Source organism: Acartia tonsa, chromosome 4, assembly GCF_053477335.1.
Source record: "Acartia tonsa isolate MP-2025a chromosome 4, ASM5347733v1, whole genome shotgun sequence".
Classification (NCBI taxonomy): domain Eukaryota; kingdom Metazoa; phylum Arthropoda; class Copepoda; order Calanoida; family Acartiidae; genus Acartia; species Acartia tonsa.
In genome coordinates, this window is record NC_137263.1 from 4,535,997 (window position 1) to 4,646,937 (window position 110,941).

General features: G+C 34.7%; 8 protein-coding genes and 2 long non-coding RNA genes across 17 annotated transcripts; 3 read left to right on the top strand and 7 right to left on the bottom strand.

Moving 5' to 3' along the window:
- Window positions 1-4,513: 4,513 nt before the first annotated feature.
- LOC145315733 (oxysterol-binding protein-related protein 3-like) lies at window positions 4,514-31,016 on the bottom strand. The gene is made up of 15 exons (XM_080155769.1): window positions 30,862-31,016; window positions 30,326-30,456; window positions 29,649-29,755; window positions 28,690-28,761; window positions 14,779-14,887; window positions 14,227-14,312; window positions 11,748-11,969; window positions 11,221-11,371; window positions 10,688-10,770; window positions 10,218-10,295; window positions 9,590-9,725; window positions 7,899-8,797; window positions 7,419-7,606; window positions 6,960-7,101; window positions 4,514-6,467 (listed from the first exon to the last, which is right to left on the bottom strand). The coding sequence occupies exons 1-15, from the start codon at window positions 31,014-31,016 to the stop codon at window positions 6,264-6,266; spliced, it is 2,763 nt and encodes a 920-aa protein (XP_080011895.1). The 3' UTR covers window positions 4,514-6,263.
- Window positions 17,856-18,892, top strand: LOC145315737 (uncharacterized). Of its 2 annotated transcripts, XR_013878125.1 has the most exons (6): window positions 17,856-17,974; window positions 18,057-18,113; window positions 18,208-18,272; window positions 18,358-18,422; window positions 18,499-18,567; window positions 18,697-18,892. It is a non-coding gene; the product is annotated as an uncharacterized LOC145315737 (long non-coding RNA). The 2 variants fall into 2 exon arrangements; XR_013878124.1 differs by having other exon boundaries at window positions 18,499-18,892.
- Window positions 27,519-28,532, top strand: LOC145315739 (uncharacterized). Of its 2 annotated transcripts, XR_013878127.1 has the most exons (6): window positions 27,519-27,637; window positions 27,720-27,776; window positions 27,871-27,935; window positions 28,021-28,085; window positions 28,162-28,230; window positions 28,360-28,532. It is a non-coding gene; the product is annotated as an uncharacterized LOC145315739 (long non-coding RNA). The 2 variants fall into 2 exon arrangements; XR_013878126.1 differs by having other exon boundaries at window positions 28,162-28,532.
- Window positions 31,017-31,029: 13 nt separating the features above from the next.
- Tango10 (transport and golgi organization 10) lies at window positions 31,030-39,534 on the bottom strand. The gene is made up of 5 exons (XM_080155770.1): window positions 39,366-39,534; window positions 38,826-38,943; window positions 36,895-38,249; window positions 34,393-34,665; window positions 31,030-33,875 (listed from the first exon to the last, which is right to left on the bottom strand). Exons 4-5 carry the CDS (start codon window positions 34,660-34,662, stop codon window positions 32,625-32,627), a joined length of 1,521 nt encoding a protein of 506 aa, XP_080011896.1. The 5' UTR covers window positions 34,663-34,665; window positions 36,895-38,249; window positions 38,826-38,943; window positions 39,366-39,534; the 3' UTR covers window positions 31,030-32,624.
- Window positions 39,535-39,779: 245 nt separating this feature from the next.
- Window positions 39,780-44,718, bottom strand: LOC145315736 (histone-lysine N-methyltransferase SMYD3-like). 3 transcript variants are annotated; one of them, XM_080155772.1, is made up of 6 exons: window positions 44,624-44,718; window positions 43,468-43,551; window positions 41,874-41,983; window positions 40,846-40,926; window positions 40,263-40,395; window positions 39,780-39,911 (listed from the first exon to the last, which is right to left on the bottom strand). In XM_080155772.1, exons 1-6 carry the CDS (start codon window positions 44,693-44,695, stop codon window positions 39,795-39,797), a joined length of 597 nt encoding a protein of 198 aa, XP_080011898.1. In that variant the 5' UTR covers window positions 44,696-44,718; the 3' UTR covers window positions 39,780-39,794. The 3 variants fall into 3 exon arrangements, with proteins under 3 accessions (XP_080011898.1, XP_080011899.1, XP_080011900.1); XM_080155773.1 differs by lacking the exon at window positions 43,468-43,551 and having other exon boundaries at window positions 44,624-44,712; XM_080155774.1 differs by lacking the exon at window positions 40,263-40,395 and having other exon boundaries at window positions 39,810-39,911.
- On the bottom strand, window positions 44,712-47,611 carry LOC145315735 (CDP-diacylglycerol--inositol 3-phosphatidyltransferase-like). Its single transcript, XM_080155771.1, has 2 exons — window positions 46,084-47,611; window positions 44,712-45,942 (listed from the first exon to the last, which is right to left on the bottom strand). The coding sequence occupies exons 1-2, from the start codon at window positions 46,559-46,561 to the stop codon at window positions 45,746-45,748; spliced, it is 675 nt and encodes a 224-aa protein (XP_080011897.1). The 5' UTR covers window positions 46,562-47,611; the 3' UTR covers window positions 44,712-45,745.
- Window positions 47,612-48,132: 521 nt separating this feature from the next.
- On the bottom strand, window positions 48,133-67,675 carry betaCOP (coatomer subunit beta). The gene is made up of 17 exons (XM_080155768.1): window positions 67,257-67,675; window positions 66,457-66,539; window positions 65,847-65,943; window positions 65,448-65,524; window positions 64,814-65,003; window positions 64,437-64,526; window positions 63,891-64,027; window positions 58,382-58,704; window positions 57,822-58,005; window positions 57,002-57,116; window positions 56,098-56,568; window positions 55,483-55,764; window positions 54,847-55,020; window positions 54,226-54,462; window positions 53,558-53,695; window positions 52,543-52,628; window positions 48,133-48,991 (listed from the first exon to the last, which is right to left on the bottom strand). The coding sequence occupies exons 1-17, from the start codon at window positions 67,362-67,364 to the stop codon at window positions 48,892-48,894; spliced, it is 2,892 nt and encodes a 963-aa protein (XP_080011894.1). The 5' UTR covers window positions 67,365-67,675; the 3' UTR covers window positions 48,133-48,891.
- Window positions 67,676-69,750: 2,075 nt separating this feature from the next.
- Window positions 69,751-72,675, bottom strand: LOC145315740 (uncharacterized). The gene is made up of 5 exons (XM_080155775.1): window positions 72,489-72,675; window positions 71,762-72,046; window positions 71,429-71,508; window positions 70,905-71,124; window positions 69,751-70,480 (listed from the first exon to the last, which is right to left on the bottom strand). The coding sequence occupies exons 1-5, from the start codon at window positions 72,643-72,645 to the stop codon at window positions 69,822-69,824; spliced, it is 1,401 nt and encodes a 466-aa protein (XP_080011901.1). The 5' UTR covers window positions 72,646-72,675; the 3' UTR covers window positions 69,751-69,821.
- Window positions 72,676-74,699: 2,024 nt separating this feature from the next.
- Window positions 74,700-78,342, top strand: LOC145315742 (uncharacterized). Its single transcript, XM_080155783.1, has 7 exons — window positions 74,700-74,974; window positions 75,297-75,355; window positions 75,685-75,774; window positions 76,103-76,228; window positions 77,004-77,103; window positions 77,608-77,767; window positions 78,150-78,342. Exons 1-7 carry the CDS (start codon window positions 74,792-74,794, stop codon window positions 78,332-78,334), a joined length of 903 nt encoding a protein of 300 aa, XP_080011909.1. The 5' UTR covers window positions 74,700-74,791; the 3' UTR covers window positions 78,335-78,342.
- A 1,855-nt stretch (window positions 78,343-80,197) lies between these two features.
- Window positions 80,198-106,195, bottom strand: LOC145315741 (nicotinate phosphoribosyltransferase-like). 4 transcript variants are annotated; one of them, XM_080155780.1, is made up of 17 exons: window positions 102,231-102,436; window positions 101,163-101,299; window positions 98,813-98,868; window positions 96,681-96,861; window positions 95,701-95,827; window positions 95,329-95,432; window positions 91,697-91,792; window positions 90,674-90,987; window positions 90,131-90,291; window positions 89,620-89,724; window positions 87,826-87,946; window positions 87,239-87,361; window positions 86,588-86,788; window positions 85,919-86,044; window positions 85,067-85,170; window positions 84,367-84,382; window positions 81,380-81,521 (listed from the first exon to the last, which is right to left on the bottom strand). In XM_080155780.1, the coding sequence occupies exons 1-15, from the start codon at window positions 102,419-102,421 to the stop codon at window positions 85,093-85,095; spliced, it is 2,121 nt and encodes a 706-aa protein (XP_080011906.1). In that variant the 5' UTR covers window positions 102,422-102,436; the 3' UTR covers window positions 81,380-81,521; window positions 84,367-84,382; window positions 85,067-85,092. The 4 variants fall into 4 exon arrangements, with proteins under 4 accessions (XP_080011907.1, XP_080011902.1, XP_080011908.1 ...); XM_080155781.1 differs by lacking the exons at window positions 84,367-84,382; window positions 102,231-102,436 and adding an exon at window positions 106,111-106,195 and having other exon boundaries at window positions 80,198-81,521; XM_080155776.1 differs by lacking the exon at window positions 84,367-84,382 and having other exon boundaries at window positions 80,198-81,521.
- Window positions 106,196-110,941: the final 4,746 nt, after the last annotated feature.

Genomic DNA, 110,941 nt, shown 5'->3' on the forward strand with positions numbered 1-110,941 from the left:
ATTTAAAAATAGACCCATCGCAGTGAGATTTTATTTGAAAGTTTTAGCAACGGGCGTCATTCATTTTATGTTGTTTTTGTGTTATTAATTTTACTGCAACTTTACAATAAACAACAAGTAAGATTTATATAACAAGTAGCGCAGGCTTACAGAAATCAGTGAATTGTTTCAGAGAGATGGAGGACAATAATGGGCTATTTATTACACTAGTACCCAAAGTCTTACAATAACGTTTTCTCGTTCGTATGCTTAACAACTTTGGGGACTTTTTGGAATTTAGATTAGTTGGTTCATTAAGTTTAGTGTTCTAACATTTCAACCACTAATTGTAATCTACAGAAGAGTAATTTTGTGTATCATCATGTGGGAAATATATCGGTATTATCCTCTTAGAAAATTTGAAACTAACTATGAACTCTGGCCGCAGCGCTCGGCTCCCTAGCCTGACTAGCCGCAGCGCTCGGCCCCCTTGCCTGCCTAGCCGCAGCGCTCGGCTCCCTAGCCTAAAACCTAACCTAAAATAGTTGTTCGTCGGTAGTCAGGGGGGGGAGGGGGAATGGTAAAAAATTGAAGAAAAAAATTTCTAAGAGGATAACGCCAATATATCAATTTATCGGCCATTGTTTTGTTCCTTTAGATCCCTAAAATTGTCTAGTTAAGAGAAAATCTCACCAGCTAAACGCAATATTTGTGTATCAAAATGTGTTGTTTGCTTTAAGTCATTAACATTCAGCCGCTTCGAAGCCTTAAAGTTCATATTTTTTGAGATAATCGTTACCAGGAACATTTACCTTGAACTGCACTAGATCCATTGTTTTTAATGAACAGCATCCCAATACTTTAACGCAAAGATTCTTTTGTATATTGACGAAGCCGCTAGTTTAAGTAGAAAGTAACCATTAACATCTGTGGATTGGGACGGACGTACGGACCCAGTTATATAGATGTTATGATAGTAATAATACAGATTTCAATCTATTAGCCCTTTAGGGCGCTTCGAGTATTCTTTTCCACGCCACCGTAAAACATACTCTGCGTTTGAATTAAAGTGTTACGCGCTTAGTTACCCATTAGATAACCAACTCTTTGATTGCATGACCTTTGTGTAGAAGTCCTAACTGTGCATGGTAACGAGTTTTGCCTTTTTTGAGCCAAGATATTCACCCTACTATAACTTTTATGTCACGCACCTGACATAGCAGCAGTAGGAACTATGTCTTTAGTTATGGCGCGGTGCTGGGCCGAAATTCGAATATGTCACATTCCCGACAACGAGCGGGGTGATTCAATCTATTTAGAACTCAACAAAAAAATACATTTTAATACTTTAAATAAATAATTTATGTCAATTTAAGTTAGCATAATTATTATCGCTATTCTCATATAATGTAAAAGCCAATACATAAGATAAGTTTAAATGGTGAAATCGCGTATTTTTCAAGTTAACCACCCTTATTATGATGGACAGTCATAAAATGCCGTTTCTCGAAGACGTACACGGCCATTCGCAATGTTCGAAGAATGACGCAAATTTCAGATCTGTTTTTCGCGATTTGAGAAAAATTCATTTTAATTATCTTGCAAACATCGCTTTCATCTTTTTATCAAATTGCGAAAACTGAGATCTGAAATTTGCGACAGCCTTATAACATTGCGTATGACCGCGTATGACTTCCTAAAAATGGCATTTTATTACTGTCCATCCTAAATATTTTTGTAAACTTCTCGGGGGGTTCACTGACAAAATAAGGGGATTTCACCATTTAGATATAGAATAGGGGAGAGAAAGAGATAAGATGAAATATTTGAATGGTCTCTGGTAATCATTAATATTATTATTACAGTGGATTCAAGCTATCACATTAAAGTTGAATTATACACAAAGCTACATGTCTTTTAGTATCTTTAATAAACCTGTTCTTCATTTTTATTTTTTGTTTATTTGTTGTAATAAGCAATAACAATAATAAAGTGCTATAGAAATATTATTATATATGTAGAAAATTTGAGATCTGAGCTGGATCTTTAAATCATTTTAGTGATGAGCCAGATCGGGGTGAGCCAACTTACTTTCCACCAATGAGAGCACAGCATTTTATGAAATGCCGCGCTGTGATTGGCTGAAATTGGGCGCACCCCGATCTGGCTCACCACTAAAATGATTTAAAGATCCAGCTCTGTATATTAACTGAGTCTTAAAGGCGCCTTCCATGGATCGAAAGGAATAAGACAAAGGCCAATAAATTGATGCACATTCTCAATCATGATACACAATTAGTGGTTGAAACGTTTCGACACTCAACTTAATGAACCAAGCAATGAACTAGCTTCAGGGTCTAATTTAAATCAACTTGCTAATTTTGTAAATGATGAATTGCAAAAAATCTCTACATGGTTTCGATCCAATCAGCTCTCTCTACATCCTGATAAAACTAAATTTACAGTGTTCCATTCTAACTTAGGATCAATACAATGGGATGATATTCATTTATATATCAATGAGAATAACTCTAGTGCAAGTAATCCTAATCCTGACCTTATTAAACCTATTGAATATGTCAACAATGCATCTGAAATTCCAGCCATAAAATTTCTAGGTGTTTACTTTGACCCTAACCTTAATTTTAAGTATCATATACAGAAATTAAATGAAAAGCTCTCAAGAGCTCTCTTTATATTGAGACAATGTAAAAAAATTCTAACTAGGAGCGCACTTAAAACCTTATACTATTCTATATTTCATTGTCATTTAATCTATGGAATTTTGATTTATTCAAGCTCATATGAATGTAACTTAAAATCTATTGAAATCAAGCAAAAAATGGCAATCAGAGCAATTACAGACTCTCATTATATAGCCCATACTGGTCCTCTATTTAAAACAATGAAAATTCTACCATTTGAATTGTTAGTGCAATACTTTAGAGTTAAATTCATGTATGAATTTAAACTTAACATAGCCCCTCGCTCATTTTTTAACATGTGGAAAACACGAGGACATATGTCCCAGGGTAATATTAGGCTTAGAAACCAAGAAGATTATAGCATCCCATTTGCCAGATTAAACTTGGTTAACAATCTTCCACTTTGTACTCTTCCAGCCACCTGGAATGCGTTTTTCATTAACAATAGCTTTATAGTGGAACAGACAACTTCTAGATTTAAATTTTATAAAAAATTGAAAAGAAAGCTTTTAGACAGTATTGTAGTTGCCTGTGAAAGGCTATTGTGTCCCTCCTGTGACCTTAACATTAATCTATGATTGTTCAAGTCAACCTGTAGCTTACCCTTTGATTGCTTAAAATATATACATTTTTTATAATCGCACAGAGACCCCATTCTTTCTCCACTTTCCAATCCCCCCCTCCCCCCCCCCTACTTTTCCTAAACATCCTTCCTTGCATATTGCTGTATATAGCGTACATATATTACTTATATAAAAGACCGCTTAAAAAAACATTTAAATCGAAGTCTAAAATTAAAAGGCTGTCAACACCGCCCTCAGGCGTTTTTCAGTCCTTGGATACTTGTATTATATTGTGTTAATCCTATAGTATTCATTGTTTATATAAAAAATAGTTTATTAATAAATGCTTAATGCAATGTAATTACCATTTATGAATGTTGAATATTAAATGTATATGTTGTTTTGTCCCAATAAATATTTGAAAATTTAAGAAATTAAAGAAAAGTTCCCAAAGTTGTCAAGCAAACGTTATTAAAACTTTGGGGACTAGTGTAATAAACAGCCCAATGTCCCCTAAAATTCTACGCCTTGAGTTAAGATAGAGAAAAATATACACTTTTTGAAAATAATTCTGATTCCCTAACTACCTAAATGTTTTTCTTATTACAACAAAATACATAAAATATCAAAATAAAAAACAGGCATACATTATGATTACTTATTACATACAGGGGTGCAGAGATAGGAAAATGACAATGGAAAATTAAATATCATTAACCCATCCCTGTTTAAATGGTTGTTTAATGGCAGGTAAAAAAAGAAAATGTTTAAGAATTTTATAACAATCAGAAGGTAAAAGATATAAACTAACTTAATAAGAATTATAAATGAATAAAAGATAACGAGTTAATACAAAGAAATTAAATACTTATAGAAAATACATATCAAATTCATGACTGATTAAATACATTTTAAATATTAAAACATGCTTAATTAAATACATTAAAAATTAAAGTAATCTATTTTCCAGTATGGCTTCGAAACCGATTAATATCCACTGGATTAGAACCGGTTCTCAGACATATTGAAAAGTCATGTTTATCATATGCATCGTATTACAGACAATTTTCCATGAATATTAAAATAAGAATAGTTGAATTAATGCCAGTTTTGTTAGCATGGTTTTAATCTCATAACTATTCATTTTAATGTCCACAGAAAGCTGCGATGCGATAAAAAGCTATTATATTTTTACCAATTAATAGGTCTTACAAAAAAAAATATTTTGAACTTTTATTAAGATTGGCATAACATTATTTGGCTTCATAATATTTAGATTTATGAAAAATAAAGACACATATAATAGAAATATAATGAAAATAATAGAAATATATATATATAAAAATGCCATCAAATTACTTTAAAATCTACAATATTAATTGTAATCACATAATGCCTTGGCGCATATTGTACGCAGAAAATATAAAAATCACGTCGTATAAAAGATCTTAATATTTTGGCATCATTGTTTGAAAAAGAGAATAATTTGAGCATAAAGATATGAATATGGTATCAAGTCGGGTATAAAAAGAAAGGTATTTTTTTCAGGGTTCTAAAGGGATAAGACAATGGCCGATCAATTAAAGCACATCCCCATTAAAGATACACAAAATTACCCAGCCTTTATTTGAAATTTGTGGTTGAAACGTTTGGACACTCATCTTAATCAACCAACCAATCAAAATTCAATAAGTGCCAATAAAAAAAACGTTATTATAAAACTTTGTGCAATAGTATAACAAACAGCCCAATGTCCCCTCCCTCCCTGATTTGTAGGCCTCGATTAGACGATTCTCATAGTGTGCACTTGCATTTAATAAATAAAACAACAGCCGTTTGGTCACGCCTTTTAATTTGAAAAAGAAAGAACTTTCTTCGTGTAGCCAACTTGATCCGAAATTTTTTGTTAACCAGATCTGAATTTTTTTTATAGAGGTGAGAATTTGGACTTTTAAACATTGTAGTGCTGGATTATTTTTAGGAACACAGCTACTCTAAAAATAGGGTTTGTTTGTATGTTATTACATTGGAGCAAGTTAATAAAATCTTTTTTGTTTCTTAACAAAATTAAAAGCAAAAACTGCTTATAACATACATAAAAAAACAGAATTTACCTACAAAACCTGCCAAAGAAGATTTTTCTAGTGCTTACAAGACATGACATCATACTGGCCTACCATTTGTCAAATGAAATGTATACTAGCCTACCATTGGTAATTTAGTCTGTGTATTGGCCTGTCATTGGTCATTTGTATTGTATTTTTTTATAGGCACTATAAACAGCTTCCTATAAAAAAAATAACACATTTCAATTATTGCTATAGTTAGTCGCGCTACAAATGGATAAAATTATCTTAATTTTAATTTTAGATCTTAAGTTAAGTTGTTAACAATTAAAGCGATATCAAGTTTCTTATAATCATCAATCTATACACATATAGTTATACATTATTAGAATAAGAAAGAATTATCGATTGTGCTTCCTATATTACAACCTTTGATATAAAAATGTGAATTTGTCGTAGTCTAAACACATAAACTAACTATACATACATATAGTAAAACATTATCTTTAAAAATCTCTTTGAATCACGCCATGATAAGCGCTATGTTTAGAAATGCTTAGATCAATTTCTCAAATAAACCAAGGTTTTTATAGTGCCTATAAAAATGAAGTCATACTGACCTAACATTTGTCTATTAAATGTATTTTGTCCAGCCATTTGGTAATTTAGTCTGTGTATTGGCTTATCATTGGTCATTTGTATTGTATGACGTCATTTTTATAGTCACTATAAAGAGCTTCAATACCTTAATTGGCATATTTGTCATAAAAAGAAAATTCTTATGATAAAAATGCAAGTTAATAAGTAAAATTTTTTACTGGTTTCTGATAACTTAAATATGTTCAAAATAGAATGGTTTTTTTTGTAATTTCAGTAATTTTCATAAGTGATGGACAAAAATTTCAAAATTAACATTTGAGCTATGTCAACTGGCAAGAGATAATAATAAATCACCAAAGGGCTTCGAACTCGATGCCTTGAAAGCCTTGTGTTTTCATTGACCAATATTTATGATTGAATGTCCATCGTTCAGGTTTAGTTTCTTCCTCCGAGGAGTCCTCCTCCGTAGCGGAGGCTATTTCCTGGAACCACAGAGGTCTGAAGGGGATGGTCAGCTGGCCGGTCTCCCGCTGCCGCCGGCGGTCCCGCTGTGCCTAGACAATATTTATGGGTCAAGAAAAGTTCGTTGTAAAATATTGCTGGTATCGAATGCTTCCTGGTTTCTTGGATTATTACCAAGGTTCCTTGATTGATTGATTGATTGATTGATCTAGCATTACAAGTGAAATAATGAGCCTAAACAATTTTCATTTACATGTCATTCTTGGAATTTATCTAGTTTCTTAAGATTTTTCATGTTGAACTAATTTAATTAAGATTTTTCATGTTGAACTAATCTAGTTTTTTCATAAGTGAATATTTTCTAGTCGGATTTCTTTTCCCACACCCATCTATACTTCTTTCCTTTATTAATTTAGTAAAAATGCGTAATATTTCCTTCTTCGAATTTCTCTCCCCCACCCCCCCCCTTTTGAAAATATACACCCCATCGATTATTTAAGAGGGTGAGATAAGGGCGAAGAACTTTTTTTAACCAACATTGGAAAACTTCAAAAACTTAAGAGGTATAAAGTATTAGTTCCTACCTGTTCAATGCCAAGCTTAATGCTTTCAGCCTCCGCAATCTTTCCATCCTCCAGAGCTCTCTGGTCTGGCCTCCAACGGACATCTGTTGGAGGCAAACTTGGAGCCTCGGAAGGCATCAGTTCATTCAACTCAATAGCAAACCTACAGATTGAAAATAAATATCAAGTTCAATATAAAATAAAGGCTTTTATACTTGTCCTTTATATTTGTAGTAATACGGGTTCGAGACTGGAGCACATCCCGTCATTCTAGAGATGTTAAAAATAGTACCTACTGCTGCCATGTTAGGCGCGTGATATTAATAGTTAGAGAAGAGTGAATGCCTTGGCTAATAAACAGGCGCAACTCATTACCGTGTACAGTCAGGACTTCCTGACAAAAGTTGTGCACTCAAAGGGTCGGTTGTCTATCAAAATAAAAATGTCTAAATGTTGTTAGCATCTAACTTTAGGCCTTACCTTGAGAATCCATAGTAGAGATGTGAATCTTCAGGCAAGGCTCCCGGCCTCCAGATACACTTGGCGCTAGGAGCTTTACCAACATACAGCGCCTCGCTCCATTTCCCAAATAAATTCTGTAGCACAGAACCTTCAGCATCTGTTATAGTTCCGAATAGTTCATATCGCTTAGTTGACCAATAACTGGCCTAAAATTTAAAATATTCTATTAAAACTTACAATTTAATTAAAGTACATAACCCTAGGTACTTTAAAGAATTATTAATTTTCCAAAAATGATCACATATGATCTTCAATGACGATAAAAAAAATTATATGTAAACCCCACAATTTTTTTTAAAATTTCTGTATAGTAGAGGCTGTTTTGTTATTTTTTACTAGAGGATATTTTGTTAAGAGGCTATTTTGTACATAAGGAAATTTTGATAGAGGCTATTTTGTATAAGATTCCAAATTTCGATAGTTTCAAAGCAATCCTACCTTTACAAATTGAATTCTGGCGGCCAGACCTGACTCGGAACATTCAACCACGGATTCACCATAAAGATCCACCCATCTCTCTGCTCCCAACAGATTATGAATACAGCTTGTAACCTTATTCCAGGTATACGTCTCTTTTCTACCATCTCCAAGATCGAGGGTCAGGCAAACCTTACCCTCCGGCTGAAACTCCATTGATTTGCCCCAGAATTTTGAGCGCATGCGCAGGCATTGGAACCACTCCCAGCCGGCGCCGGTGGCATGCGCCGCCGATATTGGCGGATGGTGGGACACCTGCTCCGATACAAACTTAAATCCTTTGTCCTCCCTCACACACTCAAAGGTTTCCCCGAGCAGGGGATTAAATGGCTTGTGACTGGCCCTGGCGTTGTACGACCCGTAACAGCTGACACTGAATGCCACCACCCACTGAATACGCTCCAACTGTGTGTCACTCTTGACAGCTTTTTCAAGCAGCTCAACATATTCCAACTCCTCGCATATCCGTTGCAGCGTAGACAGGGGCTCATTCAGTGTCACTGGCATCGATATTTTAGACAAATCTTTACCAATATTCTTTCTTAACAAGTTAAATAGATTAACCCCTTCTGTTTCTGTTTTAGGAACAGGTAAAACACGTCTACGGCCAGTTGTTAATGCCTCAAGCTCCATAGTCTTCTCTGATGACGTAGTTTCAGTGACAGGCGAGGTTGAGTCCGCCTCCAGGTAGATATTCTCCTCCTCCTCCGTGCCTGACTCTGCAGTGTCACTGATGTCGTAATCAGAGATGTCATCATCCGTATCTTCTCCCGACTCTGCGTACTCTCTGGCATCAAAGAACTCGGACATACACGAGGAGGAATAGGAGAGAGATCCATTGATGCCACGGGTAAGAGTTGATTCCTGATTAATGCATTTCATATTTATTTCACCTTATACAAATATGAAAATTATCATTTTATGTCTGGGCATAATCAATTAAACACGAGTTTGAAGGTTTTTTCTAAATGATATCTTAAATTTAAAAAATCTAATTGCCAAGGGAATCGCTAAAACTTCCTAGTGTGTATAAAAATGTTAATGTTTCTACAACCGCCAAGGCAACTCATGTGGTTGCGATTTATTTACCACCAGGTTTAACATTATCAATGTTTTTTGATAGTAGTGGAAACATTACCTCAATTCAGGAATAAGGTATAACCAACAAGCGAAGTAAAGGGGTAGTTTAACGAAATACATTTAAACTTAATTTAGTGAACCGCATATTTTTTGCTAGTTAATGGGTTAAACTATATTCATATGGCATATATTTGAAAGAATTTCAGTTTTCTACCACGTAGATTGAAAATATCAAAACTTGAAAATCATCTTTCTGTGATATATGCAATTTAAAAAGACAATTTTCAAGTCTTGATATTTTAAAAACTACGTGGTAGAAAATTGAAATTCGTCCAAATATATGCCATATAAATGTAGTTTAACCAATTAACCAGGAAAAAATATGCAGTTCACTAAATTAAGTTCAAATGCATTTCGTGAAACTACCCCTTTAAAATAATATTTGGGGGCAGATAAAGGTTGTCAAATTTTACTTTGTGTTGACCCCCAACGACATCGGAAAATCACGCATAGGCTTTGTGATTTTTTGGAATTAATCTCAATTATTTTAAATGTATAATAGATATGAAATTATTCCTGTGGCGCGGCCAGAACCGGAATTTCTGCTACGTCCGATTCTGCGTGTATCCTGGCCAGCTTGCTACGCAGCGTGTTGTTCTGCTGCAGGGCCATATTCAGCGACTGCCGCAGCGAGGAGATCAAGGCAAACTAAAAAGAACAATAAATTTTCACGTAAAGATCTAGAAAAGCATAAAAGACCTTTCTAGCAATAGGCTAAGTATTACTTGGATCTTACACCAGATTATCATACAATTTAATAAAGTGAAAATTGTACCCAGCTAAAATAACGATTTCCCCCTTCCCTCCTACTGATCAAGTGGATGATGCTCTGGGTTTTCTAGATGATACCGTGAAATCGAGGAGAACCCCGTCCTAACTGAAAAATTATAATCGTTGTTACCCAGGGAGTGAGGGGACATTGGGCTGTTTATTACACTTGTCGCCAAAGTTTTATAATAACGTTTTCTTATTCTTTAGCTTAACAACTTTAGAGATTTTTATCGAATTTTAGTTGGTTGGTTCATCAAGTTAAGTGTTTATTATTTCAACCAATAATTGTAATCTACGTAAAGGTAATTTTGTGTATTATCATTGGGGATGTATATCAATTTATCGGCCATTGTCCTATCCCTTTGTTACCTGTGGTTGAAGGCTGTTGGATTTTGATTCATTCTCTAAAAGCTGTCGAATATGATCTCTTTGCTTTTTGTATCTATCCTAAAAAAAAACATTTAAAATGACTAATTTTATTTCCTGTTTGATTTTTTTGTAATATTATTCTTAACTTCCACTCCAAGTTTACAAAGAGGGAGAGGACAATGGGCTGTTTATTACACTAGTCCACCTAGATTTATAATATCGTTTTCTTATCGTTGGCTTAAAAACTTTTGGAACTTTTATTGAATTTTCATTGGTTGGTTGATTAGCTTAAGTGTCCAATTGTTTCAACCACTAATTGTAATCTACAGAAAGTGTACTTTTGTGTATCATTATTAGGGATGTGTATCAATTTACCGGTTCTTGTCTTATCCCTTTAGATCCATGGGATTATCTGATGCAAAAATATTGAGGATGGCATTAATGATAATCTCGAACCAATTTTCTCTTACCTTCATAATTCCCAGATCTGACTGTGTATCATTGGCCAGCTGGACTATGTCTTCCTTAGAACATCCCTCCAGTGATGCTTTTACTGAACATATCAAAATTAAGTTAAAATTTGTTTCAGTTTAAGTCAACTTAATCAATATCTTGACTCTTACAATAAAGTAAAAGGATCTTTGTCTTTCTGTCTGCACCGAGGGATTTCACTAACCGCTTAACTGATATGGTTCTCCTTTACAGTGTAGCTTCTCATATCCTGGAAAGGTTTATAGCTATTTGGGAAGAGGGTGCCACCAACCTCCCAAGAGTAATCGCCAAAATCAAAAAAAAAATATAAAGCACCGCCTAGTGGATATTTTTGATAAACAGCTGATCTTTAAATAGATTTAAAAGAAAACTTTTTACGTGCCCCTAGAAGTAAAAAAATATGCTTCTTTGAAGAAAAAAAAAGATAAAAACGTCAGATTATTACGTTCATTAAACCGTAACCTTGAATAATATCAAATCAAATCTTTAAACTTTATGATTTATTGTTTACCTTGGGCTCTGGCAAGAGAGGTATCAGCAGAAAAGCTGACAGGTCTGGCAGCCATTCCATAATGTCCTGACAGTGTATTCAGGCTGGGATTAGAACCACTTAGAGATGAACTTACTAGAGAAGCAGACAGGCAACTGTCAATGTCCATGTCCTGAATTAACCATTCAAAGTCTTAAAGATTTTATAAAGGGGGGGGGGGGGGGGGGGTAATGCAACCATCTCGTAATCAATGCGCAAATGGCACTTAGAATCCGAATTTCAGGATGAAATTTGGTATTAGTAATCCTTGGTAGGTCTATTTTCCATAAATCGAGTAAAAAGTTGGAAAAGTAACGACTGGCTGCCCTTGCAAGAGAAATAAAAAATTTGAAAATATAGCGTCGCCCCGCGGATAATGATATTTTTGGTAAAATAAGTAAAATGCAAATATGTAAAATAAATTTCTTTCGATAAAATATCCTTCAATGATTTAATTTATCAATAAAGAAAATCTACAAGTAAAATGATGATATCTTACTATACAATACCTGTGAACTTATAGTGGAGGGTACTGGACTACCCCTATCAGACTTTGTAGCGGATGGCACCGGAACCTGACCACCCCCTCCAGATGATCTGACACCAGAACCTGCGCTGGTGGTTAGTGTGTTGCTGGCACTGTGCGAATTGTGATTCCCGGATTTTTTCTTGCGCAGGTGGAAGAGCCGTTTTTTGCCCTGCAGATTTCCGGCTTCAGCTTCCTCTAATCTCTAAAACAATATTTGGATCAATTTAAAAACGCTAAATTAAAAAAAAACCTGTTTTTTTCTGGATAATGAAAAAAAAACAGTTTCTACTCTCAATAAATAACGTTCATGTCAAAGACTTGTTTTTTTCTCTTCATTTAATTTTATTATATGAGCACTTTGAAGGAAACCGCCAATTTTCCATACACTAATATCCATACAACTGTACCTGTAGCATTTCTATATGTGATGTAAGTTGGCTGTTCATATGTTCCATGTGCGCACTAATATCCATACAACTGTACCTGTAGCATTTCTATAAGTGATGTAAGTTGGCTGTTCATATGTTCTATGTGAGCACTAATATCCATACAACTGTACCTGTAGCATTTCTATAAGTGATGTAAGTTGGCTGTTCATATATTCTATGTGAGCACTAATATCCATACAACTGTACCTGTAGCATTTCTTTAAGTGATGTAAGTTGACTGTTCATATGTTCCATGTGAGCACTAATATCCATACAACTGTACCTGTAGCATTTCTATAAGTGATGTAAGTTGACTGTTCATATGTTCCATGTGAGCACTAATATCCATACAACTGTACCTGTAGCATTTCTATAAGGGATGTAAGTTGGCTGTTCATATGTTCTATGTGAGCACTAATATCCATACAACTGTACCTGTAGCATTTCTATAAGTGATGTAAGTTGGCTGTTCATATGTTACATGTGAGCACTAATATCCATACAACTGTACCTGTAGCATTTCTATAAGTGATGTAAGTTGACTGTTCATATGTTCCATGTGCGCACTAATATCCATACAACTGTACCTGTAGCATTTCTATAAGGGATGTAAGTTGGCTGTTCATATGTTCTATGTGAGCACTAATATCCATACAACTGTACCTGTAGCATTTCTATAAGTGATGTAAGTTGGCTGTTCATATGTTCCATGTGCGCACTAATATCCATACAACTGTACCTGTAGCATTTCTATAAGTGATGTAAGTTGGCTGTTCATATGTTCCATGTGCGCACTAATATTCATACAACCGTACCTGTAGCATTTCTATAAGTGATGTAAATTGGCTGTTTATATGTTCCATGTGCGTACTAATATCCATACAACTGTACCTGTAGCATTTCTATAAGTGATGTAAGTTGGCTGTTCATATGTTCTATGTGAGCACTAATATCCATACAACTGTACCTGTAGCATTTCTATAAGTGATGTAAGTTGGCTGTTCATATATTCTATGTGAGCACTAATATCCATACAACTGTACCTGTAGCATTTCTTTAAGTGATGTAAGTTGACTGTTCATATGTTCCATGTGAGCACTAATATCCATACAACTGTACCTGTAGCATTTCTATAAGTGATGTAAGTTGACTGTTCATATGTTCCATGTGAGCACTAATATCCATACAACTGTACCTGTAGCATTTCTATAAGGGATGTAAGTTGGCTGTTCATATGTTCTATGTGAGCACTAATATCCATACAACTGTACCTGTAGCATTTCTATAAGTGATGTAAGTTGGCTGTTCATATGTTACATGTGAGCACTAATATCCATACAACTGTACCTGTAGCATTTCTATAAGTGATGTAAGTTGACTGTTCATATGTTCCATGTGCGCACTAATATCCATACAACTGTACCTGTAGCATTTCTATAAGGGATGTAAGTTGGCTGTTCATATGTTCTATGTGAGCACTAATATCCATACAACTGTACCTGTAGCATTTCTATAAGTGATGTAAGTTGGCTGTTCATATATTCTATGTGAGCACTAATATCCATACAACTGTACCTGTAGCATTTCTATAAGGGATGTAAGTTGGCTGTTCATATGTTCTATGTGAGCACTAATATCCATACAACTGTACCTGTAGCATTTCTATAAGTGATGTAAGTTGGCTGTTCATATGTTACATGTGAGCACTAATATCCATACAACTGTACCTGTAGCATTTCTATAAGTGATGTAAGTTGACTGTTCATATGTTCCATGTGCGCACTAATATCCATACAACTGTACCTGTAGCATTTCTATAAGGGATGTAAGTTGGCTGTTCATATGTTCTATGTGAGCACTAATATCCATACAACTGTACCTGTAGCATTTCTATAAGTGATGTAAGTTGGCTGTTCATATATTCTATGTGAGCACTAATATCCATACAACTGTACCTGTAGCATTTCTATAAGGGATGTAAGTTGGCTGTTCATATGTTCTATGTGAGCACTAATATCCATACAACTGTACCTGTAGCATTTCTATAAGTGATGTAAGTTGACTGTTCATATGTTCCATGTGCGCGCTAATGCTATCATCAAGCTGAGAGAACTCACCTACAAGGTTAGAATAGTTATTTATCGTATAAACAGCTTTCCGCGGATATTAAAATAAAAAAAAAACAAGATTGAAACCAGTTTCATGATTATTTGAATAACGCAGAAAACTGTCTATAATACGGCGCGATAAATAAAATTGTCTGTCATAAGATGCTATACATGATTTTTCAGTATGGCTGAGAACCGGTTCCTATACAGCGGATATTAATCATTAATATTATCAATTAAAACATTGGTTCATTAAGTTAAGCGTTCAAACGTTTCAACCACCAATTTAATTTTATTCTACAGAAGAGATAATTTTGTTTATCATCATTTGGGATTTACATCAATTTATTTTCCATTGTCTTATCCCTTTAGATCCGTGGTAATCATAGTTTTATGCGATGGAGTACATATCTTCTTTATATAAAGAACAGCTTCGCTACTCCCAGTTTTTATTCTCAACAAGAAGAAAACTTACTGATAAGAGTAGAACGAGTAGAGCGTCCCCCGGGGGTGAGAGTTGCTCCGCGGGTCAATGTTCCTGTAGTTCCTAGGCCAGGGGAGGTTGCTACGCCCTCATCAATTGTCTAAAATAAAGTATTAATACAATGTGTACATGCATATGAAATTTTCTAATACAGGATTAAAGTAAAACAATCCTAGAGGAGGAAGGGGTTGAATAACTGTATGTTCCCACCCCGAGGACCCTGTGCCGACTTTCAATTGGGTCTTCAAAAAACAATCAATTGCGTAGGGAATATTAACACAGCCTTTAATACAAGCATAAAAACATCGAAGATCAATTGGTACTTTTAGGATATACTTTTTTTAGGATATACTTTTTGAATCAGATGAAATAAATATTATTCTCAAAAGAAATAATACTTAGGTAATTTTTGGTACCTAGCTATTCAGTTTCTTTTTCAATACCATGAAATTTATTAAAGGGGGGGGGGGGGGGGAAATGTGGTGACTCGTGCCACGACATACCAGCAATTTTATTTTGGGTGCTACTCCCTTAGTTTTAGAGATAATTGGATGAAATCTTTTGGGCTGGGTCAGTAATTACCCTAACTACTGGTATCTTTAAAAAAAAACGGCGGCGGGACCGCCGCTCCCGCCGCCCGCCGCCGTTTTCCGCCGCCACCAAAATTTTTTTTTTCGCATTTCTCGCCGAATTAGGCAATTTGGAATCATTTGAGACCATGTTATTTTTTTCAAAAAAATTTCCCCTTACAAGCAGCCCTGCGGGGGGACTTAGTCATTATTTTCAAATTTTCGTATATCAAGGTATATCTTAAATACAGTACTTCTCTTGTGATTTTGAAGATATTAAAACAAAATCTTTTTAGGTTGGTAAGTAAAAAATATTTGAATTAAGAAAACGGCGGCGGGACCGCCGCTCCCGTCGTCCGCCGCCTTTTTTCGCCGCCAACAAAAATTTGTTTTTTTTGCATTTCTCGCCGAATTAAGCAATTTGGAATCATTTGAGACCATGTTATTTTTTTCAAAAATTTTTCCCCTTACAAGCAACCCTGCGGGGGGACTTTTCATTATTTTCAAATTCTCGTATATCAAGGTATATCTTAAATACAGTACTTCTCTTGTGATTTTAAAGATATTGAAACAAAATCTTTTTAGGTTGGTAAGTAAAAAATATTTGAATAGAAAACGGCGGCGGGACCGCCACTCCCGCCGTCCGCCGCCAACAAAAATTTTTTTTTTTGCATTTCTCGCCGAATTAGGCAATTTGGATTCATTTGAGACCATGTTATTTTTTTCAAAAATTTTTCCCCTTACAAGCAGCCCTGCGGGGTGACTTTTTTTGTACATTAAGGTATATCTTAAATTCAGTGGTAGGTACTCCTGTGATTTAAAAGATATTGAAACAAAATATTTTTAGGTAGGTCAGTAACTAATGGCAGAGGTACGGCTGCGGAAAACAGCGGCGGGACCGCCGCTCCCGCCGTCCTATGCCGTTTTCCGCCACTCAAAAAAAATTTTTATTTTATTTCTCGCCGAATTAGGCGATTTAGAATCATTTGAGACCATGTTTTTTTTCTTCAAATTTTTCCCCTTATAACTAACCCTGCGGGGGGACATTTTTTTCAAATTCTCGTTTATCATAGTATATCTTAAATTCATGGCTTCTCCTTTGCTTTTTGAGATATTATAACAAATCTTTTTATGGTTCAGTAAAAAATATTAAAACAAAGAATATTAAACCGCCGCTCCCGCCGTTTTCCGCCGCCGCAAAAATGGTCTCAAATGATTCCAAATTGCCTAAGTCCCCCCGCAGGGCTGCTTGTAAGGGGAAAATTTTTTGAAAAAAATAACGGTCTCAAATTGTTCCAAATTGCCTAATTCGGCGAGAAATGCAAAAAAAAATTTTTTTTTGTGGCGGCGGAAAACGGCGGCGGGCGGCGGGAGCGGCGGTCCCGCCGCCGTTTTTTTTGAAAGATACCAGTAGTTGGGGTAATTACTGACCCAGCCCAAAAGATTTGAACCCCCGCAGGGCTGCTTGTAAGGGGAAAAAATTTTTGAAAAAAATAACATGGTCTCAAATGACTCCAAATTGCCTAATTCGGCGAGAAATGCAAAAAAAAATTTTTTGTTGGCGGCGAAAAAAGGCGGCGGACGGCGGGAGCGGCGGTCCCGCCGGTCCAGCCGCCGTTTTCTTAATTCAAATATTTTTTACTTACCAACCTAAAAAGATTTTGTTTTAATATCTTCAAAATCACAGGAGAAGTACTGTATTTAAGATATACCTTGATATACGAGAATTTGAAAAAAATGACCAAGTCCCCCCGCAGGGCTGCTTGTAAGGGGAAAAATTTTTGAAAAAAATAACATGGTCTCAAATGATTCCAAATTTTTTTTTGCTGATCTACCTCAAAAGATTTTGTTTCAATATCTTGAAAAGCACAGGAGAAGCACTGAATTTAAGATATACCTTAATAAACGAGAATTTGAAAAAAATGACTTAAGTCCCCCCGCAGGGCTGCTTGTAAGGGGAAAAATTTTTGAAAAAAATAACATGGTCTCAAATGATTCCAAATTTCCTAATTCGGCGAGAAATGCAAAAAAAAAAAAAATTTTGTTGGCGGCGAAAAAAGGCGGCGGACGGCGGGAGCGGCGGTCCCGCCGGTCCCGCCGCCGTTTTCTTAATTCAAATATTTTTTACTTACCAACCTAAAAAGATTTTGTTTTAATATCTTCAAAATCACAAGAGAAGTACTGTATTTAAGATATACCTTGATATACGAGTCACCACATTTCCCCCCCCCCCCCCCTTTATTGTAAACATATTTCCATTTTAATGGTTTACAGAATGTTTTATTTGGTTGTTTTTTTTGATATTTTTGTCAATTATCATGTTATGAATTACTAGTTGCTTTGCCCCTTGTGCTGGCTTCGCCACAAGCATTCATGTTCCCTATTTTAGAATTCAACAAGAAAGAAAACGTTCATTCCCCCTGGTTAAATGTTCTGTAATATCAAGAAGCCAACCATCACTCATGTAAAATTATTTTAATTTTGAAAAGATTTTTTTAAATTTTTATAAAAAAAGATTAAATCCATTTCAGAAAGATTTAACAAAACATCAAGACTTTTTAAGCTCCGAGCCACCTCGTTTCTAAACAGCTGGCTAAACAAGGAGAATTCAAAGCAAAGTAAGATTTTGTTACAAAAATCCATTTAAAACTTAATTTTTAATTCAATCCTTCACATGTAAAAAATATTTATTTTTTTTAGAATGATTGTATAAACTGTTAAGCTGCTCAAAGTGATCAAAGCCCTAATAATTAATAGGTATACTTTTGTAAAGCAGACATTTATTAAAAAAGAAATTGTTAAAAAATAGTGAAGAAAAAATAAGCCCTCAGCAATAAAGTATTATATTTAGAAAATTGTACCTACTGTTGCTGTGATAGATTGTTGGAACACTAAGAACTTTGTGTTGTTAACAAGGTAAAAAGAAACCAAAATTCTATATGTTTTTGAAATATTATATTAATAAGCTTTATAACAAAGTAAAAAATTATTTAAATTTTAGATTGTGCTGTTATTCTGATTTTATCCTGAATATTGTTGGCCTAGCAGCCTTTAATACCTTTTCTGGTAATTATTTTTTTTAAAAGAAAAAGAAATTTTATTTTTCCAAAAAAATCAAAATGCAAAAGTGATTTCATTTTAGTCATAAATCGAGCGCAGTGAGAGTTTGAGTTCAAATTACCACCCCAGGCTCTATAATATACCCCCAGAGGTAAATCATGTTTATTGTAATAATGTTATTTATAAGCTCCGAGAAATTTATGTAATGAATCCAGTCATGCTTGTTTTATACATTTTTAATTTATCTTTCTAAACCTAAAATATTCCCCTTTTATTTTAGTTTTGTGAAAGTTCACGAAGAACATTTTTATTTCAAAGTTGAAAATGTCAAGCTGTCCACTAAATATGGGGAAATCTGCCTGGTGACGTCCTACACCTGGAGCTGCTTGCTGACCACCAACCGGCAGTAAGGCTGATACAACCCTCCAGAAATCACAGGTTGTACATTCACAAAACTGAGAACGTCCCAAGACAACTACTGGACGTCAAGCAGCAGGACAACAAGCTGCTTAAAAGGGTTTGGTAAGCCCTAGCTGGTGGAGCATCCGCGAGGAACTCTGCCGCAGAGGGGATTCAGCTTCGCGGCTGGCCCCGACTCAAACTCATTAATTCATTGTAATTATCACTGCTTATAATTGTATTTAATACATGCTCGTTTTTATTGACAGATAAGGATAGACGCAGCCTTGGCGGGAGGCTAGACAGACAGGGCCGTAAAAGCGCCACCCCGTATGCGTCACCACCACCCAAAAGAGGTGCTGGCTGTGTTTTTTGGCAGTGCTAACGTCATGCCACTTAATTAAAACAGGCTGTCGTAAGACCAACACATTTTTCCCGCTACTGGTGCTTCGAAATAAATTGCCTACAGCCCAGTTGAGTAAGCGTTTGAAAAACAGCCAATGAAAATTACTACAAAGGAGCTGCAAGATCTTGGTCCTGTTGAAGACTTGCCGCCCCGCCGCCGTCCTAATCTTCCGTACACGATTCCAAGACGTTTTCCGGCGGCCAATATCGACGACCCCCCACCGACTCAAAATTTTCCAGGGGGGAGCCGTATACCTAGAACCCCTCCCCTCTCTAGAACAAGGGGATATTCCACTGAAGCCCAGCCGCCATCTGGGCCGCGATCTGCGCCTGCATTACACTTGCAGCCCGACCCGTCCGACACTGAATCTACACCGACCCGTAGAGTAAGCTTTGCAAACTTAAACGAAGCATCACCGTCGCAGGCTAACATAGAGTCTGTCCCCAAGGACAGGCAGCCGTCAACCAGCAGTGAAGCCGGGCCGCAGACACCAAAGTCGCCATCAATACGGCGATTAGACATTTCAACAACGCCATTTACAAGAACTTGTGAAGAGATTCATGAAGAGTTAGCACACTTCTACCAACCTAACTCAACCACAGCACAGACACACACAGTTTCAGTACTTGGCCACAACAACAACACAGACAACATGGCACAGGACATACAAGATGCCAAAAAGAACACCATTGAGGTGAGGTACATGATTGAGGACTTTGAACAGGCAGTTAGTGCAGCTGGTGCAAGCTCTGTTGATCGTCTAGAGGTAATATTGAAGCAGCTCGATGCCGCCGCCGCCACACTCCGAACCGCAAGATCTGTTTTTGATGTATATGAAGGGAATGATCCATCCATCAACGTCAAGAAAGAGGAGGCAAGGGAAGCCCATCAGACTGTCCGCACAATGATAACAGGTTTAAGTGCACATGTTGCTACCCGCAGAAATGAACAGTTACCTGGAATCCGCGCATTACAGCCAGCCGCAGCTGGTGGAAATGTTAATGTGCCTAGGCTGAATAATGCACAAATCAATGCTAAAACAAGATGTGTAGACAATGCCATTGCAACACTTATTCCCAGGGCAGTTGAGCTTGAGTCAGAGCTGTTTAGGATTACAGACACAGAGCTCAGGTCAGATTCACAGCTGGCTGACTTTATGAACCAACTGAAGGAGTCCACAACCCGCGCCAGTGAACTACTAAAGAAGCTGGACAATGCTATCAAGGATGCTACAGACCTTGATAAAGATGATGAGGCCACAAGACTGCACGAAGCCCAGACTAACCTGGAGAAAGAGCTTGAGGCTGCCAAGAACCAGGTAGAATTGCAACAGCTGCGCTACGGATTCAAGGCTATGTGTAGTACAAGCGAGCATAGAGCCAAGAGTGTTTCAAAGCCAGTGTTTGATGGTGTGAATGGCCTGGACATGTTCACATTCAAACGTGAATTTATGGCTTATGTGGGCAGCATACCTGGGCTAACTGATACTGAACGGCTGAACATATTGCTGAAACAATGTCTCAGTGGCACCCCACAAACAATATGCTGTCAAGAAGCATCTGTTGACAGCTGCTGGAAAAAACTCTTGACCCGTTATGGTAGTGTTCCAGATATTTACAACAAGTTTCTGAAGGAGCTGAATGAAATTGGGAGACAACCCTGGTTAACAGCAGCACCTTCTCTCCATCTTGATTGGCTGTACAAGATACAGGCTGTACTGCTTAAAATGCAAAAGTTTGCCCTGGAAATGGACCCAGACTGGGGAGCAGAGAGTGAACTTTACAGATTGAATATACATAGGACTGTCAAGAGCCTATGTTTGAAGTCCAAGGCTGATGAATTGTTGAAAAGATATATCATCAATGCTAATTCTGTAGGAATCCAAGATGGTAAAAAATGTTTTGGCCTCCTACTTGATTTCTTGGAGGAAGAAATCAGCCTCAAGGCATTTGAAGTTAGTGAATATAATGCATCTAACAACGACAACCGTGACAAACCCAGCGGAGCTGCGAAGCCGGACCGCCAACAACGACGTGGAGGAAAGGTCCAAGACAAGGATAAGAGTAAGGAGAAGGAGGTTGTGTTAGCTGCTGACAGAGGTGGAAATCGAGACAAGACTTCAGCCAAACGCAATGACACAAGACCGGTCACCAAGCCACTGGAACAGACTGGCTCAGGTACAACACCTGCAACACGTGACTGTGTACTTTGTTCTGGCAGACACACCCATCTTTACATGTGTCCAAAGTTTATTAAATCCACTGTCAAGGAACGGATGAAAGCTGCGACTGTAACAAAGGGCTGTATGAGGTGCCTAAGACTGGATGCAGACTTTGACAGCTCTGATATGGACGCTTGGTGGACACGTCACTCCAACAACTGCAGGACAGAGCACTTCTGTAATGTTGAAAAGTGCACTAGGGGGCGCCACAGGTCCCAAAGACACATCCTGTGCTGTCCTCTACACATTGATGACAATAAGAAGCGTTTGGACAGCTTCAGAAAGGCTGTGGGAGAGATGCTGCCTGCTGGGAACCTGCTCTACAACATGGCACATGCTACCATAGACTCAACACTGGTAGGTGATGCTGCAGATATCCCAGCTGATGTACACCCTGATGTTAACCCACCTGCCATATTTATGATGCAAGAGTTTGAAGCACCAAAGGGTGGAGAGCCACTACTGCTATTTTATGATTCAGGATGTTCTAGTGCTTGTATCAGCACCAGAGCTGCGCTGGAGCTGGATGGGACAGAAGTCCGTGCCGGCCCAACTTACCTGAATGTTGCCGGCGGCCAGACTGTTAAGCTTGATCATGGAGATGTTATGGTGTACCTGAAACTTGCTGAGCAACACAGTAAGCAGTACAACAGAGCTGCTGTAACAGGTATGATGATGTCCCAGGTCACAACAGAGTTTCCTACCTGGGATCTAGAGGAACCATACATGGATGTTGCCAACAGTTACACTGGACGAGAAAAGCTGCCAACTGTACCTAAACGTATTGGTGGTAAAACAGTGGACATCCTGTTAGGCTCTAAGTATTCCTGGCTGTACCCAAAGCTGATTGCAACCCTGCCCAGTGGCTTGAGCCTGTACAAAAGTATGTTTGCTGGTGTTGGCGGCCACAGGGGTGTGTTAGGCGGCCCCCATGAAGCTTGGCAACATGCAAATACTGCCATTCAGCAGCTGGGAGCCTTTGCCTATTTATGTGCTGAGGCTAAGGTGTATCAGGCCTTCACTGATATTAGGAGGTTTGAGGGTTGGACAGTTGATAGAGGTCTCCTGGAGGATGACAGAATAGACACCTGCCCATTCCAAGGAGACAAACACACTGCCTTGCAAGCCAAAGCTGATGAAAGGAGATACTTTGAACTTGAAAATATTGGCTCAGAGGCTCCATATAGATGTATAAACTGCCGTGGGTGTCCTACCTGTAAAAAAGGAGCCATCCTGGAGCACCAGAGCTTGAAGGAGGAACGGGAGGATCAGGTTATACAGCAATCTGTCCGTTTCTTACCTGACCAACAACGAGTAGAGGCTGATCTACCCTTTGTCATTGACCCTGAAGAATCACTGGGCCAGAACCGACACATAGCTATGGCAATCCTGCACAGTCAGATGAGGAAGCTCCAGCAACAACCTGACCAGCTAGCTGAAGTCCTGAAGAGTCACAACAAGCTAGCAGACAATGGTTACAGCTGCAGACTTACTGACCTGCCCCTGGATATCAGAATGGAGATAGAATCCAGCCAGACCTATTACTATCTGCCATGGAGGACTGTTACTAAAGAAGGTTCTCTGAGCACGCCCACTAGGTGTGTCTTTGATGCCAGCAGCGGCACCAGGACGGGTAAGTCTCTCAATGACACATTGGCCAAGGGCAGCAACAGGCTTGAGAAATTGCTCCACCTACTGATTAACTTTAGAGCAGGACCTCATGCTTTTGCCACTGACATTAAAATGGCATACAACAATGTGTCACTAACACCACAGAACTACAAATGGCATCGTTACCTGTGGTACCCAAACTGTGATCCAAACCTGGAAGTGGAGGAGAGGATTATGTTGACCTTGATATATGGTGTAATAAGCAGCGGAAACCAGACTACTGAAGCTATCCAACAAGTTGCTGAACACTGTATAGAAAAGTATCCAGAACACAAGGATGGAGCTGATGTCCTGCGGACTCATACCTATGTCGACGACACAAGTGAATCATCAGACTCTACAGAAGAGAGGACCACTCAGATCAGTGGCCTTAACTTTGCCTTAGGCCTTGCAAAAATGGAGGTCAAGGCATTTGTTCTATCTGGTAAAAAGCCTGATGAAGCAGTATCTGCGGACGGTCAGTCTGTTGGGCTGCTTGGATACAGATGGCTGCCAGAAGAGGACAAGTTGACCCTGGAGCCAAAACCACTGTACTTTGGCAAGACCCGCCGAGGTAAGCGACCTGAACCTGTGACAGGTGACATCAAGGAGGCTCTGTCTATAAACTTCACCAAACGAACCCTCTTGAGCAAAGTCGCCAGCAACTGGGACCCACTGGGGCTAGCTACGCCCATCACGGCCCAGTTTAAGCAGGATTACGGCACAGTTGTATCGCTAGGAACCGATTGGGATGATGGTCTGCCCGCGACACACCTGGACACCTGGGTAAGTCACCTGGAAATTATGCAAGAGCTGCCAAATGTCAAGTTCCAGCGTGCGGCTGCTGGTGCAGGCAAAGTTGACCTACTTGTCTGTACAGATGCCAGCAAAGACCTTGCCATAGCATGCGTACACACACGTTACACTGCGCCTGATGGATCAACCCAGGTAAGGTTGGTGGCAGCCAAATCCAAGATTGTGACCGGACTAACAATCCCCCGAGCTGAGCTCCGTGCAGCTGTTCTTGGAGTAACACTTAGCAGAGCAGTTCTCAACAACTTCAAGGACAAGGTGGAAAATGTTTATTTTTTCTCAGATTCAACTATTGTTCTGTTCTGGTTGAACACAGATACACGGCCAATGAGCATAGGTGTCAGAAACAATGTAATTGAAATTCTGAGATTTTCTGAGAAACACTAATGGAGACATGTTGAGTCAGCAAATAACCTTGCGGATATTGGGACAAGACCTGGCACAACTCTACAGGACATAGATGGCCAGTCAAGCTGGCAAACAGGTATGAAATGGATGTACCTCCCTAAATCTGAATGGCCTGCCAAAAGTATTGCTGAAGTAAAACTTTCTGGTGATGAGAAAGCTGTAGCCAAGGCTGAGATAAAAGCTGTTGCAACGGTGTTGGCCCTTGAAGACAGCTTGGCAGCCAGGTACAGTCTGTCAAAGTATGTACTTGATCCAGCTAAATACGGCTGGCGCAAATCTGTTAGGATTTTGGCTAATTTATACAGGTTTGGAGTATGGTTAGCCTCGAAAAAATCCGGCAAACCTGTGTCACATTACCTGCCTGTTATTGATTCAATCAAGGACCACCTGACCAGAGATGAAATAGCTGCTGCTGAAAACTACTACTTTAGGCTAGGCACAGCTGAAGTACAGCAGTTTGCTAAAGCCAAGGATTATGAAGGTGCGCAAGAAGTTAATGGGATCCTCCACTATGTTGGCAGGCTAATAGACAGTGAAGATATTCATGATCCTGGAAATGTGTTTGCGGATTTAAGCCCTGTGTCATTCTGTAAACCTATCTTGGACAGGTATTCACCTGTTTCCTACGCCATCATGACACATGTTCACCAACGGGAAGTACACCACCGGAATGTGAACCAGACACTGCTGCACAGCAGGACTGTAGCGTACATCCTAAAGGGGCGCGACTTGTCCAAGGAGATACGAGAAAAGTGTATGACTTGCCGGCGTAAAGCAGCTAAAAAAGTTCAGGTAGAGTTGGGACGGATTCATGAGAACCGTGTCACAGTTGCCCCTGCTTTTTACAATGTCCAAGTTGACATTTGTGGGCCTTTCAATGCCCAATGTGAGCACAACCACCGGGCAACAGTAAAAGTCTGGTGTCTTGTGTTTAAAGATCCTGCCACTTCAGCCATAACCGCCCATGTGATGACAAAATATGACACTGATGCGTTTATCACAGCCTTCATGAGATTCTGTTACCTGCACTGTGTTCCTGACAAAGTTTTTATTGATGCAGGTAGCCAACTGAAAAAGGGCTGCAAAGAGATGGAGTTAAGTATAGCAGACATAACCAAGACCCTTAATGGCAAATATCAAATTGGCATTAAGCATGAAATAGCACCTGTTGGCGCCCATCATTACCAGGGATGTGTGGAGCGAAGCATAGGTGAAATTAAACGGCTGTTCCATCATGCATTTGATGGCTTGAAGCTTGACATACTCAACTATGAAACCGCCTTTTCATATGTGTGCAGTGAGCTGAACAATATGCCGCTGTCACTAGCTGGAAGGGCAGAATCTTTGGACGGCGTGGACCTGATAACGCCGGCCCGATTGATGCATGGTAGAGCCAGTAACAGAACACTTTTGATGCCTTGTACTATTGCCAAGCCAACTCGCGTTCTGCAACAGCTTGAAGCAGTGTACAACGGCTGGTGGAAAATCTGGTACAGCCAACGGCTTGCAGACTATGTGCCCAGAGGCCGAAACCACGGAAAAACGGTAAGACAACCAGTAAAAGGTGACGTCATCATTTTCACCAAGACTGAAGGTGAAAAGTTTGCCAACAACCGTACTTTCAAGCTGGGTATCATATCTGAGGTGTTTCCGTCTAAGGACGGACATGTAAGAGCTGTAGAGGTCACCTACAGAAATTCTACAGAGGAAGTAACCAGGACAACCAGGAGAGCCTCCAAACACATAGCAGTAATATATCCGGAGGATGAATTGATGTTGACAGAGATAATGGAGGCAGCAGCTGCCAAGGCTGATGCCATGTTCATATACAAGTCCAACAGAGCACAGCCCAGCAAGCTAGTTTCAGACCTACAGTATCAAGAAGTGGTGGACACATGCGGAAACCAGTGAAACAAAAAATCTGCATGGCCAGGACACTAAAAATCCAAGGTTTGTCAGTAACATAGTATTTGTTTGTTAATAAATAAACTTTAATCTGTTATGTTAAGCGTTCAAAAGGGAAATAAAAATCCCTGAGAATCTGTGACAAAAATTAAAAAATTGTCCAAAAATCATCTATCTGCCCCTCTTATCTTACCTGGGTGAGTATATTTGTCTAAGAAAACTTAAAAAATTCTACAAAATAAACACTTATGGGTTAATGATTTGAATAATTAAAACATTCAGTGACAAGTTAAATACTGTCTTTAATCAAAAATCCGCCCCCTGTAGGTTAACCTGGGAATGCTTAAAGTTTTCCGCCATTGAAAATTAAAAATTCCGTGCAGAAACAAGCAGCAGATATGATTTTTAAGATATTCTCAAAAAAGTGACAAACCTGTAAAGGATTCCTAAACACTTTAACCTATAAAGGGTTCCTAAACACTTTAAATCTGTCGTCTCTCAAATTTCCCTGTATTACAACTAGAAATTGCGAAACGAACCTTATAAAAACAATAAATAAATCAAAAATAAAGTGAAAATAACAAAAATAATACTTTTCAAAGTTAAATGGAAAGTATCCCAAAAAAAAAAAAAAAATGAAAAAGTTAAAATAACTAAAATATTTTCGTCCATACAAAAATAAGTGATATTTCGTCTATGGCATAAATAAATCTACGTAATTTTTCTATAAGGAAAGATAAAAATATGTGATAATTCGTCTATGGAAAATAGTCAAAAATCTATGTGATAATTCGTCTACGGTTCGCGCGAGAATGCCGCGCCGACAACAAAAACAAAGATCTTCTTTCTGTCTGCTATTGTCAACAGTGAAGGAAAGAGCTCTATATTTAACTAGTGATACAACAATTATTTGCGGTTTTTAATACGTAATACATCGTATTTTATTCGCCACGCTAGTAGATTAAATAAAACAATGATCTTAAACAACTTTTTTGTGTGATAATTTTATCCAATGCTTTTTAAAACTATTTAATTTAATGTTTTAAAAATTTTATTTATAAATAAAGATTTTATATTTATATATGTAGTAGTATATTCTTGGAGCTATCGATGGGGAAATGATCCGTTTTCTATTTTTCGCCCGGGCAGTGTGCTGGCTTCGCCACAAGCATTCATGTTCCCTATTTTAGAATTCAACAAGAAAGAAAACGTTCATTCCCCCTGGTTAAATGTTCTGTAATATCAAGAAGCCAACCATCACTCATGTAAAATTATTTTAATTTTGAAAAGATTTTTTTAAATTTTTATAAAAAAAGATTAAATCCATTTCAGAAAGATTTAACAAAACATCAAGACTTTTTAAGCTCCGAGCCACCTCGTTTCTAAACAGCTGGCTAAACAAGGAGAATTCAAAGCAAAGTAAGATTTTGTTACAAAAATCCATTTAAAACTTAATTTTTAATTCAATCCTTCACATGTAAAAAATATTTATTTTTTTTAGAATGATTGTATAAACTGTTAAGCTGCTCAAAGTGATCAAAGCCCTAATAATTAATAGGTATACTTTTGTAAAGCAGACATTTATTAAAAAAGAAATTGTTAAAAAATAGTGAAGAAAAAATAAGCCCTCAGCAATAAAGTATTATATTTAGAAAATTGTACCTACTGTTGCTGTGATAGATTGTTGGAACACTAAGAACTTTGTGTTGTTAACAAGGTAAAAAGAAACCAAAATTCTATATGTTTTTGAAATATTATATTAATAAGCTTTATAACAAAGTAAAAAATTATTTAAATTTTAGATTGTGCTGTTATTCTGATTTTATCCTGAATATTGTTGGCCTAGCAGCCTTTAATACCTTTTCTGGTAATTATTTTTTTTAAAAGAAAAAGAAATTTTATTTTTCCAAAAAAATCAAAATGCAAAAGTGATTTCATTTTAGTCATAAATCGAGCGCAGTGAGAGTTTGAGTTCAAATTACCACCCCAGGCTCTATAATATACCCCCAGAGGTAAATCATGTTTATTGTAATAATGTTATTTATAAGCTCCGAGAAATTTATGTAATGAATCCAGTCATGCTTGTTTTATACATTTTTAATTTATCTTTCTAAACCTAAAATATTCCCCTTTTATTTTAGTTTTGTGAAAGTTCACGAAGAACATTTTTATTTCAAAGTTGAAAATGTCAAGCTGTCCACTAAATATGGGGAAATCTGCCTGGTGACGTCCTACACCTGGAGCTGCTTGCTGACCACCAACCGGCAGTAAGGCTGATACAACCCTCCAGAAATCACAGGTTGTACACCCCTAGACTCTAGAGGAGGGCAAGGGAAGTAGCATTGAACAACCCAAAGTCATTTATGAATCACACAGAAAAAGTTCAATCAATTCGGACCTGCAGTTTCAAAGATATTTAGCTTCAGACAAAAAAACATTAGTACTTTAAACAGTAGGATAATATTTGTTACCTGTCCATTGTTAGAGATGTTCTGAGTGAAGAGCCTGTGCTGCTGAAGCTGTTCAAGAAACAAACCAAATTCCTAAAAATTTAAATTACTGTATTTTTAAGCTTTAAATAAACAAGAATGACAACATCCATAAAAGTAAAGGTCTGAAATGAAACGGTGGAACTAACGAACAATAACACTCGTATAGAGTGTCATAATCTAATAAGCAAAATAAATATTAATTTAAAATTGTAAACAAAATTGCTAATGTATGTTGTATATGAACTTGTTGCGAAATTGCAGATGATTCTGTTTAGGAAAATTTTAGGATTTGATTATAGAAACCTAGGCTTTTATTAAAATATTGTACCTTGTTGTCCTTGGAAATCATTGTTCCAAGGACTGGATAATTATATAGCAAACTAATTTTTTTGTCAAAGTAGTATTTTTGTTCGGAATTATCCGGAATCACAATACAATTCGTTTTTGTCCGATTTTGTGTTTTAAAGTACCATATCCGTGGAAAAGTAAAATATAACCGTGATCAAAAAGAATGAGACAATGGCAAATAAATTGATGTACATCCCCAATAATGACACACAAAATTATCCTCTTTTAGATCAAAATTTCTGGTTGAAACGTTTAGACACTCAACTTAATGAACCAACTAATCAAAATTCAATAAAACTCCTCAAAGTTGTTAAGCCAACGAACAAGAAAACATTATATGAATTTGGGGACTAGTGTAAAAAACTGGCCAATGTCCCCTCTCTCCCTGTGTTTTTACCTCCATATTGTCAGATTTGATATGATGAACACTCTCATCTGCATCAATATAAACTCTCATATCTCCATAGTTTGCAGAGGTCATGGCCTCTTTATTTTTTCCCCTCACACATATTTCTTGGTCCCTTCCACCTTTAACAGGGGATCCCATGAAGAATATTCACCCCTGTGGAGAAGTAAAAAAAACTCTGTACCTCCATATTGTCAGATTTGATATGATGAACACTCTCATCTGCATCAATATCAACTCTCATATCTCCATAGTTGGCAGAGATCACAGCCTCGCCGATGTTAAACTTACCTAAACATAGCATAAGAATCCAGGGATCTAAAGGGATAAGACAATGGCCGACAAATTGATGTACATCCCAAATAATACACAAAATTTCACTTTCTGTAGATTACAATTAGTGGTTAAAACGTTTGGACACTCAACTTTATGAGTCATTCATAATTCAATAATAGTCAACAAAGTAGTTGGGCTAACGAAAAAGAAAATATTATTCTTTGGGGACTACTGCCCCCTCCCTCCCTGACAAGAATTAGTTTTTAATTTTCTAAATAGACATTTCCTTTGCCAAATTGGGCATGAATAAAAAGTAACATTTGGATTAGAGCGACATTGTCATCTTTCTCCATAGGGGTGTATATTCTGCATAGTTGACCCTGCTAAAGGGGAGGGGGGAGGGGTTAAATAAAAAATATGAATATGTGGTTGGGGAAAAAAAAGAATCTTGTGCAGAATATACATCCCTGTTTCTCCCTAAAATGAAGGATAAAATGATTGAGAGAAACAGTTTTAAATCTCCTTAAATCTGGTTTCAGCTGAGTTGACTTCAGTAACTAAAAAAAATTCTAATTTGATAGTTACCTAGTGTTCTTCCCCTTGCAATGTCGGTATTTGATTTTCCATAGGTGAGAACACCTTGCTCCATAACAAAATACCGTTTGTGCCAGCCTTTCAGCGGCCATTTCCGCCGTTTCAACAGGAATCCTTCGTACCTGATAACAAATATTGTTTAAAATACACCTTTTATTACTCTGAATATATGTGTCTAGGGGCTGCTTTCTTGAGAAGTCGTTTTTTCCCCCAAAAAAACAACATATTATATTAATAAATGTATTAAGTATAGATTTATAAGCCAGACTACTACCTGGCTCCTGCCTCGGGGACCTTTTTCGTTTGCTGGCAAATTGCTTTCAGTTCTTTTGTATCGAAGTGGCTGTGTTAATATTTACAATGCTATTCAAAGACAAAATTAAAAGTAGGAACAGGGTTCTCGGGGTGGGGACATATAGTTATTTAACCCCCTTTCCTCTATTGTTTTACACAAATGATTCATTAATGTTCTAATATCAATTTAAACAAATTATAATTCTGAATCTTTTTATTTATTTAAAGTTTACCTTTTAGGCTTTATAGTGTAGTGGACACCCTTCTCCAGGTTGCCCAGGATCTCCCACTCGGAGCCCTTCCTCTTGGACGTCCTGGTGCTTAGGGTGTCCATCTTCTCTGCCCCGTTCAGGCTGTGTGCGTCTGTGGATATCATTGTTTCTAACATTTTCTCGGGGGGGTTTCCTGCGCTCTACATTTAAAGCACTAGTCTCTGTTCTTTTGGATGTTAATAATCTTGGGCAATTTTAGTGCTTTTCATTGTAAATGTGTCTTTTTTCTCTAAACAACCATAACTTTGCTTTTTATGATTCACTTTTATTCATCTGTAAATTTATTATATTAGTGTAATTTTGAATTATATATTGGCAATGAAACACAAGTCAAACAAAACAAAATAAAACAAAGATAATTGATTGAGACTTGAATTAAGGCTTTACATGATCAATTTTATGTATGAACTATATACAGTTTTTAATAGAATCCTTATTGTGTATTTTATCATTTCAAATACAAACTGCAAAGCCATTCAAAATGTAAGATTAACAAAATGTTTTCATTAATACAAAAAAGATTTAATAAAGAAAATAATCAAACAAACACTTGTTTAGTGTTAAAATTTTTACAACAAAACAAAGGGGAAATTAAAAAAATGCTTGAAAAAAATTCAATAAAAATCAAGTATAGGTACTTGAAATTAAAATTGTAGGTTGATTTTTTTGTGTTTTGTACAAATATTAATTAATTTTCAACTAGGTATATCACTAATAACAATAACATGAGTGGTGGACTGGACAGATGTAAACTTTTATACTACTGCTAAAGGGGACTGTGCACGAACGAGAGCAAGTGATTTTAAGCACCTTCCAGCAGTGATCTAAAGTATTTTTATGTGAATATATTCTAGGTTTATGTCTAATTAAAGAAAAATACGTTTTACAATGGTTTTATATATAAAATATTATTGACGAAATATCAAAATGCTGTAAAATGCAGAAGTCTTTTAATCAAATAAAATTTTTTATCAAGACGTTAACATTGATTTTGCCGCATAAAAAGTAAACAAGTATATTTTAACCAAAAAAATGCCTTAAATCACTGCTGAAACATCACTTACTCTCTCGTTCGTGCATAGTCCCTTTACTTTAATTTTTATACATATCAACTACATAACTAAAATGGCATTGTTCCCCCAACTTAAAGTGGACCAAAAACAAACTTATTAAAAAAGAATTTTATATATTTTTGTTTAAGCTTGGACAGGATTTTAAAAGCAAAAATTGTTGGGGGGGGGGGGGGGGTATGGTCCACAGTTAGTAGAGATTTTACCACTTATAACACCTCTCACTAATATTTTAAAGAAGGGCAAATTAACCCCCAGAACAACCCATGGGATAATTTTAATACTGACTGCATCGCTAAGTGTGCTTTTAAATATCTTTACAAAAATTTTGTGCTTTCAAATTTATAGTTTGTTCAATTTTTAAACCAGATTAAAAGTTAAAACTTTAAATATAAGTAGGTAACAATTTTAAATTCAAAAGTTCCTTTTTTTTAACATTTTTATCAATTGTTTCATATTGATGTATTAAAGTGTAATTGTAGGTTTTCACTTGTTTAATATTCTTATAATATTATTAATACTATAAATGTTATGAAGTTTACAATTTAGTTTATTTAAAATCTATAAACAATTTTACAAACCGTACTTGGAAGCAAAAGGATAGAAACTAGATTTTTTTCTATTTTGAATTTTGATTTCATAATTTTTTTATTACTAGGGAATTACCAATGATCCTAGTTTATGTAAAGGAGTAATAGTGACATAAATTTTCAAAGAATCTCTATTAGGACCAGACAAGAATTTACTTTTAAACTTACGGTCATTCAGGGCTCCGAACTCCAGCAAATTATCAAAGTTAACAATCTGATCATCCTTGCTGAAGATATAGTTAGCTGTGCGCGCATGACCAATGTGCTCGTACCCGTTTTCGTTGGCGTTAATGAGGATACCAATCTTGACGCGCTTCTCCGTGCACTCCTTCATTGACACACTGGCCCTCACAGTTGTCAACACCTTGTCTGGGACCTCCTTCATGGCTCCACTGGTAAAGATGGCATGACACTTTTGGATCCACACGCCTTTGGGGTATATATCAATCATCCAGTCTGTCTGGCTTTCGCCAGCATAATCGGCCACAGCCTCGAAGGCGGAGAAGTACAAGGATCTGCAGTGATACATGGGAAGCTGGGAGAAGTAATCAATGGACAAATTGGCACAATACTTGTCCTCTGTGTACAGCCGGGGTGTCAACATTCTATCGCCGTTTTTCCATTTTAAAATTGTAGCCACGGCCGACTCGCGGTTCCTGTGGTACGCCATTGCGCCGGACATTCGCTCGACCATGAAACCCATGTGCTGCTTGGTTAGCGGGGACAGCAACAAGTCTGCCACCTGGGACGGAGTCATCATTGGAAACCTGACGCACGAAACCGTGGCCTGGGTCAGTCTTTCTAGGTGCAGGTGGATATTGTTCTCTCCCTCGCGCACCATCCGCGCCTCGGTGTCGCTCAGCCACTTCTGAACACTCGTGAATATCACCATCTCGTCGTGGACAACAATGTCGCTTGAGTTGAGCAGCGCCACCAGGCTCTCGCTCTCGATGGCCTGCCAGTCGATGCTCTCGCACACGGTTGAGTAATTCCACTTGATAAAGTCAAGGCACAAAGAGGCCACGTTGGCGTAGCCGCAGTTGGTTGTAAACTGGAACCAGGACACCACCTGGTTCTTATTTCCTGCTTGAGGCACGTTGCGGGACATAAAGTCCAGTCCGACATTGAGCAAATCTGTGACATTGTATTTGTCGGCCAGCTGAAGGAGGGGGATAACATTGGCAAAGTCGACACACACCTTGCCTGTATAGAGATATTTAAGGAAGGTTTCAAATACAGCCGCACACTCGGGACTTTCTTTCAGCTCAATCTTCTTCTCTTGACTCTCGGTCCATTTGGGATCCATAAACATTACCTGAATAATAATAATTTCATAACGTACTGGAGCTAGAAATAATTAGTGGAAAACAAGGATGACAACATCCATAAGCCCAAAACCTACTATAAAAAGTAGTCCGAACGCCATTGATGTTTAGTAGTTGATTATGATCCTTTATGATGGAAATATCATCAAAAAGTTTTAGCCTTCTATGTATATTTTATAAAAGCCGAGAAAATCAAGTTTCCCCCAATTCGTGTCCAACGGAAAGACGGACGGACATTTAAAATTATACAGTAGCTTCGCCACTAATAAAAGATAAAGAACATTGACTTGGCTAGGTATCAATGTATGTACATTAAAATCGAAATTTGGTCATTTTTTACAAGCCTATTGTAATGGAAATTATAAAATAGAGTAAACTAATTTTGGATCGTAGAAAGAAAACGAAGTAGTGGGTTTCGTCGTATTTTCACAGTAGCTTTTGATAGTGGCTAGAAATATGAAATTTGTTTTCTTTCCGTGATCCCAAATTTTCAGCTGCATATCATACCTGGAAAACATCAGAGCTGGCACATAGTATCAACCTGTGTGCTGGCAACTCTTCATCCCCCACGACCAACAACACGTCCGACATCAACCGCTCGGCGTAAATCGCCGCCATCTTGGCCACCACCTCCCCGCTGTTGTCCATGGTGATCTGTCCTCCTCTGTCTGTCCAACACAAGGACGAGGTTGTTGAGTCCGGGGCAGTTAGCCGCGGCTTCTTTTCGGCTGGATATTCTTGGTCAGCTAGGTCTTCACCCTCAGCATCCATGTACATAACCTGCGCGGAAAAATTATTAATAAAAAACACGACTATTAAAAAGAATATAATTATACGGGTCCTTACTATTTTGAATTAGGTAAAGTAACATTTTCCAGTAGAACCGGTTCTAAACAATAATGAATATCATGTGTCGCATCGAATTACAAAGATTTTTCCATGAATTATAGTTAAAAATCATTTTAATTAGGTAGGTGTATATTTTTATTATATAATGTAATGCGAAAAATATTATAAATATGGTGACAATGAAAGTTAATAAACATAATCTGTGACTTTATTATCACCCAAATATTTACCAGCTTGCTAACAAGGACAAAATTTCTTATCTAAGAATTGGGATTGGGAACAAAATCTTTATGTGTGCATCTGTACCTCTGAACCGATATGGTTCTCCTTTACAATGTAGCTTCTCATAAGTCCTGGGAATTTTTATTACTATGTTGGGGGAAGGTAGACAAAAATTAACCCCCCCCTCTTAATTTTTTTTCTTTTTAAAACTAATATAAAAGATTGTGTCTTTGAATTCAACCTCCCCCCCCCCCCCTAAAGTGCCACTAGAGCCACTAGTAGTACATAATTTAGTAAGAAAATCAAAATAAAATTAGTACGTTTGTGAAAACATTAGGATATATATTAAAAATCCAATGTAAACACTGCACTGTAATAAAACATTTCAGATGAAATCATTAGGTAATCAAATAAGAAAAAAAAGTAGGTACTTTCTTATATTAGGTAATTAAAAAAGTTCACAAAATATTAATAAATCACTTAGGAAAATGTATACAAAGCTAAACACAACACAGTGTCATCTTTAAACTATTTGTTTATCAAATCAATTTACATCCTGTCACTGTGTGTGTGTCTGTTTGGGTGTGTGATTGAGTGTGTGTGGGCATTGTTGTTTCAGTGGATGAGTGCCCCAATTAAATGTAATATATACAGAATAATCTATTCCCTAATAGTATCCTATTATATAAAGTAGTAAAGATTTTTTTTGTCGGAAACTTAAGACCTTGGAAATGGTCTGAATGTGTTGTACTTTTAAAAGTTTTATAACTGTTTTGGGCTGGTTTAAAGCTTTTTTCTGACCCTACCACCCCCTTCGATCTTAATTACCTTCCCCTAGAGGCTAGAGGAGATGCAACTAGTATTATATATACAAGCAGCTTTATATTGAATTTTGCACTCTGCTTTAAACATGTCTATTATCAACTAACATAAAGTACAATGCAGTGCATAACATAAAATATCATAATGTTAACATATGCAATATATTAATGTCAATTCATTCTAGAACTTGTTACATAATTTAAAGCCCTAACCTAAGCTTTGGAAGAAAATGAATGAATTTGATTTTACTTAAATAGAATAATATATTACTATTGGTTACGCCCATAGAGACAACACTTGAGGGAATGGGGAAACGGGAATCGACCTTTCACTTTTTATTTAAAATAAAAATTTGGGAGTGTTGACCAAAACTAAATGTCAAAGGAGCTCAACTAAAATAAGATTACAGCACTGAAATTTGGCATGGCAGTTGCTTTAAAGAGGTAAATTGTGGAACTGTGTTAAAAAACGGCGGTGGAACCGCTGTTTTTACCGAATTTTCAAATCCCCCCCCCCCCCCTTTTATTGGCTATACTCCAAAGGGGGGAGGCGGAAGTGACACTTTTTGAAACCAAAACTGAAAGTCAAAGGAACTAAATAAAGAGTTATAGCTCTGAGATTTGATATGGCAGTTGCGTTGAATAGGAATAATATGGAACTGTGAAGACTTCAAAAGTGTCACTTCCGACCCCTCCCTTAGTAAACTTTATAGAGCAAAGCATATCATGTCAACCCTACAGTAATTGAGTATAAAGGATGTATAGTTAAGCTCAATAAAGTCTGATTAGCTGTTACTATGTCTAAACTTCCAGGGGGGGAGGGAGGGGACATTAGACTGTTTATTACACCAGTCCCAAAAGTTTTATAACAACGTTTTATTATTCGTTTGCTAAACAACTTTGGGGACTTTGAATTTTGATTGGTTTGTTCATAAAGTTAAGTGTCCAAACGTTTCAACAAACACTACTTGTAATCTACAGAAGGGGTAATTTTGTGTATCATCATTGGGGATGACATCAATTTATTGACCATTGTCTTATCCCTTTAGATCCCTGATAATGAACAGACTTAAAACATCTCATAAAAAAATAGGAGAAGATCATAAACTCAAATGACCTGATATCTGATTAATTATGAACATCCATCAAGTGGAAACTCAAGCATCATAATTCAGCTTCAGGTTCTATAACATGTTCTATAGAGCAGCTACACTCCACAACAATCATTCAACATTTTTTTGTGTGTAAACATACATGCATCACATTTTGATATGTTCTGAAAAAATACAAAAGTTGTATAACAAAATACAAGATACATACAAAAATAAAGGCAAAAAAATAATTTTCTTAAAATTGGGTTTTAGTGTCAGTCGATTCAGAGAGAGAGAGGGGACAATGTGCTGTTTATTATACTAGTCCCCAATGTTTTACAATATAGTTTTTTTATTCGTTAGCCTAACAACTTTGGGGAATTTTTGATTGGTTGGTTTATTAAGTTGAGTGTTCAAACGTTTTGACTAACTTTAAACTGCAGAAGGGGTAATTTTGTGTGTCATCATTGGGGATGTACATCACCTTATAGGCCATTATCTTATCCCTATAGATCTCTGCAGTCTATCAATATCAACGACTATAAAATAAATCACCAGGACTAAAAATTGAAAATATTGACTATGATAGCAGGGATCTAAAGGGATAAGACAATGGCTGATAAATTGACGTACATCCACGATAAACAAACACAGAATTACCCCTTCTTCAGATTACAATTAGTAGTTGAAACGTTTGGACACTCAACTTAGTAAACCAACCATTCAAATTCAAGAAAAGTCCTTCAAGTTGTTGATCCAACTAATAAGAAACATTCATAAAAAACTTTGGTGACTAATCCACATCCAAATCCAAATCTAATAATCCCTCCCCTCCTCTTGAGATGATCCAAATATCAGCTACAAGCCTTTTATAAATATCACTGTCTCGCGTATAGAATAATTCATGGATGCGGAGCGACTCTTGTATCAATTTTTTAACATTAATGACTGATGAAGTTGACTTAAACATGCGGATAACCGTGGCTATCTCCATGTATAACATTCCAATTTGGAGGGAGTTATCATGATATAATTTCTTGTGATGTTCAAGTAGTTTATTGCAAATATCCTCAACTTGTACCATTTCAATTGTTATCAAAGCTTGAGGAGGCTCTTCGCATGCTAGGAGGGATCTGAAGACAAAATTAGCAGAAAAGTAAAGATAGAAATCATTCTTAACTTCCATAGCCATGCCCTCTTTATAAATAGCAAATGCATCCTGCAATATATCAATGTACATGACTTGCCCTTTGTCTATTTTCTCTTTCATATTGTCTATTTTGAGATGCCACTTTGATAATCTGTTGAACCGGACTGTTTCAATGGGCTGGCCGCATTTATTGCATGGATCACTGCTGTTCAAATCAACGTTAATATTTACCTGAAATACAATCGTTATCATTAGGTAAAAAGATCTCACATGTGTGTCTGTCTGTGTGTGTTGTGTGTGTCTGTACCGACGGATCTTTCTAACCACTGAACCAATATTGTTCTCCTTTACAGTGTAGCTTCTCATAGTTTCTGTGAAATTTACAACTATTTTGGGGGATTGTACCACTTCCCTCCTAAGAGAAATATACAAAAATTCAACAAATATTACTAGCACCGCCTAGCGGCCGTTTATGCACATAACGTAACAAATGCATCTTTTTGTTTGCACAAGCCTTTTCTTGTAGTCATACCTTAGACGGAATACATCATTATGTCTTTCAGTATCATTGAACAAAATCTTGCTCATTCTGTGCATGATTATGGAACAAAACGTCCTACAGATCAACAACCCTTTCATTGCACGACCTTTGTCCAGAAGTCTTAACTGTGTATATTTTTGGCTAATACATTCCCAATCCCCAACTATTAATGTCGCGCAACTGAAATAGAACAGATAGGAATCATTTTAATGTCTTTATTTATGACGCGGTGAGTCGAGTTGTCATGGCATAATAATTACACTAACCTCTATTTTACATTTAGAACAGGGCAGAGAAGTCAGATTTTCTTCGTCTTTGGAGGTGCATAGGGTACAGTTACATGTAAAATAAAACTGCTTACGCAGCATTGCGCGTCTTTCTTTACTAGAAAAAAATAAAACAATGAAAGACTACTTAGAAAAATATTAGGTAAGGTTAGGTTATTTATATAATGAGAAAACTATTTATTTAATCTAATATTTTTTACACAACTAAGGCATATACATGATGTCAAATCTATTAGAGCGCTATGCTATTTATCTTAGAAAACTTGACTATTTTACTATGTGTATATCACTAACGGTTGCGCCCCTAACATCTTTGGGCTCTGTATTTGAAGGAATAGGGAAGGCCAGAAAAAGAGCCTGAATTAAAATATCTTAGCACCATCCCATTCCCTAGACCTATATGAAGCTTGCCTAAACTAAAGAACTTATTCGGTTAGGTATTTATGGTACAGAATAAAACTTACTACTTCTTATTAAAAAAATTTCAATAGTACGAGACTTATAAATGAATCCACTTACCTCGTAATAAGATCATCAGAGTTATAAGAAATTCGTAGATTTTTCATGATGGGTTCAGGTACAGCCTCTAGGGCAAAGATTTGTGCTTTCCGCCCAATAAATATCACATTCGCGTTCGGTCTACAATCATGGTTTATTGCACTGAGAAAAATGCTTTTTATTCACCATACCATTGTCTTTTTCTTTTTCCAATTAATCCAGGGGTGTAATTTCTGCATTTTTTCATTTTTGCCCCTCTCCTTTGGGAAAAAAGCTAAAAAATAGTGGGAGGGGAAAAAAATAAAGAGTACTAAAAACATTTTTCCATTTTCCCCCTTCGTGGGGGAAAATTTAAATATCTTTTGCAGCGGTGGAATCTAAATGAATCGTCCATTGTCTTATCCCTGGGATTTATATTTTTTTATTCTACGCAACAAGTGTTATTTACCTTTAAATAAAAATAATTCTAAAAAAAGCATTCCTTAAATTAAGATAAAGGCCAGTACCTATGCTTCGAAACATATTATCGTTTATTTCAACACTATTTATCATCAGACGACAGAAAACCTTAAAATTAAAATAAAATTCAATGATTGAAAAAATGCAATGTTGTATTATAAAGAATTATCTTTTGTAAGGCTTCAAGTTTGTGAATAATGAAATATAAATAATAGCTATTCAATTTAAATGTTCATTGTTTTCCTAATGTTTTTTTATTCGGCCCCTCTGGGTAACAAAACCTTATAATTTTTCATTTTTATATCCGCGGAAAGCTTTCTATAATACGATGCTATAAATAACTATTACAAATTTTAGCGTTATACCCCTGTTGTAAAGTCTTAGAAAACATACATTGGACAGTAAATAAGCAGAACAAATTAACCACTATAGGAGTACAATTAATTTAAAATAACAAACCTTAAAAACAAAATCTGCCGTATATGAAGAATCTCCAAAACACATTTGGACCATTTTTAAGTAATAAGCAAATGCCTCCACCCTCACTGAGTCCTTCTTAATGTCCTCCTCGTGCGTCATCAACGTATCAAACCTTTGTAAAAATTCGTTTTAATCTATAATACAAAGTAGAAAGATCATGATGTCTTTCTGTCTCTCCGTCTGTCTGAAACTTAAGATCTCTGTAACCGCTGAACCGATTGGGTTCTACTCTTCAGGAAAGATACCTACTGGTCCTTTGGTGGTCTTGGGCTATTTTCTTGGGAGGTGGGACACCTCCATCCCCCCCATTTTTTTTTCTTAACTTATCATACACAGTTCGTTACCTCTTGGTGCAAAGCACCTAGAGGCTGGGGGCGAAGCCGCTAGTTATACATAAAATATCATCTTTAGCAGTTTATTAATTTTGATGTTGTCGATCTTAAAACTATGAGTAGCTATACTGTAAAGGAAAACCATATTGGTTCAGCTGTTAGCGAGATCCTTCGCTACAGACAAAAAAAAGCTTACTACCTTTTATAATAGGATGTTTTGTAAATCTTACATTCTATGTGAGCCATCAGGAAGAACTTCATATTCCTTGTCACCTCCCTGCTTCAATCTTATCAGTGTACGGATCACATGCCTATCAAATATTAACAATTAATATCATATAGATAACCAGGGGTGTATATTCTGCACAAGATTCATTTTTTTCCCCTGCTGCAAAATCTTTTATTTTTTTTCCCTCCTTGTTTTTTTCAAGCAAGAAAGGGGTAAAATTGAAAAAAAATTCAAAACTCTTTATTTTTAGGGGTGGGGGGTTTAATGCAGCCATCTCGTAATCAATGTATAAATGGCACTTAGAATTCGAATTTTGATCTGAAATTTTGCATGAGTAATCCTTGGTAGGTCTATTTTCCCTAAATCGAACAAAAAGTTGGAAAAATAACGGCCAACAGCTGGGGGCTCAGTTGTTTAGCCATTTTTGGGGATATTTTCAATGCAAATCATCACGAAACCTATCTCGACATAATACTATTTACTGTTCCAAAACGTTTTCAAACGGTCCTAGCCGGTAGTTGCTGGTACTAGAAATCTAAAAATATTTTTTTTGTATCATTTCACATGATTTAAAGCAAAAATATGTTTCAAAAAGTTTGTTCCAACGTAATTTATGAAAGATTTGCCCTAAAAATAGCCAAAAAACAGGTAAACGGCTGAGCCGTTAGCCGTTACTTTTTCAACTTGTTGTTTGATTTAGGGAAAATAGACCTACCAAGGATTACTCATGCAAAATTTTAGATCGAAATTCGAATTCTATGTGCCATTTATACATTGATTACGAGATGGTTGCATTAACCCCCCCCCCCCCCCCTTATATTATCCCACACATTAATTTAGTTTTTTTTCACAAAGGATTGGAAAAAATGTTTTCATTTCTCTTAATTTTTTCATTTTTTTCCCCCCAACAACATATTTTTTATTTTTTACCCCCCCCCCCCCTCAGCAGGGTCAATTTTGAAAATATACACCCCTGTAGATAACTCGATCTCAAAATGAAATGCAGATGAAAAAAGAAATTAAATTGACCTTCCAGTAGGTGGTGGGACATGTGGCTTGACACTAGAGATAAAGTTGCACTCCACTTTGTGTGCACCCCAGCCACCCGCCTGACATCTCTTATCACAGTAATATACAACCTAATAATAAAACAAATATTCATATTTTGTAATTAGTGTGACAGCTACTTCATAACTCGAGCCTGTATGTATGTCACCATGTAACTCCTTCCAAGAAAGATTTTTAAATTGACCTGCTTTTTATAGAGATGGATTTATGAATACATATAATCACATAAAATAATATATTTAGTGATTTATTTACAACATCTACCAAAATTTAAATTAGGTTAATTATTTATTTTAACAAAATTCTTTCTAAAATGTTAGATGCTGATCAGTGATCACTACTTGTGATCATAATTGTCCTTGTTATCAATACAGGGGTGTATGTATATTCTGCACTGGATTAATTTTTTTTTCCCGGCTGCAAATTTTTTTTTTCCCTCCAAGATTTTTTCAGCAAGGAAGGGGATAAAATGGAAAAATATTTTCAAAACTCTTTATTTTATTCATATTATCCCCCCTCCCAAATATTCTTTTAGTTTTTTTCACCATAGAGTGGAGGAAAATGGGAAAAAAATGCTTTCAGTTCTCTTAATTTTTACATTTTTTCCCCCAAACCACATATTTTTTTATTTTTTTTATCCCCCCCCCCCCCCCAACCACATATTTTTTTATTTTTTTTTATCCCCCCCCCCCCTCAGCCGGGTCAAATTTGCAGAATATACACCCCTGTATCAATATTATTCCATTATATCAAAGCTTTTTAGCTTATCTCTCATTTATTTTGTGGGTAACCGACAATATTGAATGAATTATAAATAAACCAAATTAATCATTGATAAGTAATGGAAACCTAGATATTCTAGGAACTAACATCAAAACGACTCGTAGAAAAATTAATGTTAAAATAAAATAGAGTGCCAAACTAACTGATTAATGAAGAAAAATACATTTGATATCCTATTTAGTAAAGTAGGTTCTTTGTTAAAGGGGTTACGACAGCCCTCCACCTTCCCCCCAACTAAGAAAAAATATGATTAACCCCCCCTCTCTGGAAAAATATGATTAAGAACCCCCCCCCCCCCCAAAAAAAAAAAATATGATTAAGAACCCGACCCCCCCCCACTCCCTCCCAAAAAGATCCCCCCTTTAGATTCTAGAATAAATGTTGAATTAGAAGATATGAATAGAACAAAGTATTATTTACTTTTTAAATTAAACAGAAAAATATTGAGAAAACCAAATAGCATGCAAAGGTCAACATCAATATTTTGTAATGTGAAATAGACAACTGAACAGTTTTAGATAGATAGATTATGGATAAAAAACAACAACATTTTTCTCTTTGTACTTTTCAAACATATAAATAAATAATAAAACTAAAAAGTTATGGGTATATGCTATTCAATACTGTTAGGTTTACAAATCCAGAAATCTTTTATCGTCAAATTAGGGTTATGTTTCACTTATCAAAAATAATACCTACCTACCTACTTTTTATTTGTTTTTAAATGCGTATATTTTTTTACTTGTGGAAAAAATCGTGATGATGAACGCACCTGACATTTAGAGCATCTATTGAGACTCTTGTTATGTCTTGTTATGTTAGTTGTGTCTAGACTGTACAGACAATAGTCACAAACCTGCAAACAAAAATTCACTTTATGTATGACTAGGTATTAGGAAAAAAATACGGTTATTTTCAGGGATGAATATCTAAATTAGGGTTGGACCGGATACTTTTTTAGCCGGATATCGGCTATCCGGCTAATTTATAATTTCGGATATTCGGAATCCGGTCGGATGTCTGGCTAACGCCCGATATCCGGAAAATTACCGGATATCCGGGCAGATAACCGGATATCCAGCTTTATAAATCAGCGGGATATCCGGTATCCAGATAGTTTCAATATCCGGCGGGATATCCGGCCCAACAATAATCTAATCAAGATTATATTAAGATCTATCCTTTAATACGAAGTAATAAGTTGTATGTGTGTGTAATGGAGCATCCCCTAAGATCTCGTAAACAGCAGGACTAATCGTTGCACAATTTTAGAGAAGATTAGAATTGATCCACAGCAAGTTTTTAGGCATTTTTTCCATGGAGTTAGGGTTAAGCAACTAGTAAATTAAACGTTAGTAAGTTCTTCTTCTCTCTTTCTATCCTGCATAATTCTTTTTTAAACAACGACGTCAACATCCATAAAAGTGAAGCTCTGAAACGGTATGACAGACGAACATTACCTCAAAACCGAATATTGACAAAATTAAATGTAAATTTTTTTTGCAAAACGTCTTAAATACAGAATACTGTTTAAGGACATACTGACATTTTTAGGACTTGATTATAGAGATGCTTCGCTTATAATATTGTACCTTATTGTAATAGGAATCAGTACTCCAAAAATCAGATCAATCGGATGATTATATCATATAAAAAAACTGTTGTTTAAAAAGTTAAAAAGCAACTTGTTTGAAATGGACGTACGGACATTCAGGTAACGATTATAGAGTTGCTACGCTTTCTAAATCGTACCTAACTACTACAGGAATAATCATGCAAAGTTTGAAATCGATAGGACAATTCTAACATGCCTAAATTGACGAAAAAAGCTATCCATTACGTACAGACGTACGAACTGACCCTAATTATAGAAAAGCTTCGCGTTTAACAACGATAAAATTGCTGGAATGATCAAAACTAGAAATAACCTGTGAGGCAATGTCTGGATTAATAACATGGCTAAACACCTCCGACTCAAATATCACATCACCCTCCTTCATTTTGGCATTATCTATATCTAAAGAATTACAATAATGTTACGAAAATAAATTAAACGAGATCTTCTATTGTTAGTTCTTAACAAGAAAATAGGAGCAAATCATAAATTGAGTTTTCGAAAAACTTACAAATATATTTAGCCAAATGGGACGGATTTTTTTTGTTAGAAAATATAGGTATTTTTTTAATATCTAAATAATTGACCAAAATCTGTTTTAATTGAGGTAGAAAATTTAAAGAAACAAAATTTTACAACCAAAGTTGGAATGGTGAACACTGGGTGATAATTAAGTTTTTTTTACAAAAAAAATTAACGTATGGGTGCTTATTTTAAACATCTAAACATTTACAATAAACATTGAAAATAAATAACATATATTACTTAAAGTATGCATTTTTTGTTTGAAGTTTAAATGGATTTTTTAAAATGCCCTGAAAGTTGTTTATAGGAAAAAACATTTTTACTTCCAAATTACATCTTTGGCACGCAGAATACTTTATAAAGACTTAAGCTTGAAGAACTTAATTATTTTTACTACAAGATTGATAAAATAAACAAAACTCGTTAATTAAGTTTGAACTTAATACGATAAATATGTTACAACTTAACTATGTATTAATATCAAACGTAAAATAATGTTTTAAACATGAAGAAATGGTTAAAGTTGATATTGTAATATGACACTGGTTAGAAGTCAAGATTATTTGATTTTATATGTATAAATATTATTACTTATAAAATGTAAGTTCTTTTATTTTAACTATTTTTGTTACTAAAATGTTTCATGATAGATTTTTTTTATTAATAAATTGTATCTTTATTTGTAATGCCAATAGCTGAATAAAAATTAAAAATAACTTTTAATTACTATAGAATTGCCACAGATGACGTTAATTAATTTGAAATGTAATAAAAAAATATTATTAAAGAAAATAAAATCGAAGAAACAAAAATGTTTAAAGCTCGTAGCAATTCTTTGATTAGATTTCACGTATCACACTAAACATACTAAAAACAAACACTGGTGTTGAGAAAATTAATCTTGATTTGATTATTCCTTTTTCATTTCAGCTCTCTCCTTTGTATCAACAGCCGCAATATTCTGAGCGGCCAGATACCCCTGCAGCAGGGCTATTCCAGACTTGGCCAGGGCCACTGGGAAGGTAATGACAGCCACAACTGGGAACAGGTAGAGTGGTCCCCAGGTGAAGTGAAGCAAATACAGGCTGGCGTAGAACAATTCATTTCCTGATACAAAATTTAATGAAAATTGGAGAAAAGTTACCTATTCGTTCAATATTTGGAAAAATATCCACGAAAGACTTTTTAAAAACTACATTAAATTAATCAATAAACAATATTTTTAATGATAACAAAATCTAAGCATACCTGCACACATACAGAAGAGAACAGTACGGTCAGTGTAGTACTTATGCATGAACCAATTTCCAGTGGGATCCATAAACTTGTGGCTTGTCTTTCCCTCCAGTAGGCTGGTGTGAAGGTGCAGCCAGTGGCAGGATATGTCAATAGTCATGCTCAGTTGAAACAGAAAGGTAGCGCTGGGATAGAAAGTGCAGAGTGTGGCCAGCAAGCACATAGTAGCGCACCTGTCAGTCAACATGTCCAGCATGGCGCCAAACTTGGAGCTCTGGCCCAGGGCGCGGGCGGCATGGCCGTCCACAGCATCCAGCAGACCAGACAGGATGTAGCACCAGCTGGCAGCTATGTGGTTCGTTGGCATGAACCAGAAAGATAGCAGCGCAAGAACTATTCTTCCATATCCAATCAGGTTTGGAACAAACATGAAAACATTTTCAGTTTTGGAAAGTTCCCTAAAGGATTTCTCCAATTCTTCAACTCCCATTTTGTTGAATTAGAAGGTCTGAAATATTTGTAATATAATAATTGTTTAAGTAATAGGTATTATGGAAATTTTTTCTGGTGATTTAGGTTTTCAAATTGTTCATAGTATTAAGGATCGTGTCACCTTTTTAAACAATCTATCCAGTATTAATATCTTAATCAAGTTGAATTCTATCACTTACAACTATCACAACAAAATATTACAAAGAACGCAAAGCAAAGTAGCTAGAGTTATGTAAGTTACCATTAATGACAGCTTCCGTTTTTCAACTACAAAAAAACTCTTGGGATCAAAAATAAAACTTAGTTGTTTTCAGCGAGGGAGGAGACATTGGATTGTTTATTACATTATTCCATCAAAGTTTTTTAATAACGTTTTCTTATTCGTCGGCTTAACAGCTTTGGAGAAGTACTTTAATTGATTTTGATTGTTTGGTTTATAATTATTTGAGTTTCTACACTTCTTAGCTAGCCACTAATTGTAATGTACAAAATAGGTAATTTTGTGTAGCATCATTGGCATAAATTACACATAAATTTATCGGCCATTGTCTTATCCCTTTAGATCCCCGAGTTGTTCTAACCTTGGTTCAACATAACAGACATTGTATCACTAAAAAGGGGATATTTATTATTTATAACGAAAACAGCTTCAACAAAATAAAAAAAATCTTGACATACCTCATAATTTCATTTTTAACAACCAATTAATAAGTTTATTAATAACTTTGATAAAATCTCACATAAATACTAATACATAAGACTAATTTGCAAATAATCTAGATAGCCATTCGTACTTAAAGGCTTCTTTAATCAATGACAAAATTATGTATATTTATATTATATAATAATAATATGAAAAATTAAAAAAACTTAATAATTTTCGGGTATTTTTAACTCATAACCTTAAAAGGATTTTATAATATACATCTTTAGGGAGACTTTAAAAAGCTATTTTACATCACATGACATTTTTTAAAAGGCAATAAATAAAAGGCCTCGAATAGTTGACTCTGTTTATTAGATGACGAATAAACTGATAATATTCCGCGGCATTCTCTTGACCTTGTGCGCAAATTTATTGATTGATTGCATTCAAGTGCGTATTATTATATAAGGATTTTGTACAAGTACAAAGAACAAAATAAGATATTATCTACCGCATGGTATTACAGACAACTTTTCGCGGATATTAAAATAAAAAAAACTAAAGGATTTTACCAGTTTTGTTTGCCTTCATGGGCCGAAGGACCAGGTTAACTAAACTGGTATTAATCTTATGATTTTTATTTTAATAATCTTTGAAAATTGTCTGTAATACGATGCTATACATAATTTTTCAGTATGGGTGAGAACCGGTCCTAATCAAGCGGATATTAATCGGTTTCGAAGCCATACTGGTAATGTTCTTCTATTAAGCCATCAGTCATTTCCTCAGATTATTTCTATTTGGAATTAGTTGTAATCTTTGATTCAAGTATCTGCGGTCAAATATCTATAAAATCCAAATAAATTATATATAGTAACCTTTCATTGAATAAATATAAAAATCTGAAAATTGTTACAAAAATCTTAAATTTAAATATTAATGTATTTTCTTAAATAAAATAGCATAGAATAATCATAAAAACAATTCAAAATTGAAATATTCAATAGAAAACATAAAAAGTAACAAATAAGTCGATCACAATTTTTAAAATAAATATAGAAATAAGTTATCTTCAGAAGCTAATCTTAAAGTAAAATATTTAACATAATTTCTGGATATTCTAAATATGAATAAATATAAAATAACACTAAAAACACACATGTCCAGAACATGATCACATCTATGGTGAGATAAGAAAATAGCCAATTGGAAATAATACATTAAAAGTATAAAGGTTTTAAGCTTAATTCCTTTAATAAATTCTATTACTTATGCATGATCAAAACACCACTGGTTTAATAAAATCACATTAATGAGAAATGTTACTGGATAAATTATTACATTTAACACAAATAAATATATAATTTAAAATTTGAAACACGCAGTTTAGAATCATAAAAATGAAGCAGCTTATAGTGTTTGTAAAAAATGACGTCATACAATACAAATGCCAAATGATATGCCAGTTTATATTTTACCATTGGTTAGGTAATTAATATTTATACTGACCTATCATTGGTCATTTGTATTGTATGATTGTAATTTTTTTATAGGCCCTATAAGCTGCTTCTATAAAAATGTTTTATTTCTTAAGATTTAATCCCAGGCCGTTTTATTTTATCTTCCGATTGATGTGATTGGGTTGTGGTGGTAATGATGTGGGGGGGGGGGGGGGGGATAATTCACCCCTGGGCAACTGTTGGCTTCTTGAGCCGGGATTTCTGGGACTGGTTGATCTTGTCTCCAAGTGACAGCGCCATCCCCTGGGATTTTGCACGGATCCTACGATAAATATGAGTTTTGGTATCAAACTTAAAGATTTTTAGAGAAAACTATGAGAGATAATGAGACTAAAGGAATTTTAATTGTTAATTTGAAAAGCTAAAATATTGACCATTATTGACAGTAAATCACGAAATACGACCAGGATTTTATTTAAATAGCTTAGTTGTTTTTATTACTTAATAAGTATGTATTTGCTTTATTTATTTACTAGCGGCTACGCCCCTAGAGGCCTCTAGGGGACCGTAAAATGCAGACTGGCCAGCCAATTTTGAAAATAAAAAACGTACATAACGTACACAAAAAAATACGTTACGTACATAAAAAAAGTAAAAAAACGTACAAAAACGTACATTCCTAATAAAAATAAGTTAAATAATTTCCTAGTTACCTATTATCAATACATTTAAGTCTACTAGCAGCTACCTGTAAAGGAGAACCATAGCGAACTGACAGACACAAATTTTCCTATTACTCTATTTAAAAGAACTAGCGTCTACGCTCCTAAAGGCCTCTAGGGGCACTTGAGGAGGGGAGAGTTGAATTCAATAAAAAAACATGGATGACAACATACATAAGTAGCGAAGCTCAAAAGTTATTTTAGACATCTGGAAAAAAATTAACTTAAAATCAGTGAGCAATTAAAATTCATTTTTGGGGGGAGGAGGTAGTTTTTTTTCTAAAGTCAATTTCTCTTGGGAGGGTGGATGGTGACACTCTTCCCCAAAATAGTTATAAAACTTCCAAAAACCTATGAGAAGCTATCCTGTTAAGGAGAACCATATCGGTTCCGTGGTTAGCGAGATTCTTTGGTACAAACAAACAGACATCCTGTTATTATGTACAAAGTATATCCTATTATAAGGACCAGCGACTACGCCCTTAGAGGCCTCTAGAGGAACTTGATTAGGGGGGGGGGGGGGGGGAGTTGAATTAAAAACCCATTTTTTGTATTTAAAAATAAAAAGTAAAAAACAAGGATGACAACATCCTTAAGTAGCGAAGCTAAAAAGTTATGAATGGAAATCTGGGAACTATATAAACTATAGAGTAGTGTCGTAACAAATAAGCATTTAACTTCTTTAAATAAATCACAAAACCTTTTAAAAATATATAATAACGTGAAAATCTAGAAATAAATTCAGCCCCCCAACCAATAAGCAAATCTCAATGAAATTTAGTGGAAGTATTAAGAATGAAAACTAATACAATCCCTGAAAATTACAACCGTCTATCAGGAATATGAGTAGAGAAAATCACAAAAACCTATACGTCTAGGAATCGATCTAGCACTGCAACAAATAGACAAACCTTAAAGAAACTTTTTGAAAATATGTAGAATGTGAATTTATTTATTCCCTGAAAATTTCAGCCGTCTATCTTGAATAGAAGTCGAGAAAACCATGAAAAAAAGAAAATCTAGGAATAGATCTTCTAGCACCCCAACCAAAAGGCAAATCTCAATGAAAATATGTAGAATGTGAACTTATTCAATCAAAAAACAGGAGCCGAGAAAATCACGTTTCTCCGATAGCATAACGGACTGACAAAGTGATTATAGAGTAGCTTCGCTAATAAATTTTTTAGTGAGGGAGGGGGGAGTAGACCACCCCCATTTCTGATTTCAATTTTAAAAAGAAAGAGAAAATAGGGGAAGGGTGTTGATTTTTTTCTAAGAGTAATTTATCTTGGGAGGGTGGTTGTACCCTCTCCCAGGACCTATGAGAAGCTACCCTGTAAAGGAGAACCATATCGGTTTAGCGGTTAGCGAGAACCTTCGGTACAAATAAACTGACAGAGAGACATACATCCTGTTATTACGTACTAAGTATATTCTATTAAATAAAGTAGTAAGTTTTTTGTCTGATGCTTAAGATTTTCATAACTACTTCATACAGTTACCGAGATGGTTTTAGGCTATTTTTCTACAATTTTGAATACAGGTTCTTGAAGGGATATGGAAGGACAGAGAAAATAGCCTACAACCTCACAATGATCATGTCGGTTCAGCAGTTAGCGAGATTCTTCGTTACAGAAAAAAAGGATTTTTAGGATAAATATATAATAAGATATAGGGTTATTTTGTCTATTGCTAAAGATCTCAGAAAATACTAGTCTTTGATACAAAGTAAATCAGTGCCTGTCTGTCTAAAGCTTAAGATCTTGGTAACCACTGAACAGATTGGGTTCTAATCATCAGGGAATATATCTACTGGTCCTGTGGTAGTTTTAGGCTATTTTCTTAGAGTGTGGGAAACCCACCCTCCAAAAAAAATCAACTACCCCTCAATTCATTTTTATAAACTAATGCAAATCAGCGGGGTGGGGGAACCCCCACCGCACCCTGGGGCGAAGCCTAAATGAAAAAAATAATCACAATATTTTTTATATTTTGTTTTGGACAAATTTCCAACAAACGATTCTATAAAAGAGGGGACGAAGTCTCTAGAGGCTAGGGGCGAAGCCTCTAATCCTAGTAGAAAGTAAAAAGCTTTAAGTGTCCCTCCCCCAAAGAAAAAAAGCAAAAAACCATCACAGGACTATTAGGTATATTCCATGAAGAGTAGAGCCTAATAGGTTCAGTGGTTACTGAGATATTAAGCTTCTGATATACAGACGAACAAGCAGACGGACAGACATCATTCTACTTTGTATTATAGATAATATACTATTTTTGTAATACTTTTTGTACAAATACAAATAAATATACAAATACTTTTATACTTATATTTGATTCTTATTCTTTAAAAACTGAAGATACCAAAAAATAAGACTTCTTAATCCTAAACTGAGCACCATATGATATCTCGGAAAATTTACCCAAGTATATAAAGAATTTGAAAAAAATTATCGTAAAATCTATTAAAGGGGTAGTTGCATGAAATGCATTTAAACTTGAATTTAGTCAACTGCATATCTCTTTCTGTTCAATAGTTTAAACTAAATCTATAGGACATATATTTCAAATCCATAAATTTAAACTGTAAGTTTTAATAACATATATGCATAATTTACCTACATATTTTTGTTTTATGAAAATTTAAGATAATATTGAATTTATTTAATATAATACACCTATAGTTTTTGTTAAAATTTTCGTACAAAACATACGAATTACTTTTCTGCTAATATTTGATTCTTATTATTTTTAAAAAAACGTAAAACGTACAAAAATACAAATTTCAAAATACGTTACGTACACATATCAAAATAACGTCCAGAACGTACACAGATTCGATGCGTAACGTACAAAACGTACACTCTGGCCAGTCTGAAAATGCTTTTTTTTCAATCTATGTTAAGATCAGGTGTTTGCCAAAAATATTCGCAACGCGGATTTTTTTAAATACTTTTCTTATTTTCTTGGAAGGTGGCAGTAACCGCCCCCAAAATAATTATAAACCTGCCCGGGACCTATAACAAGCTTCCCTGAAAAGGAATACCATAAAACGGTTTAGTGGTTAGCGAGATCGTTCGTTACACACAGACAAACAGAGATCCTGTTACTTTATTATAAGGATTAAGTTTGATCAAATGAAAATAAAGCTTACCTGATATGTCCAGTAACTGGAGAATCTGGTTTAGAATGATTCTTCTCCAAGCTTACATTAGCCAAGGCATCCTCCCCAAAAATGGACTAAAAAACAACAAATAAATAGATGAACTTCTCAACAACACAAAAAAGTATCATGAAAGAAATATTTAAAGTATCAAATTGAATGCAAAATTTAGGGTTTTTTTTTATTAAAAATCATAAAGGGGTAGTTTCACGAAATGCATTTGAACTTAATTTAGTGAACCGCATATTTTTTCTTAGTTAATGGGGTAAACTACATTTAAATAGCATATATTTGAAATAAATTCAATTTTCTACCACGTAGTTTTTAAAATATCAAGACCTGAAAATTGTCTTTTTGTGATATATGCAATTTAAAAAGACGATTTTCAAGTCTTGATATTTCAAAAACTATGTGGTAGAAAATTGAAATTTTTTCAAATATATGCCATATAAATGTAGTTTAACCATTTAACCAGGATAAAATATGCGGTTCACTAAATTAAGTTAAAATGCATTTCGTGAAACTACCCCTTTAATTGGCTAAATTAATTTTCATAGAAACGATAAAATAACTTTCGGTGGTAAACGGCGATCTTCGGCGGATCCGTTGGTAATTTTCCATTAATGTGAATTAAACAAAGTTGAAGCTGTAAACTTAAGTGCGGCTAATCAGCAAAGTCATGACCTGAAATAAAATTCTTTACCACCCACCCCCCTCCCCCGCCCCCCTAAAAAAAGAAGGTAATGCAGTGATCAAATGGATAAGACAATGGCCGATAAATAAATGTACATCACCAAGGATGATATACAAAATTACCCCTTCTGTAGATTACATTTAGTAGTTGAAACGTTTAGACATTCTTCTAAATGAATCAACCAATCAAAATTCAAAAGTTCACAAAGTTGTAAAGCCAACAAATAAGAAAACATTAATAGAAGACTTGGGGACTAGTATATTAAACAGTCAAATGTCCCCTCCAATGATGTACAATGAAATAATTACAAACCTTAGCATAAAGGTTAGCTGCCATAAATCCGCACTCCCCGGAGAGAGCTTTGTCAGGTGTCAAGCACTTCATGTTGGTATTCTTGAGGAGGGTGGCCAGATAGTCAGCCAGGTTCGTCAGGGAGGTATTCACTGACACCTAAATATCCACATTTTTCAACAGAAGGATAAGAAATGTTTTAAATTCTTGGTAAGATATTGTTATGGCAAAATGTTCGAATCTTAGAAGATTTAAGTACCTCTGTATTTCACTAATACTGCAGGCAAATTTAGTGACTACGCCTCCTAAAGACCTCTAGGGGCACTTGAGGGAGGAGGGTGTGGGGGTTGATTTCGACAACCCAATATTTTATTTTATATTTGATAAGAAAAAGTTATAAAAAAATTCGGGGGGGGGGTGGGGACTCTTCATTTTTGGTGGGGGATGGGAAAGACTAACCTACATTTTTAATTTCAGTTTCAAGAAGAAAAATAAAAAAAAAATTATTTAAAATTTTTTTTTTTTTGGGGGGGGGGATTATTTTCAGGGGCGATTTATCTTGGGAGTTTGGTGGTACCCTACCCCAAAAAGTTATCCCAGGACCTATAAATAGCTAACCTGTAAAGGAGAACAAAAGCAGTTCAACTGTTAACAAGATCCTGATTTTTTATTATAGGAATTATCATTACCTTATTCTCCCACTCAAACTCCGCCCACATGCTGCGGAACTCCGCCTCTGTACAGGCGGCGGGAACAATGTAGTCCATGATGTCAATGTGGATGTCGTTTAGCACAACCACATTCCTGTCCCCACCAGCCCCCTTCACGTCGTACACAATGTTGCCAAAAATGATGCCGTTCTCGGTAGAGGCCACCTTCACGTTGGCCTTGATGTTTGCAAAGTCGTTGGGCGCCAAAACAATAGGCTGAAAAAAATCCAGTATTAATTAATTATTAATCACCGAAAGTTTTTTTTTACAATTATTAACATTTAGCACAAACTGAAAGAAAAAATATGACAATTCAAGCAATTGTAACAAACAGCTGAATTAATTTGAAAAAATATTTGGTAATTTTAGCAGATTTTTCGGGTTTTTTTGAGGGCAACGCTTCGTAGTAAAGAATACCTTTTAATCTATCCCCCATATATTAGTTTAGATTTTTTGCTTAATGGCTCTACCTTACTTCTGCAATTCAAGGTATTTGTTTTCTCTTACAAGTTCAGTTGATAAAAGTTGACCGATTCGGATTCTAGATGAATCCTTGCCAAAAAAATCTGAATTTTCACACATCTTGCAAAAATAGTTTACCTGTGGTTTCTCAACCAGCTTGAGATCCCCGAGGGTGGCGAGCTCGAGGGTGCAATTCTGCAGGGTGTCCTTGGTCTGGTTGACAATAAGTACGTCCAGGACAATGTCGTACTGGTTCACATTAACATAGGCCTCGGCGTACACAGGATCTGAGAAGCCGGTCAGCTGGGTCACCTACAATCATTCACGTATTATTACTAATAACCCGTCCCACAGTGATCTAAAGGGATTAGACATTGGTTCATAAATTGATGCACATCCCTAATGATGATACACAAAATTATCTCTTCTGTAGATTACAATTAGTGGTTGAAACGTTTAGACACTCAACTTAATGAACCAGTCTATCAAAATTCAATAAAAGTCCCCAAAGTTGATTAGTTAACGCGTAAGAAAACATTATTGTAAAACTTTGGGGACTGGTAGATAAATAAAGCCCAATGTCCCCCCCCTTTCCTCACTGGGCAACCCAAAAACGAAGTTTCGTTTTATATGGCATAAACTTTAGTTAGTGGCAATTGTTTTTAAATTACTCTATTTTCACTCCACTTTTACAGAGAAAAGAATTATATGAAGTTAATATTTATAAAAGGAAAACTAGTCTACAAGGGATTTCTAAAATTTTTACTATATTACCTTGTTAAGCTTAGAAGAAGCAAAGTCTGAAGCACTAACACGTCCAGTGCCGAGAGCCTTGGACAAAGAAATATCCAACATATCTCCAGCTCCCATCAGGCTGTCCAGCTTGGTCAGTTGCAGGAAGTTGATGGGGGCGTCAGGCTGGATTGCTGCCGGCTTCCTGTCACCCTTGCCTCCGACAGGTTCTACCTGGGCCTGCGCCTCCAACATCTGGCCCAGAGCGTCCCGGCACTCGGTTGAAAACACTTGAATCATCAGGTCACTCTTGTCAGACAGCACCTGAAAATAATATTTGTTCAAAGTGTTTTTCATGTTTCATTAGGCAATTTTAAGATTTGAAAAAGCGCGCTTCTTAAACATTAAAACAAATAAAATATGTAAGTAACAGGGATATGTCACAAGTAAGAGAAACCATTTCCTCAATAATTTTATCAAGTCAAAATGACTGGACATTAGTAATATTTTACAATTTTAATATTCATAACAATAAAAGCATGCCAAAGATCAATAAGAGTCAAAATACAAAAATCATTCAGTTTATAATAAATTTTGAGAGAATATTTAAGTTTTTCTGTCTATTTTGTAAATTAAGTCTTAATGCAAAAAATGTACCTTAAGGCAAAGATTCAATCTGTCTAGATCATCCTTAGTTATCCTCTTTTCTGGGAGTCCTGACACTCCCAGATGCATCACAGATGTAATCACAAGCATACTCTCCCCAGTGAACCTATTCTGCTTGCGTGTGTCCGCCACGAGGCCGCAGTAGCGCAGCGCCAGCTTTGTCATAGTGCTGCCCAGTGCGGCACCGATAAAGAAATCGCCCTCCATAAGATATTTCCTCAACGGAGGCCTATCCCCCGCCTTTTTGGTACTTGCGGTGGAACTAGCACTGAAAGCAGATTGTGTGGCGTATGTTCCGTCAGCTGTTACAAGTTTCTGAACTCCGCCTCCGCCGCCCATAGCAGCCACGCTCTCATCCTCCATAGACTCTTCGCCAGCAGCTTTCTTCATCTCATCGTCAACAATAGGCAGCTCTCCCAAGGACTGGCGAATTTCGCTCATTAAAGCTTGCATATCTTCAACCTTTAATAAGAGAAAATATAAATGATATAAAAAGATAACTAAAAGCTTGCTAAATACCAGAGATCTAAAGGGATAGGAAAATAACCGAAAAATTGATGTAAATCCCCAATGATGATACACAAAATTAACCTTCTACTTATTGTAAAACTTTGGGGACTAGTTAAATAAACAGCCTAATGTCCCCTCCCTCCCTGGCTAAATAAAGATGTTAATATTCATCAAATAAAGTATGTTAAAAGAAATCGTTTTTTCTTTTTAAATATCTGAAATTTTCTTTTTTTACTCGAGTTTTAAATTAAAAGGGCAATTCTAACATGTCAAAATTAATGAAAAGAGCTAACCGTTACGGACGGAGAGGCGAACCGACCCTAATTATAGAATAGCTTCGCTTTAAAAAAGAGTTAAGTATATACTATAAACAATAAATATTTACCCGAATACAGTATTCCCCAAGAATCCAGAGAGTAGCCCTGTGAATCTTGACACTTCTGATCATTGAGAAGGATTCCAATAGTTTCTCAACAATCAGGGGACGAAGATTGTCAAACCTAAATAACAATTTTTTACATTTTAAAGCATTGATTTATTTAGTAGAGTTGGCAGAAAACAAAGTTTTGGTCGTTTTATAGTTGAAACACGTTGTATGTATAGGTAATATATTTGCTTGTGAGACAAGCATTTGGACATGAAAATCCAAAAGCAGTGTTTCGGAGCCGGAGCCGGGAGCCGCAATATTTTGCTAGAGCCGGAGCCGTAATTTTTGTTAAAAAACGGCTCCGGCTCCGGACTATATAAATAAAGAGATTTTTTATAAATTATAATTTGGTAACTCTGTTTTTATCAAAAATTGAAATTTTAAAACCTTCAAAAGTCAAAAATAAAAAATATTTTTTTTATGGGGGAAAAATATAAGTCGAGTTTTTCTTGATTTTAGGTTGGAGCCGGAGCCGTATTTCCAGATACGGCTCCGCAGAGCTGGAGCCGCACCAAAATCAACGGCTCCGAAACACTGAGTCTATAAGTATAAGATTTCGACATTACTGTGATATTATTAACAAAAAAGAATTATCCCATTATAGAAAGCTTTCCCCGGTTTTTATTAAAACAAAAATTATTAGATAAAAACACGTTTAAGAAATTTGTCTGTAATAAGAAGCTATTATTCTTTAGTATGGCTGAGAACCGGTTCTATTCTAGCGGACATCAATCGGTTTCGAAGCCATACTGGATAATTATATGTGCATAATTCCTACCTAGTCATTGCCTCTCTGGCAAAGATGAGCACGTCCATGGCGGCCAGCTCGTTTGTATCCGACAGGAACTCCATCAGCAGGGGAATAACATCAGTAGCCACGTCAGGGAACTTGATACAGGTGGAGTGAAGTGTACGCACCAGGAGCTGGCGATATTTTCCAGTGTCTTCTTGTTCAACCACACCTTGATAAAGACAATGGCCGATTAATAGTTGTTCATACCCAATGAGTATAAACAAAATACCCATTGCGTAAATTAAAATTAGTAGTCGAAACATTTCGACACTTAACTTAATGAACCAAGTAATCAATATTTAATTTTCAATAAAAGTCCCCAACGTTGGTCAGCCAACGAATAAAAAAATGTTAAGTATTATAAAACGTAGGGGACTAGTATAAAAAAAAACAGCTTAATGTTCCTTCCCTCCCTGTGAGAAACATGTTATTTCACTCAAATTCTAAACTAATTCATAATTATATTATCCATTATGCGATAAACGTTTTTTTTTATTTTCCCTAGGTATTCTGTTATATAACAATGTCACGTTTATATTTCTAACCTGTTGTTTTAGCAATTTCTTTCTTCAAAATCAAAACCATCTCTTTGATATTCCTAGAGGTGACCAGCTCCATGGCGATGTTCAAGGTTTTCCGCCTGACCTCCAGGTCAGGGGAGGAGAGGACGCGAAGGATGTCCATGACTGACTCTTGGAGGACCTTCTCGTGAGAAGGAACTTCCTTCATTGCTATGAGCCTGTCGAGGACGATCAACTTGACATTGTTGTCGCTCTCCTTGACGATGAGGTCGATGTAGGCCCCGACGGCGGCTTTAACGGCTGTGGGAGCACTTGACAGGGTTACAAGGGTTCCAGCAGCTTCATACCTTAAGTAAACATTGTATTTGTTTGACGAATTCATGTTTCAACTTTTGTTAAGATTTAAGCAAGTTTTTACTTCTAAAAGGCTTGTTAATCGTATTATAGAATTATTATTATATGTATAAACACATTTAATTTTTTAAACTATTTATTTGCGGAATACATATGTTTCTCTATAAAAATAGATCATCAGTTCCAATTAAGATGTATAAAATAAGAGTTAAAAAGATATATGTCCATGCATTTTGAATCCTTTTTAAAGACTAACTAAATGAGAAAGAAAATTGTGCCCCCTGCGGGGTTTTTTTACTGCCTATATCCTCTTGGGGTTGGGGGGGAATTAGCATCTTTATATAAAAAGGGGGAGGTGTTTAAAGGGAATCTTTAAATAGACAAAATTAGGTCATATTTATCATTTGCAGTTTTACAAATTAATACATATTATATAAAAAAATACTGCTTTGAATATGTTTCACGTCATGCACTTTGAAAGAAGGAACTTTTCTCTGTAGCTTTATTCTAAACCCCGAACAAACATATTATGCAAATCTGAATTTTCAAAATAGCAGCTTTATTATTAATTTAGGATGATTTTACAATAAATATGAAATGTAGATGCCTCTTTTGGCTACAAAATTCCACTGTTATTTTTTGATTAATCATCACCAATAAAGCACAAGATCTAAAAAACAGCATTTGGGGGAAATACTGGTGAACAAACATATTATGCAAATCCAAAACAAAGCAATAAAAAAAAGGTTTTTTGGCACTTTTCTCTTCTTTTAAAGATTGATTATGATAAAATAATAATTTTTTAAGGGATTTATGCATTAATTATTATGAAATATAGTATAAGGTAGAAATTAATGATTTTTCTAAATAAGAAATGTTTGAAAAAATAAATTTGATTTTTCAGATGCTCCTTGTTGGTGGTGATGGTGAGCCAATTGTTATCTAAGTACATGCCCATTACAACAACTTGTCTATTAACCTATGTACCATTTTTTGTAGTCATAGCAGCCTCCAATGGAGCCTTCTAACAAGAAATATAACCATCTTCTAAAAACTACAGTATTCACCTTATGAATTGAAGAAAATAAAATTGCAATTCTTTTCTTTTTTAATAATGCTGGGCTGGAGGATACTATAACTACAAAAATTGGATCATAGTTTAATATATAAGTTGTCATTATGGACATGCACTTTGATAACATTTGGCTCACCATCACCACCAATAGTGGCATCTTAAAGGTCATCATCCTCAAAATCAAGATTTTAAAATAGATTTTTTCAACACACCAAAAAACATTTTTGTATAATTTTCAGGGTAATTTTTATCTTTAACATGTATTTAAATTCATCCATAAGACTGGGGGTCAGCAGCTGTCCTCTAAAGTGATAGGGATCGAATTTATTTTTTTCAAACATTTCTTATTTAGAAAAATCATTAATTTCTACCTTATACTATATTTCATAATAATTAATGCATAAATCCCTTAAAAAATTATTATTTTATCATAATCAATCTTTAAAAGAAGAGAAAAGTGCCAAAAAACCTTTTATTTATTGCTTTGTTTTGGATTTGCATAATATGTTTGTTCACCAGTATTTCCCCCAAATGCTGTTTTTGAGATCTTGTGCTTTATTGGTGCTAAGGGGGGGGTTTTTAATGCAACCATCTCGTAATCAGTGATTAAATGGCACTTAGAATTCGAATTTTGATCTGAAATTTTGCATGAGTAATCCTTGGTAGGTCTATTTTCCCTAAATCGAACAAAAAGTTGGAAAAGTAACGGCTGGCGGCTGGCAGCTCAGCTGTCTAGCCGTTTTTTGCCTATTTTCAGGGCAAATTCATCATTTATTACGTAGGAATCAACTTTTAAAAACACATTTTTGGTTTAATTCAAGGTAAATGATAGCAATAACCATTTTTTAAATTTCTAGTACCAGCTGCTAAACGGCTAGAACCGGCTGAAAACGGCTGGGAGCTGCCAAAAGTATGAAGGGTAGATATGGCTTGTGACGTATCTAGGGGTAGGTTTTTGTGGCTGCTGAGCTCAAAAATACTACTAAAAATAGTGGCCGCTCATCCATATGGCAGCTGGGTAACAGCTGCAGCTCAGCTGGGAGCGGCCAAGAGTAGAATGAGTAGATAGGGCTTGTGACGTGTCTAGGGGTAGGTTTTTATGGGTGCTGAGCTCAAAAATTCTACCAAAAATAGTGGCGGCCCATCCATATGGCGGCTGGATAACAGCTGTAGCTCAGCTAGGAGCGGCCAAGAGTAGAATGAGTACATAGGGCTTGTAACGTGTCTAGGGGTAGGTTTTTATGGGTGCTGATCTCAAAAATACTACCAAAAATAGTGGCGGTCCATCCATATGTCAGCTGGGTAACAGCTGCAGCTCAGCTGGCAGCGGCCGAGAGTAGAATGAGAAGATAGGGCTTGTGACGTGTCTAGGGGTAGGTTTTTATGGGTGCTGGGCTCAAAAATGCTACCAAAAATAGTGGCGGCCCATCTATATGGCGGCTGGGTAACAGCTGCAGCTCAGCTAGGAGCGGCCAAGAGTAGAATGAGTACATAGGGCTTGTGACGTGTCTAGGGGTAGGTTTTTATGGGTGCCGATCTCAAAAATACTACCAAAAATAGTGGCGGCCCATCCATATGGCAGCTGGGTAACAGCTGCAGCTCAGCTGGCAGCGGCCAAGAGTAGAATGAGTAGATAGGGCTTGTGACGTGTCTAGGGGTAGATTTTATGGGTGCTGAGCTCAAAAATGCTACCAAAAATAGTGGCGGCCCATCCATATGGCGGCTGGGTAACAGCTGCAGCTTAGCTGGAAGCGGCCAAGAGTAGAATGAGTACATAGGGATTGTGGCGTGTCTGGGGGTAGGTTTTTATGGGTGCTAAGCTCAAAAAGATTACCAAAAATTGTGGTGGTCCATCCATATGGTTGCTGGGTAACAGGGGTAGGTCTAAGCTCAAAAATGCTACCAAAAATAATGGCGACCCATCCATATTGCAGCTGGGAGCAGCCAAGAGTAAAAGCTACCTAAAAAAGTGGCGGCCCATCCATATGGCAGCTAGGTAACAGCTGCAGCTCAGCTGGCAGCGGCCAAGAGTAGAAGGAGTAGAATTAGTACATAGGGCTTGTGACGTGTCAAGGGGTAGAAGAAATGTCACATGCTATATCTATAACATATACTTTTGGCTGTTGATAACTGTTTTCAGACGTTTTTGGTAGTTTTCAGTGAAATCTAGAAATTAAAAAAGTGTTACTAGTAATATGTCCATGAAAGAAAGTTATAATGTTAATTGGGAGAAGTTTAATTCTACTGAAATAATAATTTTTTTGATATCCTCCTTGACACATCACAAGCTATGTCTTAAACTTTTACTTTTATCTGTTGGTAACTGTTCTCAGCCAATTTCAGCTGTTTAACAACTTAATCAATACTGAAATATTCAATATTTGGTTATCCTTCAATAGTCCCAAAAAACGGCTTACTGCACAGCTGCAGCTGTTACCCAGCAACCATATGGATGGGCCACCACTATTTTTGGTATTTTTTTGAGCTTAGCAATCATAAAAACCTACTCCTTGACACGTCACAAGCCATATGTACTAATTCTACTCTTAGCTGCTGCCAGCTGAGCTGCAGCTGTTACTCAGCTGCAATATGAATGGGCCACCACTATTATTGGTAGTAATTTTGAGCTCAGCATTTATAAAAACCTACCCATAGACACGTCACAAGCCCTATCTTCTCATTCTACTCTTGGCCACTCCCAGCTGAGCTGCAGCTGTTACCCAGCTGCCATATGGTTGGGCCGCCACTATTTTTGGTAGTATTTTTGAGGTCAGCACCCATAAAAACCTACCCCTAGACACGTCTCAAGCCCTATGTACTAATTCTACTCCTTCTACTCTTGGCCGCTGCCAGCTGAGCTGCAGCTGTTACCTAGCTGCCATATGGATGGGCCGCCACTTTTTTAGGTAGCTTTTTTGAACTCAGCACCCATAAAAACCTGCCCCTAGACACGTCACAAGCCCTATCTACTCATTCTACTTTTGGCCGCTGCCAGCTGAGCTGCAGCTGTTACCTAGCTGCCATATGGATGGGCCGCCACTTTTTTAGGTAGCTTTTTTGAACTCAGCACCCATAAAAACCTGCCCCTAGACACGTCACAAGCCCTATCTACTCATTCTACTTTTGGCCGCTGCCAGCTGAGCTGCAGCTGTTACCCAGCTGCCATATGGATGGGCCGCCACTATTTTTGGTAGTATTTTTGAGATCGGCACCCATAAAAACCTACCCCTAGACACGTCACAAGCCCTATGTACTCATTCTACTCATTCTACTCTTGGCCGCTCCCAGCTGAGCTGCAGCTGTTACCCAGCTGCCATATGGATGGGCCACCATAATTTTTGGTAGTATTTTTGAGCTCAGCACCCATAAAAACCTACCCCTAGATACGTCACAAGCCATATCTACCCTTCATACTCTTGGCAGCTCCAGTCGTTTTCAGCCGGTTCTAGCCGTTTAGCAGCTGGTACTAGAAATTTAAAAAATGGTTATTGCTATCATTTACCTTGAATTAAACCAAAAGTGTGTTTTTAAAATTTGATTCCTACGTAATAAATGATGAATTTGCCCTGAAAATAGGCAAAAAACGGCTAAACGGCTGAGCTGCCAGCCGCCAGCCGTTACTTTTCCAACTTTTTGTTCGATTTAGGGAAAATAGACCTACCAAGGATTACTCATGCAAAATTTCAGACCGAAATTCGAATTCTAAGTGCCATTTAATCACTGATTACGAGATGGTTGCATTAAAAACCCCCCCCTTAATCAAAAAATAACAGTGGAATTTTGTAGCCAAAAGAGGCATCTACATTTCATTTTTATTGTAAAATCATCCTAAATGAATAATAAAGCTGCTATTTTGAAAATTCAGATTTGCATATAATGTTTGTTCGGGGTTTATATTAAAATAAAAGATTAAAACCAGTTTTGTTAGCCGCGAATGACCGAAGTCCTGGGCTAACATAACTGGTATTAATTTTTATTTTAAGATTCGTGGAAAATTGTCTATATTACGATGCTATATATGATTTTTCAGAATGACTGTGAACCGGTTTTAATCCATCGGATATTAATCGGTTTCGACCCCATACTGGAAATATAATTACGTACCTAACTGCAGGTGAGTTGCTGTTAAGCAGATTGTAGATACAGCGGATAAATCTGGATCTTTCTGTAGGATTCTGGTGACATACTCGGTAGATCAGCTCAACTATCACCAGCTGAAGAATATCTCCGAAATGTTGAACCTAAAAAATTGTTAATTCAATGAAATGAAAAAATAAAGACTACCTACTAAAAACTTGTTTTCCAATTTTTCCCCCTCTTTGAGGAAATACTAGTAAAAAATGAGCAAAATAAAGATTCATAAAAAAATTGGGTATAGTCCCTTTCGTGGCAACGCCTCTTAAGGGGCGATTCGTCGTATTTTCAAAATGGCTTTTGAGAGGTTATTTTGGGTTAGGTTAGGTTATAATGGGTTAGGGGATTGCACCGCAGGGTTAGAGCCCCCCGCAGGAGCTAGAAATAGGAAAAATGGGCGTTGCCACGAATTGCCACGAAAAATTTTGCAGCCGGGGAAAAAATCAATTTTGTGCAGAATATATACACCCCTGAGTTTGTAAGAGGTAAGGTTAAGACTATAATTAAATAAATCACCTGGTCCATACATCCAGAAAGGAAGGATAGAGCTCTCTCTTGATCTGCATGGATCAACATCATAAATGCATTTCTTTTGCAACTCATGTCCTAAACAAGATTAGTCTTCATCAAAACTGATGTCTTTTTGAAATGAAAAACCTATAGAACGTATGAAACATTTTGGAGACCACTGTCTTGGAGGCCCCTAGGAATTAGGGAATGATAACACTAGAATAGCTTAAAACCATTCCCAGACTTAAATATGTAAACAAAATAGCCTAAAACCATCACAGGCCCTGTCACGTGTGAAGTTTATACAAAAACAAAAAACCCTTACTACTTTAAATAATATGATTATACCTGATAAGTTGAACATTTTAAAAACAAACACCAACCTGTTCGCCATCCAAGAAATTGGCAATTAGTTCTGGGGCATCAGGAATGAGAAAATCAAAATTTTTGTAAATTGTAAAGATGGCCATGACAGCATTCCTCCTGACATATGAGTGCCTGTGCTCCAGGCAAGATCTGATGGTTGGCATCAGGGGCTCCAACAGCTCTGCCTCCTTCAGCTTGCACAGGAATCTAAAAAAAAACGATTATAATTAAAAATTGCAATTCATATATTCTTTCTCGATATTTCTTTATTTTATTTCCAGTACGGCTTAGACACCAATTCATTGATATCCGCTAGATTAGAATTGGTTCTTCGCCATACTGAAAAATCATGTATTGAAACGCTATTTTAGACAATTTTTACGAATGATTAGAAAAAATCACGATATTAATTTCAGTTTTGTTAGCCCGGACATTCATCCCATAACAAAACTGGAATTAATCTTATATTTTACTATTCGCGGAAAGGTGTTTATAATACAATATGATAAATAACTACCAACATTTATCACATTGACAATAAAAAAAAAATTATATAACTACCTACAGAAACTTAATCCTTTTTTGTTTAAAGACCTTGGTAGGGAAAGGTACAACCTAACAAAAGAAATATTAAAAAATGTATACACATACCTAAGAGTAGATCCCCTGATAAACTCATTGGGATGTTGCAAATCTTTTCTATAAGCATCACATACAAGAATCATTTCCTGAAATAATAGGTAATAGTAAAGAATAAGAATATATTTTAATAGCAAAAATAAAACTTTAGACATAATATCTAAAAAAAATTATTAAAGGTACACCAAACTGATTTGATTCAATTCTTTTAATGTCCCCACTTCGAGGACCCTGTGCCGGCTCTCAATTGGGTCTTTAAAAATCAACCAAAAGCGTCGGGAATATTAACACAGCCATGTCGCTACAAAGAGTAAAAAGCAGTTTTCTAGCAGACCAAAAGGTTCCCAACGGGGTTATCTAGGTAGTTGTCTGGTTATACATCTATATTTATAGATTTATTATAAAAACAACCTGTAACAGTTTTCCATCTGGATGAGTTTTTGGCACAATCTCCCAGAAAATAAGCAACATTTTCTTTATCATATGATCCTGACTTGGTAGCACAAACCTAAATATACAAATATTTGTATTAAAGGATAAATTCATAATAAGTAGGTAGTGTAGCAATAAACAACTTAATGTTTTAAATCATTAATTAAAAACCATATAATTCAGTGTATTTAACCTGTAGCACCTTAAATAACGAAAACATGCATATTGAAAAAAAGGATAGGTACTGTAATTTTTTTGTTATTGACAAAAATAACATTGTCGGATAACCGAAACTTAGAATATGCTCTTGTTATTGAGTAGCTCCGTAACAATGAATTATTATCTTTTATGCAACAGTAATGACTTCGCCCCTAGAGGCACATATTTAATTTCAATTTTTGCGATTTCTCTTGTGAGGCCGTGATGTTACCCTCCCGTAAAATAGTAAAAAACCTTCACATGACCTATGAGAAGCTACATTGTAAAGGAGAACCATATCGGTTCAGTGGTAACCGAGATCTTTCGGTACAGACACAAAGATACTCACAAACAGATCATGCTACTTTATTTTAAGGGTAAGAACACAAACCTAATAATTGTCATAAGAAGTCCTTGTATCTTCTCTCCGTTAAGAATCATGTAAATTATCTTTTTCAAAGCCTCAGTCTTAACCTAAAAAATTTATTTGTTAAATAGATGCTTAAGTTCATGTTTATGTAGAGAAAAAACTATCTAATGCCTGCATATTATAGACGACTAAAATACAGAAAAACAAAAACAACATTTTTTCCAATGATGAGTTTTAAGTGCCTAGAGAAAACAAATAAACAACCTCCAATTCAAAACTATCCGATTGCCTAAAAGAATTTTTTTATATAAAAACTCTGTTAAAGTGAAATGAGACCATAACTGGCACAGCAACAATAAAGGAAATATTAAAACTTTTAAAACAGAAAGAATTAAATAAATAAGCTAATGATTTAGGTTAAATGGCAAATCCTATGATATAAAGCAGTAAGGTTTTTTGCCTGTAGCTTAAGATTTCGATAACTACTGAACCGATTGAGTGCTTCATTCTATGGAAGCTTCTTATAAGTCTCTGGATGGATAGGCTTTTTGATTTTTATATCTAAGTTTGGTTCTAGGATATTTTTCTACTTTCTTTACTCCTTCGAATACAGAGCTCATAGGGGCTAGAAGCGCAGCTGCTAGTATTTTATAAAAGGACTCAATAAATCTGAACTAGCTTGAAAAATGTGTGCGGGTAGGCAAAATGCTTTACTTTTGCTTTAATTTCTAAGGGGATACGCGAGTATAAGTCACAGACGTAAGTACTAACATACCCTAGTTTATTAGAAAATGCAATAGCTGAAGCAAAAATAGGAATACCTTAACATCTCCCTTTTCCAGATCCATTTTGATCTGCATCTCATTGGGAGTCTCAAAGTCCGAGGGGACATTAATGATGGTATAGCAGGGTAGCTCCGCTGAAGACATCTTGAAACCGGTGCACTTATCACTTGTCTTAACCAAACTATCTTATATTTCTGAAATATTGAGGTATTTTTGTATGAGATCATTCGTAGATTTTTAGGCATTAGATAGGTACGATTCCGGGAGAAATATTTCATTGAAGAAAATAATATCTATTTAACCTTAAAATTATCAATGTTGAGAAAGAATGTATTGTCAATTCAGGAAATGCAAGAGGCAACATAGATTTTCTTTCTTCATATGAAATTTCCCTTCACGGATACAAATACAAAAATTTATCACAGTTGAAAAAATTGTAAAGGGGGGAGGCTAGATATACCACACTTTTCTGGGATCTTGCTGAGTCAAGTATCAACTGTTGGGAATATCAAAGGATGACTCCATGCAAAATTTGAGCCGGATCCGGCCAAAACCGGCCGTGAATTTTATGAAAAACCGGTTTTTTCCGGTTTTTAGGGGGTATCTGTAAATCGATTCAGCTGGAGCAAAACCGGTTAGAGGTACAAAAAATTTTACTTCACATGAAATTTAGCCAATGCAATTGCCTACAAAAATGTACTTCATCATCAACTTGATTGGACAACTCTTTCCCCTCCTAAATGTCCATTAAAACCTCGGAAACGGCAAAAATCGCTAAAAATCACGCCTTCGGCGGCAAATAACGGCTAAACGATCAGCCGGAGGCGAATGAAACATAAATAAAGAAATGTCTGCCTCAAAAAGTTGTTCAACATCAAAGAGATGCTTGAAGTCTCTAAAACGACTCCTTCCCCTCCTTTAAGGGGAAAAACTGAAAAAACGTGATTTTCAAAAGTATGCCCACTTCGTGGGTGTGGGGGGCACTGAACCCGTCACCCCAGGGTCACCAAATATAAAGTCTAGGCGGCCCACAATGCTGAATTTTCACCAAGTGAAAGTCTTGTGTCATTATCTCTTATGAGAAAAAAGTTATTAATTAATTAAAATTTCAAATTGTGATTTTTTGATGGATTTCTTTGATGAAATGACAAGCCGGTCAATTATTAGGCCATTTTTTGCGGTTTTTGGGCCGTCACGCCCAAACGGTTTGAGATAATCTCACGGGACCTTTTGCCCAACCTAAGTCTGATTATTTGTGAGGTCTAGGAAAAAAAAACAGACTTATGCAAAAGATTATAATTATAATCTTTACACAGAAAAATGGCACGAGGTGAGGGTTTAAGGGGGCAAAATGAGCCGACCAGCGATTTTTGACGGCGCGCAGCGACGTCGTGCTTCATCCAATCCGGGATTTTTTTTTCTTAGACCTTACTAATAACCAGACTTAGGTTGGGCAAAAGGTCCCGTGAGATTATCTCAAACCGTTTGGGCGTGACGGCCCAAAAACCGCAAAAAATGGCCTAATAATTGACCGGCTTGTCATTTCATCAAAGAAATCCATCAAAAAATCACAATTTGAAATTTTAATTAATTAATAACTTTTTTCTCATAAGAGATAATGACACAAGACTTTCACTTGGTGAAAATTCAGCATTGTGGGCCGCCTAGACTTTATATTTGGTGACCCTGGGGTGACGGGTTCAGTGCCCCCCACACCCACGAAGTGGGCATACTTTTGAAAATCACGTTTTTTCAGTTTTTCCCCTTAAAGGAGGGGAAGGAGTCGTTTTAGAGACTTCAAGCATCTCTTTGATGTTGAACAACTTTTTGAGGCAGACATTTCTTTATTTATGTTTCATTCGCCTCCGGCTGATCGTTTAGCCGTTATTTGCCGCCGAAGGCGTGATTTTTAGCGATTTTTGCCGTTTCCGAGGTTTTAATGGACATTTAGGAGGGGAAAGAGTTGTCCAATCAAGTTGATGATGAAGTACATTTTTGTAGGCAATTGCATTGGCTAAATTTCATGTGAAGTAAAATTTTTTGTACCTCTAACCGGTTTTGCTCCAGCTGAATCGATTTACAGATACCCCCTAAAAACCGGAAAAAACCGGTTTTTCATAAAATTCACGGCCGGTTTTGGCCGGATCCGGCTCAAATTTTGCATGGAGTCATCCTTTGATATTCCCAACAGTTGATACTTGACTCAGCAAGATCCCAGAAAAGTGTGGTATATCTAGGGGAGGCGGATGTGCCACTTTTTGAAACCAAAACTAAAAGTCAAAAGAACTCAACTAAAAAAAGAGTTACAGGTCTGAGATTTTGCATGGCAGTTGCTTTATAGGGTTACAATATGGAACAGTGAAGAAACGGCGGCGCAACCGCGGAAAACCGCCGAGAAATTGCAAAAAAAATTCGGCGGGAAACGGCGGTTTTCGGCGGTTGCGCCGCCGTTATTTCACAGTTCCATATTGTAACCCTATAAAGCAACTGCCATGCAAAATCTCAGACCTGTAACTCTTTTTTTAGTTGAGTTCCTTTGTTGACTTTTAGTTTTGGTTTCAAAAAGTGGCACATCCGCCTCCCCCCTTTAAAGAAAAAAGGTTAATTTTGCATAACCACGTGAAGCACAGCCTCTGAATTTTGTTGAGAACTATCAACTTTAACAACAGCTCTCACTAACTTTCCATCAGGATGCATAACTGTTATCACAGGATGGTCTTCTTCAACTGTTTCATTATTATCAATATGATTTCTTTTTTGACTAGAATTTATTTTCATAAGACTTTGCTTTCTTTCATTTGTTGCTTCTGGTTTTTTCAGGTTTGTTTTGATTTTGTTGTAAATAGTTTCACATTCTTTGTTGATAACATTTTGCATGTGATCAGTTTTACTCGAATGAATAACATTAGCCCGAGATTCTTTCTTCTTTAACTTGATTGCTTTGCCTGCAGTAAAATCATGCTCTTTGTGTACGATTCTGACGTGAGAAGTTAGGCTTGTCGACCCAGCAGTGCTAAAATCACAGAATGGACATTTATAAGGCTTTTCATCGCTGTGGATAAGTTGGTGGCGGGTAAAGTTTGCTTTTGACCTGAATTGTTTGTTGCAGAAATCACACAAGTACGTGTGATCCCCATGAACATTTTGCAAGTGGAAATTAAGGCGGCTGAGATTAATGAATTCTTTGTTACATGTGTCGCATCTAAATTCTCTTGATTTGCCGTGAATTTTCATATGGCTTCGCAAACCTTTAGCTCCGCCTAATAAAAGGAAAAATATTAATTATAATTATTGAATATGAACATAACACCAAATTAGTCTTCATTAAAAGATGAATGAAAAAAAACTCTTTACGATGCACTAACCCCATACAATGAGCGAAAATGTTTATTTTTTATTATCACGCATATGATGCTAAAATAACGTACACAAAAAATCTCCGAAACATCCTATTATATAAAGCAGTAAGGTTTTTTTGTCTGTAGCTTAAGATTTCAATAACTACTGAATCGATTAGAAGCTTCTTATAGGTCCCTGAATGGTTTAGGCTTTTTAATTCTTATATCTAAGTTATTTTTCTACTTTCTTTACTCTTTTGTTCGAATATATAGCTCCTAGATGCTAGGAGAACCAACGCTAGTTTTATTGAAATTATAGCCAAAACAAATTTACTTCAAAAGTTACCTAAATAGTCTTTCTTACAAATAGGACAAGTAAGCGTAGCATTATTTGCATGCCAGCTTTTATGTGCTCTGAACCGACTAGAACTCAATGTTGAATAATCACATTCTGGAGCTTGGCACTTGTGTAAGGTAGCACCCACGCCATGGGTGTCTCGTACGTGATTTCTGATCTTGGAAGAAGAACTCATTATTTTCTTGCACATATTACAGGAATATCCATTCTAAATAAAAGAAAATTATAAATATTTTTCAAGAAAATGTACATGCAATCATTTATCTGAAATCGTGACCTACACTGAACAAATTAGATATTTTTGGGCGTAACTCAAAAACCGCCTGGTAAAATATTGATTTTATTAAATTACCTTCATGGCTAACCTTTATTTATCATATTCTACTAAAACATATAAAGGTTCACTACCCCAAATAGTAAACAGCACCTCGTGCAACTATCCCTTATATGTTAGCAAATATTTTTTTCAATTTGAACTTGACATTTTAAGCATTTCTAAAAAGAATTTTTACCTCTGATTTCGTAAAACACTGTTCAGGATTTGCAGTAAATTCAGGTAAAAAGTTTGAATCTTCAAATTCATTTTCTTTCCCTAAAAAGTTAATTTAGTGTTAATTTTCATATAACTTAGTTATTGTGTTTGAAAACTTTTTGTAGTTTCGGGTTTAGAATCATAGATAGATAGTTATTACTAGATCTTAAATACAATGCAATACCAAAGAAGTTTTATTTGGTTGCCTGATGGGTTTATTTGGTCAATAGCTAAAAAAATGGATTTTTAAAAAGATAATTGCATGAGATAATAAAATGAATAAATAAATAACAAAATATTCAGTCAAACTCACCATATTGATTTTTGACATCTGATTCTGGGACATCTGCTGTCCTTTCTTCGTGAACAACTATGATATTTTCTACCAATTTTTCTATATCCGCCTCAGAACTTTCATTATAGACTATGTGATCAGATTCCTCCTTAATTTCATCAATAAGATATGATTCGCTTATAATAGTATCGCGGTCTGGTCTTTCTTCTTCTGTAACATTGCTGTTATGTCTTTCAGTTTGTTTATTGGATAATGGCGAGGAATTGCAAGTTACTTCGTCATGTGAATATTCAATATTTGTTCCTAAAATTAATATAAATATGATATAAAACATGTGAATAATAATCAGAAACAATTTTTGGATACAAACAAGGATGAAAACATCCATAAAAGCGAAGCTCTAAAACGGTAAGACAAACGAACATTAATACGTACTATAGAAAGTCAGAACTGAATAATCAGAATATACATGTATAAGTTTTAACAAAATTGCAAGTAAATTTGTTAATTTTAGGACTTAGGATTATGGAGGAACTTCGCGCTTATAACATTGTACTATGTTGTCCTAGGAATTAGTATTTAAAAAATCAGATAAATATATTAGTTATATCATATATAAATGTTGTTGTCATAAAGCTGAAAATTGGCATGTTTGTAATAGACTTACATTTGACATATTTTAATATATTTTTGGCAATTTTGCAGGCCTATAACTTAATGAAGTAAAATTAAACATAAAGCATACCGACTCTATATGTTATTCTTTCTCTATATTTCTGTAGCTTAAATATAAACTGATCAATTAAAATTATTTGATCCTTTATATTTTCAACTTTCATGAGTTGATTACTTAAAAACTCATGAAGATCACCAACAGCTTCAGTAAAAGCAGACGAATCCATTTTTTGTTGATTTTACATTTGAATCTGAAAACAATTTTGTACAATTATTAGGTAATATTATTAGTTTTACTTATAAAACTTTAAGTAATTTTAACAGTATATCTTTAAAAAGATATTTTAAATGAAAATCTTTTCGACACACTAGACTAGTTATTCGATCCTCGCAAATAAGTAAAAAAAAATCAAGAAGTTTCCTTACAAGTACAATATAATGCTATTATCGTCATACACAAAGAAAATAATGTATTATTCAGCTGTGATCGACTAATAAATTAACTACTTTAATAAACGAAATTTTCTTCAAAAATACAAATTTTTTACCCTCTTAAAATTATAAAACCGGTGCAGTGTTATTGTTTTCTAAATACATTATGTATTTAACATCATAATAACATTTAGATTTTTATATTTAATTTGTTATAAAATTATGAGAATTAATGCCTTTTTTGAAGAAAAAAAATAATAAATTAATCTTAAAATAACATAAAAATGATAAAAATTAATATAACTTTTATAAGCTTCAAGAGGAAAGTGTATTGTGGAGTGTATACGTCACTTAACTAAAGCAATGGATATAACATTCGAGGACATTATGACATTGGAATTTTTGTCCTCAATTTAGGTTGCTAATATAGTCCTTATAGTTATTGGTCAATACGTTCCTCCATGGTCAGGGAAGGGGGATGTGGTGAAGGGGGTATCGTAATATTAGCCAGCCATAAGAAACATTTTATAAGTGTATGTGAAAATCTGTTACAATGTCCACATATTCTACATCCATTACTAAAAGGACAGACAAGTGTACACAAATCAAAGTGGCCAAACTTTAAATTATGATTGTTGTTAAAAAGGTTAAAAGCTACAAGTTTTAAATAGACGTTCAGACTTGCTGGTAACGATTTTAGAGTTTCTACGCTTTCTAAATCTTACGTAACTTTTAAAGGGAGCATCATGCAAAGTTTGACATCGATAGAACTATTCTAACAGGTCTAAATTAACTTTTTCGACCCTATCTAAAGAAAAGCTTTGCTTTTAATAAAATTAGTAAATACTAAATTAAAATCTCATTTAATTTTATAGTTTAAAAGTTAATTTTTCCAGAAAATTAGTTACATTAAAATCTTTATTAAATACAGTACATGGCCACTATATTCAAATTATAAATTTTTAGTATTACGATTGATTAAACTTATTAATTCAAAAGTCAATTTTTAATGATCTATGCATTTCTATAGTTAAAATATTACATTTTAAAAATAAATTGGCTTTATGAATTATTTTATTAGCGTTTTTTTATTATGTTATTATTTTGATTTTGCTTTATCATTATTGTTTACATAATCAATTAATGTACTAAAATTTTTATTGTTGTGAAGCTGTAAAAATGTCGTCGTTGTAGCGATTAAAAAGTGTACACTCAATAGAATAACAAATCAAAACAAAACAATGGACAAGATTCAGAAATCAAGATTGGAAATTTTCTAACTAACCTCAGATTATGAATTTTTTTAGAGTGTTGTACTTGTTTTTTTTTGTTTCTATGAATAAAATAGATTTCAATTTTAATTCTGAAAAAGTTTATAAAATCATATTAAAAGAACATAAATAAATATAAAGTAACTTTACTTCATAAACAGTTAGGAGAAAATTTTTATCCGGTTTGAATTGTTAAATTTTCAGTTGAATTATGTTTTATTTTATCCTGTTTATGTGTGTGTACTCTAGAGCCTCTAGATGGTAGATAGATAGCCTCTGGAGAGAGGGAACAATGTGCTGTTTATCACACTAGTCTTCAAAGTCTTATGAGATAACAATTTCTTATTCGTTGGCCTAACAAGTTTGGGGACATAATTGAGTTTTGATTGGTTGGTTCATGAAGTCGAGTGTCCAAACGCTTCAACCACTAATTGTTGTGTATATAAGGGGTAATTTGGTGTATTAACATTGTGAACGTACATCAATTCCTCGGCCTTTGTCTTTTCCCTTTAGATCCTTGGTAGCCTCTAGTTAGTTATTACATTATAAATTTTTCTGTGTAATGATGTTAATATTTCAGAAATTAATTTAACAAATGAACTAAAAATCAAATATGTATAATTTATTTATAGTAATTATATGTATTAAATCTTGACAAAACGACAAAAAGATGGCAGTTTTTATTTTTATGAAAGCAATGATATTCATTGTGTTACTATGCATTTTATCTGTATATTCCGAGCCAACACTAGAAGTAGAGGGGACAGCCATAACTGAGGGTAAAGAAAATATAGAATGTTCTTGTAATAACAGTTCATCTTCTAATTTGCTACAGAAGGCAACAGATATGCAGGTTTGTTGTGATTACATTTAAAAGGGTTAACATTAGATCGACGTTTGTCCTTGTCTTGTCTTTAAGACCTCGCTTACCGCTCAGTTCGATTGGATTCTGTTTTTAGATAACCAGCATATATGACAGGCATTAGAGTAAATGATCTCGTGTTTCTTGCTCTCTTGGAGGGGTCGGGTTCGAGTCATTATCACAGTGCGTCATACTATAGACGTTAACAAGTGTTTATGTTCGTTTGTCCTACCGTTTCAGAGCTTCGCTTTTATTAATGTTGTCATCCTTGTTTTTTCAAATTAAAGCATGTAAATATGAAAATATATTTCAGGAACAAATAAAGAATAAAACAACTGTGTTTTCAAAAATTCAACATAGAGCCACTCATAGGTAAGCGTAAAGAAGATTAATTAAAAACTTGAAAGGCAAGCAGTTAGTTGTGTGTTTGTGTGCGTGTGTGTGTGTGTTTATGTGTGTGTGTGTAACTGTGTGTATGTAATGTGTATATATGTGTGTGATATGTGTGTGTGTAACTGTGTGTATGTAATGTGTATATATGTTTGGATAACAATTATAATCTTGTAAATATTTAAACCAATAATTCAACAAAATTAATGAAAGGTCTGTAAAGAAATTAAGTATTATTTCAAAATCAAATACCTACTTTTTCAAAGCTTTTTTAAAATTATTTAGCTTATTTAACAAGATTTAATTTTCAGCAATGAAGCTTTGTGGGCCAGTTTGAGTCTTTCCCTTATGCTTATTCTACTGACTATAGGAACTATCAAATCAAAAATGTGGAAAGACAGGTATAAAAATTTGGGTTTTTTTTTCTACTTATCTAGATATAAAACCTCGCGACCGTGGGGGAGGTTATAGGTTCATATCTCGGCTTAACATCACATCATAAACAAAGGCATTAAAAATGGTTCCTACTGCTGCTTTGTGACTCATTACCATACACAGTTCATACAATGGTCGTGCAATCAAAGAGTTGCTTGTCTGTTTGATGTTACTAAATCTAATATTTATTTTGCTACCTCTATATTTACGTAAAACTGTTTTAATATTTATTTTTTTTGTATTAAATTAATATCAATCTTTTAGCAAATTTAATGACAAAAAAAACATTTTTAGACCTGCCATCTGTTATATGGATAGTCAGCCTGTAAGATATGAAAGTAACAACAAAAAGTCTGAAATATTATTTAAAACAATGGTCAAATCCAGAGCAAGAAATTTGATTAAATTCACCCGTCAGAGGTAAAATATTTTTAAATGCCAGGCTTTTCCAAAGAGTAGAACTAAGTTTTGTTATAGGCATGACATAAAGGTCCTATTAATTTTAAATGATGACGATTTGCGAAGCATCTATGTAAACTTGTATGAAAAGTCCATATTAAGAAACATCTCGTATTTATTCAAGATTGCAAAACATTTACATTGAATTTTTCTTCAGACATCTAATAATATTTTTAGTTTTTCATTTCTTGTAGTTATTCTTGCTATTATTCGTTTGTTCTACAATCTCATATGTTTACCATTGCTTTAATGGATTTTGTCATTATCTATAGAAAGTTACTAATTTGGCAAAGTTTATTTCATTTGTTGAGAGAGATAGCTGACCTAATACCTTCCAAGAATATAACGAATTTTCCATTAAAAGCAAATAGCTTTATGAATATTACTAGCGGCTACGCCTCTAAAAGCGCTTCAGGGGCGGGGGGGGGGGGGAGTCGACACACACCTCTCAACTTTCAAAAATGAAAACAAAAGTTTTGGGGGGACATTTTTCTAGGGCCGATTTATATTGGAAGGGTGGTGGTACCCTCCACCAAGGTAGTTATAAACCTTACCTGGACCTTTAAGAAGCTTCACGGTGAAGGCGAACCGTATAGATTCAGCGGTTAGCGTTATCCTTTATATAATAGGATAAGTAACGAGGAACAAACAATATCTAAATACTTTAGAATATTGTAGGATAATTTTGTTTAATATTTTTTCTAAGATTTTGTTTTCTAAAATGTTGAACATTCAGGAGTATAAACCAAAGAAGTATGAAAGGCCAGCCGCCGGATCCAGAGCTTAATATGTCTGCTTTCCTACAGCCTCAAGATTCTGTGGATTCTATTTCAAAGGTTTGTTTCTTTTCTAAAAGTTTCATATATTAATAATGGTCCATGGATTTATTTTTATATAGTGTCAAGTTGAAATATAATGAAAGTTTTATGGAAAAAAAGTTTGTATTAGTTAGAAGATTCAAAATTGTCTACTTTGACGAGAAAAGTCAAAATAAAATTCGGTGATAAACAGCGGTTTTCGGCAAGATTGGCGGTTCCGCCGCCCTTTCTTAAAAGTCCAACGTTGCACTTTCTTTAGTTTTGGTTTGGTTTTTAAAGACAGACATAACTTTAAATTAGCCCCATCATCGCATATAAAACAAATAATATTTATTTATCGCATCCTATTATAACAGCTTTCCAAAGATATTAAAATGAAAGATTATAAGATTTTATGATTTTCATTTTAATTGTCGTGGAAAATTGTCTTTAACACGATAATATACATGATTTTTCAGTATGGTTGAGAACCGGTTCTAATCATTCGTTTTCAAAGCCTTACTGGAAATTTATTTTTTTTAGTCATTTCTTGAGTCGTCAAGTGAGAGTAGTTACGACGACTATATCTCCACTTCTTCTGATGAGGAGGAACAGGCCAATACTTTCTGGTTGAACAAGAGAACAGGAGACTTGGAGGCGGGCTCATCACACTCAGCAAGTCAACAATCTCTTCTTAGTAGAGGTAGGTTGCAGGGAGAGGGGGGGGGGGGGTATTGGGCTGTTTATTACAATAGTCCTTGAAGTTTTATGATAAAGTTTATTATTCGTTGGCTTCACAACTCTACAGAATTTTAACGAATTTTGATAGGTTAGTTTAATAGGTATGTTAACCTAAAGTTTTCGTTTTTTTTGCAAAAAAAACGCAATGTTGATGCTTAATTGGGTTAGGTTTAAGGGTCCGCAAGTAATAAAGATACCCGCAGATGCTACAAATACGTTTTTTTACTTAAAATAAAAATAGTTAAGGGGGGGGGGGGGAGGGTTTAGTCGATGAAATAATAAAATGTAATATATGTATAACCCAAACAGTCTTGGTACAGTTTTATATCGCGATTATTTATTAGGAGAACAGAGAAGAAACTGGCCAGTTTGGTATAAAAAGGATTCATCCAGGATTAGAATAAATTCATCCGACAGTCACCAGTCAGATGTTCCTCTGGATTCCAGTCTAGTTCAAGAGCTAGAGAGGGAGAGTTCATCTTCTGAGGAGGCAGAATCTGAAACTGCAGCGCTTATTAAGATTGGATAAAGTAAAAATATTAAGCTCTTTATAGTGCCTATAAAAAATGACGTCATACAATACAAATGATCAATTATTGTCCAACAGATCCACACAGGGACAAAGTAGCTTCAGGACAAAGTAGCTTCCGGACATTTACTTAAGAAAAGTAGCTTCCTAAGAAAAATAGTCTCTAATATGGCCGCAGCGCTCGGCCCCCTGGCCTGCCTAGCCGCGGGCGCTCGGCTCCCTAGCCTATAACCTAACCTATGTTAGCCTCAGAACATTTATTTAAGAAAAATATCATCAATTGATAATACATAGGTGGTTTAGAATTTCGTAGATTTGCAAAAAGTGGTTGATAGATTTTTACAATTTTTAATATTGTTTTTACAAGTTTTAATAATGTTTTTACAATTTTTTGGTTAGGTTAGGTTAGGTTATAGGCTAGGGGGCCGAGCGCCCGCGGCTAGGCAGGCCAGGGGGCCGAGCGCTGCGGCCATGACCTTTATTAACAGTGGAGGCTACTTTTCTTAGGAAGCTCTTTGTCCGGAAGCTACTTTGTCCTGAAGCTACTTTGTCCTGAAGCTACTTTGTCCTGAAGCTACTTTGTCCGAAGCTACTTTGTCCAAGATCCACACAGAATATATTACCAATGACAGGCCAATTATCAATATACATTTTAATTTACCAATGGTAGGCCAGTATGATATCATTTTTTATATGCACTATAAAAGGCTTCAAAAATACCTATTATTTGTATAATTGTTTTACACATATTATTAATTAAAAATCAGTATCTGATTGTATGATTTTTTTTACTTTTACTATAGATTTGTTTATGCATTAAGTAAAATAGCAAAAAATCTCCCTTTTTAACCACATCCATTAAGTGGAATAAAATATTCTGACTTATTAATTTATATCACAGATGTGCACTTTTTGAAACCTAACCTAAAATACACAGAATTCTACCAAAGAAGACAGTGGCACATTTGCATTCCCCATTCTAGACTATTAAATTCAACTTATAAAAAGTGCCTATTTTAAATTTCTAATTTTATAAGATTTGTACTAAAAGTTAACCGTCCACCCAAAAGACTTGTTTTATAAGGCTGTGAGTCAAATGATGCATTTTATTTCTGTGAAAAGTTTCATATTGTTGAATAATCTACTTAACTAATCTTATTATTTTGTAAAAAATTGTAAAAAAAAATTCGTTGTATTTTAATTTTATCTTTAAGTTTCATTTTTATTTTTTGTGTATATCAAAAGGGCTTTTTCAAAGGGTTACTTGATGTTTTATTTCAAATATTTCTTAGGGCTCGGCAGCCGCCTGTGAGCCTGAGGAAAATCAACATTTTGCAATTATAAAAAATAGCTAGAAGTCTAAACCTAATCCAAATTAGCCAATTCCTTTGTAAAAAAAAATCAAAGTACCCAATTGTGCTTAAATTTGAAGCTACGTCGCGGCTGACGCGCGACTGATGAGCCCTGATATTTTCTTTTAATTAATTTTATTATCTGGAAACCTTAACGCGAAGTTTTATAGATGTTATTTATTAAAAAGCAATTTTAACCAATATTGCATTATTCAAGTCAAATCTTATCTCTACTCAATGTATGTAGTAACGCACAGGGAGGGAGGGGACATTTGGCTCTTTATTTCACTAGTCCCCTAAAGTTTTACAATAACGTTTTCTTATAACTTTCGGGACTTATAATGAATTTTGATGGTTGTTTTATGAAGTTGAGTGTCCAAATGAAGTTGAGTGTTGTGTATCCTCATTGGGGATGTTCATCAATTTATGAGCTAATGTCTTATCCCTTTAGACCCCTGAGTAATGTACGCCAAACTGTGATTTTCTAACAAACTAATAAAAGAATAAAACATTTTAATATGATAATGATATGCCTTTATTTATATTAATGTATATCTTTATCTAAATATATATTTTCTTATATATACGGATTACATTATTCTAATTGACTACGTTTTATCAATCTCAAGAGCAATATAATTTTCTGTATCTTATATCCGCAGAGTAATTAAATTGATTAAATATATAGAATAGAGGCTTTAGTCTTTTCTTATGTTCACAGGATCAGTTATTAACAACAACAAAAAGGTTTTTATTAAGTTATGCTAAAAAGAAACCGGTTTTGCTCTGGATTGATAATTACAATATTTTGAGAGTGATATAATGGAGTTGCTAAACTATTCAACTAAATCAACCTAACATCTAAAAATACATCAATTTTCAAAATATTCATTTTAACATTTGAATATTTGAAATTATTACTATGACATATTTATCTCTATAACTAAAATATAATAGACTATATAGTTTGTCGTGATTTTGGGTGTAAAAATTGCATTATTTCATTTTGATTAAAATGTAAGATTACTCTTGTATGTAAATTTTTGTCAAAAATCAAGATAGCCGAAAGGCTTCAAAATATTAGCCTCGTTTTTAAGCTTTCTGATATTTCTAAATATAAATGTGCAAGGTGATTTACACGAGAACAAAAATCAGAATCTATTGAGCCACTACATAGGGACTCAAGCTCTTCAAGAGACTACATAATCTGCTTAATATTAGGTATTTATCGCATCGTATTATTAACAGCTTTCTGCGGATATAAAAATGTACATTTATGAGATTAAAACTTGTTTTGTTAGCCCTGAGATGCCGAAGGCACGGGCTAACAACACTGATTTTATTATTATGATAGTACATTTTTATACTCAAAGAAAATTGGATATAATACGATACGATACATGCTTTTTCAGTATGGCTTAGAACCGTTTCCAATCTAGCGGATATTAAATGGTTTTAAAGCCATACTGGAAAAAATCTTTCTCCTACTTACATGTTGAATTTTTTGGGGTCATTTAAGATAGTTACAATTATCATACACCCCTGAGATAATATTTAGAAAAGGAATATCATAATAGTTTTATTAGTCGTGTATTAATCAAGAAATTTATTACTATTTCAAAAGAAACTCCTATTTTTAATTTAGCCATCATCTTGCTAAAATTTATTTTTAGTATAGAGAATATATTCCTTTCAGAATTTGTTGTGTATTTTAATGTTTTAGACAACCGCCGCCACAACCTTGTTGTTAAACTCCTCCCGGGGAGCAGGGCAGGTTGTGGGAGATGCTGATCTGGTTCATCAAGTCGTCAGGCCCAGCTGTTCCATTTCTCACCCTGAAACACATGAGAGTTTTGAGTTTAGTTCTGGGTAATTTTTGGTTCAATTGCATGCTCGCAGTGTCCAGTAGTACAATGCAGGGACCTAAAGGGATAAGACAATGGCTGATAATGTAATGTACATCCCCAACGATGATACTCAAAATAACCCCTTCTGTAGATTAAAATTAGTAGTTGAAAAGTTTGAACACTCAACTTTATGAACCAACCAATCAAAATTCATGAAAAGTCCCCAAAGTTGTTCAGCCAACGAATAAGAGGGTTAGTGTATTAAACAGCCCAATGTCCTCTCCCTCCCTGAGTACATTGGACCGTTTTGCAGCCTGGTGTAGGGGGTGTTTATAGTACAGTAAAGTACACTTACAGTACACAATGTACACTTACAGTACACAATGTACACTTACAGTACACAATGTACACTTACAGTACACAATGTACACTTACAGTACACAATGTACACTTACAGTACACACTGTACACTTACAGAGCCCACATCAGCAATCACTCCTTGTCCTAGAAGAGGTATGATTTAGCAAGTAAAGGCCTTACAATAGTAAATTATGTATCATGATTCAAAAAGAGGATTTATACCTTTTTTTAAAATAAAAATAATACTGGACTCTTGCACGAAAATGATTTATGATTGTTAGTCATGAAACATTGTTTAACAAGGCATAGGTACATTATTGGACATTTACACAACTCTGCATTTTTTATTGATCATAAAATGTTTAGTCTAACTTCTGTTAATCAAATAAAAGATTTTTAGTTTTTTTTTTGAAACTTATTCGATATTGTATTAATAAGCTTAAAGATACTTTGAGACTAAAGCAAAATGTGCAGTTAAAAAATACTCAAAATATTCCAAAATTACGAGAGAAAAAAATCTTATTTTACTTTACCTAAAATTTTTGAAACTTAAAAGGTATATGATAAGCAAATGAATAAAATTACGGTATAATATTAATTATATATTAGGTATTGTTTATAGGGATGCATTTTCTGCACATTAGGTGTCTTAATTTTTTTACTATATAATTTTATATTTCTCGTATTCATTCGAATCCGGTGGATAGGAACCGGTTCTCATCCATACGAAAAAACTATGTCTAGCTTCGTATTATATCCAGTTTTCTACGAATATAGAAATGTACAATCATAAGATTAAAACCAGTTTTTTTAGCTGGTGCCTCCGGCACCTCGGGGCTAAAAAAAACTAGTTTTAATCTTATAATTGTACATTCTATATCCGCGGAAAGCCGTTTATAATACGATACGAGAAATAACTATTCTGAGCACAATGCAAACGCAGAACATCCAACCCTATCTAGAACACTGTGACAAAATTATTCCCGAATTTGTACATTTATTGCACTTCTTTATAATTATATTCTCACTACAATTTATTGTGCTGTTTATGTACATCCCCAATGTGCATACACAAAATTACCCCTTTGGATTATATTTAGTGATTGAAACGTTTTGACACTCGACTTAATTAACCCACCCATCAAAAATTCAACCAAAGTCCCCAAAGTTGTTAAGCCATGTTATTATAAAACTTTGGGGACTAGTGTAATAAACAGCCCAATGTCCACTCCCTCCCTTGTTTTATAATGAAATACAGTAAATGTTTCATTTTCGAAAATTAATTTTTCACAGTAATTCGTGATTATATGCTACAAAAATAAGGGATTTTTCATATATAAAAATACTAATTGTCCATCAAAACCTGTCATGATGCCCCTGATGGATGCCTGGGAGAAAACATAATATAAAGCTATTTCATGCATATGATCAACTGTAAGTTTTAGTAATTTTTAGATTTATATTTTTACTGGCCCCAAAATTGAAAATTGAAATATTTTATCATAAAAAATGGTTAATTTAACTTAAACAGAAAGTTTTTTTATCAAATACTTACATACAGTTGTTCATATTTCAGTTTGTCATATATCATATTATAAAAATCTAAATAAAAATTGGTAGCCAGTTATTAAAGGACATCAATCCATGCCTTTTGCTAGTTTTCCATTGCAATTTCAAAAATGCCATACATAAGTAATTTTTAGTTAAGACAAACATTATTTGATACGTATTTTGTCAATGTTCCATCAAATATGCAGAAATATACTCATTAGGGTGGGTCGATTTTTGACATTATATGTGAGACCATAGCGGGAATGTGCACATGATTCTTGTAAGTATTATACACCTCGGGATGATTAAAAATTTATCTTACATCTAAAATTGCTGGCGGCCACATTTAATTGTATAGCTATTTTTAAATGAAAGTCAAAATTTATTAAATCCTAACTATGGCTTCGTGGTGCTCCCTGAATAGGCCTTGAGGAGTAGAATCAGGAACTTTTGTCTATTTCAAAAAAGCTCGTTCCTAGCCTTAGATATGACCAAAAAAAAACACTATTTTATTTTTTTAGAATCAGGAACTTTTGTCTGTTTCAAAAAATCTCGTTCCTAGCCTTAGATATGACCAAAAAAAACACTATTTTAATTTTTTTGAGAATTGGCCAACTTTTAGAGGTTTTTCAGTCATTTCTAAGGCGAGGAACGAGATTTTTTGAGCACCATGAAGCCATAATACTGATTCAATAAAGTTTTGACTCCCATTCGTAAATAGATATAGAATTAAATGTGTGGTCGCCAGATGTTATTATACAAGAATCATATGAAAGTTCCCGCTATGGTCTTGAATAAAAATGTACAAAATCGACCCATCCTAATACTCATGTTTAACTTATGTGAAAATATTCAAATATTGTATAAAAGGCAAAGACAAAAGACTTGTGATTTAATTTTGACATGAAATTGCCATTTCTACCTTCACTTCCGGGGCCCTGCCATCACAAACAGAAAGACATTAGATAGATAGATAGATGTAAATACAATTTTCCTCAACTTTTCAGACATTTCAAATCCTTTAGAAATTCTCTTGGCTGTGTAAATATTATTTGTTATTCAAGATAAAACTTCAATCAAACGGTTTCTTTCCAGGAAATATTTCTAAGTAAAAAAAAACAACAACCGAAAAATGGATGTAGAATATACGGGGATATTGTGACATGGGAATTTTTGTCCTTAATTTAGGTTGCTAATATAGTCCTCAGTTATTGGTCAGGGGAAGGGATGGGATGAAGTCATAGGAAAAGGGGGGATCGTAATATTAGCCAGCTGAAAGAAACATTTGTTCAGTGGATGTGAGAATCACAATATCCATGTATATCCATTAACCGAAACAATTATTTTTTTTAGCGCCGCTACTCAATAGTTCGATGTGTACCTTAAACTTTCTTTAAAAAAAGTCATGTTATAGAAATCTTTACAAAAGTGTTTGTTTACTTGATTAGTACCTAACATTGCAGTCTTTTAAGAAAAAAAAACAAAATTGTGAATTTGTTTTTTTTTCTGTTAGACATGGACATAAATAATTTTCACACTAAAATTAAACCTAAATGTTTTCTTATTTAAAGGGTTTTTATCTTAGATAATTTTCATGTATTAGAAGTAAAAAAAAGTTGTACCTGGATTGCTCCAGGGCGTACGTTTGTCAGGAAAGTTCTCCAATAGGCGCGTTTTCAAGCCACAGGTCGTGGATAAAGTGATACAAATCATCTGATACTCCAACCTTTAATTATGCAATACTTATTTATCGCTTCGTATTATAGTCAGCTTTCCGCGGATATTAAGATAAAAAAAATGCAAGTTTAAACCCAGTTTTGTAAGCCCCGAGGGTATTATTTTTACAATATTTATTTCAATATTCGTAGAAAATTGTCTGTAATACGATGCTATACATGATTTTTCAGTATGGCTGAGAACCGGTTCTAATCCAGCGGATATTCATCGGTTTCGAAGCTATACTGGAAAGATATCTAAGTTATTAGAATTAAATTGAAAAAGAAATTGAGAGAAATGCAAATGTAATTTTATGACTAAAACTGAAGTAAATGTATTGAAAAGTTTTTTTATCCTTGCATAAAAGTAACATGATGCTTTTCTGTGTGTAGCAAAGGATCTGTCTAACCACTGAACCGATATGTTTCTCCTCTACAGTGAAGCGTATTACTGTTTTGGGAGGGTACCTTTACCCTTTCAAGAGAACTGACCCATCGAATGAAATGAAATCCCTCTCCTTCTTTGAAGTGCCTAGGGGCTTGGAAGCTAGTCTTTGACATAGACATTGACAAGGGACAGTGATTCTGACAAATAATTTTAAGTGAAAATTTTCCCACAATCTACTTCCTTCTTTTGTCCTCTTGTTACCCACTTCCCTTTAGTTACAAAACAAAACAAGTAACAAAAAATATCAAATTTTCACTAATTATAAATGGAATTAATTGGCTAAATCCCAGCTACTGGAACCAAGAACCAACCTTGTATGGTGTAGGATTCAGAGATCGCTTATGATCCTGCCGCAGTGATTTTAGGGATTTTTGTACATTCTCCCGGATCTGATCCAGTGTTGGCATTCCTACCCGTATTTGTCCATCTGACCACACCTTAATAAATCTTATTATATTAAGTAGAAATTCTTTGTCTTAAGTTAAGATATCAAAGATTTTAATAAATAACGAACCAGATTGAGATCTTCTTTTGAAGGAAGATTCACATAGGCCATGGAACTATTTTATGCATTTTTACTCCAAGATTTGAAATGGTTTTAGGCTATTTTTCTACTCTTCTCTGCCTATATAGAGGGGGAAGGGGGGTCAAATGTTACTTTAGTTGTTTTTAGAAAAAAACTGAAGAATTTTTTTTTATTGCATCGTATTACAGACAGCTTTTTGCAAATAGGAAAACGAAATAATATGAGATTAATTCCGGTTTTGTCAGCCACTAGGGGCCGAAGGCAAGATCTAACAAAACTGGTATTAATCTTATTATTTTTCATTTTACTATTCGTAGAAAATTGTCTACAATACAATACGGAACATGATTTTTCAGTATGACTGAGAACCGGTTCTAATCCAGCGGGTATTAATCGGTTTCAAAGCCAAACTGGAGAAAGGTTCTTACAGCAGTATTAACACATTGATTAATACCTTAGAATATAACGGCTCCACTTTGTGTGGAATAACATAAGCTCTTTTAGATTCTTCAAATGGATGTCTGCAGAGCACCCTCTTTCCAATCTCCGGAGGACTCTCCCCTGGAAGCTGGAGGAGGTCAATGAGTGCATGGCCATCACTGCTGTACAGTCGGTACGCCTCTTTCTGCCCGGGCATGGTTATCTTGGAGACATCCTAAATTTGGAAGGGTTTTAATTCAAGAAAAAAAAATAATTTTCCCTTAAAATTGAAGAGCTAATATTTATCGCATCATATTAGAATTTTAGTCTTCTATTTTGCCGCAAGGATTATATTTTTAGTTACAAAGAATAAACTGATTTTTTTTAGATAATTTTACTATGAAAATGGACGTTTTTTTTAATTTGATTAGTTACTGGCATTCAAAGTTTGTTTTAAAAATAAACACATAATTTTGCTATCAGCTGGTAAAATTTTATATTGAAATATTGCTTCAAATTAGGGGTAATAGGCAGTCTATCAGCAGTTAAGAGTGTTGTATTTCCTGCAGGCTTTCTTTAAGCGTCAATATAAATTTCTGGACGTTCAAAGTTGTGTTATCACAGTCACAAAACAAGATAGACTTCCAACTAATTTACAAATACACTAATTAACAAAAATGCATACCTGGGATAACTTAATTTTTGGTTTGTTGTTGACCTCAACCAGTTTGAATACACATCCCAGGGCAGGTTGTCGCTGGCACGTCACCAGGTGGGTCCCAATACCATAACAGTTGATCTTGTGTCCCTAGATTAAATATTGTTGGTTGAAAATGATAGAACACCTTTTTGCACAAAGAAGGTTTGTGTTGGTTAGACAAATGTACAAGTCTATAATAAAATTAGAGATAGAGAGAGGATAATAGTCCCAAAGTTTTTAAGTAACATTTTCTTAATTGTTGGCTGAACAACTTTAGGGAATTTTCTTAAAATTTGATTGGTTAGTTTCAGTAGTTGTGATTAGTGCCCTAGGAAAATGGGGATAGATGTCACCGCTTTTGGCCTACCTATTCTATTGACGTCATAGAAGAGAGAGAAAACGGAAGGGGAAAGAAACCTCCTAGAAAAGAGATGGGGTATGGTATTTCCTTACGTCAAAAGAATAGGTAGGCCAAAAGCAGTGACATATCCCCATTTTGTTAGGGCACTTTAGACAGCCACTAGAGTATGGCTTCTTTTTGTTATTCAACAGAATATCTCAACTTTTCTAACCTGTTCATTAAGAGAAAGAATAGTTTCCTCGTTGATATCATTGCTGGCAGTAATGATGAGCTCAGCGAACCAGGGAATCTCAAACTTCTCAGCAATTCGAACAAATGTTTCCTTTACAATCCTAAAAGAGAACAAGGATTACATCATTTATAAGGCGAAGCTCTGAAACAGTAGGAATAACGAAGATTAACACTTGTAAAGTACCAGAACTGAATAAGCAGAAAATAAATGTATAAGTTGAAACAAAATTGTAAGTAAATTCATTGCAAAACTGCTTTGATACAGAATACTGTTTAAGGACTTAATTACATTTTTAGGACTTGATTATAGAAATGCTTCACTTACAATAGGAATCAGTATTTCAAAAATCTGATAAATAGGATAATTACATCACACAATTTTAACATAACCAAAATAACGGAAAGAGCTAAGTGTTACGGAGGACTGACCATAATTATAGAAGAGCTTCCTTTTTAATATAGAAATTAAACAGTGCACAGTAGTGCAATGCAAGGAAAGTTGAAAGTTTAAAATAAAATTGCAACAACACTTTGCTTTTCCTTGGATGACTGATATATGCATTTGTCAGGGAGTGAGGGGACAATGGACTGTTCTTTTCATTAGTCCCCAAAGTTTTATGATAATGTTTTCTTATTTGTTAGCTCAATAACATTTTTGGGGTCATTTATTGAATTTTAATTGGTTTGTTCATTAAGTTGAGTGTCCAAACGTTTCAACCACTAATGGTAATGTACACAAGGTGAAATTTTGTGTATCAACATTGGGGAAGTACATAAATTTTATGGCCATTGTCTTATCCCTTTAGATCCTTGAGCATTTGTACTGTACAGGAGGGGATCATTGATCAAAATCATGTTCAGTGCAGTGAATAATAGACCTGGTAAAATCGATGATTGCATCGAAATAAATATTGTATTTAATAACTTATACAGTATTTTTTTTGTAATTATAGAGCTCATTTTAACCTGAAAAATCCTGCTATTTGTGTACGTAAATCTATTGAAAGTTCTCTCGTTTATTGGCTTAACAAGGATGACAACATCCATAAAAGCGAAGCACTGACATGGTAGAACAAAATGACATTAACACTTGTATAGTGTAAGAACTGAATAATTAGAATGTAAATGTATAATAGTCGAAGCAAAATTCTAAATAAAATAAAACGTTTTATACAGGATAATGTTTATGGACATACTTTAATTACTAGGACTAGATTATAGAGATGCTTCGCTTAAAATATTGTACTTTGTTGTCCTAGGAATCAGTATTCAAAAAATCAGATAAATATGATAATTTTATCTGATACAAATTTGTTGTTAAAAAAGTTGAAAATCAACATGTTTAAAATGGACGTACGGACATTCTAGTCACGATTATAGAGTGGCTTCGCTCTCTAATCGTACCTAACTACTACAGGAATCACAATGCAAAGTTTGAAATCGATAGGACAATTCTAACATGCTTAAATAAACGAAAAAAGCTATCCGTTACAGACGTACGGACGGATCGACCCTAATTATAGAAAAGCTTCGCTTTTAAAAACTTTGGGCACCTTAATTGAATTTTGTTAAGGTTGCACAAACTATCAGAGCTCAAACCTTTCAATTAATAAATTTTGTCCACAAAAAAGGGTAGTTTTGTTTATCATTGTTTGGGATGTGCTTCAATTTATCGTTCATTGTAGTTAAAGCTTAAGATACTGGGTTGTTCTTACATACTTAAAGGATGGCCTAATGATAAATTCAACATTTGATAAAAATAAAATTATTGAACCTGGAAAGATAGGCCAAGTCACCAGAATCAATTCTTATTCCCACACTTCTATAGCCCAGATCATTCAGGGCCAAAGCCACAGCACAGAAGTTCAACATTCCACTCCTAAAGCAAGAATGTTTTTAAAAAAACGGTTTTTTTTATGCAACAATCTCGTAGTCAGTGCACAAATGACACTTAGAATCCGAATTTCAGGATGAAACTTGGCGTAATCCTTGGTAAGTTTATTTTTCTTAAATTTCGAGATGGCTGCATATTAACCCCCCCCCCCCTCTTTATATACAACGTGTTTAAAGGTCCTACTGTCGACAGAACTGATTGAGTTTTCTATTTTAGGACAGCTTCACATAGGTCCTGGGATGGTTTTAAGCCATTTTATTTGTATTGTAGGACTATTCTTTTGCCAACTCCCTTCTATTTTTAATTCTGAGCCTACAGATGTTAGGGGCGAAGAAAATGTTAATATATATTTGTTAGATAATATAAAGCTTGTTTTATTGTATAAACTTACTTAGCCACATCATAAGTGTCGATGAGTGCCAGGAAAGACTGCGGGAAGGCCAGGGCATAGCTGATAAAGGCGGCAAGTTCTCCATCATGAGCCTCACTCACCATAATCTTAAGCTCTTCCCCAACTTTGTTTCTCCATTGCACACATAGGTCAACAAAGTCCTGAAGTAATAAAATATCAATTAGATTAATTGTTTACAAATTAGTAAAGACCTTTCTAGTATGGCTTCGAAACCGATTAATATCCGCTGGATTAGAACTGGTTCTAAGCCTTACTGAAAAATCATGTATTGTATCGTATTATATCTGGTTTTCTACGAATATAAGGTAAAAATCTGAATATTAATAACAATTTTGTCAGCCCGGGCCATCGTTCAATCGGGGCTAAAAAAACTGGTTTGGCCTTATAATTTTATATCCGCGGAAAGCTGACCATATAATACGATGCGATAAATAACTATTTTGCTATGAAGGTAAAATATTCCATTTCTATACCATGACCTAATAATTCTGAACTATTAACATTGATAATAAAAATCCTTACCTTATCCGAATCATCACTTTTTTCAGCAGATTCTGTTGCTTCACCTTCGGCAGTAGTGGTGTTATTCTCCTCACCACATGTTTCAGAGTTCTCCTCTGTCTGTTTGCATTCTTCCTTCTCTTCTTCCCCTCCCTCTGCCTGGCCCTCTGTTGCCTCAGCAGGACAAGCTGCTGGCTCCTCCTCGCTGCACTTGTCAGCAGCTGCTTCCTCATTGTTGTTTTCAGTAGTGTCACCTTCAGCTTCAGCTTCAGCTTGCTCTGCAGGGGGAGGAGGAGTTGCTCTTTTTAATGTTCTAGTTGCCAGATCCTCGACACCTAAAAAGTATTGTGGTTATTTTTGATTTTAGATCATTTCTATGAAGCAGCTTATAGTGCCTAATAAAAATGACGCCATACAATATTAATAACCAATGATAGGCCAGAATACATTTTAACATTGGCCAATATAAATGTATACTGGCCAATCATTAGTCATTTGTATTGTATGATGTCTTATTTTATTCGGCACTATAAGATGCTTCAATTTCTATGATTATGTGCTCATAATAAATTACTAAATAGTTTGAAATATTTGCATTACACCTCTGGCTTCTAAGACATTGTAGGGTTAAACTTTACTGGATTTTTATTTATGAAGGATAATTGAAAATGCTTTACAGGTGGTTCTAATGGGGGGAGGGTGGGGGGGTGAATTCATATTGTACTAATGACTTCGTCCATAACCTCTAGGGGCTTCGTCCCATGAGGTAATGGGAAGTCACCCTTGTATATAGAATCTTTCTTAAAGCTAAAAGAGATATTTTCAAAAACAATATTCTTTGTAAAATTACTCTGTCGCAAAATTTAACCCAGGTTGTTCGCAGTAGACTCAAAAATTCCCTGAAGAGTAGAGCCCAATCGGTTCAGTAGTTACCAAGATCTTAGCCTTCAGAGGGATGGACGGACAGACGGATATCGTTCTACTTTTTATTATAGATATTATAAAGGATAACAATTAGAGAGTGTTTCAAAAAAAATATGTCACCTGTAAATGAGGTAACATATGCATGAGCATGTGTTCCCTTCACAGGTATTCCAAACAGCTTTCCAGCAAGAACATTGGAAGTGCCATCAAATCCACCTGAAAACAAAACAAATCTAAAAGGTTCTAATCAACAGTGAGGAAGAGAATATTGGGCTGTTTATTACATTAGTCCCCAAAGTTTTATGATAACGTTGGCTTGTCAACTTTGTGGACTTTTTATTGAATTTTGATTAGTTGGTTCATTAAGTTGAGTGTCCAAACGTTTCAACCACTAGTTGTAATCTACAGACGAATAATTTTGTGTTTCATCATTGGCGATTAAATCAATTGATTGGCCATTGTCTTAACCCATAAGATTCCTGGCTAATTCAAGTTACATTGAATGTAAGTTAAACGTAGCAATGGATATAGAGTATGTGGATATTGTCACAGTGGAATTTTTGTCGTCAATTTAAGTTGCTAATATAGTCCTAAGATATTGGTTAATACGTTTATAATATATTAGAACAGTTTAAATTAGTTTTAATCTTGAAAGTTTATAAGCTTGTTGAACCACTTTTGGACAAAATTGTAAAATTTAAGTCGATGAAGAAGTTACAGAATTAAAAGTTCAAGTTCATTTCCTTTATTCATGATCATGAAATATTTTACCTAGACAAAAAAATAAAAGTATTGTAACGACGCAAAAGGAAAATATGTTTGATCAATATTGAGAAATGAAACCTTTTCTTTCACAAAATGTTTTTCTTCAACTGCAGTTTTGGGAGTAAAGATACTCATACGTTAACTATACTCATAACCATGAACTTAAAAAATATTTCATTGGAAATAGAAATTAAATAGTGGCCGCACACCTAGCGAGGGAGGGGACATTGGGCTGTTTATTACACTAGTCCCAAATGTCTTATAATAACGTTTTCTTATCCGTTGGCTTAAAAACCTTGGGGACTTCTATTGAATTTGATTGGTTGGCTCATTTAATTAGGTGTCCAAGCGTTTCAACCACTAATTGTTATCTACATAAGGGGTAATATTGTGTATCATCATTGGGGATGTACACAAATTTATCGGCCATTGTCTTATCCCTTTAGATCATTGCCGTTCACCCAAAGTCCACATATTTAAAACGGACTTAAACGGTTTTTTGTTTACATTAGACTTCAAAATAACATTAATTTTGTTTTTAAGTAGAAAATTATTTTTTTTTATTTATAATAATTAAAATTGATAGTACAAAAAGTTTTACAAAATTGATTAAAATAATAATGTAATTATGGTTAGTAAAGTTTACAAGACGTTGCATGAATTATTTATCATAAAAAAAACTTTGATATTGTTTTGTTTTTGATGACAGTGTAATATTTGATGAGTTATTCATGATTAAAAACAAAACAATGTTGTCCATTAGTAACGCAGCAAAAAACAATCCAAAAGATAAAAGAAATATCTTATTCGCTTAAAATTATAGGATTAATTTAATTATTTCTTCTTTATTTGTTTCTGTGGATACTTTATACAAAAAAATACATAAAAAATATTTTTTTCAGTTTGGCTTTAAAAACGATTAATATCTGCTGGATTAGAACCGATTCTCAGCCATACTAAAAAAACATGTATAGAATTGTATTATAGCCTATTTTCCACGATATTAAAATTTAAATCATATGAAAAATACTAGTTTTGTTAGCCCAGGTTTTCGGCCCATTAGGGATAACAAAAATTATTTTAATCTTATAATTTTTCATTTCATTATCCGCGGAAAGCATTCTATAATACGATGCTATAAATAACTATTTTATTATGGTTCATAACCGGTCTTTATCCAGCGGAAATTAAACGGACTCTTAGTCGTGATGACAATGAAATGATTTGCAAATACTCTGCAAAATCGATGCATTAAAGTTTAGTTTGTTCACTTGAGATCTAAAGTAGTCTGGTGCATGAATTGAATTTATGATCTCCGTACACTGGTATATAAGAAAAGTGAACGGTCGTCAGATTAGACCCGCAAAGGCCCCGCAGTGCAAAGCATAAAGAAAAAAAGTAATCTCTCCTCCTTATTTCCAATTTACTTAAGAAGTAAGGCGGGGTTTCTTTGGTCGCTAGGAACTTTGAGGGAAATCACGATTAAATGTTTTGGTACAATTAGAATCATAGTTAATTAGAAATAAGATTCTTCTTTGGATATACAAATACAATAGCTCTCAATACACAGTAATCTCATTATGTATCTAACTATAAAAGTAGCTCTCCCAATACACAGTAATCTAGTAATCTCATTATGTATCTAACTATAAAAGTAGCTCTCCTGCTACACAGAAATCTCATTATGTATCTAACTATAAATGTAGCTCTACCACTACACAGTATTCTCCTCATGTTTCTAACTATAAAAGTAGCTCACCCACTACACAGTAATCTAATCACGTATCTAACTATAAAAGATTTTGTGCACTACAATAGTTGTCTGTATAGAATAACTCTCCCATCACACAGTAATCTATTCATGTATCTAACTATAAAAGATGTTGTGCACTAAAGTACTTAGTAGCTTTCTCAATACACAGTAATCTCATTATGTATCTAACTATAAAAGTAGCTCTCCCAATACACAGTAATCTCATTATGTATCTAACTATTAAAGTAGCTCTCCTGCTATACAGAAATCTCATCATGTATCTAACTATAAATGTAGCTCTGCCACTACACAGTATTCTCCTCATGTTTCTAACTATAAAAGTAGCTCTCCCACTACACAGAATTCTCTTCATGTATCTAACTATAAAAGTAGCTCACCCACTACACAGTAATCTAATCACGTATCTAACTATAAAAGATTTTGTGCACTACAATAGTTGTCTGTATAGAATAACTCTCCCATCACACAGTAATCTCCTCATGTATCTAACTATAAAACATGTGCACTACAGTAATTGTCTCCCACTACACAATAATCTATTCATGTATCTAACTATAAAAGATGTTGTGCACTGCAGTAGTTGTCTGTTCAGAATGAGTATTCAAATTTGTTGCATTTCAATCAGGAAGGTTGCTGCAGGGATTTTAAGGGATAAGACAAAGGCCAATAGATTATGTACATCCCCATTGTTGATACACAAAATTAACCTTATGTAGATTACAATTAGTGGTTAAAACGTTTGGACACTCAACCTAATGCACGAACCAGTCAAAATTGAAGCCAACGAATAAGAAAACGCTATTATAAAACTTTAGGGACTAGTGTAATAAACAGCCCAATGTCCCCTCCCTCCCTGAATTTGCTGGCAGTTGGATTAGAATCTCAACATTGAACTTTCTAAATTGTTCATTTCAACCATTTAATTAGAATCAAGTAAAATGTTGCGAAAAGATTTCAAATAGCAATGCTGTAACACTTTATATAGGTTATACCTTATTGTTTAAGTAGTTTCTATCAGAAATCTAAAGGGATAATACAATGGCCGGTAAATTGATGCATATTCCCAATTATGATACACAAAATTACCCATTTTATAGATTATAATTAGTGGTGAAAACTATTTTTTTGTATTTTTTTTCTATTGGATTCACTCCTCAACTAAATGAACCAACTATTCATGGAAACCAGCTAAAATTTGTAAATATAAGCTTACCAATATAAGAATATTTGGAAGCAGTGAGGCCTCCATCTGGTCCCTGAGCTCTGCGGAGTCCAAATTCCAGTAGCTTCATGTTGCTGCCAGCTGCTATGCGAAACCTACCAAAATATCATTTTAAGGTTTTGTGTTTGGTATTAGTAATGGACATATTTAGAATAAGAATTTCAAGTATGGCTTTGAAAACGATTGATATTCGCTAGATTAGAACCGGTTTTCAGCCATACTGAAAAATCATTTATAGCATCATATTACAACTTAATTTTCCTCGAATATTGAAATTAAAATTAATACGCGGAAAGCTGTTTATAATACGATTCGAGAAATAACTATTACAAGTCATTACGGGGTATAATTAATTTGTCTGACCTTGCAGCATTGGTAGTGACAAGGCTGGCATAGTTGACCAAGGTAAGGAATGTTGTCTCCAGAAGTTGGATAATGATGAGGGGACCATGGATCCGCATCAGGGGAACACGGGGGAAGCACACAGATCCTAGGAAGAGTAGGGCATAATAAAAATATCTATTTTCATAACAGCGAAACAATTATATTTTTTTAGGTTTATTTTGTTGATCTTTCATATAACGTAGGAATATCATTGTGAACAGGGGCTCTTTATAGTGCGTATTAAAAATATATGTCATACAATATACAAATGACCAGTGATAGGCCAATCAATCCATAGACTAAATTACCAATGGTAGGCCAGTATATATTTTAAATTAACCAATGGTAGGCCAGTATGACGTCATTTTTTAAAAGCAAAATTAAAAGCTTCCACAATAAATATTTGGATCTTTACAACAGGGAAGCAACTATACAATTGTTTTTATTTGTTATGTTGATCTGCTATCATGAACTTAAAGAAATATCATTATAAACATGCATTGTATTTTCATTATATTCGGTTTTCCCCGAAGTAGCTTATAGTGCCTTAAAAAAAATGACGTTATACACAGGGGCGTCCAAGCTTTTTATTTTGGGGGGGGGTATTTACCCCCCCATAATTGTTTGGGGGGGGGGGGGTAAATACCCCCTCCTAAATGGTTGGGGGTGCCTACGGCACCCCCAGGGTAGAAGTAAATTTTAAATGGGGGGGGGGTAAAATGTAAAGAATTTTGGGGGTGCCTACGGCACCCTTAAATTCGTTTGGGGGGGGGGGGGGGTAATCGCCCCATTACCCCCCCCTTGGACGCCTATGGTCATACAATACAAATGACTAATGCCCAGTATACATTTATTATTGGTCAATTACAATGTATACTGGCCTATCATTGTTAATTTGTATTGTATGACGTCATTTTTTAAGGGCACTATAAGCTGCTTCTTAATACTTAAGATCTTACCTTCTGACAGGGCCCAAACTTCAACCTGCTTCGGATTGAGCTGCATCAAGAACTGAAAGAACTCCTCCTCGACCGTGGGTGGCATTACCGACCTCAGATATTTGATATCTGACTCTGAGTAGTGGAAGTTCTCCAGCAGGGCAAGACAGTCGTTCAGACCACTGAAGATGGTGAATTCTCCCTGATAAAGAAAGTCGCATTTACCAATAAAATTGAAGAAGCTTATAGTATAAAAAATGACGTCATACTGGCCTACTATTAGTCAATATAAATGTATACTGGCTTATCATTTGTCATTTGTATTGTATGACGTCATTTTTTAATGGACACTACTAGCCGCTTCATAGAAATTTCTTCCATGCATTGTATGAATAGACAATAGACATAGAGAAGATGATCAACAACCTCAAAATTAAAGTTTTCAAGGATAGATAATACCAATTAAAGATTAATTATTAATTTATTCCATTTCCTTATCCCTGACTTTTACATTTGAACTTTTAATTTTTAAATTTAAAGTTTTACTTTTAAAAAGTTTGTCAGTTTAATTTCTTTAATGTTGCAGTTAAGTTTACTTATTAACAAGGATCTATACATCCTATAGTTGCTGAACTTTTGAAGTTTCGTAATAAATAAACAGCATAATAAACAATGAGCTATATAAGTTGGAAAGAATTTTAACGTATATAATAAATTTGAAATCTGCATAAAACTTTAAGGATTTTTTTATATAATTCTTTATTTAAAAGCGCAAAAACAATTTGAGTTAATTAATTTTGACCAATAGGATAGGTGGATTGGAAACTAACTGAGCTCTAATTGGTTGAATGATGTACGACACTTAAGCTTCTCCAATCAGAGCGCAGATTGTTTTCAACCCACCAATCACAGATATCAAAATTAATTAACTTAAATTGTATTTGCGCTTTTAGATAAAGAATTATACAAAAAACGAATTTTATAAAATAAATTCCCTAAAATTTTATGCAGATTTCAAATCTATTATATACATTAAAATTCTTTCCAACTTATTTGGCTTAATAAACAACCAATGAATAAAAATATTGAACAAAATAAAATGATCAGGAAAAATGAGACAAATGCAAAGGATGTAAAAATAAATAATTATTGTATAACAAGGATGAAAACATCCATAAAAGCGAAGCACTGAAACGGTAGGACAAACGGACATTAACACTTATATAGTGTCAGAACTGAATAACAAGAATATAAATGTATATGAGTCGAAGCAAAATTGTAAGTAAATTTGTTGAAAAACTGCTTTATACAGGATAATGTTTATGGACATACTTACATATTTAGGACTTGATTATAGAGTTGCTTCGCTTATAACATTATACTTTGTTGTCCCAGGAATCAATATACCAAAAATCAGATCAATCGGATGATTAGATCACATAAAAATTTGTTGTTAAAAGAGTAAAAAAATCAACATGTTTAAAATGGACGTACAGAAATTTTGGTAATGATTATAGAGTTGCTACGCTTTCTAAATCGTACCTAACTACTAAAGGAATCACCATGCAAAATTTGAAATCGATAGGACAATTCTAATATGCCTAAATTAACGAAAAAAGCTATCCGTTACGAACGGACGGACGGACCGACCCTAATTATACATAGAAAAGCTTCGCTTTTAAAAATAACATGATATGATATATGTCTGTTTCTCTGTAACAAAGGATGTCGCTAGCCGATATAGTTCTCCTTTACAATGTAGTTTCTCGCCATGAAAAGTGTTTTTGAAGGAGGGTACCAACATAGAAAAAAATTGACCACCCAAAAAATAATTTTCCTTTTAAAACTAAAATTAAAGAGGGGTTGACTACCCCCTAACCTTTGGTGCCCTAGGGGAAAAGGAGAGGTAAGAAGAATGTCCACCAACCCTTTGATTGTACGACTTTTGTCTGAGAAGTCCTAACTGTGCATGGTTATGAGTTGCGCATGTTTATGGGCCAAGGCCTTCCCCCTACTCTAAAATATTTATATCACGCACCTGACATAGCGGCAGTAGGTACCATTTCTAACGTCTTTAGTTATTCATAAGAATTAGGCAGAGATTCGAACCTATCACCTTCGCGACAACAAGCGGATGCGGGTAATTAATTTACCTTAAATGGATTCTTTCTGAAGAACAGGTCGAAGGTTGCAACATCATCAATTTTTCCTGAACAATAATCAATCATGAGACAAGAAATATGGTTGTGGTCTGGGATCTAAAGGGATAAGACAATGGCCGATAAATTGATCTACAACTCAATGATGATACACAAAAACACCCCTTCTGTAAATTTCAATCATTGGTTGAAATGTTTTACACCCAACTTATTTAACCAACCAATCAAAATTCAGTAGAAATCCCCAAAGTTGTTAAGCCAACGAATCAAAAACGTTATTGTAAAACTTTTGGGACTAGTGTAATAAATAGCCTAATGTGCCCTCCCTCCATGGGTTGTAGTGGTGGTTATTATAGTGTGCCCTCATAAATATATGAAAAACTTTGCTTTAAGGCAACGTGCGAAAGAAATGAAACAGCATTGTGATTAGAAGAAAAAAAATATTTATATATTAAATATTTGCTATATTCCTTAGGAAATGGATGTTATGAAAGGGGAAAAATTTAGGTTGCTAACATGGACATCACTTATCGGTCAGTTCGTTTAGTAGGAGGGGGTGGATGCGGGAGGGGTGTAGTTATGTTAGCTAGCTACAAGTCTTTCTTATTAGAGTACATGATAATCTGCTGTGGGATACGAGTAATATTAAATTTATTCTGAGGGTAAGTCTGTACCTTTCAACTGTTGTAAACTTTAATTGCACCAAACGCTATGAAAGAAAACAATAACTGATTTTTAAAATGGAAAAAAATTGACATAACTGTACAAAACACCCACGGATTAATTTACCTAATATTTAACTTTTGGCTATTAATAAAATATTTCCCCATTGCAGTAATAATTGTTATAGTTGTCAGGTTACATTAGTTAAACAATGGAATATCTGACACTTTTTATAGGGGATCTAAAGGGATAAGACAATGGCTGATAAATCGTTGTACGTCCCTAATGATGGCACACAAAGTTTCCTCTTTGTAGATTCAAATTAATGGTTGAAACGTTTGAACACTCAACTTAGTGAAGGAACCAAGTAAAATTCACTGCTGTCCCCAAAGTTGTTAAGCCAACGAATATGAAATCGTTGTTATAAAACTTTGAGGAAGAGTGTAATAAACAGCCCGATGTCCCCTCCCTCCCTGGTTTACATTACTTAAACAATGTAATATTTGACACTTTTCATACTAAATTATTCCACAATATTACTAGGATAGGTATATTGAATAAAAAAAATCTGAAATCTTCAAAAATTTCCAAGTCACCTTACTAAAATTTTCTTCAATAATAAGAATGACAACATAAGCGAAGCTCTGAAACTCTAGAACAAACGAATATTAACACTTATGAGTGCCTGAACTGAAAAAGCAGAATATAAATATGTCTAAACAAAATTGTAAGTAGATTAATTGCAAAACTGATTAAATATAGAATACTGTTTAAGGACATACATATTTACTTTTTTAGTACTAGATTATAGAGATCCTTCGCTTATACAAAGTACCTTGTATTAGGAATCAGTATTCCAAAATCTAATAAATAGGATAATAAAAACATACAAAAATTTGTTGTCAAAAAACTAAAAATTCAGTTTTTTAATTTACAAACGAACTTTCTGGTAACGATTATAGAAATATTATGCTTCCTAAATCGTACCTAATTGATATGGGAACCATTCAGCAAAGTGTTAAATCGATAGGACAGTTTTAACATGTTTCCATTTATGAAAAGATATATCAGAAAATCTTTCTTGTCCAAAAAAATTTGACAAATTTGTATTTTGGAAAAAATTCAAATCTCACTTACTGGCCCATGAATCCATGATATTTATTACACGTTACTTGGGGAAAAGTTAATTGCTATTGGTATAAAACTAGTTTTTCTAAATGCTTCACCCCTTGATTTGAAAATAAGAGGGAAAAAATGAGGTGGAATATAAAAAAAAAGATTTTAATGAAATTGAAACATTTTGATAAGGAAATGTGTAATAAATGCTCATAAGCACTAAAGGACTAGTAAAAGGTTTGATTGTTGATTATAAGTTGAGCCAATCAATGAATTCTAGCCTATACTGATATATTTTCATGTAAACTGACGAACTTACAAGTGACCCTGGAATGTCAGAATTTTGACCTCCAGAAAAAAAACTTATTTATGGTTTTAAGAATATGAAAAGTGCTTTGACTTTCTCTTGAAAAGTTGCTCTATCCCCCTCCCCTCCCCATAAATTAATATTTTTTATACTAATTGATAATATTTTTAGATTAGCATTCAGAAAAATATGTATTTAATCTGAAGGGAAGAGTAAACTAGAGACCTATATTGAATAAAAGAAAAATTTGATTTTTACCTGACTTCCAGTAGGCGTAGGCCATGGTGATCTGGTAGAGGTCCGTGAGGAGGGGCTGGACCACGGAGTTCTCCTGGCACAGGCAGGAGTTCCGCTCCTGGCAGTCCGTTGAGTTACGGCTAGTATACATCCTCGAGCTAAGATAAAAAGTTCGATTTTATTAGATTTTATACGCAATGGCCGATGAATTGATGTACATTCCCAGTAAAAGTCCCCAAAGTTGTGTAATCAAACGAATAAGAAATAAAACTTTAAGGACCAGTGTAATCAACAGCCCATTGGCCCTTCTCTCTCATCAAGGGTAAATCTAAAACCTTCTTAAAATCATAAATCTTAAAATAGTTAAGAATTAGAGATCTGAAGGGATAAGACAATGGACAAAAAGTTATATACATCTTCAATAGCAATAAACTAAATTATTCCATCTCTTGATTAAAAACAACTAGTATACTGAACCAACCAATCAAAGTTCAATAAAAGTAACAGAAAATTTTAACGAATAAGAGAACGTGTTTATAAAGCCTTGGGTACCCATAATTAGAGTCCAAAGTACCTTTACTCCTTGGTTATGCATTCAAACCTTTACTATAATTTACAGTTACACATATTAATAATTTTATGCTTTATATACGAAAATTATTTGAATTTTCACCTAAGAATTCATATTCTTATTTTTCTTTGTTTAAAGTTTGTTTTATACACTTCCTCTTTTAACTATGAACTGTGGCATTAGCAAAAGATAGATAAGAAGCAAAAATATCATATAGACAAATGTAGACAATCAAAGCATATAAAGACAGGGATCTACAGGGATAAGACAATGGCCAATAAATTGATGTAAATCCTTAATGGTGATACACATCATTACCCCTTCAGTAGATTACAATCAATGGTTGAAACATTTGGAAACTCAACTTAATGAACCAACCAATCAAATTTTATTAAAAGTCCCCAAAGCCAATATTAATAAGAAAATATTATTTAATAACTTTGTGAACTAGTGTTGTAAACAGGCTAATGTCCCCTCCTTCCCTGACAATTAAAGTAAATAAAAAGATAATCTAAAACCTGTTACTGCTCGGTGAGAGGATGTATGAACTGGCTGCACGACCTATGAAGGTCTGTGGCCCAATGGTTGGCAATGCTGCCAAATTGCCATCTTTACCAAATCCCAATGCAGCCAAATTATCGACAAAACTTTGCTCGAGACTTTGGATTGGACGGTGGGTCTCAATTTCATGGAATATATAGTTTAACATTTACTTTATGGAGTTATCCTTTAGTTTTTTTATATTCAACAAACGAAACACTGGTTTATTCAGAAACAAGTTATAAATAATTAGGGACTTTGTATTTTTTTTCTAGGCATACCCACTGGGGGGCGCCTAACCTTGCAGGGGTTCCAAGTATCCAATATAACCTAACCTAATCTGACCTAAAGTAATAAACGTAAAACTCCCCTATTTTTAATTTATTTTAAGTTTCTGTGCTTAACAAAAGGCCTTCTAAAACAATTTACCTCTCAAATAATAGCACAATCGCAAACCAAACAATTAACCTTTATTTTTTTTAAAAGCGAAGCTTTTCTATAATTAGGGTCGGTCCGTCCGTACGTCCGTCCGTCCGTACGTACGTCCGTCCGTCCGTAACGGATAGCTTTTTTCGTTAATTTAGGCATGTTAGAATTGTCCTATCGATTTCAAATTTTGCATGGTGATTTCTTTAGCAGTTAGGTACGATTTAGAAAGCGTAGCAACTCTATAATCATTACCAAAATGTCCGTACGTTCATTTTAAACATGATAATTTTTTTACTTTTTTAACATCAAATTTCTATGTGATCTAATTATCCGATTGATCTGATTTTTTGTATATTGATTCCTGGGACAACAAAGTATAATGTAATAAACGAAGCAACTCTATAATCAAGTCCTAAAAATGTAAGTATGTCCATAAACAATATCCTGTATCAAGCAGTTTTTTAACAAATTTACTCACAATTTTGCTTTGACTCTTATACATTTATATTAGGATTATTTAGTTCTGAAACTATACAAGTGTTAACGTCGGTTTGTCCTACCGTTTCAGTGCTTCGCTTTTATGGATGTTGTCATCCTTGTTTTCTTAGAAACATAAACTTTAAGTTGGACCTAAGCTTACAGGAATCACCATAACATAATGAGTCATTTGCCAAGAGTTTAATAAATTGAGACCTGCTTATAATAAAATCGTCGACGGTAAAGTATCCATTTCAGTATGGCTTTCAAACCGATTAATATCCGCAGAATTAGAACCAGTTCTTAGCCATATTGAAAAACATGTACACCATCGTATTACTGACAATTTCCCAAGTATATTAAGATAAAATCATAAAATTAATACCAGTTTTGTTAACCCAAGCCATACGCCCTTCGTGGCTAACATTAGTGGTTTGAATCTTTTAATTCTTCATTGTAATATCCGCGGAAAGCTGTCTATAATACGATGCGATAAGTAACTATTCCTTACTTACTTGTCATTCCCTTCTTTTTCAACAACAACATTCATAAATTCATTGTCATGGCCAGTGGAATAAAAAAATCAGGGACCTAAAGGGATAAGACAATGGACGATAAATTGATTTATATCCCAAATGATGATACACAATATTACCCTTTCTGTAGTGTACAATTAGTGGTTGAAACTTTAGGACACTGAACTAAAAGAACCAACTAATTGAAATTCTATAAAAGTCCGTAAAGTTGCTAACCCAACGAATAACAAAATATTATTATAAGACTTTGGGGACTAGCGTAATAAACAGTCCAATGCCCCTCCCCCCCTGATCAAAAATACAGGTGTTGGAGGGGGGGGGGGGGGTTGAGGATGATAAAAGTTTATGTGAAAAGGGAAATGGAATATAAACAAAGGGAATTAGAATCAAGTTATGCCTACCCAATGGATATATCATCACTTGGATATTACACCAGATTTTCATGTTCTCTAATAAAGTGAAACCTGTAAAGGGCTAAATTAACCATTCCCCTTTCAACACCCTTTACTCCATACACATCTCTTCTACAGGATGAACGAACTGACCAATAAACAAGTTCCATGTTAGCAAGCTTAATTTATGACAATTTTACCCCTGTCATAATATCCATGTATATTCTATATGCATTGCCTACCCAGGCCTAGAGGGAGTTTTTGGTGATTAAGTAATACTTTTTACAATGCATTATCATTCTTTTTAAATTCGAAGCTTTTCTTCAATTTTACTGTATCCATGCTTTTATGTTTATTTTAAATTGTTCTATAGTTTTTAAATTTCTATCAAGTTTACTCAAGCGAACAAGTGTAATATTAAAATCGTCCCTGTCCAAAATATTAGAATTGTCGTCAATTTTGGTTGCTAACATGGAACTCGTTTATTTATCAGTTTGTTCATCCAGTGGGAAGGGAGGGTAGGGAATAAAGGGGGCGGATAAAGGAGAATAGTTACCGCTCCAAGTTTCATTTCATGATTTCAAGGAGGATTTAACACGATACCGCAAGCGTAGAATTATCATAATTAAGCCTCTAAAACAGAGTGTGATAATTGAATAATAAAATTGCATCTTTCATTTTTTGGCATTTTCTTAGGTCAATATTAAAGCCATGTTCCTCTATAAGTGTCAAACTGCTAACATTTTTATATCGACTATATGACATTAAATAAATCTATGAATGCTGACTTATTATTAACCTATGTCATGGGCATACAAATCTCGTATTAATCTGGTATTAATCTAATGATTTTTATTTTCATATTCATGGAAACTTGTCTGTTATACGAATCTACACATGATTTTTTTCAGTATTGCTAAGAACCTATTCAAATCCAGCGGATATTAATCGGTTTTCTTTGACATTATGACTACATGCATTTGATGATAAATTATATAACAATACAAAATTATGACAAGTTTGATGGATGTTGTCATTTCCTGTTTAGAAATCTTTAAAATTACATTTTACTTAAGACGTCATTTTAAAATTTATGCTTTTTGGTTTGTTCAAAGTAATGAATTGCAAAATACATAGTAAAAAGGATAACAACATCTATAAAAGCGAAGCTCTAAAATCAGTCAGTAAGACAAACGAATTTTAACACTTATGGCAAAATTGCGTAAATGCAGAGTACTGTTTACCTCATTTTCCTAATAAGCATCATTTCAAAAAGTAGATGAATTGAATAATGTACCATTCTAACATTGTTATTAAATTCAATAGGACAATTCTAACATGCACAAATAAACGATAATAGCTAACTGTTACGCACTGACCGACGTACATACCCTAATGATAGAAAAGCTTCGCTTAAAAAATTCGGTTTGAATTAAATTGATTCCGTCCTTTCTATTTTCCTTTACACTTATTTTATTTTTGGACGGGTAATGTAAATAATCCCTCTGCAAATAGTCTAAACTTGCAATAGAAGACTATGTACATTTTGAAAATTGTAAACCAATTGGTTTGTTAGATATAACCTACAAGCACACATTTAGATACTTTAGAAAATGATTAAACATACGAAGCTCTTTATAGTGGCTATTAAAAAATGGCGTCATACAATACAAATTACCAATGATAGGCCAAAACACAGACTAAATTACTAATGGCAGGCCAGTTTGTTTTTAATTGACCAATGATAGGTAGTATGACGTAATCTTTTGACAACTTACTTGACAACTAACAAAATTTACTTGGATGCTTCGATTATTATATTATACCTAAATCTCATCTAAGAATCATTTTTTAAAAATTCGATGAATAGGATAATTGTACCATAATAAAATTATTGTTAAAATTGTTGTTGAAATCAATATGAAAATTCTAACATGCTTAAATTGGCGACAAGATTTAACAGTTACGTTCTACCGAACAAACCCTAATTATAGAAAAGCCTCGCTTTCAAATTTTAAACTCACAGTTTTCTGATATTTGAATCTTTTTTCATAATTTGAATTGGTTTTAATTATGCATGATCCAAAACTACTCCCGTTGACAACTAACAAAATTTACTTGGGTTCTTCCTATACACAAATGTGAATATTTCATACAAAATAAGGGTTTTTTTATTTTCAAAAAATTAAATAATCAAATTACTATTTATTTTTAAAATTTAGTGACATACATGATTTTCAAAAAAAATTTGTTTTAGGGAATATATAAACCACTTTAAATCGTGACCAAAACAACTTCGCCCCCGCCTTTCTGATAACACAAAACTTCTTTTTTCCTGCTTTAGAACTTATGCATATAAAAATGTTGCTCCGTGATGGTAAATGAAACAATGCTGAGATGAATTTGATTAAATTTTCTATCCCTTCAGATGAGGGTTAGATGATAAATGTAGTTATTATGTCATTGTCAATTGAATATTTTGGGACGATGGAAAATAGGCCCAATCCTTATAGGATTATAGGTCATGCAGCAAGGAATCTAAAGGGATAAGACAATGGTCGATAAATTGATGTACATCCCCAATGATGATACACAAAATTAAACCTTCTGTAAATTAAAATTAGTGGTTAAGACGTTTGGACACTCAGCTTAATGAACCAATCAAAATTAAGTAAAGTCCCCAAAGTTGTTAACCCTATGATTAAGAAAACGTTATTATATAACTTTGGGGACAAGTGTAATAAACAGCTCAATGTCCCCTCCTTCCTGCCAAAAACCCAACCCATCATGATCATTCCATAGTACTTATTAAAGGTTATAAACTTTTCCATAGCGTCAGATCCTGATGATATGAGAGGGATGGAATCTACTATTATATCCTGTGATAAAAAGTATAACAACATCCATAAAAGCGAAGCTCTGAATCGGTAAAACAAACGAACATTAATACTTCAAGAATGTTAGAACTGAATAAGCAGGACTTAAATGTATGTATAAATCAAAACAAAATTATACTTATATAAATTTTAATTAAATTTATATTATAATTAAAAACTGCTTAATTACAGGATGCTGTTTGAGGACATACTCACACTTTTAGGACTTGATTATAGATATTATAGAAAAGCTTTGCTTTTAAAAAAGCAAAGACTCAAGAGTTATCAATTAAGACGCAGGAAAAGGATATACTGTTACGTAACAAATTAAATATTCGTTGACAAAATTTTGGAAAGAAACATTAATCTAGCGTTATAAGATTAGATTTTATCAGAGATACGACAATGGACGATAAATTAATGTACATTCCCGATAATGACGAACAAAATTACCCTTCTATAGATCACAATTATTGTTTGAAAAGTTTGGTATGGCTTTGAAATTGACTAAAGTTTTTGAGCCTACGAATAAGATAATTGATCATTCATCAAGGAGGGGAGGGGATGGGGTAGATTTTTAATTCAGCCCGCTACAAGTTTAACTTTACTAGAGAACATGAAAATCTGGTGTAAGATCCAAGTGATAATAAATTCATTATAATTATTAACTTTCAAACAACGTATTAAAACGAGAGGCTATTTCGGAAATTTCCATCTTTTCTTAGTATATTAGATATATGTAAAACTAAAATAACCCAGAGAGGGTGGGGACATTGGGCTGTTTATTACACTAGTCCTCAAAGTTTTATAATAGCGTTTTCTAATTCGTTGGCTCAGCAACTTTGGGGACTTTTATTAAATTTCGATTGGTTTGTTCATTAAGTTGAGTGTCCAAACGTTTCAACCACTGATTGCAAGGATTACTTTTATTTATCATGATTTGGGATGTACATCAATTCATTGGCTACTTTCTTATCCCTTTAGAAAATAAACCCATTTCCTAACTCAGTAAAGCAGCTACTCTATAAATAATATATGTATGATGTCTGTCTATCAAATTTTTATTATGAACTAGTAATTCTCCTGAGCTGGATCTTTAAATCACCACTAAAATGATTTGAAGATCCAGCTCTGATATTTCATTCTCAAGTTTTGTTAAGATAGATATTTTGATTGGTGTTTTTGTTTATATTTTTTATCATATTTAGCAATATCTTTTCATTTGAAAGTGAAGCGATATTAACCCCCTGTTCCACCAAACCCTTATACTCAGGACTTATCTTATCAAACAAATATGAAAAGTGAATTGTTGTAACGGATTCGATTCAGGGATCTAAAGTGATAAGACAATGGCCGATAAATTGCTACATATTCGCAATGATGATACACAAAATCGCCCCTTTGTAAAAAAAATCAGTGGTTGAAACGTTTGAACACTCAACTTAATGAATTAACTAAAGATAATTAACTTAAGTTCCCAAAGTTGTTAAGCCAAAGAATAAGGTAATGTTATTATAAATATTGGGGACTAGTGTAATAAACAGCCCATTATCCTTTCTCTCTCTGGGAATAAAGAGATTTTACTTTATTTTTTGTTATAATATCTGCTTTTCAATCATATCTTATGGACATAGAGTTGGCTAGATCTACGGATAATGGTAATGGATGTACAATATAAGTGGATATTATGACAGGGGAAACATTGTCTTCAATTTAGGTTGCTAACATGAAACTCGTTTCTTGATCGTTTTTTTCATCCGGTAGAAGGAAAGGAGATGGAGTAAAGAGTGTAGATGGGGGTATCGTTATTTTCACTGCGTTAGAGAGCATGAAAATCTGGTGTAAGATCCAAGTAATAATATATCATTTATAAATCGTATATTTATTATTTTTATTATATGTGGAGCAATCAACAATAAACCCTCCTCCCTCTTTATTTTTGACCAAGGAAATATGTGATTATTAACAACTTAGGTTAAACAAGGATGACAACATCCATAACAGCGAAGCTCTGAAACGGTCAAACAAACGGACATTAACACTTGTAGAGTGTCGGAACGGAAAAATCAGAATGTAAATGTATAAGAGTCGAAGCAAAATTGTAAGTAAATTTGTTGAAAAACTGCTTGATACATGATAATGTTTATAGACATACTTACATTTTTAGGACTTGATTATAGAGTTGCTTCGCTTATAATATTGTACTTTGTTGTCCCAGGAATCAGTATACCAAAATTAAGAACAATCGGATAATTAGATTTATGAATATATTTCCGAACATTATTTAGTTCGTAAATCTGTTATCAAAATATTATTTTACGTGATGGTGGTACCCTCCCTCAAAATAAACATTCCGTGGACCTATAGACTTCCTGTTACTTTAATATAAGGATAATATAAATTGCATATTAAATCTTAATACTGGTAGAATCAACATTGTGAAGCATCTAGGGTCACTTGATGGGGGGGAAGGGGGAGTTGTTGGTAGTCGCCCCCCCCCCCCTCCAATTTTTTATTTTAATTTTACAATAAAATATTTTTGAGGGGGGAGATTTTATCCAGGGATGAGTTCTCATTGAAGGATGGTGGTGCCATTTAGACATATGAAAAGATACATTTTAATTTAAAAGAGAACCATATCGGTTTATCGATTAGCGGAATCCTTCGGTACAACAGACAAACTGACTTCCTGTTACTTTTATATAAAGATAATATATATTGAAAACTAAATCTTAATACTGAGAGAATCAACAATCTTAATGTGAAGCATCTAGGGTCACTTTTTTTTGGGGGGGGGGGGGAGTTGTTGGTAGTCGACCCCCCCCCTAAATTTCAATTTTAATTTCACAATAAAATATTTTTTGAGGGGAGAGAATTTATCAAGGGGTGATTTCTCATTGAAGGATGATGGTAGCATTTAGACCTATGAAAAGTTACATTTCAATTTAATGGAGAACCATATCGGTTTATGAATCCTTCGGCACAAACAGAAAGACTGACTTCCTGATACTTTTATGTAAGAATAATATATATTAATACTGGAAGAATCAACAATCTTAATGTGAGGCAAATATTAAAATTTGAATTTTCAGACTAATGATAAAAGTTTGGGAGACGTGAAGATTAATTAAACAAAACTTTGGGGTTTATGTACCAGTCTTCATATATATCAACAAGGATGACAACATCCTTAAAAGCGAAGCTCTGGAACGGTAGGACAAACGAACATTAACACTTACAGAGTGTCAGAACTTAATAAGTAGAGTACTAATGCATAAGTCAAACAAAAATTTAAGTAAATTTGTTGCAAAAGAGCTTAAATATAGGATATGGTTTAGAGACATACTTATATTTTTGGTACTTGCTTATAGAGATGCTTCGCTTATAACATTGTACCTTGTTGTAATAAGATTATTATTTATTAGGATCATTTTAGGGGAATAAACACAAAAATCATGCGCCTTGGATCCTTGGGAGAAAAAATTACCAACAATCCACAGGTCTCAAATTCGCAGGAAGAAATGAGACAATGGGCTGTTTATTACACTAGTCCAAAAAGTTTTAAAAAGTTGATTGTCCAAACGTTTCAATCACTAATTGTAATCTATAGTAGAGTTAATTTTGTGTACATCAATTTATCGTCCATTGTCTTATCCATTTAGATCCCTGATAATGAAAGATGTTTATTACACTAGTCCAAAAAGTTTTTAAAGTTGATTGTCTAAACGTTTCAATCACTAATTGTAATCTATAGTAGAGTTAATTTTGTGTACATCAATTTATCGTCCATTGTCTTATCCATTTAGATCCCTGATAATGAAAGATGTTTATTACACTAGTCCAAAAAGTTTTTAAAGTTGATTGTCTAAACGTTTCAATCACTAATTGTAATCTATAGTAGAGTTAATTTTGTGTACATCAATTTATCGTCCATTGTCTTATCCATTTAGATCCCTGATAATGAAAGATGTTTATTACA

What these genes read in the sequence shown, in the direction of transcription:
- LOC145315733 (XM_080155769.1), bottom strand. Translation starts at nt 31,016, where the DNA reads ATGTTAGAAACAATGATATCCACAGACGCACACAGCCTGAACGGGGCA. An exon ending in TACTCGTTCTACTCTTATCA is followed by an intron (nt 14,313 to 14,778) that starts GTAAGTTTTCTT and finishes CTAACCTTGTAG; the next exon opens with GTGAGTTCTCTCAGCTTGAT. An exon ending in CTCTACTATGGATTCTCAAG is followed by an intron (nt 7,102 to 7,418) that starts GTAAGGCCTAAA and finishes TTCAATCTGTAG; the next exon opens with GTTTGCTATTGAGTTGAATG.
- Tango10 (XM_080155770.1), bottom strand. Translation starts at nt 34,662, where the DNA reads ATGTACATGGATGCTGAGGGTGAAGACCTAGCTGACCAAGAATATCCA. An exon ending in CCAGCTCTGATGTTTTCCAG is followed by an intron (nt 33,876 to 34,392) that starts GTATGATATGCA and finishes ATTATTATTCAG; the next exon opens with GTAATGTTTATGGATCCCAA.
- LOC145315736 (XM_080155772.1), bottom strand. Translation starts at nt 44,695, where the DNA reads ATGAAGGAGGGTGATGTGATATTTGAGTCGGAGGTGTTTAGCCATGTT. An exon ending in ATCCAGACATTGCCTCACAG is followed by an intron (nt 43,552 to 44,623) that starts GTTATTTCTAGT and finishes TTTTGTTTGCAG; the next exon opens with GTTTGTGACTATTGTCTGTA. An exon ending in ATAGATGCTCTAAATGTCAG is followed by an intron (nt 41,984 to 43,467) that starts GTGCGTTCATCA and finishes TTTTATTATTAG; the next exon opens with GTTGTATATTACTGTGATAA.
- LOC145315735 (XM_080155771.1), bottom strand. Translation starts at nt 46,561, where the DNA reads ATGGGAGTTGAAGAATTGGAGAAATCCTTTAGGGAACTTTCCAAAACT. An exon ending in TCTCTTCTGTATGTGTGCAG is followed by an intron (nt 45,943 to 46,083) that starts GTATGCTTAGAT and finishes ATTTTGTATCAG; the next exon opens with GAAATGAATTGTTCTACGCC.
- betaCOP (XM_080155768.1), bottom strand. Translation starts at nt 67,364, where the DNA reads ATGTCTTCAGCGGAGCTACCCTGCTATACCATCATTAATGTCCCCTCG. An exon ending in AGAAATTGCTAAAACAACAG is followed by an intron (nt 58,006 to 58,381) that starts GTTAGAAATATA and finishes GTCTTTATCAAG; the next exon opens with GTGTGGTTGAACAAGAAGAC. An exon ending in CTTCTTCTAAGCTTAACAAG is followed by an intron (nt 55,021 to 55,482) that starts GTAATATAGTAA and finishes GAATGATTGTAG; the next exon opens with GTGACCCAGCTGACCGGCTT.
- LOC145315740 (XM_080155775.1), bottom strand. Translation starts at nt 72,645, where the DNA reads ATGGATTCGTCTGCTTTTACTGAAGCTGTTGGTGATCTTCATGAGTTT. An exon ending in AAGAATAACATATAGAGTCG is followed by an intron (nt 72,047 to 72,488) that starts GTATGCTTTATG and finishes TATTAATTTTAG; the next exon opens with GAACAAATATTGAATATTCA. An exon ending in AGTGTTTTACGAAATCAGAG is followed by an intron (nt 71,125 to 71,428) that starts GTAAAAATTCTT and finishes TCTTTTATTTAG; the next exon opens with AATGGATATTCCTGTAATAT.
- LOC145315742 (XM_080155783.1), top strand. Translation starts at nt 74,792, where the DNA reads ATGGCAGTTTTTATTTTTATGAAAGCAATGATATTCATTGTGTTACTA. An exon ending in TCAAAAATGTGGAAAGACAG is followed by an intron (nt 75,775 to 76,102) that starts GTATAAAAATTT and finishes AAACATTTTTAG; the next exon opens with ACCTGCCATCTGTTATATGG. An exon ending in ACAATCTCTTCTTAGTAGAG is followed by an intron (nt 77,768 to 78,149) that starts GTAGGTTGCAGG and finishes ATTATTTATTAG; the next exon opens with GAGAACAGAGAAGAAACTGG.
- LOC145315741 (XM_080155776.1), bottom strand. Translation starts at nt 102,421, where the DNA reads ATGTTAAACTATATATTCCATGAAATTGAGACCCACCGTCCAATCCAA. An exon ending in GACACTTATGATGTGGCTAA is followed by an intron (nt 89,725 to 90,130) that starts GTAAGTTTATAC and finishes TTCTTGCTTTAG; the next exon opens with GAGTGGAATGTTGAACTTCT. An exon ending in TTCTTTCTCTTAATGAACAG is followed by an intron (nt 87,362 to 87,825) that starts GTTAGAAAAGTT and finishes TATTTAATCTAG; the next exon opens with GGACACAAGATCAACTGTTA.